The 102,068-nt window shown below is 42.6% G+C and overlaps 7 protein-coding genes and 1 pseudogene across 8 annotated transcripts; 4 read left to right on the forward strand and 4 right to left on the reverse strand.

Annotated features, from left to right (window-relative positions):
- The first annotated feature begins 243 nt into the window (after nucleotides 1-243).
- Nucleotides 244-22,265, forward strand: LOC115103732 (myomesin-2-like; annotated as a pseudogene).
- A 375-nt stretch (nucleotides 22,266-22,640) lies between these two features.
- On the forward strand, nucleotides 22,641-29,281 carry LOC115103734 (protein FAM83B-like). Of its 2 annotated transcripts, none has more exons than XM_029624628.2 (5): nucleotides 22,641-22,822; nucleotides 23,184-23,690; nucleotides 24,729-24,893; nucleotides 26,184-26,308; nucleotides 26,538-29,281. In XM_029624628.2, exons 2-5 carry the CDS (start codon nucleotides 23,238-23,240, stop codon nucleotides 28,792-28,794), a joined length of 3,000 nt encoding a protein of 999 aa, XP_029480488.1. In that variant the 5' UTR covers nucleotides 22,641-22,822; nucleotides 23,184-23,237; the 3' UTR covers nucleotides 28,795-29,281. The 2 variants fall into 2 exon arrangements, with proteins under 2 accessions (XP_029480488.1, XP_029480489.1); XM_029624629.2 differs by having other exon boundaries at nucleotides 23,211-23,690.
- A 146-nt stretch (nucleotides 29,282-29,427) lies between these two features.
- LOC115103735 (lengsin-like) lies at nucleotides 29,428-32,535 on the reverse strand. Its single transcript, XM_029624630.2, has 4 exons — nucleotides 32,318-32,535; nucleotides 31,251-31,953; nucleotides 30,944-31,107; nucleotides 29,428-30,779 (listed from the first exon to the last, which is right to left on the reverse strand). Exons 1-4 carry the CDS (start codon nucleotides 32,360-32,362, stop codon nucleotides 29,565-29,567), a joined length of 2,127 nt encoding a protein of 708 aa, XP_029480490.1. The 5' UTR covers nucleotides 32,363-32,535; the 3' UTR covers nucleotides 29,428-29,564.
- A 7,923-nt stretch (nucleotides 32,536-40,458) lies between these two features.
- Nucleotides 40,459-43,243, forward strand: ptp4a1 (protein tyrosine phosphatase 4A1). The gene is made up of 6 exons (XM_029624633.2): nucleotides 40,459-40,541; nucleotides 40,790-40,932; nucleotides 41,146-41,238; nucleotides 41,361-41,491; nucleotides 41,738-41,812; nucleotides 42,114-43,243. Exons 2-6 carry the CDS (start codon nucleotides 40,828-40,830, stop codon nucleotides 42,229-42,231), a joined length of 522 nt encoding a protein of 173 aa, XP_029480493.1. The 5' UTR covers nucleotides 40,459-40,541; nucleotides 40,790-40,827; the 3' UTR covers nucleotides 42,232-43,243.
- An 840-nt stretch (nucleotides 43,244-44,083) lies between these two features.
- Nucleotides 44,084-58,814, reverse strand: LOC115103736 (collagen alpha-1(IX) chain-like). The gene is made up of 32 exons (XM_029624631.2): nucleotides 58,545-58,814; nucleotides 57,876-57,950; nucleotides 57,654-57,692; nucleotides 57,491-57,553; nucleotides 55,978-56,031; nucleotides 55,715-55,750; nucleotides 53,363-53,386; nucleotides 53,200-53,253; nucleotides 52,988-53,041; nucleotides 52,683-52,715; nucleotides 52,492-52,548; nucleotides 52,310-52,363; nucleotides 52,161-52,214; nucleotides 51,894-51,947; nucleotides 51,605-51,658; nucleotides 51,412-51,465; nucleotides 51,145-51,198; nucleotides 50,907-50,960; nucleotides 50,750-50,803; nucleotides 50,593-50,637; nucleotides 50,437-50,490; nucleotides 50,236-50,289; nucleotides 49,805-49,858; nucleotides 47,825-47,896; nucleotides 47,702-47,737; nucleotides 47,405-47,449; nucleotides 47,292-47,324; nucleotides 46,748-46,894; nucleotides 46,009-46,063; nucleotides 45,683-45,871; nucleotides 45,385-45,462; nucleotides 44,084-45,202 (listed from the first exon to the last, which is right to left on the reverse strand). Exons 1-32 carry the CDS (start codon nucleotides 58,617-58,619, stop codon nucleotides 44,997-44,999), a joined length of 2,064 nt encoding a protein of 687 aa, XP_029480491.1. The 5' UTR covers nucleotides 58,620-58,814; the 3' UTR covers nucleotides 44,084-44,996.
- Nucleotides 58,815-59,797: 983 nt separating this feature from the next.
- On the forward strand, nucleotides 59,798-68,438 carry LOC115103738 (centriolar and ciliogenesis-associated protein HYLS1-like). The gene is made up of 12 exons (XM_029624635.2): nucleotides 59,798-59,969; nucleotides 60,419-60,521; nucleotides 60,677-60,793; nucleotides 61,041-61,111; nucleotides 61,245-61,486; nucleotides 61,649-61,704; nucleotides 64,734-64,891; nucleotides 65,299-65,344; nucleotides 65,444-65,507; nucleotides 65,615-65,696; nucleotides 65,842-65,868; nucleotides 66,227-68,438. The coding sequence occupies exons 2-12, from the start codon at nucleotides 60,422-60,424 to the stop codon at nucleotides 66,356-66,358; spliced, it is 1,095 nt and encodes a 364-aa protein (XP_029480495.1). The 5' UTR covers nucleotides 59,798-59,969; nucleotides 60,419-60,421; the 3' UTR covers nucleotides 66,359-68,438.
- On the reverse strand, nucleotides 66,433-70,632 carry LOC115103740 (large ribosomal subunit protein uL4m-like). Its single transcript, XM_029624636.2, has 9 exons — nucleotides 70,426-70,632; nucleotides 70,218-70,299; nucleotides 69,796-69,967; nucleotides 69,610-69,661; nucleotides 67,634-67,751; nucleotides 67,290-67,396; nucleotides 67,048-67,157; nucleotides 66,892-66,965; nucleotides 66,433-66,674 (listed from the first exon to the last, which is right to left on the reverse strand). Exons 1-9 carry the CDS (start codon nucleotides 70,471-70,473, stop codon nucleotides 66,529-66,531), a joined length of 909 nt encoding a protein of 302 aa, XP_029480496.1. The 5' UTR covers nucleotides 70,474-70,632; the 3' UTR covers nucleotides 66,433-66,528.
- A 301-nt stretch (nucleotides 70,633-70,933) lies between these two features.
- Nucleotides 70,934-85,859, reverse strand: LOC115103741 (neuroblast differentiation-associated protein AHNAK-like). Its single transcript, XM_029624637.2, has 4 exons — nucleotides 85,509-85,859; nucleotides 77,264-77,384; nucleotides 76,881-77,053; nucleotides 70,934-76,484 (listed from the first exon to the last, which is right to left on the reverse strand). Exons 1-4 carry the CDS (start codon nucleotides 85,518-85,520, stop codon nucleotides 71,244-71,246), a joined length of 5,547 nt encoding a protein of 1,848 aa, XP_029480497.2. The 5' UTR covers nucleotides 85,521-85,859; the 3' UTR covers nucleotides 70,934-71,243.
- Between the last annotated feature and the right edge of the window lie 16,209 nt (nucleotides 85,860-102,068).

The following is a 102,068-nucleotide window of genomic DNA, read 5'->3' on the forward strand; positions in this document are numbered from 1 at the left end:
TTCGGTTGTCATCTTCTCGAAAACAAAAATAGGCTAAAACACATATTTATATGCCTATTACATTATTGACAAAATAAAAAATCACGAATCTTTTGCAAGGAAAGACAGTTTATCCAATAAATAACCTGTTGAAAAATCCTACAATAATATCGACGAAAATGACGCAAATATTTGTGTTAATTATTTGACCATTTCAACAGCCACCTGCCCTCGTCAACTTTGACTGAAAGTGTTGAATGGGTCAGAAAATGTTGGTAAATGCTATATATAGTCATAAGTGCACCCATACATGGGGTGGTCGGGGAAAGCCATTCCTTGAGTGAGAGGGTAATATTTTTGTTACCATCAGCAAGTGCCTCCCAAGCGGCATCAGGCTCGTCTGCTACCGCTTTGCGCTGTTTTAATCTCAAGGGGTGAGTCGCGTTTCTATCTGTTATTTTATCATAATTACGCTGAGCGGGTTGTTATAAATCCAACATTTTTATTTCAGGGGAACCTTTCCAGTACATTAACGTTGATAATGGTCATATATGGGGTCATACATGTAAACTAAGTGAAAGAGTGACAGATTTACATGTCTGGAGTTGTTTTGGGGATTGATCATTTGTCTCCGGTGAGGGATAAGGGGTTGTGTTGAAATTTATCTGAAGGCAGTTATACTTTCACTGTGCACTAATGGCATGCCTTTGAATGAAGAGGTCGCTGAACCTATTTTTTTGGTGCATCAGTTTGGCAACCTAACGAATTTTTTTATTTTATTTTACCAGGCAAGTCAGTTAAGAACACATTCTTATTTTCAATGACGGCCTGGGAACAGTGGGTTAACTGCCTGTTCAGGGGCAGAACGACAGATTTGTACCTTGTCAGCTCGGGGGTTTGAACTCGCAACCTTCCGGTTACTAGTCCAATGCTCTAACCACTAGGCTACGCTGCCTAGAATGATTGTATACCTAAGACATGTCCTGGAAAGTTGGATAGTACATAAACAGATTAGTATTGAATTTATTAAGAGGCAGTTGAATAATGAATGTATTGATTGATCAGGATGTTGATGACTTGTCTTATTTATGTTAGGCCAATTTATTTTCTAATGAGTATTGGCCTACATTCAGCCAAACGTGCAGGCTACTAATTTTCTTCTGTGGCTTTTGACTATATTTCTCCAGTGCATTAGCCTTCAAACTTCTTTCAGCTATTCATAGATGAGCTGTGCAGGGTGAAACATTTGAGGGGCTGACCCCTGTTTATATGGTGGTATGTGGAGGCAACATTCATGGCCCCTCATAAACCATAAAGTTATGCCTGAAAATGTCATTTGTGGGATAAATATCATAGAATTAGTATGCAAGGGAGATAATGTGAAAGATATATTCTCTGTCAAAGTATTTGGAGTTTAATGGAGAAATAATAACCATTGCGTATCAGTCTTTCGACAGCCATTTTGTGAGGCCTTCAAAGACAGAGAGAGCCTGTGTGCCTATAAGTGCGGGCGCTGCAGTTAGGCTATGTTGTCAATAATTATGTGAAAGTTGATGATAATAGGGAATATTCATGTACTAAGGCTTTGCAGATTCTCATCAACCGTAGAAGGTTGACAACTATAGTTGACAAAAGCAGCGTGAAAAGCGCTCAATGGGAAGTCATTATTGTGTCTGATCATGCTAAATACATTGACATTAATGTTGAAAACGTCATTAACACAGCAAACCACCTCCAATGTTCAGTTGCATGTGAAGTAAAGGTAAACAATTCCATTTCCCTCCTCCCTCTCCTTACCTGGTATTGTGACCAGGTCTCTTTTGAAGTGTTCCAGCCATGCCTACCAAGGTCATGCATTTTAATCAGAAGAAGCATGTGAGCCACGTCAGCCATCACAGCTCTCACACTACTAAGCATGTTGTCAAGGAGCACTCTTCAAGGTAGGGGATTAGTGTTATTGCTCACCTGCAGCACTATAGAAAGCAGTTTTTTGGCAATACAGCAGCTGGAGCACAATAGCGTGGATGCACATGGTGCTGGTGTAGAGGGAAGTGGAGTGGACAAGAGATGGTCTCCAACTTCAAATGTACACCACCCCATGCTGATGCTATGCGGCTTGCAGCAATGGATTCTGCCTTGTTTTAGGGTCGTAGGGTCATATCAGGCCACTAGATGTTGCTTTAGCGCTCCTCAGACCACCCCAACCCTTTGGTGGTTACGCCATCGGCTGTGCTTCAAACTGCAATTCCAAGGTTATAGGAGTCTGTGGTGAGCTGAAGTGGTGGCGTTCAAATGGAACTGTACCCAATGAAGCCTCAAACTCAGAATTTGTCACGCTGCAAGCAGAAGCCAAAGTGTTGGGACCTATTGACCAGGTCCTAGCAGGCCGTGACGTTGATGTTGTTATGCAACCCATGTCTAGTGCGCATGCCACTGCTTTACTGTGCCTGAAACATATCCTGAACCCTGTTCTAGACCCCAACCCATCAAGAAAAAAACTATCCAGTTACTGGACTCTTTATTGGTTATATTTGCTAAGAAATTAAAAGGGCAATTCTGTAACTTTTCAACCTCCTATTCATCATTTCCAGCACCAAACCAGTGTCCATATATGTGAAAACAGCACGTTTCTATGATCTGTGGTTAAAAAGATAAGAAGAAAAGTACAAAAAACAATGTTTCTCTGTGACATCACAGGGTAGGCCACGGTGATTTTCTAGCCCAAGGGATGGTTATTTTCTTGCTCCTCACGTCACCACGAATCTCATAGTGTTTGAAAATCCATGTTTTTAAAATGTTTCACTTTTGATGATGTCATCGGGAAGACGTTTTTAACTTTCTATTTTTTTTCTACAAAACGTAGAAATGCTCAATTTTCACATATGTTGACACTGGTATTGTGCTGGAGATTGAAAATGAGGTTGAAAAGTGAACTTTTGTCCAATACCAATGATCTCACTATCTAAGTGAAAACCACTAAATTAATTGATTTTATTAGCTTTTTATGTCCCTTTTTGGTTTTTCATATGAAGTATATTCTACAATTGTTTTTACATTTTAAAATCACAGTACCACCAAAACAGTGCTGGCACTAAGTGTTTTTAAAAAATCTTCCTATCTACCTGTTCTAATGATTCTAACGACTGCTCTCTCTCTACAGGAAATCAAGCTCTAAGTCCGTGAATCAGGTGCAGCACACCCACGCCACAGAGGCTATGGCTGAACCAGCCTATACAGTGGCGTTCAGGCAGAGGTGGGTCCAATAGGACAGTGTCTCACAGCTACATTGGCCCAGTACAGAAACAACCCCTAGCTTTTACCCCTTGACACTTGTGTAGATCTGAAAGGATTCGATAGGTGTAAGCAATTTGGCAAAATCTCCACCCAACTAAGATGGAACTACTACCATACCTATTAAATTCTTTCAGGTTTACATGAAGTGCCTAGGGGAAGGGGCTAGGGGTTGTTTCTGGACTGGGCCCATATGTCATGCTGTTTTAGGTGTAAGGGAATATTTACCACAGTCAGAGCAGACTGCAGGCAAAGACTAGCAGGAGCTACTATGGTGACTGAAAAACACAGAAAATATGCCAAATTGTGTCCTGGTACATGTGTTGTGTTCATTATACAGCAGGGATCATCAAAATAGATTCAGCTGCGGGACGATTTTTATATCCAACAATGAACACAAAAAACAATGGGGAAAAAAGCAAGCCCCCAGTTGTGGAACCCTGTTATACAGGATGAGTTGGTTAGATGTTAATAACCTATCTGACCTAACACTGGACAATACGTTGAAGTGTTCGTCTGTTGTTGTCGTTTTTGATTAAACACTGTATATTGTACCGATATATAAATTCTTATCTTTCCTGCTATGGAATATGTATGTAGGAGCACCGATGAGATAGAGGAGTACCAGCGAGTGTCTAGTCATGTTGGGAAAGGACTTGCTTCAATTCAGAAGGAGCTCCACAGGATGCGAGTGGCCACAAAGACCCAAGTGGAGAATATTGAGATTAAGAGAGAGGTAATACACTGGATTGTGGAAGGATCATGTTATATGCAGTGCTGCTGACACAGGATCAGATATCATTGATGAAACCCTGTGATTTGCACATATCACAGTTAAACAGATATGTAATATTTGATAGCTTTTTGCCTATAGTTTATATTATCCTGTTTCTACCTATACTAACCTTATCACTGCTGGAGGAAAGGTTGCCCCTCATTTGCTAATGCAACTTTTACTGTCTCTCCTCAGGTGCAGGAGATGATGCACAAGAAGGTGACGTCGAGTACGGAGACGGGCAAGGCCCCTGACTTCCTGGTGGCTCTGAGGCCCCACGCCGCGTGGGAGAAGACTCCTGTCAAGCTGTTCTGCACCGTGGACGGTCACCCCAGGCCTATTGTCAAATGGTTAGGAGCGCTCGCCTCTTATTGAACCACTGTTGTACTTCATTATGTATCCGTTTCCATATGGTGTCTGCATCTGGTAACTACTATGATTAGCCATGTAGTCTTTGAGATGTGACATGTTTTACCAACAACTTAGCAACTGCTTCATTTATAGACAGACAGTTTAGAGACATTTGCCTACGATGGATTAGAATGCACTTTTAATGAGCATTTACCTGCAGTTGTGGTTGTAAACTGGTTATAATGACATCATTTCAACCAGATTTGTCCTCTGGGACAGTACTTGGCTGGCCTTCATTATGGTGTCTATTGGAGCTTTTTACTGAGGTTTCCTCACTCTATGGGTCTCATTAGCCCTATGTTAATGATCACATTAGCACCATTTACACCGTCCCTACTTTAACAGCCAGCACCTTGGTCTTGTCTCATGCTATAAATGTCTCTGCACATTTCACTGTTTATTGGAGGAACTTCACAGATATTTAGGCTATATTTTGTTTATGTTTCCTGTCAACGGCCTCGCGAATGGTACAGTGGTCCAAGGCACTGCATCGCAGTGCTAGCTGTGCCACTAGAGATTCCGAGTTCGAGTCCAGGCTCTGTCACAGCCGGCCGCGACCGGGAAGACCCATGAGGCGGCGCACAATTGTCCTAGCGTCATCCAGGTTAGGGGAGGGTTTGGCCGGCAGGGATGTCCTCGTCCCATCGCGCACTAGCGACTCCTGTGGCGGGCCGTGCGCAGTGCACCGTGACACAGTCGCCAGGTGTACTGTGTTTCCTCCGACACATTGGTGCGGCTGGCTTCCGGGTTAAGTGGGCATTGTGTCAATAAGCAGTGCGGTTGGGTTGTGCTGCGGAGGACACACGGCTCTCGACCTTCACCTCTCCCGAGTCCGTACGGGAGTTGCAGCGATGAGACAGGGCTGTAGCTACCAATTGGATACCACGAAATTGGGGAGAAAAAAAAGGTTTCCTGTCAACACAGTCTCATTAGAAATTTTCTAAATAGTGACGTTTAACCATTGAAGTAATGTCAAATATGCTAACATATTAATTATGTCAAAATTATGCAATATTAGTTATATGTCACATAACAGATCTATTAAAAACACTTCTGTACTAAAAATTCAATCAGAACCCACTTACTAATTTGATGCCTTGTATTTTCAGGTATAAGGGAGGAAAACCTGTTGACCCACTGAGTGCCCCAGGAAAGTACAAGATTGAGAGCAAGTATGGAGTACACAGTCTGATTATTAGCAGGTACTGTACCTCACTCTAATTCACTGTCTCTTTTCATGTTAATTGGTTTAATTTGACCAAGGTCAAGTTCGGGTTAATTTCAACTTGATTAAGGACATGAACCGAAATTCAATTCACATACTGTAGTATTTGAAATCATTATTACATACATTAAATTGTGTTTCATTTCTTGAACTTACTGACTTCAAATGAAATTGTCACTTGCCTTGTTCTACTCTATGAACAGGTGTTGTTTTTCCACTTGTTGTCAGGCGGTACCCATTGTCCCCTTTGGTTGTTCCCTGTTGCCAGTGGAAGTGAATGGCACCCCAGTGAAACTGAAGGGGGGAGGGGGTTGTTGCATTTCCTATTTAGTCTAAAGACTCTAAAGACAGCCTGCATGTCGCTGGCCCGCCCGGCCCTCGTCTTCACGACGCCTCAGCTGTTCATACCGAAGTGCTGACCTCCGTGTCATTCGATCCGTTCATTCCTCCCCCCCCTCTCTCTCTCTCTCTCTCTCTCTCTCTCGCTCTCTCGCTCTCTGCACTGAATCTCTCCTACGTCGTCATTACGTTACTAGGTCAAAAAGGACACCGCCGTTTAAGGTAGCCCCTCCACCCCAACACGCTCTCTTTCATACCCTTTTCTTTTCCTCACTTAATCAATTAGTTGTCTTTGATAATATTTGAAGAGAAAGAGAGTAACGGTGGGAATAACATGGCCGGAGATCCATATCACCCCAGCTGGGAAAATGGAAAAGGAATCGTCTTTAAAATAGTACTTCCAGGGGGGACGGTCACATTTCTCCTCTTCTATTCTCAACCTCGGGTTCTCCATGGGAATGTCTGTCCTCACGATGTGCCGCCTTCTTATTAACGCCTTCTGCTGCTTCAGAACGTCGCCTTCTGTTCGACGGCGCTCTCAAGCCATGAGATCACCTTCTAAAACGCAATGTCTCCTTCTTCTCACTCATGTCGTCAAACATTTGACTGGGATTAAAAGTCGTCCTTTAAAAGGCATGAAGGTGAAGGGGAGGATGTTATGAACTAAATGCATTTCTTGGATGTTACACAGTCCTGAAGTAATTTAACACAATGCCAATAACCCCCTATGACATTAACCGTTTTTAACCAATCAGAATTCAGGATTAGACCGACCTGTTGTAGAAACAGTGATAATGAACAGCACAATACACATGTACCGTTTATTTGAGCCAATGGAATCATAATATACTAATATCTAATTTCCTTCACTTAGGTGCGTGGTGAGTGATACTGCAGAGTACAGCGCCGTGGCAACGAACTCTCATGGATCAACTACCAGCAAGGCCTTTGTCACTATCAATAGTGAGGTTTTTTCTCTCTCTCTCTCTCTCTCTCTCTCTCTCTCTCTCTCTCTCTTTCTCTGTCTTTGAAGTATTTGCACTGGACTTGAGCTGCTATTAAAAGTTCCCTCAAATGTCACTCTCCAACACAACAAACACCCATAGCATATGAATCTGAATGAAGGTTTTCATTTAAAAAAAATAATGTTCCTTCTTCCCTTTCTAAAAATTATTTGTATTCCTCATAGGACCAGCAGGAGGAGCCTATGGGTCCTGCCAGCTTTCTGGTCAAGGTGAGAGGAAAGAGTGGATTGAGAAGGAGGGTGGGTGGAGAACCAGCCCAGTGCTGCTGGAGTGGGGCCCAGACATGGCAGGCTTTGCTTGAGATCAGAGTCCACAAATAACAGTGTCTATCTAAGTGGCCTGATAAGCACTGGAAACTATTGTGAGTGTGACTTTGTGTTGTTCTGGCCCTGAGACAGTCAACGAATGGAAACAAGGGGCGACTTATATTCAACACACACTGAAGGACCTTACAATGTCACAATACAACACACTTTTACGAACACATCAACCATGATAATATTGGATTGTGCTAAACTGGTTTGTTTACATGTCATAATGACATTTCTTCATCCACAAGCTGCATAATATCTGTATGTATTATATACTGATATAGGTATATGTTGTTTAAGTGTTTGGTTAACACAGATCATAGCAAGCACTATAGGGCATTATTGGTATACTTGAGATGTACTAATATATTAGCATGTGTTGTCCTTGTCTTCTCCTCAGTGCCCCACCTGACTGTGATCCACCACAGTAAGCTGGAGATCACCATGCTGGATAGGTTTGGAGTGTCGTTCGGAACAGAGGGAGGTTCCATTAGTCTGGTGTGTACCATGGTGGTGGTCCCTGATCTGCCCAACGTACCACCACTGGCCCAGTGGTACAGAGATGGTGAGCGAGTGAACATTACTCAATGGTACATCATCACAAACAGCACCACACAGGAGAGCCATACAGTACATTGTGTAGAAAGCACAGTGCATCTTCATTCACAGCACATGTCCGTACAGCGCAGCCCAGCATATTACAGTGTGACATAGAATGAAGCAACAGTTTTTGAAAACATTCTACCATCATGTTCTTACGGTCAACTCTCAACAACAACCAACTACTCGATAAAGTGTTGTTATTCCGTCTCTGTTGTTGATCAGATAAACTGCTGAAGGCTGGGAAGTTGGCTGAGATTAAGGTTGGTGGGGGCACTGCCACTTTGACTTTGCCCCTCCTGGCCAAGGATGATGAGGGTCTGTACACCCTCCGCATGTGGACGAAGGACGGCACCACTGAGCACAGCGCCTACCTCTTTGTGAAAGGTAAAGTCATATGGTCTTATAATGAAATGATATTATAATTTGACAATAAAGCAGCAAACACCGTTAGAAATCTATCTAGAACCTAAAAGGGTTCTTCTGCTGTTCCCATAGGAGAACCCTTTGAAGAGTCCTTTTTGGTTGCAGGTAGAACCATATTGGTTCCATGTAGAACCCTTTTGGGTTCCATGTAGATGGGTTCCATGTAGAGCCCTTTGTACAGAGGGTTCTACATGAAACCCAAAAGGGTTCTACCTGGAACCAAAAATGGTTCTCTAATGTGGAAGAACCCTTTTGGAAGCCTTTTTTCTAAGAGTGTAGAAACAACATATTTATATTTGAGAAATATTATTTAATGTTATACATTAGAAAGGAAAGAATGTTTAGTGTAATTATATAAATTAGAAACAATACCAGGTTTGAGGTTTGTTGTTAAGAAACATTTAGGGATAAATGACACAGTTCCAACGGACCCTTTAAACTTCAGGCCTGACTCAACACAAATATATGGTCTAGGCATTTTACATAATCCCATACATATTTGCATGTGATAACCCAAGTGATTTATACAGTGTTGCCGCTTTGTCTCCTTATTCTCTACAGTCCCACCTTGCTTCCTTGTTCTCTTCCTTATTCCCCAGATGCTGCTCCCTCTGTGGCTGGAGCACCTGGTGCACCAATCAGCGTCAAGGCGTTTGACATCAACTCGGACTACGTCCTGGTTGCCTGGAAACCCCCCAACACCACCAACGAGGCTGCCATCACCGGATACTTTGTGGACAAGTCAGTTTTAGTCATTTAGAACCTTACGTTAGACTCTCTCATACAGAATCTCCAACAATAGTCAATAAAAGCAGATTTGATTGTAGTTGTTAGAAGATGCAGAAGACCTAAAGGATGGCCATTGAGAGTGTAAGACAGTGGAGTGATTGTGAGAAACTTCACGGTCACATGATGTTTCAGATCTAATCTGGTAGAGCAATTGATTTTGTGAAGCTACCGGATCTCACAGAGCCAAACAAAGACTTGTGACGAAGGCACGCGAATTAGATTTCTAGATAAATGACTGATGGAACTACAAACATCTGCAGTATCATTGTTGATGTCCATTCAGACCAAGCACTTCCACACGTCAATACATTCGATGGTTTATGATGTAATTCCTCCTCCTCCTGTACAGACGTGAGTCTGGTAGTGCTACCTGGACCCAGTGTAACGACGCCTCAGTGCGGATCTGTAAGTACCCCGTGCACGGCCTGAGCGTGGGTCACGCCTACCACTTCCGGGTCAGGGCTGTCAACAGTGCCGGGATCAGCAGACCGTCCCGCGAGTCTGACAAGGTGACTGCCCTTGACCCAGCTGAGCGAGAGAGACTGCAAGGTACATAACCACACACAGACTCATGATGTCTACTTGAGAGTGCATACTCAAAGGACATCTTTTGTATTTATGTTTTTGGGTGAAATATCAGACAGCAGATGTACCTTTGTGTCACACATGACTTTTCTGGTTTGTCCTCTGTTTGAAACAGTGATTAAACTGGATGGGAAACATGAAGTAGTGATTAAAGAGGATGACCTGGAAGGTAGAGTATGCCAACAATGGTAACGGACAAAAATATTGTGTTGAGTCTGTTCTATTCCTCTCGTCTATTAAACAAAAACACTGGGTAACAAATGAACCTTCCACTCAGCGTTGAAATCAACATATCCACAACATTTCCCTAACTGACCAATGTCCATCAAAGCAAATACCTGTTGAATATATCGTATCGGCAAAAGCCCTTACAATATACAATACTATACACATGAATGTATGTACACATAAATACTTGTGTTCTCAGTACCTTAAAAGAGGAGTTGAAGGATTTCTCTCCTAATTGTCCTTATTAATCAATAAACCCGCGCGCTTCATGCTCACCTTCTGCTTTTAGATTGGACTTTGGCATTGCCATCGTAACAACTCTTAATGATAGTAGTCATAATAATATCATAATAAGAATTAATAAAAACAACTTTTCTAAGCAACTTCATTGACACCACTGGACTAACGGTGAGACGAGCACCATAATAAATAGGCAACTAACCAGCCAGCTCTTTAAACTTATATTTAACATGGGTAGATTATAACTTATATCCTTCATTTTTCATATCCAAATGTCATCCTTTGCGTTGTATAACTTTTAACCCATCATCTAACTCTTGACGCAAACATTGTAACTAAAACGATCTAAACTAACCCCAAATGTAATTCCATAATACTAAATGAACCCCAAATGTACTTTAAAGTTTGATCTAATCAAATAATAAGTGTTATGAAGTATTGTTCAATGCCATCCAATCCCAACATAGGTTACGTTACATTGCCGGGGGAGCCTACAGATGTGCATGCCTCAGAGATATTCAAATCATATATCGTGCTGAGCTGGAAACCCCCCAGCCCTCGTGGACGGGCACCACTGTGGTACATCATTGAGAAGGTGTGTGGCTGCTCCTTTCCCCTTCCCATCTACAGCATGTAGATCTCTCAGTACAGTCTACTGTAGTAGATTAGACAGCCCATTTGATCTTTTCACAACTTTCAATCTGTCTAAAGTGCAGTAATATTTTTTGCAAAATGGCAGAAATAACAGCTGGCAGGTATGTTGCTAAAGGCATTTTTTTCGAATGAGATTAGTGATTCAATGATGTTGTAGAAGGCTTTTACCTCTCATTTGCCTTCCCCGTCCCAAATATCCACTAGTCCGTGTCAGGCACTGGGGCTTGGCAGAGAATCAACACAGCAGTGAAACTGCAGTCCCCTCGCTACCCCGTTTTCGATTTGGAAGCCGGGAAAAAGTACCAGTTCCGTGTGCATTCTGAGAACTTGTACGGGGCCAGCGAGGCCTCTAAGCCTACAGATCCCATCGAAAAGGTGGATGAGCATGGTAAGAGTGGGGTTTAGCACACACACACACAAACACAGGCAGGCACACACACACACACACAGAGACGAGTACACACACACAGACGGGTACACACACATACACACACAAAATGTATGATACATGCATATGATACATGCATTAACAAACAGTGACAGTGAAGGAATCCTTCCAATTCTACTTTGACAAATGAGACTCTGTTTAACATATGTTTCAGGTAGTGAGCGGCCTGTTGGTATGTACAATATAAAGCCCAACGTTTATCCCTTACTTGAAACACACTGAGATTTATGTAGTGTTACTATCACACTCCTGTAATGTCACAATCACAAATCGGTCTTTCACCCCTGATCGTATTTTGGAGAAACTAACTACCAATGATGATGGGCATGATTAAGTCACATCAAATCCTACAGTATCCTCACCCTAACGTCACAATCCCAAAATACGTTTCGTCCCCACAATATCCATGATTGATAATGGTACACTCTTGTCTGACACGAACTCCCGTCATGAAAGATGCATGACATCATGTATCACAACCGAAAATAATGTAATCCCTTGGTGGAATATAGTCCACAGGTTTACAGAATGGTTATTGTGTCCATTGTTCTTTATATGTCTGTATCTCCTCATAACATTGCACCAAGATATCCCGCCACATCAGGTATGTAAATGCATCATGAGAAATGCTTTATTTCTCCCGTCTTAAATGGTGTTTATAAATGACGACAATCATTTATTTGAAGATTTATAATGAAGATGCATGTTTTTCTCATTCCTAACCCCTTTACTCTGTTACTGTGTAGAAATGATACATCAATTCAATATCTCCAGTCCCCAACATGCATGTGTTTTGCCTGTGTAGGTGTTCCCTCCGCTCCTGGTCAGGTGGTTGCCACCAGGAACACCAAGTCCTCTGTGTTTGTGCAGTGGGACCCCCCCAAACACCCCAACCACCTCATTGGGTACTACATAGATGCCTCTTTGGTGGGATCCAAGGCCTGGGCCCCATGCAACCACAAGCCCTACAAGCACACCAGGTAGCCATTTAAACATAGACGTTTGTCTAATAGTTATCTATTCAAGCTATGGCAGTGATTTAATATTAGATATGTTATTAAAGGAGATGGGACAGTGAATGTAGTGTGACAGGCCTCTGGCTTGAGAATAATACAGAAATCAAATCTTTGCAAACGAGACACTGATTTGGCAAAATCCTGACACCTACAGTGCCTTCAGAAAGTATTCAGACCCCTCGACTTTTTCCACATTTTGTTACGTTACAGCCTTATTCTCAAATGTGTTAAATAAAAACAAATCCTCAATAATCTACACACAATACCCCATAATGACAAAGCAAAAACAGGTTTTTAGAAATTTTAGCAAATGTATTAAAAACATATTTACATAAGTATTCAGACCGTTTTGTTATCAGACTGGAAGTTTAAATCAAATCAAATGTATTTATAAAGCCCTTCTTACATCAGCTGATATCTCAAAGTGCTGTACAGAAACCCAGCCTAAAACCCCAAACAGCAAGCAATCCAAGTGTAGAAGCACGGTGGCTAGGAAAAACTCCCTAGAAAGGCCAAAACCTAGGAAGAAACCTAGAGAGGAACCAGGCTATGAGGGGTGGCCAGTCCTCTTCTGGCTGTGCCGGGTGGAGATTATAACAGAACATGGCCAAGATGTTCAAATGTTCATAAATGACCAGCATGGTAAAATAATAATAATCACAGTAGTTGTCGAGGGTGCAACAGGTCAGCACCTCAGGAGTAAATGTCAGTCGGCTTTTCATAGCCGATCATTGAGAATATCTCTACCGCTCCTGCTGTCTCTAGAGAGTTGAAAACAGCAGGTCTGGGACAGGTAGCATGTCCGGTGAACAGGTCAGAGTTCCATAGCCACAGGCAGAACAGTTGAAACTGGAGCAGCAGCACGGACAGATGGACTGGGGACAGCAAGGAGTCACCATGCCAGGTAGTCCTGAGGCATGGTCCTAGAGCTCAGGTCCTCCAAGAGAAAGAAAGAAACAATTAGAGAGAGCATACTTAAATTCACACAGGACACCGGATAAGACAGGAGAAATACTCCAGATATAACAGACTGACCCTAGCCCTCCGACAATTGAGCTCATGTCCATCCTGTTTCCATTGATCATCCTTGAGATGTTTCTACAACTTGATTGGAGTAAATTCAATTGTTTGGACATGATTTGGAAAAGGCACACAACTGTCTATGAAAGGTTCCACAGTTGACAGTGCATGTCACCGCAAAAACCAAGCCATGAGGTTAAAGAAATTGTCCGTAGAGCTATGAGACAGAATTGTGTCGAGGCACAGATCGGGGGAAGTGTACTAGAACATTTCTGCAGCATTGAAGATCCCCAGAATACAGTGCCCTCCATCATTCTTAAATGGAAGAAGTTTGGAACCACCAAGACTCTTCCTAAAGCTGGCCAAACTGAGCAATCAGGCGAGAAGGGCCTTGGTCAGGGAGGTGACCAAGAACCAGATGGCTAGGAGGCCAGCATCCCAGTGTCGCCTCTTACCTGTTGACGTTGAGGCTGGTGTTTTGCGGGTACAATTTAATGAAGCTGCCAGTTGAGGACTTGTGAGGAGTCTTTTTCTCAAACTAGACACTAATGTAGTTGTCCTTTTGCTCAGTTGTGCCCCGGGGCCTCCCACTCCTATTTCTATTCTGATTAGAGCCAGTTTGCGCTGTTCTGTGAAGGGAGTAGTACACAGCGTTGTACAAGATCTTCAGTTTCTTGGCAATTTCTCTCATGGAATAGCCTTCATTTAGAAAAAGTCCTTTGTTTCTGGCCATTTTGAGCCTGTAATCGAACCCACAAATGCTGATGCTCCAGATACTCAAGTAGTCTAAAGAAGGCCAAAGAATGTGCCTTTCTTTAAAAAACAAGGACATTTCTAAGTGACCCCAAACTTTTGATCGATTGTGTATATTGTCCAGGTCTTAGAGTCAGCAATTCTACCTTAAATTCAAGACGTATAGATGATCATGTTTAATTTCCCTGTTTTAGGTTTGTGGTCCATGGACTGACCCCGGGGGAGACCTATGTGTTCCGTGTCCAGGCTGTCAACATCTATGGCCTCAGTGATGAGTCCCAGGAGTCTACTCCAATTGCTGTGAAGTCCGCCCTCAGTGAGTATCAATAGAATATTGCCATATGAGAAATGCAGAATTGCCATCAGTTAATACAATATTTAAAAAGTTTTTTTTTTTTTTACACCAACAGTTGTCACATACAGTGCTTTACAGTAACCTTAACTAGACCCCCAAAGAGCAAGCTCTATTGCCTTACTATCAATACTTAACTTTGACTATTTTCCTTTGTCCAATGTCTAATATGAAGGATTTTATTATTTCATCTAGAGAGGTGAGTGGAGTATGGTATGTATTGAGTTGTTCTGTTATCTAGGGGTGTTTTTAATGCACAGTGTTGCTCCTGAACAGGTTCACCACCAGACTTATTCACTGTCCCTTCCCCCAACTTTTGCTGTATCTGTGCTCTGAACTCTTGTCAGAGTATCACAGTATTATCGTGTGTTTCCTTTCAAATCACCCACCATACTGTACATGCAGTTTAACCACTATATATATCACTGTATAACAAAAAACCCTCATGCAACTGTATGACAAATCCCATATTTAAAAAAAAATGTCTATGAATTTTCACATCAGTTTGAAATGAAAAAAAAACGGGTCAATTTTACTTGATGGAAAGTAATCCTGAATTTACCTGTGTGACTCTGTGCCACAGCGACTCCCAGTGCACCTCATGGCATCACCATGCTGAGTTGTGACGGAGCCTCCATGATCATTGCCTGGAAGAGCCCCAAGCACTGCGGTGGCTCCAAGATCAACGCCTACTATGTCGACAAGCGTGATGCAGACACCCTGGCCTGGAAGGAGGTCAACTCTGCCCCTACCAAGACCAAGACCTACACGGTATGTCACATGGTATCAGAAGTGGCATCTGATTAGGATAAATAGGTTTGGTTCTTCATACATAATGGTTTAATAACTGCGGTGTTGATAGTGTGAATGGTATGTACTCTTCCCTCTGCATCCAAATGATAGATTAGAGCTGTAATAAAACGTTGCCATTCAAAATCAATAGCAAATATGTAGCTACTTGTAGCAACACTGTTGAAAATATTGGATATGTTTGGATCCCTGTCGCAATATTGTCCCCTTCTCTTCAGGTCGACGGTCTGACGGAGGGAACCTTCTACGAGTTTAAGGTCCAGGCTGGGAACCTGGCAGGTGTGGGCGTGCCCTCTGCTCCCAGCACACCTCTGAAGTGTGAGGCCTGGACTACCACAGTACCTGGTAAAGTAACCATCTTATTATGAGTATTTTTTTTTTGCATTAGTATTGTGGTACTGTATAATGTCCCTGTTACTTATTTAATTTGAGATGAAGTTATTTTAATTTGAATGTTCCAGCTATGGGCAGTGAGATTGTGCAAGGTTACTGTTTGACCTTTGACCTTTAGGTCCAGCCTATGACCTGGCCCTCAGAGAGGTCAGAGGTGACTCCCTGGTCATCCTGTGGAAGGCCCCTGTCTATACAGGCGCCAGTGCCGTCACTGGATACATCGTGGAGATGGCCAAGAAGGGCCATCACTACCACCCCCTGAAGGAAGAGGCTATTGGCCACTGTTACCTGCAGGTAAACAGGCAGCTACAGTATGTAGACCTGCAGACATGATGATTCACATCATCTCTGCAGAGTTTGTATATTGAATCTTAACTTGTAATATGTGTGCGTAAAACTCAAAAAATGTAGCTTGAATCATGTTTGGATATAGAAATGTTCATTAAATGTCATTGTTGTGCTCTTGTAACTCAAGTTAGGATTCAGTCTGCAATGAACGATGTAATGTTTAATGGATGTGATGATTTGTTGGCGCTGTATAGGTGACTGGTCTGGAGGCAGGAGCAGAGTATACGTTCAAAGTGAAGGCTGTCAACGCTGAGGGAGTAGGAAAGGCCTCCCAGGCATCTGAGCCAGTGGTGGCCAAGGCTCTGCCAGGTAATAACACTTATATGACAGATATATGACAACTGTATGACATTTACTGTGTGACAACTTCAGTCTGATATAGCCTGTTGGATTTGTGTTTGAACGGTTTTGGTATAGGAACATATGACACACACACATTCATTGGTTTTGAGCAGTATTTTCATTAGCTTTTGGTTTGAACAGTTTTGCTGATGCATATTATGTACATTTCCTCTCCACCACTCAGCAATAAAGGTTATTATTTTGTTTGTTTTCATGTGTTAAGGCACCCAGGAGATCCAGTGTGGAGTGGATGAAGACACTGGTGATATTTTCCTGTCATTCGAGGCCTGTGAGATTTCTGAGACCTCCAACTTTGCTTGGTCTAAGAACTACAAAGAAATCAGGGACTGTCCAAGAGTCGCCATAGAAACTAAGGGCAAACAGTAAGTGTTTTTTTTTTGTTGTCTTTATTGACCATACAACCATACTAAATATTTTTGTCAACATAATTTGTCTCGACATTTTTTTTTTCCAGCTCTAAGCTGACTTTCGTCAACCCAGACGTGAGTGATTTGGGTGCCTTCTCTGTGGTTGTGACTGACACTGATGGAGTTTCTGCCAGCCACACCGTGACAGAGGATGGTAGGTTTGGATACGCCCCTAGACTCAGATTTAAAAATATAGATATGTTTCTTGTCAAAGTTTATACCGATATTCTTCATTCTTGAATTTTATCTTGCAGCCCTGAACACCATGCTGGAACTCAGCTACAACATCAGACATCCAAGTGAGTATTATCCTTCAATATGCATCTTTGTCAGGGGTGAAGCGTCACATAGGAATCGTCTCACAATACCACAACAAACATCCCTTGAGAATTGAGAATTTCTTTGTTTGTTTCTTCGTCCAGTTGTCCCACTGAAGCACCAACTGAACTATGAGGTTCTAGAGAAGGGCCACGTGCGTTTCTGGCTGCAGTGCCTCAAGATGTCACCCGCCGTCACCTATAGGTTCATTGTCAACGACAAGGAGGTCACCAGCAGTGATGTAGGTGCCAAACCGACAACCTCAAACATTGCTTTTTAATCAAGGATAAGGAAGGTGTGCTATATGGCACAGTTAACAAAGCAACAGAAAAAAACATTCAAAAATGCATGTAAACATGATGCCTTTTCCTGTACTCTGAATTTCACTGATGAATATAATTCAATAGTATTTTATTCATCCCACCGGGGGCAATTATGCAGTGTGAATATACATAACAAATAACATGAGACATAATCACATGAAACATATAAACAGTGAAACATAAAGGTAATAGTTATTAGGAAACATGCCTGATGTAATGATGGTATGTGTTTTTGTATGTGCCACAGAGCCACAAGATCAGCCATGATGTGAACACCAGGGTGATCCAGATGACTGTGGATCACTTCTCCAAGGCCAGCGAGGCCACCTACACCGTCCAGATCCACGACGGCAGAGCCAAGAACCAGAGCTCTCTGGTCCTGGTGGGAGATGGTGAGAGGGGATGTAATATACAGTACAGTCAGACCTGGGTTCAATGATGATTTCAAATACTTTATCTGGGCTTGATTCAGTTTCCTGGCGCAATAGAACCAATAGAATAGTCAATAAAAACCACAAACTCTGCCCATCTTGCAATCCAGGTAAACTAAAGCAATCACTAAAATGATTTGATAGATTTTACTTCTTTACTATAAGGCTATGGTGCTAGAGTGTAAGAGGTTGGGTATTAGGTTAAGTACTGACATTGTTGTGTTCTATTCTCAGTGTTCAAGGCTGTCTTGAAGAAGGCTGAGTTCCAGAGGTCAGAGCACATCAGGAAACAAGGTATTCTATCCTAGTACACAGATGATTGATGGCACATATTTGATCGATTTAGTATGAAAGTTTATGTGTAATTTGTCAACAAGAAAGTGAAGACTTTGTTGTCTTGATATCATACATTAGTAATCAGCTGGTCTGTTAGTTTGATTTTCAACATTTCAGACTGCGCTGTAGATAACGCTTGTACTGGTCCCGTGTGGTTCAGTTGGTAGAGAAGGGTGCTTGCAACGCCAGGGTTGTTGGTTTGATTCCCACGCGGGACCCGTATGAAAATTGTGTGCTAAATTACGTAAATGTACAAATGTACTGTATATTGTGATAATAGTTTTGAAAATGTAATATTTCTTATCATGTTTAGGTCCCCACTTTGCTGAGTACCTTTCCTACCATGTGGATGACGACTGTACTGTTCTGCTCGTCTGCAAGGTAACAAACACGTTTTCTAGGACCTGTTATTGTGGTTACAGATGTCAATTTACTTCAGGTTGAAACTGTGTACACATTTGTAATCATTGGGCCTTTGCTGTTTACCCATTAAATTGTTGGGAGCATATATACTTTTTGGGACTTCGTTGGGATATAGTTTACTCTCTGTTAGTCAGCACCTCTACAAACATGTTTGGGTGTGCTTCAGCTCATGCTTTTTACTAGGCTCTGCAGTGATTTAAAAGTTGCAGGACAGATTGTATTCTGTATGTGTTTCTGTCTCAGGTTGCCAATGTGAAGAAAGAGACTGTGTTCCACTGGTTCAAGGATGAGGAGGAGATTGTTCTGGCGACCCCTCCTAACGTGATGTCTGGATCCGTTGCTCTCCCCATCTCCTTGGTAACTACTGCTGTGAACCTTGAAAGCAATGACTGCACAGGGAATACAACTGCTCAAGGGAACTCTGTTTTTTGCAGACATTTTCTTAAATGAATATTGACCCTATTTTTCAATTTCCCACAGTATCTTTTTTTGTTCCGAGATCACGATACTATCTAAAATTATTGCAAGATTTTTCTGAATTGATCATATAATCTCAGTAAATAGTACCTTTTTTCTTCAGTTCTCCAGGAAAGACCAGGGCCATTACGAAGCTAAACTCAGTGATGACAGAGGGAAAGACACTTCTGTCTTTGACATTTCTGGCCAAGGTAAACTCCTGCTCCAGGATCTCCACTATCTATAATCTGATTATTGATACAATATAATTTCCTTTATCAGGACATATTGAAAATGAATTCCTCTTTCTACAAATATTCTGTTTTTGATTTGCAGTATTTGATGATATTATCAACGCCATTGCCCACATTGCTGGTAAGTACTTTGTATCAAAACACCTGCTGGGAAAAATATTGATGTTCTCCTTTGCATTGTTGTGGTTGTGAAGGTACTTAGTATTGCTGTGATGGCACTTAGCGTTGGTGTGGTTGTGAAGGTACTTTGTGTTGGTTGGATTGTGAATATACTTAGTGTTGGTGTGGTTGTGAAGATACTTAGTGTTGGTGTGGTTGTGAAGATACTTAGTGTTGGTGTGGTTGTGAAGATACTTAGTGTTGGTGTGGTTGTGAAGATACTTAGTGTTGGTGTGGTTGTGAAAATACTTAGTGTTGGTGTGGTTGTGAAACTACTTAGTGTTGGCGTGGTTGTGAAGGTACTTAGTGTTGGTGTGGTTGTGAAGGTACTTAGTGTTGGTGTGGTTGTGAAGGTACTTAGTGTTGGTGTGGTTGTGAAGGTACTTAGTGTTGGTGTGGTTGTGTCTCTGCCTCTCCTTTTCCTCTCAGGGTCTTCTGCCTCTGAGCTGGTGCTTCAGTGTACCCCAGAAGGCATCAGGCTCCAGTGCTACATGAAGTACTACACAGAGGAGATCAGGACTGCCTGGTTGCACAAGTACGCACATCTCATCTACATCACAATCAGCAAGGCCAGTTACACAGTATGCAGCCATTTTGGAGATGAGATTTGAAGGCATACTGTAACCTACGCCAATCAATGGATGTTCCTAGATACTCATTTTATTTATTTAAGTTTAGACTGTAGGGTAGATTTGTCTGTTGGTCTTACCTCAACGTAAAGTATCCATCCTTTAAATATCACTGTGGAAAGACGAATAAACCTGACCATGTCCGTTTAGGGATAGCAAGATCTCGTCGTCTGAGAAGATGAGGATCGCCGGCACAGCTGAGATGGCCTGGATGCAGATCAGGGAGCCATCAGAGAAGGAGAAAGGACACTACTCCATCCAGATTATGGATGCCACCAAGTCCCACACTCGCACATTCGACCTCTCCGGACAAGGTTAGCATTGCGAGAGAAATAATCCCAGCGGGCTAAACGATGTTACAATGTTGAAATCATGTCATTACATCCAGAAGTTTTGACCACTAGGATTGTTTTAAATTGCACTCAGCTTGTCTTTTGTAGACGATGTCTTATCATGTCAATTTGTCTTTTTGTAGCATATACCGATGCCTATGAGGAGTACCTGAGACTCAAGTAAGATACTTATTTCTGTGCTTTTCTTCTTATGGTTTTTAGTTCAAAGTTTTTTAGTTTTTTTTGCAAAATGCAACACATAAAATAACAATCAAAGAATGAAAAGTTCCACAGGTTTTATAAGGCATGAATTTGTCCTCATCGTATACACACTGCCAAATGTTTTGGTAATACACCAAGTCCTTGATTTATAACAATGTCGTTATTTTATCTTTCAGGGCTGCAGCCTTCGCTGAGAAGAGTGAGTAGACTATATTTACACAATACATATTATCCTAGTGATTACGTGACAACAAGTACTAATTGACTGTTCTAATCCTCAGACCGTGGTAGAGTGGTTGGTGGTCTGCCGGATGTGGTCACCATTATGGAGCAGAAGGTGGGATATACTATGCACTCTGAACAAACTTTATATCATGATGACATATGCTTGTATAAGATTGTGATTGTATTGAAAATACGTGGTCTCTTGTAGAGAATTGCGTGCATATTCAAGAGATCTTTCTCTCTGACCTCTATCTCTCTGACGTCTGACCTCTCCTCTCCACCTCCCTCTGTCCACCTTCAGACCCTGAGCCTGACCTGCACAGTCTGGGGTGACCCCAGTCCAGAGGTCACCTGGTTCAAGAATGAAAATGAGGTAGTCTCCACTGAGCACGCCAAGATAACGCTTGAGGCCAATAAGTTCGCCAGCCTCACCATCACCGCCGTCACGCCGGAGGACTCCGGCAAGTACAGCATCAACGTACGGAACAAATATGGCGGGGAGTTCGTGGAGATCACCGTGAGCGTCTACAAGCACGGCGAGAGCCCCCCCGAGCCCAAAATGGGAGGGAGAGGAGCAACACCTGCACCCCTGGCCTCCAAGACCCCTGCCCAAACCCCTACCCCTGCTCAAACCCCCACCCCCAGACCCCCACCCCATCCCTTAAGTCCCCCACCCCTTCCCTAAGGTCCCCCACCCCAACCGCCAAATCCCCAACCCCTAGGCATGTTAAGTCGCCCAGCCCTGCCAGATCTCTCAAGTCACCAACTCCACCTAGAAAGTAACCAGGGATATTGATGCCTGAGAAGGCTTGAAGCATTTTCTGCTACTGATTTATAGCATGAGTTGAGTGAAACCCAAAGCTGTTACATGAAGGTGTCCATTTTAGGTGTCATATGTCATATAGCTTGGTCACTGAGCTTTAACATGCAAGAAATGTTTGAAAAAAGAAATGAACAGAGTAGATGTTAATCATAAGTGTTAATCATGAAAAAAAAGCTGCACCTTCCACTATACTGTACTATATAATGGAATGTCGGAAGACCTGGGATCAGCCTGCCTAAAGTGCCTGGTGGGCAGGGTTTGTGCCAGGTGGTGCCAAGGGGGTGGAATTTTCCATTGCAACAGGCAAGCTCAATCAAGCACAGCTAAAGTATTTGAAGTGAATTCAAATGGTATTTGAGCCCAGGTCTGAATGTCTGTGTCCATTTCTCTGTGGATGGTGAATAGATGTCATAGAGTGCAGACGGAAAGACACACAGCCAGTGCCGTCCGCACTGCAGTCGCTATGCCAGAGAAGTTACGTTTGTCTGCACCATGTTGCGTTTCCCCCTTTGCTTTGTGTTAGAAATAAACCTCATTTATCACCTCTGTTGTCTTTTCCTGTCATTCTTTCTTTTTTATTTCCCTGACTTGTCTCCTCTCACCTCCCAATTGTCTTTCTTTTAAGGAAGAACCTTTTAGTCATTTGCCAATAGCGTTAGACGATATGGACGTCTGTATGGCACAATATCCTTTTGATATTCTCCTCAACTATGTATTAAGAACATGTTGTACCTTAATACAAATGTACACTCCACAGAAGAGGTCACATTTGGGGTAACAACTCTACCTATAAAGAAAACGACTGTGTTTCCTTTCACCCAAACAAGATACTACTAGCCTGACTTGTTCCAAACCTCTGAAAGGAGAGGGAGGGACTCTCAAGTGATGTGTTTTGTCAACGCGGTAAATGGGGTGAAAGACTGCAGCAGGTTTGATCTGCAGCATCATCGACTGCTCACTTTTTAACTTCAGTCATACGACAGCGGTGCCGGTCAGGGTTGACTTGCTGGCTGTGATTCACAATGTTCAACTTACTGGACAATTTAACACATTCAATGGGATTTTAAAAGCAGAAAGAGCTGGTTATCATTGCTGATCATGAAGTAAGTCTAGTTTGTTGACATTATGACATTCAAATGAGTGTAAGGCCTCTTTTCTGTCTCTCTCCCCTGAAATGTTCAGGAAGATTTGAAAAGATCTTTTGTGGTGTACTGTCTGTACTTGAATTTCCACACAGGTGGAGTGTATTTTCTACAAATGTACTGACTGAAGAATGTCTACACAAATATGGTAAAAGCAAGCAGTTATTGGAAGTTTCACATGTGCTAGTTTGTGAGTCGACCGTTTCACTGAAACGGGTTTGGCCTTAGGTTGTGGCATTACACATAGTGAAGATGAAAATAGCACAAGTCACAATTTAATCAGTTCTGTCATAACACATGATATATTGTATATATTTTTAAGGTAATAACCCCATTCTACATAAATCAGAGATCCTCTCAGGGGGAGTTCATACAAATGGAATCCAAGCTCTCCTGTCTGTTGTCCTTCAAAGAAGACATGATTCCAGTGGAATACATCCAGCCACACTACAAGGAGTCCTACCGGCTTGCCATCTACGCTCTGGTCAGTGGGGGTACAGATGCCTACCAGGAGTACCTCAAAGCCGAACAACTCAGTGACTTTCTCTCTGAAGAGGAGGTCATCTTCATTTTGGACAATGCAGAGTTGCCAATCCCGGAGGATGAGGATTACGAAGCAGGGAAACGTAAAAGTGAAGAAAATGTCATAGCTCCCTCGACTTACTTCCCCACTGAGTCAGATGAGGAGGTTCCTGACCTTGACCTCGGCTGGCCAGAGGTCACCAATGAGAACGTGGAGACAAACATCAGCCTGCTTTTCCACCCTCCCAGACACAACACACCGACCATCAAAGAGACGATACGTAAACAAATCCAAGACGCAAGACAGGTAACGAGGCACAATAATATAATTTCCCATCAATCATTTTGCAGTGTCTGGTATTTACTGTTATGGTTTGTACAAATTCACATTCCCGGGTTTGAATTGTCTTTCTCACAGAGTAGCATTTCCCACAGCTGCACATGTTGAGATTTTTTTTAATGTTCAGTTAAATGTCTGTGGCATATCAACCGCCTAAGCCTGTCTCAACCGGTTTCAAGGTAGGCCTAGTGAAATGTTAGCTTCCCACGTCATGGCTGCTTGCCAGACTTATTGTGCTCTGAAAGGTTTCCACTTATCATCCTTACAATTGGATATGTAATTCCAGAAGGTTAAAAAAGGGTGTGTGCGGATAACAAAAGTCATTGTTACTTCTCAAAACAGCACATACTGTGCTGTACAGACAGTGCCCTTTGGAATACCGCAATTACTCAATGTTGGCGAAGCTACTCTGAAAATATAGTTTACCCGAGCTACCAATTACTTCACACTGGAAGAAGTTAAGCTACACTGAAGCAATCTTTAAGAAAAATATAGTTTATTTATCTAAAGTTACTGTGAAAAAGTAGTTCACTACTTTGTGAAAAAGGATCATATATACATCTGAAATGTCATTGATGCCAAATTGCAAGAACAGATTGCTCTGGAGTCAGACGTGTAATTTAGCCTATTAAACACAAAAAGTGAGAATAGGGCAGTGCTGATGCAGAAAAGGAAATGAAATTCTTGCCTACTTCACCCAAGTTTTATTTTTAGAAAAAAAGTAGTGTATAGTTCCACACCACTACATTGCAAAACAATGCAATTAACTACTGAAAATGTTTGAATTTAGTTCAACTACCACCAAGCTACTGAAAAACTGTAATCAAATTACTAGTTGAACTACATGTAGTTCACTACTCCCCAACACAGCAATTACTACACAGAAAAATACATGAGGCACCGTTTCAGATTTGGTGACCAAGTTCTGAGACTTCTACTTTCAATAAACCTCTGCTGTTCCCACAACTGATAATGAAGCGTATTCTTCTTTCCTTTCTATTCTAGGTTATTGCTATAGCGATGGATGTCTTCACTGACGTTGATATTTTGACGGAGATTGTCAATGCGACTACGAGGGGAGTGATGGTCTACATACTTCTTGATGACTTCCAATTCAAAAGCTTTCTGAATATGGCTAAGAGCGCAGGTGTCCAAATCCAAGAGCTCAAGGTAAGGAATTGTATTTGAAATACTTCGCCAAAATGTAAATGAACTATAACAAAAACTTCTGCTTCGTCCAATGAAATACCACAATTTTTCGACACATAATTTGTGTATCCCATTACACTGTGTGTATAAAAAAAATAGGAAGACCTTCCTAATATTGAGTTGCACACCCTTTTGCCCTCAATTAGTCAGGGCATGGACTCTACAAGGTGTCGAAAGCGTACCACAGGGATGTTGGCCCATGTTGACTCGCATGCCTCCCACAGTTAAAGTCAAGATGACTGGATGTCCTTTGGGCGGTGGACAATTCTTGATACGTATGGGAAGTGGTTGAGCTAAAAAAAAATCCAGCAGCATTGCAGTTCTTGACACACTTAAACCAGTGTGCCTGGCAACTACTACCATACCCTTTTCAAATGCACTTAAGTAGTTTGCCTTGCCTGTTCATCCTCTGAATGGCACACATACAGTACAAAATCAATGTCTCAATTGTCCCAAAGCTTAAAAATCCTTCTTTAACCTGTCTCCTTTCCTTCAATCCTACACTGATTGAAGTGGATTTAACAAGTGACATCAATAAGGGATCATGGCCTTCACCCAGATTCATCTTGTCAGTCTATGTCATGGAAAGGGCAGGCGTTCCTAATGTTTTCTACACTCAGCATATATTCACAAAGGAACTTAAAGTCCTGATTAAATTGTATTTATCTGATTTATTTAACCTTTATTTTATCAGGGCGTCATACAGAGACCAAGGTCTCTTTCAATGCATAGCAGGAGTTTGTCAGTGGCATGACCTTTTAACTATTGGCAGGAGTCTTCGCGCATTAGCAATGACATTTGCTCCACACCCTTGGTGGAAATGCAGTAGTCATTTCCCCTGAAGCATCATCAGTGTATTAACATGCTGGATGTCATCAGCGGGTTTATTTCATGGCGTTTATGGTGCAGTGCCAGGCTTGTTCCTGTTGCAAAGTGTCTTTACCCTTTGTCTCAAATGGATAGATCGAGAACTTGTTTTTGAGCAAAACCAACGTTTCCCGATGAAAGATGAAATGTGTTTGCTATCTCGCTGTAACGCTTAATCATTCCAAACCAAATTTCTGGTTGGCCTCCTGTCAATGGTTTTGGGGATGGTTGTCACAAGTTTGTTAAGGTTAGAGTTGTAGTAGTGTGTGTGTGTGTGTGTGTGTGTGTGTGTGTGTGTGTGTGTGTGTGTGTGTGTGTGTGTGTGTGTGTGTGTGTGTGTGTGTGTGTGTGTGTGTGTGCGAAAAATTCTTCTGTCTTGTTCAGAACCTGCGAGTTCGGACAGTGAAAGGACAGCAGTACATGTGTCGATCTGGAGCAAAGTTCCATGGATCTTTGGAGCAGAGGTTTCTTTTGGTGGACTGCAAAACAGTGTTGTACGGCACATACAGGTATGTCTAACCTAGTACAACCAACTCTGTCCACTCTATTGCATTTCAAACATAAATCTGTTCACAAACTCTTCCTTATTCTTGTTAAATACAGTATGTTAAATATAGTATTATACATTACACAGCATACTAACATTTTCTAAAGTATTCATGGAGTTTCATATATAACTAACCGGATGACTGCATTTATTTATTATAATACCTTTCTTTTGATCTCCCTTTTCTCCAGCTTCATGTGGTCCTTTGAGAAGATCAACCTCAGCATGGTCCTGGTGGTCACAGGGCAGCTGGTGGGCTCCTACGACGAGGAGTTCAGACGTCTGTTCGCCCGATCCACTCTTCCCACCACTCTCTCTCAGGAGAGAGACTCCCAGAAAGAGCCGGCTACGTCCACATACGACCCTTATTCTGGTCGGCACTTCGGGAGCAGACTCTCGCTTGACCAGATTCACATGCGATCCCATGGGAGACAGCTTGGCTTGATGAGCTCTACCGGTCAACAGAAGGACGATCGATACAACAATGGACAGATGGTCAAAAGAGGACTGAGCTTTCAGGACAGACTGAATCAATCGCACTGCACAGATATGGTGAAACTTGTGAGGGGACACAGCTACGCCGGAGAGCTGCCGCGGAGAGGGAATTCCACAACTCACTTGAGGAATGTAAGAGATGAAGCTGGCGGCGCTCACGGTGCCCCTGAGAGAGGCAGATGCAGCGAGGATCTACTGTTACCAGGCAGGATGAATCATTACACGCAGAAGAGGTACGGCATTGACCAACAGCATCTACTCCCTTACAGCAGTGAGAACTCTCTTAACAGGTGGAAAATCGACTCGTACCTCAATAACAGTGATGCGACCCTAGGGGAGCCAGTTGATAATCTGCATCTGCCTGACAGCACTCAGAACCCAAACACATCATCCCGGATGAGAACATCAGTCCTCTTCAACAGCCGTCTGGCAGAGCAGTCTGAAACTCCTAACTATATGTCTGAGCACTCTGTGACATCTCCACAAGGCAGTCTATGGATGCTATCTCCACAGGGCAGTCTAAGAGTGACATCTCCACAGGGCAGTCTAGGTGGCCTAAGCAACTTCCAAACCCAACTGACCCCTGCTAGATTGAGGGAGAGTCAGACGAGACTGGAAGAGATCAGACGGAAAAGGCTCAGTTTACATGAGTATGAGGAACCTGGCAGCAACTTAAGGCCAGGGCAGAGCCAGGATTCTCTCCAGCTGTCTATTTTCTCTACTCTGGAAAGAACTAAAGGAAGGTCGTCAGAGAGAGGCCTGGATAAAAGGCACAGTGCGGCAGAGCTTGCAGGCAGCTCAGAACACAGTTCTATTCAAGGACCTTCCAGCCGCAGAGAGGAACTCAACCCAGGAGGTCAACAGGAAGAGGAAAACAGAGTTGAAGACCAAAAATGTAAACTAACCAACTTTAGTGATGCGCAAAAGTCTGTCTCACAATACGATATCACGACCAAGACAGAGAGGAATCCTCTTGATGACTGGCAAGAGCCTCTCTCCAGGACGATGTCGGCAGCCCAACTGGGAATACAACTAAAGGAACCTTTTCTCAAGCCCTCCAACTTCAGACCAGTTGGACTTAATGTGGAGAGCTCTAAAGCACTAACATCTTTGATTGGAATACCAGAGGAGAAGGAGGGCCCCACCAGGAAGAGTCATGGCTCCGCTGACCAGCTGGCCAACAGCTCTGACTTGGTGCTCTCCGCAGACAAAGAGGAAACATGCCAAAGTGCGAATCCATTGAAACCCAGAACTTCAGTGGAATCAATAATGAATATAGTGCATGCCAATGTTTCAGTGGAGAAAATGGTGGAGAAAACGTCACACAAAGAAGAAGGAGCAGAACTCCAAAGGCAGAATTCATTCAGATCCACAATTCAAAGGATAGGTTCAGTAAGATCAAAGCATTCAGTGCAGGCTGACATTTCCGCAGAGCAGAGAACCATCTCAGATCCTCCTGGAAAACCGTCAGCTGTGCGACTTACTACATCACCCAAAGGTCATTCTCCAAGCCCGTCCAGGTCATCACACATTGCGGCTGACACTGAAACCGAAAAGGAACAACTATATAATTCTCCCAGCCCAGCAGGTAAATCCTCATCTCCTGGGTTAACGACTAGCTGGGTTAGAAGGAGCTTTAGAAAGAAATGTGTACCGGACCAGGACTCCCTGAGCTCCACAAACACTGTGGAGAGTCAAGCATCAATTCATTCAGACACCGGGCGGAAACGAGCGTATAGCCGGTTTGAGAGTTTTGTTTCATTTGACAACAAGCCTTCTGATAAACCGACAACAGCTACTACGAACCGATATGACTCCGACAAACACGGGAGTTTGTTTGTGAGACATCCCCCTGTTAGTTCCATGCACCGCTATCAGACTGAAACAACTCCCAATGAAAATAAGCTTGGTCGATTCATACAACGGGTGGGGAATCTCATCAGCAAGAAGTGAATGTGTCAATGTTGTCTACGATCAAGGCAATAACAGCACTGTTCTATGACAGGGTTTGTATTGTAAATTAGACTGTTAAGTCTTAAGGGAATTTGCATGTGTTTTTTTTGCACTGGTTATGGGATACATTTTATTGTACAAATTGTTATATGTTGGAATGTTCTAATATGGCAATTGTGCTAATTCTGATAAAGCAATATCATTTTTATGCCTTACTTGTGAAATGGTCAGTTAGATTTTCCCTTAGTTGTCAATTGAATACCCCAAATGTGAGTATATTACTGTCCTTTGTTTTGAGTTCATAGTAGACATTTCGTTTTAAAAAGTGCATACATGCATATGAAAATAATTGCTTCAATATAAGGTACCCTGCGTTGTGTGTTCGGCTATACATGTAAAATAGGTTTCAATGTCAGTATTCAGTGTGAAGTGGGCCTTTCATACGTTTTCCCATGGCACTGTAATAGGTTGAGAATGTTATTTATGTTTGCGTATGACATTTATGACAGCTATCTACTGTAAGGCATCATAATTCAAGACCCAAAACCCCATATGTTTCCTACTCTCTTTTGAAAGAAATCTGATTAAATGTGATAATTCATTTTCAATTCATTTGGGTCCTGCACACAGATGTTGATATTTCAATCATGTTTTTATTGTTGTCTGTCAAATATGGAATAAAAAAAGATACATGTTGAAAGAAAGCATTTGTGTGAATTCGATCAATCCATTTGTTTAACAGGAATCCGACTGTACAACATTGAGTACTTCTATATGAAATATTCCAGACATTTGTTCCTCTCTGCATCCAATTCTTCAGTCTCAATCTCAAATTGCTTCAGAGCAATAAAATACTGCACAAATGGTTCTCCCAGCGCTCCGCGAATCACATGGTCTTCGCTCAAAGCCACCAGAGCGTCTTCCAGCTTCACAGGGATGGAAAACTGCTGTTTCCCCAGCTGGGTGTGGGTGGAGGCCCTGGTCAGACCCGTCTCAGCAGCCAGGTTGCGTTTGATACCGTCCAGTCCTGCCGCCACGGTGGCCGCCAGCACCACGTATGGGTTAGCCATGGCCGAGCCCAGCTTGTTGTCGATATGCATCTCCCGCCCGCCATGGCATTTTACATTGAAGGCGCTGCTGTTGTCGTTGTAGCCGTAGGTGGCGTAGAGCACGTTGTGCTTGGGGTCTTTAACCTTCTTGGCGATGTGGCTGCGGCAGCTCAGCCCAGGGGAGAGCAGGCAGCTCAGGGCGGCCGAGTGGCTCAGGAGCCCCGCAAGCCACTTCCTGCCAATCTCCGACAGCTCCCCTCCGCCATGGTCCCCGGTGTGGAAGAGACTACGGCGGCCGTTGGCGTCCCAGAGAGAGTGGGAAAGCACCCCGGCATTGTACAGGCTGTCGTCGGTGAAGAAGCTGGCGATGTAGCTGTGTTTCCTCGCCATCTCTTTGATGCCGGTACGGAACGTGAAGGCGGTGTCGGCGGCCGCGATGCCAAACTCCGGCCTCAGGTTGATCTCCATCTGGCCGGGCACCATGGCTGAGGCCAAACTGTCCACGTCGGCCCCCATGCAGTACATCCCATTCACCAGCTGCTGGAAGAAGGGCAGGTCGTGGTTGCTGGCCAGGGTGGTGGCGGGGAACAGAATGGTCTTGGGACCCACCCTGTCGGGTGCTCCCAGGACACAGCACTCGTAGGTGAAGGAGGAGTACAGGGAGAAACCCATGCTCTGGAGCTGCCCCATCAGCTGCTTGGCAATGAGGCGGGGTGCGGTGCGCAGGGGGCTGCCGGTTATCATGCAGGGGTCACAGATGACCCGGGCCGTCTGCTCAGCCCAGGGCAGCACCTTGAAGGTCGACAGGTCTGGGATAAGCAGCACGTCGCTGCTGAAGTTGGCAGGGTTGTTGGCGTGGTCCACCTCACAGCTCTTAGGGCTCAGGGTCAGCTCTAGGTAGCTTCTTGGCATCGGCACCCCGTACATTGCTTTCTCCTGTAAAGATTTAAAATAAATTTACATCATGGGATTTTTCCTATAGGCAAGCATAACCATTGAGCAACCATTTAAACAAATAGCATTATAACATTGTGGGTTGTCTCAATACACTATATCTAGTATGTTTCAGGATGTTTGTGTACTGTGTGTGAGATGATTACATGAAAGAAGCGGACTGGCACTGTCTTAGACCTGGACACCCCATGGAGATCCGTGGCCTCGAAGCGGACAAAGTTGATATTCTCCCGGACAATCTGCTGCTTGATGTGCTCCATGGCTAAGAAGCTCTGAGTCCCAGACTTATCCATGTTGTCTTTACTGTTATCTATGAGAACAAGAGCCAAAAGCAACTATCATGTCTGTAAAAAAAGATGTTCGCCCGTGATGGAACTACTGTATTAGCTACAAGTTTATAAAAAAAAATGTAATAAAAGCTTTTTGATAAAACTAATCCCAAACCAGACTGACCTGTTTGTGAGTTCCAGGTCTCTCCACAGTTGGCACTACTGTTCTCGAACGTGGACGACCGAACTCCGGATTGCCTGTTTGCTCCAGTCACATCTGACGAGTCCATCCCGGAGCCAAGCTGGAGGGAGCTGCTGTCCCTGGACCTGGTGGACACCCTCCTGGAAGCATCAGAGTTGGGCTTGAAAGTGGTGAAGGAGGACTGGGACTCCAGACGTCCATCTCCTCTGTTGGACCCATGCAGGTTGGTCCCATGCAGGTAGGTGTAAGGGGCTGGGCTTCCAGGACGCCTCCCCTCCTCCTTCCCCCGGGCACCAAGCATGGAACTATCCTTCAGGATACTCTTCAACTCATCCATGGTCTGTCGGGAGACCCCCACCTCGCTGTTGGACGCCCTTTGGCTGTAGGTGCAACCCTCTCTGGACCACTCCACCCTGGAGGGAGGGCCCTCATCCTGCCTGGGCCGGTCCCTCTCTGGAGAACCAGAGGGCCTGTGGGAGTGGGTAGAGGGGCTGATAGAGATGATGGTGGGGTTGTTTTCTGAGGGTCTGGGGCTGCTCACGTAGTCGGAGTGGTGGACTATGGACGGCCCCCCTCTGTCCCAGTCCACTGGGGCCACGTGTTTCCCACTCACCTTCACTCCCTTTTTCTTGCCCAGGCTCATTCCACTGCCATCTACCTGGTCTCTGAGCTTACTTGAGCCCTCCTGGAAACACCACCCAACCACCAAAAATATACAGTATTTTAAGTACTTTTTAAAATATAGTTATTATATAGTTATTAATAAACATATATATTTATGTTATGTTAATATATATACACATTTTAATACTTACAACAAATAGATTACAATGAAATGAACCATGCATTTGTTACACCATATTAAAACAAAAGGAATGGAAATGAACACTTTTTTTTACCATTTTCTTTTTCAATAGTGATGTTCTTTAATATTATTCAGTTCAGTTACCATTAATGAGCAAAAAAACAACAACAACGTTGTGTCCAAATTCAAAACACCATACTGGGATTTACAGATCTGAAAAATATAAAAGAGCTAGAGATGTTACCTCGAGAACGAGATCCTCTGAGTCATGTATTCCTTTCATACTCATTTGTGAGTTTTGACCTGAGATTTGAGTGCCTTCATTTGAAACCAGAGCTATGCTCGCACATTTCTTTTATGGACAATTGGCACAATGGTGATGGATTGGAAAATTCTCTCACCGCACCCATGAGCGCTCCTGTTGGACACTGGTATCCACTGACAACTGGTAGAAACTGAAACACGTCTGCTTTCACCCCAGTGGCTATTAACATCCACGATTCAATATCCCTCTTTGTGTCAATGGAAAGGGAGGTGGAGACAAAAACACACAGCTCAGCTATTTTGTTTGTGCCTCCAATCATGACACTCAGGCAGTTTCTAGAAAGATGCATTTTGTTCAAAAGTACTTTTTCTAGAATAATGAGAAACATTAACATATTTATCAGGCATCTATAATTGATGTTGTAACTCTAACTTTTTGCTGATATAAACTCTTTGATGGTAAAGAATTAGGCTACTGGCTGTATTAAATAAAACTAGATTTGGCTTCACAAAACCTTTATATCAAGACTGGGACCAAATATGTTCTCTTTTCTATAATAATTTCTATAGTGAGATGAATTTATATTTAGATTAACTTGGGCAACATTGGCATAGGACCTAGATTGAATTTAGTGCTCATCCAGGACACTGTATCAACTTGATAACATCTTAATTACAATATTATTAAGAACAACTATACTACTATATTATATCCAAAAATACTTTTCACTGAAATACCTAATAAGATAAATGTTTTAGTAATATAGACCGCAGTACAGCATAGCCTAGCTATAGCCTACTTATAAATACCTACAAAACAGTGCATTTTACCTGCTAAGATGTGTGCATCATGATGTTTACAATTCCGGTTACTCAACTTTTGAAAGAATAGCCTATTTGTTGCCACATAGGCCTAACAGGGCCTAAATTATGGTTGTCACTAGCTTCTATGAGAAGGACGCTATTCCAGCCCGCAAATCGGATGTGAGCATTCCTGCATCTGCAGGAAGCCCTCTTTATACTTCTATTCGTCCATTTTTAAACTATAGTCTCAGTCAGTATTCAAGTAATAATAAGGAATTCCCCTCGACCACGCTCACAAATTGAGATAAACCAACATTATGTCCTATTGACACCCATTGTAAAAGAGCCAACACCCCCCAAAAAAAAATGCACTGTCATGTTAACAAGCAACATGTCCCAAAAACAGGACATGTCAAAGTAAAATGGACAATATGGAATGGACAATGTGTTGTCCTGGAGTTCCACCCCATTGTCATGATCAGAGGTTTCAAGTTTGTATCCGTAAACTGTCCGGACCAGACGTCTTTTTTGGTGTTTTACAAATGGTAGGTTTGCCACATATTTTATTTTATTATTATTATTTATTTCACCTTTATTTAACCAGGTAGGCAAGTTGAGAACAAGTTCTCATTTACAATTGCGACCTGGCCAAGATAAAGCAAAGCAGTTCGACACATACAACAACACAGAGTTACACAGGGAGTAAAACAAACATACAGTCAATAATAGAGGAGAAACAAGTCTATATACGATGTGAGCAAATGAGGTGAGATAAGGTTAGGTAAAGGCAAAAAAAGGCAAAAAAAAGGCCATGGTGGCAAAGTAAATACAATATAGCAAGTAAAACACTGGAATGGTAGATTTGCAGTGGAAGAATGTGCAAAGTAGAAATAAAAATAATGGGGTGCAAAGGAGCAAAATAAATAAATAAATACAATAAATACAGTAGAAAGAAAGAGGTAGTTGTTTGGGCTAAATTATAGATGGGCTATGTACAGGTGCAGTAATCTGTGAGCTGCTCTGTCAGCTGGTGCTTAAAGCTAGTGAGGGAGATTAGTGTTTCCAGTTTCAGAGATTTTTGTAGTTTGTTCCAGTCATTGGCAGCAGAGAACTGGAAGGAGAGGCGGCCAAAGAAATAATTAGTTTTGGGGGTGAGGGCGTGCTACAGGTGGGTGATGCTATGGTGACCAGCGAGCTGAGATAAGGGGGACTTTACCTAGCAGGGTCTTGTAGATGACCTGGAGCCAATGGGTTTGGCAATGAGTATGAAGCGAGGGCCAGCCAACAAGAGCGTACAGGTCGCAATGGTGGGTAGTATATGGGGCTTTGGTGACAAAACAGATGGCACTGTGATAGACTGCATCCAATTTGTTGAGTAGGGTATTGGAGGCTATTTTGTAAATGACATCGCCGAAGTCGAGGATTGGTAGGATGGTCAGTTTTACAAGGGTATGTTTGGCAGCATGAGTGAAGGATGCTTTGTTGCAAAATAAGAAGCCAATTCTAGATTTCATTTTGGATTGGAGATGTTTGATGTGGGTCTGGAAGGAGAGTTTACAGTCTAACCAGACACCTAGGTATTTGTAGTTGAGTTGTCCACGTATTCTAAGTTAGAGCCGTCCAGAGTAGTGATGTTGGACAGGCGGGCAGGTGCAGGCAGCGATCGGTTGAAGAGCATGCATTTAGTTTTACTTGTATTTAAGATCAATTGGAGGCCACGGAAGGAGAATTGTATGGCATTGAAGCTTGCCTGGAGGGTTGTTTACACAGTCCAAAGAAGCGCCAGAAGTATACAGAATGGTGTCGTCTGCGTAGAGGTGGATCAAAGACTCACCAGCAGCAAGAGCGACATCATTGATGTATACAGAGAAGAGAGTTGGTCCAAGAAATTAACCCTGTGGCACCCCCACAGAGACTGCTAGAGGTCCGGACAACAGACCCTCCGATTTGACACACTGAACTCTATCAGAGAAGTAGTTGGTGAACCAGGCGAGGAAATCATTTGAGAAACCAAGCCTGTCGAGTCTGCCGATGAGGATGTGGTGATTGACAGAGTCGAAAGCCTTGGCCAGATCAATGAATACGGCTGCACAGTAATATTTCTTATCGATGGCGGTTAAGATATCTTTTAGGACCTTGAGCGTGGCTGAGGTGCACCCATGACCAGCTCTGAAACCAGATTGCATAGCAGAGAGGGTATGGTGAGATTCGAAATGGTCGGTAATCTGTTTGTTGACTTGGCTTTCGAAGACCTTAAAAAGGCAGGGTAGGATATATATAGGTCTGTAGCAGTTTGGGTCAAGAGTGTCCCGGCCTTTGAAGAGGGGGATGACCGCAGCTGCTTTCCAATCTTTGGGAATCTCAGATGACACGAAAGAGAGGTTGAATAGGGGTGGCAACAATTTCGGCAGATCATTTTTAGAAAGAAAGATTGTCTAGCCCGGCTGATTTGTAGGGGTCCAGATTTTGCCGCTCTTTCAGAACATCAGCTGACTGGATTTGGGAGAAGGAGAAATGGAGAATGCTTGGGCGAGATGCTGTGGGGGGTGCAGTGCTGTTGACCGGGGTAGGGGTAGCCAGGTGGAAAGCATGGCCAGCCGTAGAAAAATGCTTATTGAAATTCTCAATTATAGTGGATTTATCGGTGGTGACAGTGTTTCCTATCTTCAGTGCAGTGGGCAGCTGGGAGGAGGTGTTCTTATTCTCCATGGACTTTACAGTGTCCAAACTTTTTTGAGTTAGTGTTGCAGGAAGCAAATTTCTGCTTGAAAAAGCTAGCCTTGGCTTTTCTAACTGCCTGTGTATATTGGTTTCTAGCTTCCCTGAAAAGCTGCATATCACGGGGGCTGTTCGATGCTAATGCAGAACACCATAGGATGTTTTTGTGTTGGTTGAGGGCATTCAGGTCTGGGGAGAACCAAGGGCTATATCTGTTCCTGGTTCTAATTTTCTTGAATGGGGCATGCTTATTTAAGATGGTTAGGAAGGCATTTAAAAAAAAACAGGCATCCTCTACTGATGGGATGAGATCAATATCCTTCCAGGATACCCCGGCCAGGTCGATTAGAAAGGCCTGCTCGCTGAAGTGTTTCAAGGAGCGTTTGACAGTAATGAGTGGAGGTCGTTTGACCGCTGACCCATTACGGATGCAAGCAATGAGGCAGTGATCGCTGAGATCTTGGTTGAAGACAGCAGAGGTGTATTTAGAGGGCAAGTTGGTTAGGATGATATCTATGAAGGTGCCCGTGTTTACGGCTTTGGGGAGGTACCTGGTAGGTTCATTGATAATTTGTGTGAGATTGAGGGCATCAAGCTTAGATTGTAGGATGGCTGGGTTGTTAAGCATGTTCCAGTTTATGTCGCCTAGCAGCACGAGCTCTGAAGATAGATGGGGGGCAATCAGTTCACATATGGTGTCCAGAGCACAGCTGGGGGCAGAGAGTGGTCTATAGCAGGCGGCAACGGTGAGAGACTTGTTTTTAGAGAGGTGGATTTTTAAAAGTAGAAGTTCAAATTGTTTGGGTACAGACCTGGATATTAGGACAGAACTCTGCAGGCTATATATGCAGTAGATTGCAACACCGCCCCCTTTGGCAGTTCTATCTTGTCTGAAAATGTTGTAGTTAGGGATGAAAATTTCAGAATTTTTGGTGGTCTTCCTAAACCAGGATTCAGACACAGCTAGAACATCTGGGTTGGCAGAGTGTGCTAAAGCAGTGAATTAAACAAACTTAGGGAGGAGGCTTCTAATGTTAACATGCATGAAATCAAGGCTATTACGGTTACAGAAGTCATCAAAAGAGAGTGCCTGGGGAATAGGAGTGGAGCTAGGCACTGCAGGGCCTGGATTAACCTCTACATCACCAGAGGAAAAGAGGAGGAGTAGGATAAGGGTACGGCTAAAAGCAATGAGAATTGGTCGTCTAGAATGTCTGGAGCAGCGAGTAAAAGGAGGTTTCTGGGGGCGATGAAATAGCTTCAAGGTATAATGTACAGACAAAGGTATGGTAGGATGTGAATACAGTGGAGGTAAACATAGGTATTGAGTGATGATGAGAGAGATATTGTCTCTAGAAACATAATTGAAACCAGGAGATGTCACCGCATGTGAGGGTGGTGGAACTAATAGGTTGGATAAGGTATAATGAGCAGGACTAGAGGCTCTACAGTGAAATAAGCCAATAAACACTAACCAGAACAGCAATGGACAAGGCACATTGACATTAAGGAGAGGCATGCTTAGTCGAGTGATCAAAAGGGTCCAGTGAGTAGTGAGGTTGGTTGGGGTCACGGCGATTCAGACAGCTAGCCGGGCCATCGGTAGCAATCTAGCATAGGATGGAGGTACACTATTCATTACTAAGAAGAAAAGGTGACATCACCTTAACTCTCATTTTAGTACACCAACGGTAACATGATATTCTCTTACCTAATTTAAACAAGTACCGCTTGTAACCAATGATGGAGAAGGCGTGTTTGCAGAGGAGCATGGTTTATATAGCTAGATAGCTACTCTACTCGTGCCAAAGTATGACTGTAGGGTATCAGCAAATATAATTAAAAGTTTACCCTATTCATCTATGGCACAGATACTTATGCACTGAACAGAAATATAAACGCAACAATTTCAACGATTTTACTGAACTACAGTTCATATGATTAAATCAGTCAATTGAGATAAATTCATTACGCCTTAATCTATGGATTTCACATGACTGGGCAGGGGTGCAGTCATCGGTGGGCCTGGGAGGGCATAGGCCCACCCACATGGGAGCCTGTTCACACTGCTATGCTTTATCTTGGCCAGGTCGCAGTTGCAAATGAGAACTTGTTCTCAACTAGCCTACCTGGTTAAATAAAGGTGAAATAAAAAAATAAAAAAACAAAACATGGGAGCCAGGCCAAGTCAATTAGAATGAGTTTTTCCCCACAAAAGGGCTTTATTACAGACAGAAATACTCCTCAGTTTCATCAGGTGTCACCCGTCCAATGATCATGCTGTTTAATCAGCTTGTCGATATGCCATACCTGTCAGGTGGATGGATTATCTTGGCAAAGAGAAATGCTCACTAACAGGGATGCAGACAAATATGTGCACAAATTTGGAGAGAAATAAGATTTTTGTGCGTATGGAACATTTCTGGGATCTTTTATTTCAGCTCCCCTTTCATCTGTGCCAGGTGTTAGCTAGTTCCTGGCTAGCTAGGTCTTCAGCCAGCATGGAACAAAAGGGTTGAGGGTTGTTCAAAACTCTGACGCAGTTGTCAAGTCAAGACATCCGTCAGTGCTGCTGTGAACCGCATCACAAGAGACATGCCAAATGGGATAATAAAAATAGATATCTTTGATGCAATTTCAGTGTTGTTGCTTTGTGTATCACCAAATTTGCTTGAGATGATTTTACTGCAACACTTTTCAATGCATCCAAGTTGCTTGACATAGGCGTTTCAAAGAGCTGTCAGTCAAGGCGAGCTCATGAATATAAACCCACCCCACAGCTTGTCTTTTCAAACTTCATGGTAGTTAGTCTTGAGATAAAAAAAAGTACTTTTCCTAGGCTGTCATTGAAAAAATAAGAATTTGTACTTAACTGACTTGCCTAGTTAAATAAAGGTACAATAAAAAATAAATCCCTTAAATCCTTAAATTAAGACCAAAAAGCAACAAAAAAATAGCTTATTTTGACTTTGTGGCTGTGAAAGCTATTGGAAACCCTAAATGATAAGCACTTTATAGTCAATAATCAGGAATCCTTATTAAGTATTCAAACAGAGGTGAATAAAACTGAATAGTTGTCTTCTTTTGCGCAGGACTACAACTTGATCCCAGAGAACATGCACAGTTTGTAGGCTTTCTAGGGTGGGGTTTCAAGAGAGCTAGAGCTCTGAATAGTGATTGTCCATTTTCCTTGCGTCGTACTAGTCGAGTAGACGCCGGCTCCGCACGGAGGAATTGCCTTGACTGTATGGTGCAAAACCATTTAATATATTTACTTATTTTTAGGGACCGGCTGTATGATTAAGCTACAATCTTCAATGAGTAAGCATATCCCAGTAAGTGTCAATTTTCATTTAGCAATATTTTGTTACATTTTAGCTACTCGTGTTGTAATTCTGTATCAACTGCTCTTCAATTTGTCAAATGTTAAATCTCGGGCCTCTTCGACACATGCTTTGTTGTCTTTGTGAAATTGATACATCTGAGTTTTTCCTATGATTAACGGTATGTCAAAGGTGTATCCGAAATTAAATAGGCTTTGCCGTTAGATTGCCATTTTATTCGAGTAAAACGAGGTGGTGGGTTGTCTTTGAGATCCATTTTCGACGTAGCTATTACCGTCGTATAAAATTTACGCATTTTTCTTATGAACTTGTCAGCAATATCATTGACAGTTTCTATAATCATTCTTACCTTAATTAACTCTAGTTTACTTAAACGACGCGCTAAATACCTCCACTATTGAGGCGCTAAATACCTCACTATTCAACATTTCGTTTCTCTTATCTCAATAGACATTTACAAGCGCTCGGCTATGAGGCCTCTATACCGGTGATGGCGCCGTCTGCCCTCACAAAGGACAGTTTATCGAAATCCTCTTTCGTCATACTTATGTCAATTTCGGTTTGTTTGGGGTTTTTGTCGTTGGACTGACGTCTAGGTTTGACGTCATTGTATTGTCTCCTAATTAAAGGTCCAATTTGGCTCTAATGTTCAGAACAAAACATTATTTTACAGCCGGAGAATATCGGATTAACTATCCATACTCCAAGCTTCTTAGACAGTGTTTGGAGCACCAGCCAGAGAAAAACATATATGCAATGCTTAGGGCTTGTGGCATTTCTTTTTAGCTTTGCTGAAATTCTAACAAATCTTTCCTTCTGTCAACGAGGCATATAGTAGGCTTAATATGTAGATATTGCTACTTTTGTATGCAATTATAAAGAGAAATAATATGTAGAGAGTTGAACTGTGACCTACGTAGGCTTTAGTAAGCTACATCCATCCTTCACACATTGGCAGTCATGTTAGACCCATACATTTAGACCTATGGTTAGACCAGATCTGGGCTGAACAAGAGCAGCAATTATGTGTTTCCATAACCTTTGCTTTTTCAATTGTTTTAGCCATTTCCCCCTTGAGTTTAGAGGCCTTGTATCTTACTCCCTCCTCCTCCCCCTCATCTCTTGCAGCAGTTCTGTGGTGTTCTGGGTCACACATTTATGGAGTTTCTGAAGGGCAGTGGGGACTACTGCCAGGCACAGCACGCAGCTGCCTATGCAGACGAGTGAACAGCAGAACTCACCTCCTCTCCGAACACATTGGACCCACAGGAGGAGGATCTGAAACGTTGGCAGGATCAGGACACCTCCTAACCTACCAGCAGAACGAGCCTGGATGGGGTAACTCTACCTGCTGCACACTGCCCTCGTTGGCTTCTGCCTGGTCAGAATCAAGGGGGAACCTGTCTTGTTTTCCCAAAGGAGAAGGGTTTGATTTTGGTTGTCCACACCCTTTTTTCTGTCAAATCTGACCTCCTTTCGCCCAATATTCTTCTTTAGCCCACTGGTCACGGTGTATTTTTATTGCGGCAATATAGTTTGACATTTTGTTGATATTACCTCTCCCTCTAAATAAGTGTTTTTGTTAGATTGTTTTGTGGAAGATCTCGTTTTTCCGTCTGTCACCATGGCGCGTATGAACCGACCTGCCCCTGTGGAGATCACCTACAAAAACATGAGGTTCCTCATTACCCACAATCCAACCAATGCCACTTTGAATAAATTCATTGAGGTGAGCCCTCACATCATTAACACAGTGACGATATCAGAAATGAATTTTTGTTATAAAACGTAATGAATGTTCTGGATTCTCATAGTTAGTCCCTCTCTTCCATAGTATAAAGGGTCTGTTTAGAAAATATAAATGTTTTCCCTGTGTAGTGTGTCAAATGTACAATGGCATATGTTGCAGGTCATATGAAAATAAACGTACGTTCTTCTACAGGAACTGAAGAAATATGGAGTGACCACCGTTGTGAGAGTATGTGAGGCCACCTATGATTCCACCTTGGTGGGGAAAGAGGGAATACAGGTTCTGGTAAGCTTCAACATCACTGTTTACATCTCCAATGCAGTACTCATTTACTACTATGTTACTACCGTCTTTGTTTTGGTTTCTGAGAGGGCAGATGAACTGATTTCCCTCTCCTCCACCAATAGGATTGGGCATTTGATGATGGAGCTCCTCCCTCTAACCAGATTGTTGATGATTGGTTGAACCTTCTGAAGACGAAGTTTAGGGAGGAGCCGGGTTGCTGCATTGCTGTCCACTGTGTAGCTGGCCTTGGGAGGTAAACTAGTCTTTTTTATTTCCCCTCTTAGTATAGAAACATATATAATCATGTAACAAGGATTTTAAAACGTGTAATAAGTATTTATATTCAGAATTGTGTTAGATTGATTCTTTGGTAAGAATGCCAAAACAACGATTAGCCATAATACACCGTATTAAAAAGTCCCATAGTACCCTAACTGCCTTTGTCAACTTTTCTTCTGAGTATTTACCCATGTGTTTTTGTGTGTGTTGTACTTACTAGAGCCCCTGTCATGGTTGCCCTGGCTTTGATTGAATGTGGGATGAAATATGAAGACGCTGTCCAGTTCATCCGGCAGTAAGTCTGATGCAAATACACTTTCATGTAGATCTCTATATACTGGTAGCTGCAGCATCTTAAAATGGAGGCTAAAACACATTGTTTTGAAATAATCGGACTAAGCTGCAATTGAGAAGTTGACAGTTGAAATTGCGCTACATGTGCCTCAACCCTTTGTACAGTGTAAGTACATTGTAACAGTGGGTCATCTTTCATTCAAAAGGGGAGGCTAGTCTATAAAAGCCACTGTTTTGAATGAATATCACTGGCCTGTAAATGTAGATGACGTGAGACGGCGATGTATTTTCTCTCGTAACAGGAAGCGTCGCGGAGCGTTCAACAGCAAGCAGCTTTTCTACCTGGAGAAGTATCGTCCAAAGATGCGCCTGCGCTTCAAAGACTCCAACGGCCACCGCAACAACTGCTGCATCCAGTAGTAAAGCCAACTAACTCATAGTCCATGCCAACAATGCCCCTATAAAAATACATTCATTTCTTTATCTTATCTACCTGGCAGGCTTCTTTTTTTTTTTTTTTTGTAAATCCATTGTGTTAAAGTATTTCCACCGGAAATTCATTCGTAAATAATTCAAGTTTTCCCTTCTCAATTAAAAAAATGTCAAGTGTCAAAAAAAGAGAAGAAGAGGTTAGTTAGTGAACAAGTGACAGTGAGTGAGTGTTCTCTATGTGTGCCCTTGGAATTGGAAAGGAGCACAGCCAGTGAAGTAATTTTGTGAACATCCAGATGTTGATTTATACATGTTGAACACAGCCCAAGGTTTTAATTGGCAAGGGAGCTTATTACTTTAAAAAATAACATTTTTAAAAAAGTACTGTAACGATGATTTAACATGAGTAGTTAGGTATCCCTTTAAATTTTATGATTCAGTTCGATACTGAATAGAAAGATGTATGCCTTCCTCCACATGGTTAAAACTTGAAATGCCTTACAATTAAAATGGAACAAAAAAGGCAATCGAGTGGGTTTGTCATCCACTACATTAGAAAAGGTGTTTCTTTTTTTACTTGGAACAAAAGAATGTTGCCTTTGTCTTGTGCAGGACGTCTACACACTTACGTCCTTTCAGTAACTATTTTTAATATGAAATGCTTAATTGTTGCAATATTTGTTTATTGAAAGTCTGGGACCTTTTATTTTTTTATTTTCTCTTATCAAATCTCGTTGATTAATTACTGCCATGTCCAAAATGTGATTTGTGTTTTTTCGCTTTGAAACTGGACTTCAACGTCTGCGATATTTTGTATGCCTTTTTATTTTGTTGTGCGTAACTTAATACTTGGATACTTGATGATTTATGTATTTGAAAATGTGTATTATTAGGTTGGCTATTTATACTATCAATGGTTGTGTGTTTTAGTACTGTGAGCAACAAATTGTAACTGTTCACCAACTTGTAAGAGTACATTAAAATGATACACTGAAAACGAGGTTTTGAATGGCATTTAATGCACTTTAATATAAAATTGTACTCCCATTAGTGAAGGCCTTTAATGCCTTGTTTTACATTGGCCTTGTTTGGTTTAACGGATTGTCTCCCAGTGGGCTTGTTCTGCCTGTAGTACCAGCATTGGCACTAACAAAGATTTAGATCTGTCTATGGGACTGCTGACTGGAACTGTGGCAGAGAAGGAAGCAGATTACATACTGTTTCATAGAAGATCATGAGAAACCAATTCAGCGAATGAAATAATTATACTAGAATATTTCCAAAAAACATGACTAACTGTACAAAAATAAGCTGTGAGCAGTCACAGTAGAGGTTTTCCCATGTTAAACGGCTTTAAACTGATAATGTACGTTTAATTCATTTAGTGACACATAACTTGCAATAATTAAGGTATACTTAAGTGCTTTTGGTTTAAATGAGAAGCGTGGGCTCAATTACAGGAGAGTGGTTTATTGATTCAACCCTCCCCTACCTCGTTACATATCCCTCAAGGCATACTTAATAACAATCATCTTCTCCTGCATAGGAAAACTACAGTCTAATGCACAAAGACACACGGCATTTTCAGCAAATGAATCAAATACTTTTATGGAGATCTTTTTTAAATGGCTGTTGGTAACACCCTCGATATGGGGACAGTCAAGCTTTCTAGTGTCCCCTTGTGGCTATCTTTGTACCACAGGCCATCCAATGATTTGAGTCTGTAGAACTCTGCATGCCTCAGAAAATGTCTCAATAAGGCCCACTGGAGATGTGTGAAATTAGCTGAAAAACATGTTGCGGGATTTTCGTTGGAGTCTTTCATACAAAACATGCAGGACTTTATCAAAATGTTTTTATTTTCTCATTTGTACAACCTTTGATGTCACCTCCTCTGACTTTTATAATAAATAAGAATGGCATATACAATTTCTACATATGTCTTCGAACAACACTGCCCTCCTAGTTCTCCCATCACAAAAACAGTCATCATGACAAAGCAAATCCTACATCAGGAAGACAATAAAGCATAGGGGTTGGTGAGTGTATATGCAACAAAGATACTCGCAAACAAATGAAAGTCATTGAACCAACAGTATACCGGTAATTTGTATGAAAGCTCGGTGTTGACACTAATACATAAACATACAGAATTCAGTGAATTAAAAATGGTTGGCACATTGTCGCTTAAAGCACAGTTAGTCTGGTCTGTTGGGGTTTTAACTTGGTTCATATTTAACAAAAAACAAAGCCTACAGTCCCCAATAATATCACAATTATTTGCCCCAAAAAATGTCATGCTCTTTTTATTTTACAGTAAAGGTAAAAAAGGTATATAAAAAAAACTTGCTAAACTTTGTCAGAGGGATAGGGGTGTTCCAACAGCTAAAGAATACTGAAATGCATTTTAGAGGGGTGTAACAAAACAATAAAACAATACACAAACAAACAGTCAAAACACATCAAACAAAGTCATGTTTCTTCCACAGGGTTGGGGGTACATTTTCATCTAATTTCAATTTGAATTAATTCAAATCAGGAAGTTAACTGAAATTCCAATTCTTTTCCATTTCCTGCTTTTCAATGAGAAACATTTGAATTTCAGTTTACTTCCTGAATTGACTGAATTTAAATGGAATTGACCCCAACCCTGATCTTCCGTGGCACATTAGTTAGTTCCTCCATTAGTCTCTTAATAGTTTGGCTCCTGTGGCCCCTCAGTTCAGGAACCCGTTGGGTCTCCAACTCACATCTTATTCCTCATTTGGCCCTTTCATGCTGGAATCTTTCGCAGATATCGGTGATGCCACCATAGGAAGGATGCACTGTGACGACTCGCAGTAGCCGTTGAGGCCAGGACGACCAGGAGACCCTGGAACGCCGGGAATACCGGGAACGCCGTGTGGCCCTCTCTCGCCGTCGCGGCCGTCTGTGCCATAGGCGGCTCTACCGTGATCACCTGTAGATAGAGTGGTCGGTTGAGACTTGTAAATTAATGTGGAACTTCTAAAAAGCTAGCTAGACATGTCTGTATGCTGAGCATATAGAGACTTGGCGCATATTGAGTTAGCACAGTAGTTATGGCTATAGCCTTCATTATTATGGTGTGGGTGTGAAGCCTCTTGTGACTAGTATCTTTACCTGGTAGACCGGGTGCTCCAGGTGCTCCTTTAACCCCTCTCGCTGTGGGTCCTCTGTCTCCTCTGTCGCCCGTGTCACCTACGCAGAACGTATACATGATCATCAATTCAAGTGACGTTTAGGGATGCAGGATGGCTGTAGTGAACTTCACTTGTGATGGCACAAACAATCCTAATTCTTCAAATGGAGATCATGACACTACTGCTACCAACCTGCTTCAGCCGACTTGTCATTGTCTTAACAAACTAGGCCATAATATTACATTTCGGATATATTTCCACCCTCTTTAGAGACCAACCTTTGGGCCCTTTGCGACCCAGTAGTCCTGGAGGTCCTTTGAGACCTGGCAGTCCTCTGGCCCCGTCCAGTCCTGGGTAGCCGTTCTCTCCGGAGGGGCCTGTAGGACCAGGGGGGCCAGGGGGACCTGGCAGTCCAGAGATGCCTGTCTCAGGTCTCCTCAGGCTGGCTGCTAGCTGGGCCAGCTGCTCTATGGCACAGGAAGGGAAAAGGATGGGGGGGGTCAGTTCAATGAAACCTATGGACCTGCCTTATCAGATGTGATGGGTTCAGTAATGGCCAATATCAAATGGATAAGAGTTTGATATGAAAATGATCTTGACTTACCTTGCATTACCCTCATGCAAACTTGTGTGATGTGTGTATCGCTTGGTTTTTTCCCCTGGGAAAACAGGTGGTTGTTGAGAGAATTGTGGTGTTAACCGGTAACTAACGCTATTCATAGCTAGCCACACAGGCTTTTTTCGTGAAATGTCTTAGCCCAGGGACATACTTAAACAGATTCTCTGGTACTTTTGCAAACTCTTTAGCCAGTAGTTCTGAATGTAGCACTCATGAGCCAAAAGTGGTCCACGAAAATTGCCTACTATGTCATGTGTGCAGCTAGGTGCAACACGTCATTGATCTCTCTCGCTCTGCTGTGTGTGCCTCTTGCTAGATGTCACTCAAATGGCGAGGGGCTGAAGCTCATTGGCTAGAACTCGAATTGCTAGGGGGCTGTCCCACATGGGGGAATATGTAGGGAAAATGGAGCAGCACAGCTTCCAGAAAAACAGTTGCTTTCAAAACGAGGGATTTCATAACTAATTGAGGTAAGACAGTCATTTTCATAGATTATGCATGTATGAACTACACATTGACACATACAGCCCAAAACGGGAGGTTCAAAAAAGACTTAGTAGACGCCAAAGTTCGGGAGCATGTCTTTAACACGGGGCAAAGTCATCATGTGAATTCTGCTGTCTCCTCCAGTCTAGTCCATATGAGTGCAGTACTAAGAAACAGCTCTCTTTGACTCCTGCTCTGTTTCAGGCCCCCAGATCTGGTTAATTGTTAAAGGGCCTACCGCTGGCCCCTGTGTCCCTGGCAGTCCTGGCACCCCTCTGTCTCCCTGCATGCCACGTGGTCCAGGTTGGCCCGGCTTGCCCTCTGCGCCTGGTATGCCCCGGCCGCCCTCCGGCCCTTTGTTTCCAGTCTCTCCTGGTCTGCCCGTCTGAAAACAGCGACAGAGCGCGACACAATGGCATTCAGCATTCATTCAAAACAAAAGGTAAAATTGGATTACACAGACTGGACCACTGGGAGGATAGACAATGCTGTCTGTCTAGGTCTAGGATCATGTGTTTCAGGCATGTAATCCTACAGTGTGCAAGGCTTTCTTTTGGCATGGCGCAAACACTGTGCAGTGATTCAGTAATGAGAAATGATGATGCTCACGTGTACGTGACTTCTAGCATTAGACAGCTCTATGAAGCTGTGGCATCTAATCATGATGAGTCCCCTATGATTTTGGGACAAACAGGTATCACATTATGTGTACTGGACATAATTGGCCTAGTCCATGCCAACAGAGAGCTGTAGCAGTAAGCGATGCTATAAACTGGACTCACCGATCCTTTCTCTCCTGGCTCCCCTTCGTCACCCTATAGTGAAACAGAATCAGTACTCTTTCACTTTCAAACAAATGTTGGGCACAGCAACGTTTTTTTCTTTATTTACTCACAAAGTCCCCTCTGTCTCCCGCGGTGCCCTCTGAACCTGCTTCTCCCTAAATCAATGAGTAGAAATGTCTTTGTTAGAGAAAACACATGTCTTACAGGATCATTAACATGTATCCATCCCAAGTAGGCCTTGGTGGGGCCTTCTGTACTCTTCTGGTAGCTCCTAGTGCTTGATGTTACTCATCTGAATTCACTCCATTCATCTTCTTCCATCATTTGATGGCTACATAGAATATGGTCACCTCCCTTATGTAGGAATGTACTATTCGGTCGGTTGAGATGGTATTGATAGAACTTACTTGTTCTCCTTGAGCACCGGTCAAACCGACTGCACCCTGGAGAGATAGGAATAGGACAATTATATTTTGCTTTTACACATGAACTTCTGCTTCTGCTTTTGTGGCACCTTTTCTATTCCTTACCCTGTCTCCATTCTGTCCAACCAGGCCGGCAGGGCCAGGCAAACCAAGAAGCCCGAGATCCCCTTTACCTCCCTGTAAAAAATAAATAAATATATATACACACACACTTCAAAAACTCTTACAGTGGATTGCCTGTGCAACACTCCAACCCCCCCCTCTCAACTTCAGCTGACTACATTTGCACCAAAACATTTTTTTTGTTGTTGCTGGAAATAAACATGTCTAAACGGGTCAGCTGGAAAGGGTATTGGGGGCCACACTCCATGAGATGTTTTTGGAAGTGCGGGTACTGATTGTGGCATACTCTCGGCCGACTGGTTTAAGGAATGCCTGGGAAACAGAGGGTTCTTTCAGGCTTTTTCAGCCTATTTTCCTGGCCTGAATCGTCCTCTCTGAAGAAATACCCATGGGCCCATTGACCAGTGTAACAAGACTCCATTCATGCCCCCTCATCGGCGGATTACAGTATTACTGCAGTCTGGAGGCTTATAAAGGGCTGCCACATTCAATATGAGAGAGCATATGGCTCCACTTCCTTGGAGTGGGTTTGCTCTTAGGCACTGGCAGTCAGCTTGGTTGATCTGAATGGTTACTATGGTAACTATGCCCATGTTAAATGGTATATGTATGGAATGATAGCAGATAATAGCGATACACACTGAGTGTACAAAACATTAAGAACATTAAGAACATTCCTAATATTGAGTTGCACCCCCTGTTTTGCCTTCAGAACAGCCTCAATTAATCTAGGGCATGGACTCTACAAGGTGTCGAAAGCGTTCCACAGGGATGCTGGCCCATGTTGACTCCAATGCTTCCCACAGTTGTGTCAAGTTTGCTGGATGTCCTTTGGATGGTGAACCATTCTTGATACACACAGGAAACTGTTGAGCGTGAAAAACTCACACCGGTGCGCCTGGCACCTACTACCATACCCTGTTCAGAGGCACTCAAATCTTGTCTTGCCCATTCACCCTCTGAACGGCACACATACACAATCCATGTCTCGAGTGTCTCAAGGCTTACAAATCCTTCTTTAGTCTGTCACCTCCCCTTCATCTACACTGATTGAAGTGGATTTAACAAGTGACATCAATAAGGGATCGTAGCTTTCACCTGGATTCCCCTGGTCAGTCTAAGTCACGGAAAGAGCAGGTGATTCTAATGTTTTTGTACACTCAGTGCATTGTTTACACTGATGGCATGTCATATATAAATAGCAAAAGATTGTTGGTGCAGATAGGTGCGGCTTGTGTTATTTGCACTCTGCGGTGTCCTAGTTCCAAGAAAGGCCGGCAGGAAAGGCAGTGTAATGAAAATAACATGTGAGGAAAGTAAGCATGAATAATTACATATCCAATTATATCAACACCATTTTAATGTTGAGAGACCAGCATCGACTTTGTTCTCGCCACACAGCGCACAATCCAAAAAAAACTCTTTGTTTTCTTCCTCCTCTTTCACACCATCTTCATCCTGTTCTTGTCTTCCTCTTCTTTCCCCACCACAGTATCATCATAATCCATCACATTGCAAACCACAAAATCCTGTTCTGTATTCTGAATTGAACTGGCTTCACTCCGATATTTCCTTGTCTGCATCTTACCTTACCAATCCTTGCATTTTCTCACAACAAAGTCTGATGACTGGAGCACCACAGGGTTCTGTGCTTGGCCACTTGGTCATTACTTCCCATGGCTTTTTCCCATCATTCTTGTGCAGAAGATGCTCAACTCCTTCTATTCTTCCACCTGTTTACTACCCAGGTTACAGATTTCACCAGCATCTTAGCCTAGTTCATTTGTATGCTTCAAGTTCATTGGTCAGTTTGATAATCATGGTTCATACCGTGGTAATTGTATGGATGTTTGCGACAAATTGTCAAATGCTTTATTCATTGTGGTTCATGATACATATAATGGGCTTGTTTTGGGGCTATGAGTATGTCAGTTATATGGGTCTGTTGGGCTGTTGACTTACCCTGGGTCCAGGTGCCCCTGCAGGTCCGTCTGGGCCACGCACTCCTCTTTCACCCTACAGCGAAATAAGAGAAGAATAGTAGGGAGTTGTAGAGCAGAAATTGGGCTGCAATCACAGATTTATTATAGTCTAGTGTTCCAAGACCTTCCCAAATGAATCACATGAAGTTCTGAGCTTGTTGAACAATGCTTATAGTACTATAGAGCAAAGGTTGTGCGTGGCAATAGAGTTCAAATGCTTTGTGCTGATCTTGTTCATTCTATTGTTCAGTTATTTAGCTTACACCTTGATCCCTAATTCCCTAACCCTAAAAGGGTTGCTAAATCACACAGCTCCAAATGATTTATTTCATACGAGACCTTGAAAAGAGTAATCCAACTTGATAGTGTTTTATGGCTTTCTGAATCACATATTCTTTAAAACATACTCACTGGTCCACCTCTTGCTCCGACAGGTCCCACCTCTCCCTGCTCGCCACGTTCACCCTGTAAACAAAGCAAGTCACCATGAGATCTCTCATGCTACTGGTGCAAGTATGAGAGGGACTTATGTATACTGTGTCAGAGTATTTGGTTTCATCACTGTCAATTCATGTGATTTAATATTCATCATTAGACTTTCTCTTGACTTACGGATTTCCCAGGAGACCCCATTAGTCCTACAGAACCGGGGTCGCCAGAGTTACCCTAGTAACAAAGAGAGGGAAACATAAGATTCTCCACAATAGAGATTCATATACTGTATGGTCAATAACTGGTTTTATTCATACATTTATAATGTTCCCCTACCATCTCGCCACTTTTTCCTTTAGGACCATAAGCGCCTGGCAAACCCTATGGCGAGAATCACATCAAAACAAATGAACAGCCAAACAAACCCGAACAAATACAAATGTAGAATGGATATGATTAATCAGAGATGCAAGGGGTCAGAGGTCACACTTACAGGGAGTCCTTGGAGCCCAGCATCACCTGGACTGCCAACTTTCCCAGTAATACCCTTAAAATTATAGAAAGAAAAACAACAGCATGTCAATCTTACTTATTTCCTGTATGTACATCCTCATTTAGCCTATGTCTTTGAACAGCAGTTTGAGATGTACCTTAGATGCTGGCAATCCGGGGATTCCTTCACGTCCATCGGGCCCAGCAAGACCCTGTCCATGGGAGAAAGAACAGGGAAGTTGAGCGTTAAAAAAGAAGATTAGCTTCATGGCATGTGTATTGAGTCAGCTGTATGGAGTCCCATGAACATAAGCTTGTGCTGTGTGTAACGTCATAGATGTCACAGATGAGATAATAAATCTGATTTGGTAAGGCTGTGGTGTGTACAATACTTACAGGCTCCCCTTTGCCCCCTGGAAGGCCCCTTATTCCTTGTGGCCCTCGGGCCCCCTGCAAAACAACACACAGTGAGTAAAAGTCTTTATACGGTACATTATTTGATAGATAGAGTGCACCTGTATGAATCGGCGGCAGGTTTTTGCTTTTGAAAGTGAATGACCATGTGCTCTGTTGTTCTGCAGTGATTATATAACAGTAATAATAATAATGATGATATAACAGTGATAATATATTTGTATGACGGTGTGATGTTTTAGTACTTACTTGACCCCCGTTTGGTCCATTCTCGCCCACTAATCCTCTTTGGCCCACGTCACCCTAAAAACGGAAAAACACATTTCTTAAACCAAAATAGTAGAAAATAAGTTGAGATGTTACTGTAATGTGAGTGGTGGCAAAGAAGTCATGGTGAAAAAGAGGTGAACGTCACGGTGTTAAAAATAAGACAGGCACTTACTGAGCCACCCTGAATTCCCTGGGGACCGAGGTCTCCAAACGTTCCACGTGGTCCCTGTTATCAAACACATTTCAGATGTCAAATATACATTTGTTAAATGCATTTACTAGTGTGCTCAAACATAAGTTGTGGGATGTTGAGGTTTGGCAGTGCTGAAACAGGCCAAGCTGAAGTCATTTTTTTTACAGCAATTTTGCACCCGCTGAGGATGGCAGTAATATACAGTACATAGCACATCTTGGGCATTCATCCGATGATGTCAAGCAATGTGTGACCTCATGACCCTTACCCTGTCACCTTTGAGGCCCATCATGCCTGTTATTCCCCTGGGTCCCCCTTGGCCCTAAAATCACTCAGCAGAGAGAGAATAGTGTGAGGGAGAGAGATAGAGAGAGAGAGAGATAGAGAGAGAGAGATAGAGAGAGAGAGAGAGAGAAAAAGAGAGAGAAGAAGAAGCCATTTTCATTTTTTTTTAAATACATGTCTCATAGCCACATTGTGAATGGCACATTCATATTGATACGAATTTGTGAGAGAATATATTCAAATATTTTACTGGTAGTCCTTGAGCTCCCATCTCGCCCTCTCCTGCCTGGTCTCCTTCTTCTCCCTGTAGAGAACATCAAACAAATATCACAATCATTATTATTGACCTTTAGTGTATTTGTTGATATTCTATTGGGATGAAAAAGGGAGAGAGGTTACCTTGTGTCCTTGCTTTCCAGGCTCACCAGACTCTCCTTTTACCCCTTTGTGGCCCTAAAGAGAAACCATACAATGTTACATATGCAAGCTAGTTTCACTGACAAGATACAGCATCAACATCTATAGTATATTAGTATCAACGACCAACCGTAGTATAGTATAAGTATTTGTTATATAGTCACCTTCATGCCTGGGAGGCCAGAATATCCGTTAAGACCAGAAGGACAGGCATTGGGACACTGAAAAACACAAGTAAAACCTATTTGAGGTAATCTAAGAGCCCTGCCACAGGGCTGAAAAGTTCCCCATCATCAGCATCAGGGTACACATGCATAGCTGTGGTGCCCTTAAAGGAAACTTGTGAACGCCTTACCAGGTCTTCCCCCTTATACACTCCAGGAAGACCCTGGGGAGAAAAAGAGAAAAACACAATTTTAATGACATTTCTGTCTTTGAAGTTGTTGTCTGCGAAACTGGGGCTGGTTGTCATACAGGTTGGTTGCTGCAGCGCTCTTAAATATGTACAGGATGCTGTAAATTGGCTCCCCTTTAATACATTTCATGGCACACAGAACTATGCAGCTATTACATCACATGGGACTCACGTGGGTTTTCAACTGTACTAAGGATGACAACACTAATACGGAACTAAATGATCATGAAAATAAATATATTTACCCTGGGCCCTGCAGGTCCAGGAAGCCCCACTGGCCCCCTCCTTCCCAGTGATCCCTATAAATAATAATAACACATTTTACAAGTAAATGAATGCAATCATTTAACAAGTTAGAAGTATTGACTGCAATATAATAAGATATTGAAAAAGTTGGAAGCCCTGTGTATCTAGCCATCGTTTTTCTAAATGATAAAAAAAAGCAGTCAGTACTCACTGGGGTTCCGACTTTGCCAAGCTCGCCCACCAACCCTTGTGCACCAGCTGCTCCCTGTCAGCAAAACAAAATGGACATGACACAGTACTAATGTACTGTATTCTCTTGTATTTAAATACATTCTTCCTCATTCAGGTGTGGGACCAATAGTAAAAGCACTCACATTAGGCCCATCAGGTCCCTCGCCCTGTGGGAGACAAGAGAGAATTCATGGAGAGGCTTGAAGGTGTAAAACTTAGGTAAAGTTGCATTTGTCTGTATCAACAAGTTCATCAATGCAGTAACAAAGGTACAGTAATAAAAGGCACCATTTTAAACAATGCCATTTCAATAAATCCGTCCTTATAATATGTCATACCCTTATATTGTCAATTGTGGGCGTTTTCATTTCATATATGATTTCAGATCAACTAATGGGTGTGTGTGTACAATTCTTATACAATGCTGAGTTCAGAACATCTCAGAATTTTGCAAATACCAGCATACAACTGTGGAAAATCCACTGGTAATTACGAGTGGGAAACTCATCTATCATCCCCGTGCTCCGAGGTTTTCACTTGCACCTCTCTGGTGTCATTTGTCAACAAACAAGACAGCAAGCATTGCGGCATTTTCAGCAGTTGTTGTTTATGGTAAGAAAAAAAAATACACATTGTTGATAGAAAATGTATTCTGTTCACCTTCCTTTTGATTTAGAAAGTGAAAGCAGCTCAATATATACTTTTTATGGGCAGAAATTTGCTAAACAATCACAAGCCTTCTATTGATCTCCATGTTTGATAATATTTCCCAAAACGTGAATGCACCCAACTCGCATTTATAAATCCACAACTGGTAATTACCACCTTCCCACTTGGTTATGAACGCAGCATTAGATCATTTTATGGGTGTGTCCTATCGTTATATGGTCCTTGAGAGGGAGTAGCCTATTCCAGATGTCCAGTCATTTCAGTGGATGAGTAAGACAAGTCCTTGGAGGGGATGGTCCCATCCTTATGGTAGTATAACAATCCACAGAAACAAGTGAGGTCGATCTCTTTCCAGATTATGTTTGGTCATTTCTGCATGATTACCGTAGAGGCTACAGTTGAAGTCGAAAGTTTACATAGTTTACATAAACTTAGGTTGAAGTCATTAAAACTTGTTTTTCAACCACTCCACAAATGTCTTGTCAACAAACTATAGTTTTGGCAAGTCAGTTAGGACATCTACTTTGTGCATGACATAAGTAATCTTTCCAACTGTTGTTTACAGACAGATTATTTCACTTAATAATTCACTGTATCACAATTCCAGTGGGTCAGAAGTTTACATACACTAAGTTGACTGTGCCTTTAAACAGCTTGGAAAATTCCAGAAAATGATGCCATGGCTTTAGAAGCTTCTGATAGGCTAATTGACATAATTTGAGTCAATTGGAGGTGTACCTGTGGATGTATTTCAAGGCCTACATTCAAACTCAGTTCCTCTTTGCTTGACATCGAGGGAAAATCAAAAGAAATCAGCCAAGAACTCAGAAAAAAATTGTAGACCTATAACAAGTCCTATATCGACATAACCTGAAAGGCCGCTCAGCAAGGAAAAAGCCACTGCTCCAAAACCGCCATAAAAAGCCAGACTACGGTTTGCAACTGCACATGGGGACAAAGATCGTACTTTTTGGAGAAATGTCCTCTGGTCTGATAAAACAAAAATAGAACTGTTTGGCCATAATGACCATAATGCAAGCCGAAGAACACCATCCCAACCGTGAAGCACGTGGGTGGCAGCATCATGTTGTGGGGATGCTTTACTGCAGGGGGGACTGGTGCGCTTCACAAAATAGATGGCATCATGACGAAGAAAATGTATGTGGATATATTGAATAACATCTCAAGATATCAGTCAGGAAGTTCAGGTCTTCCAAATGGACAATGACCCCAAGCATACTTCCAAAGTTGTGGCAGAATGGCTTAAGGACAACAAAGTCAAGGTATTGGAGTGGCCATCACAAAGCCCTGACCTCAATACCATAGCAAATGTGTGGGCCGAACTGAAAAATTGTGTGCGAGCAAGGAGGCCTACAAACCTGACTCAGTTACACCAAGTTACACATCAAGAGGAATGGGCAAAAATTCACCCAACCTATTGTGGGAAGCTTGTGGAAGGCTACCTGAGACGTTTGACCTAAGTTAAACAATTTAAAGGCAATGCTACCAAATACTAATTGAGTGTATGTAAACTTCTGATCCTCTGGGAATGTGATGAAAGAAATAAAAGCTGAAATAAATAATTATCTCTACTATTATTCTGACATTTCACATTCTTAAAATAAAGTGGTGATCCTAACTGACCTAAGACAGGGAATTTTTACTAAGATTAAATGTCAGGAATTGTGAAAATCTGAGTATATATATTTGGCTAAGGTGTATGTAAACTTCCGACTTCAACTGTATCTCATAATGGACAATATCCCTATTACATCCCTATTATACATTCATTCTGTTAACACATTTAGTTAACCACGCTTACTTACAATCTCCCCGACTTCCCCAGCCTCTCCGGGTTCCCCCTGATAGAGAAGCAGACACGATGATTGGTGATGACAATAACATGGCAGCGAAATAATCTCAACCTTTCATTGCTTTGGAGCATACAGATCTTTTCTCATTCATACTCTTCTGACCAGCCTCCACACACCGAGTACTGAGAGTGTACATGCATTATATTTCGGCAATATAAATATTAGACAGATAGGGAGGTTATGGATACATTTGATTTCAAATAAAGAAAACGTACTTTTGGTCCAGGAGGCCCATCTGAGCCGAGACCCCCAACAGGTCCAGTGGCACCCTATAGAGGAAACAAAGCTTATATCAACCACACAGAAATATGAATGTTCATGAGTAAACTATATAAAAACGTCAATACGTGTCTTATACCCTCCAGGGAAAGAAGTCATTTCATGCTTGTTACCCATCCCCATTAGTGGGATATTGTATATTTTGTTCTTTACAAGTATTCAATGGGACTCCTGGGAAATTATAGAAGGACATGATTGTGAAAGTATTCATTAGAAACAATCCATCCATTCCTCAATTCCTGAAATAAATTGATTTCAAATAGAACTGTTCCAACACTGAGTTGCTTACACAGTACTCTCTGAGATCGCCATCAGTAACAGGGTTGCCTTACTTCAAGGCAATATTACTGTAAATCTGATTTCCATAATAACATTTGCATTTGATAAACACAAAGGAAGGTTTGTAAATCAAATTATGGAAGGCATCTCAATTGAGACTACTCTTATATTCTGTGTTTGTATCTGGAAGATAATATATGACACAGTATGTGATCAATGCACTAACTAAACAATGTACTCACTAAACCATTGCATATTTAGTCTACATAAAAGTACATTTCATCATTGACATTTCATGGATGACCTTGTTTCCTGTACAGTAATTTAGCAATTATAAGACAAAAAATGGGTGTGTCTTCTCTCACACTATTTAGCCCCTCCTCTTCCACCAGCTACATAAACCATAGGAAGTCACTTAACCAGGCTAACTAGTCCTCCGCCAAGCTTGAATCAATGGATTGAAAAGAGAAGACGCTCTGAACTATCCTCTCAAGATCAAGGAACTACTACCACTCTCTAACTAGTCAATAGCTTTGGCAGGCAACACAAGAACAGAAATCAGGAATCATTCAAATCAGGAACAGAAAAAAAGTATTATAGTTCACTACTTGAAGTCAGTGTTATCAAGGTATTTGCTATTCCTAAAAATATGATCACTATTCACTAAACAAAAGAGAATAGAGAGCTACCCCGCCAAAACTAGTGCATACCTCAACACACCTGGACACCCCCTACTCTGCTAGACACCGTATTCAGCATTATGGCCCAAACGGACAGCACACACATTGTGGCCCTTCTGTTCCACCTTTCCCAGCATACAGTTCTTTCCTGTCAGCCATCACTGGGCGGCCGAATCCCCTGCACCCCCCCGACTCACACAAAAGGACCTCTGTTTCCCTGTTTCAGTCAGGAAGCGATTTGAAGCATTCCCCTCTTCTCTTCTCTAAATACCCAGGTTGATGTATCCCACTGACAACCCCCCAAACCTTTTGCTCAGGAGCCAATATAAATGACTGACACAGCAGTAGACCCACAGCCCCTTGAGCTTCAGAAGTTACAGATGTTCAATAGACTCAATGAAGTCTGTTATCTGATTTTGCATTAAGCCTTCCTGCTTTGGGAGTATGAATAACAAACTGGTGGTAAATGTGTGTATTCTGTGTAATTTACGTCTGCCCCTGGTAGGCCGGGTGTTCCGGGAGTTCCTGGTTTTCCGTCTTCCCCATCAGGGCCCTAGGAACAGAGTGCCCATTTCAATACCATGCTAAAATGTATCAACCATTTATTGGTAGGTTATGGCAAAGGAAATGATAGTAAATGGAAATGTACTCACAGGGCCGCCTTCTGTGAAGTTATCGTCCCCTCTGTCTCCCTGAAATGAAATAGAAAAAGGAATATTTATTTAATAACCACGTAAAAATCCACATTAGGTTTAAAATGATAGAATAACACAATAATTCTGGTCTATACCAGGTGAGGTGCTGTACAAAAGACGAGTCTAAAGCCTGAAATGACACAAATAAAGAATAAAATATGAAATCAAAAGATATCTCACATCAATGCCGTCAACTCCAGGCACTCCTGCTATTCCAGGGGGTCCTGCGGGGCCTCTGGGACCGACCAGGCCCCTCTGTGGATAAATACACAATACATAAATACACTAAATGAAATGTAGCTCCAAATCATAGCTGTTGGCGGTCCGTTGGTCAACTCACACAAAAAGATCCATTGTGTGAAATCAGTCATTTTGTGGGAAGTAAGGTCAAGAAAGGAAAAGCACAAGCCTTTATCCACTATACAAGGGACCGCTCTTTAAGTAATTGCATATGTTGAGAATATTTTTGTTGAGATTCCCAACCTATTGGTTCCATATGTCGGCACAGATAGTTATTTGTCCTACACACACCTCTAAATCATGCAGCTATTGACAAAAGAAAGAAATAGTCCCCTAATCAATAGGCATATTATGGTAGGTCTAATGTATATGTAAACTATATGATTCAACGAATCTGTAAATGCATAGAAAGTGTTTCAAATCATTTGGGAGTCTGAGCATCCCAGCCTATCCCATCCATGGGAAATTCCATCCCAATAACACAGGACAATATAATATGAAGAAAAGCAGTCATACATGCCTGTCATTACAAACCAGTCATACATTGTGGCTGGCAAACAAATCTATGTGAACCACTTGAGAAGAAAATAGCCGTACTTTGTGACTTACCTGAGCGGAGCAAATAAGGATGATTTGCAATAAAATCACCAGTAATGACTCCCGATATATCCTGGCGCGAGTCATGGTCGTCCCAAAGACAAGGAAGTCGCAAAAAGTCCCTTTTCCCGGATTAGTTGGGATTTACGGACCACCTGTCAATATTCCCCAACTGAACCCCACAGTAGACTGAAAGGTACCATGTACTATTAAAATGAATGTTTATTCATGATGGACTGGAGAGCTGGAAAGTGGTTGGAGGAGGGATGGAAGGTGCGCACAAGGCGAGGGTTTCTCTGTGAGACAAGGGTGGGATTTATAATGTTCTCTCAAGATGTATAAATACCTGCAACTTTCGCTTACTTGTAGTTTGTCAACTAAACGCTTGTATTCCAACAGTTTATTACATATTGTAAAAATTAAAAATAAATAACAAATCCAACCTAGTTTACTTCTGCACATGTATAACATACAACATAAATGATGTTGCTGTTGCATTCATCGATGCAATATTTCTTCAACATAGAGTTTGTAAATGAGCAAAATGAATTTAAATCTGTCAGCCTGATTTGATTTTAGACATTGTTGGCGGCCTACAATAAATGAACGTGAGTGAGATCTATTATTCAACAAACACATATCCCCACTGATTACATTGTCAATTTTGATTGACTTGCTTTAATACGTATTTTTTATATAGCCATCTCATAGAGAGAAATACAGTAGTAATGTCGTCTTTTTTGTAGGCACTAACTCCGCCATGGTTCGTTGGACAAAGCCTTTGAGGAAAATGAATGGCGTTTTTGGATAAACGCCTAAAATAAGATCTGTGGTAAACAGGCTTAAGAAAGTGTATGCGTTTTGTTCTATGAGATAATCATCATAAACTAACATCACTTTTTGTGATTTTTGAATAATTTCTGCAATAATAAAAAATACATATATCACATAAAGGCTTCATAATTCACAAAGGCCATGTTAACTGACTGCTATTATCTCAGAACAAAATGCATACAAGCTCCTAATCATGTTGACTTCAGACCATATTTTCGGCGTTTTTTCCAAAACCCTATTCTTTACCCATTCATTTTCCACATGGGGATGGCTAAGGACCCCAAACTGGCGAGCACACAAACATTTCAGACAAAATCTTGTAAAGGCATCATCATTTTAGGCACTGACTGCATTGCCAGGGTATCCACACGGTCTTCCTTGCACAAGGCGGCGATATTTCTGGACAACGTTAAATCCACCGAAGAAAATTCAGAAAGGGCGTCGTTTTTAAAGCACGTCGTTTTTTTCGAACAACGGCTGTGTTGTTGTCTTGGTACTGAAAATACAAGCAGTAACTAGCCAACTGTTTCAGTTCAATAATTGTGTTGCAAAATAGACATGACTAACGTTACGCATTTATACTAAGAAGCTCACACTGTACAGGTAAAACACATTTGATCAATCAATGTTAGCATTGGCAAAATGGCCCGTTGTGTTGAACTGCTGTCTTTGTCATCCTGCTAGCGTGCTAAGTTAGCTAGCTAGTTCTATTATAACGTAGCTTACTTAACGTTAACTGGCCATTTAACGAGTATTTGAAGCTAACGTTAGTTGCTAGCGTGCATCCTTTTTGTGGATTTGGGCTAGCTAGATAAGGGAGAGATCATGAACGTTGGATTGATTGTAGCGAGAGTTTGGTTGGTGGTTGTCTAGCCTGAAGTTAACTGACAACTTGTTGCTGGTTTTAGTCGATCACTTCCATCATTATTCTCTGCTATCCATCATTTCTCATGTACCTATCTATCTAGCAGTATCACGCTATCCATCTAACTATCCACATACTAACTACTTACGTTTGCTTATATTACATTTATGGGACAATTATTTTTCAGGAAATGGAAAGGTTGGATTTCTCAGAAGATGAAATACAACACCAATTGGAGGCACTTGGTTACAACAACATACCAAGACACAGACTACACGAATTCAAAAGAGGTGGGTTGATAGAATTAGCAAATATAGGCCTTCATTTTAATGACCAAATGCTGACTAAATCTGAAATAACTGTGATGTTTTGTGACGTTCACACTGCAAGTTAGCTGTCAGATTGGTGGAGAAGCAACTTTGTGTGTACGTGTACGTGTATATAGATCTAGATGAACTGATCCGACATGAAAAATCTAAGAGCCACTCATCCAGTGAATTGAACTCTACAAGATCTCAAAGCACCATCTTCAAAAGTCCTCCTGCAGTCACCAAGGTTAAAGGTGAGATCACTGTACGTGTTCTCATGTCCACTACATAATCAAATATAACTGGGCCCGGTTTCCCAAAGGCATCTTAAGGCTAAGTTCATCTTAGTGCCATGGGATCCTATGGTTCCTATGGGTTTTAACAATGAACTTAGCCATACGATGCTTTTGGTCAGTAAGTGTTGGTTGCACCTTTTGATGAGCGGTGTGGTTCCGCTTGAGTCTCTTGATTGTAATTTCCTTGTTTTTCCCCCCCTAACAGTACATCAGGATAACACCGCAGCCTTCAGAAATGTGTTTGCGCAGGCTGGTCCATCACACCATGAAAGACGGGTATATATTCACATATTCTTTTCCCAGATCATTCGTCCCCCTTCATCCCGCAGATAAGCTAGCTGTATTGTATTTATATGTAAATAATAATAATACTAGAATGGCATGTTACTTTGTTCTGTGCTCCACCCAGGTGCTAACCTCCACATACAGCAGAGATAACAGTAACTATGATGCCAGACAGGAGTATGACTCCTACACTCAGCACTCTGTTGCCCCCAAGTACCAGCGCCCCTCAACAGCCCCTAATAGGCTGGAAGTGGATCCAGACCTAACTGACCTCCAGCAGTTATCGTTCGCTGCCAGTCAGTCGTCTACACCAGACCGAGACACAGGAGCGCATGGGAGACCCTTTATCAAGAGGAAAGTCCTTAGGTACGGTAAGTTTACACCAGGCGGCTTTGTTAAGACTATAATGGTCACATGTATGGCTTTGTAAAGACTATAATGATCACGTGTGTTCCTTTGTAAAGACTATAATGATCACGTGTGCTATTGAGGATACTTGAGTCAACCTCACTCTGTTTTTTCCTAAAGGAAACATCAAGGCCAAGTTCACGTCTGCGATGAATCAACACATAGTGAAGATTCAGGTAATTCAATAATGTTATGCATGATATTATTTATGCAAAAAGGCTTAGGAGTACTATATTTAAAATATAAGGCCTGAGGGGGTGTGGTATGTTGGCCATTATAAACTGGGCCGTTTGGGTCCTGGATGCTGATTGGCTGACAGCCGTGTTATATCAGACCGTATACCACGGGTATGACAAAACAATTACTTTTACTGCTCGAATTATGTTGGTAACCATTTTATAGTAGCAGTAAGGCATCTCGGGGGTTTGATATATGGCCATGTCCAGGCATGCCACGTTGCATTGTGCATAAGAACAGCCCTTAGCAGTGGTATATTGGCCATGTACCACACCTCCCCGGGCCTTATTGCTTAAATATACCACGGGTATGACACAACTACTTGTTTACTGTTATATTTCTGTTGGAAACCGGTTTGTGTCGTGTCTAAAAACAACCCTTAGGTGTGGTATATTGGCCACAACTCTTTATTGCTTAAATATACCACGGCTAAAGGCTGTTCTTAGGCACGACGTGGAGTGCCTGGATACATCCCTTAGCCATGATGTATTGGCCATACACCACAAACCCACAAGGTATATTATTGCTATTATAAACTGGTTACCAACATAAATAGAACAGTAAACAAGTATATTGTCTGATATACACATGGCTGAAATGCTGTTTCAGCCAACCAGCACCCAGGATCCAAACTACAGGGTATATAATTGTATTTCGTTTTCAGATGCCTGTTGTTGGAGTCGGTTTCTATTTTCTTTGGTTATGCAAATATTTGTTTATTAGGTCATATTGTTCCATTTAGAATAACTTCATTTAATTTCTATATAAGTTGTGTATATATTAATTTGGTTATGTGGTCTTATGATTTGAATGAGAATAGGTCAATTATGCCAGAATTCAAGTATGGACAGGCCCGCCCAGATAGGTTCATTGGTATTTAGAGACAAGAAGTAGGGCCTGCTAGTTATGGCAAATGTTTGGGTTACTGGGACCCACATACGTCTTACCTTGATATTTTAATTTAAATGGAATATTGGAACCTTTGTTTACCTTGCACTTATCATTTTGGATTCTACATATAAAACATTTCAAGTTTAAAGCCATTGGATTCTTGACTTTCTATGGGATTTTGGATTTGTGGCTCAAATCTTGCAACTGGTTTTCCCATGGCTATTCGAAAGCCACTACATTTAAAGTAAAAAGTTCCACACGTTATGGATTTATCAAGACTCTTGGAGCAAAGCAGCTCTGCTGACAAAAGAGACTGTGAGTACAATATCGGTTTAATGTGCAAGCTATGCCTGTCTTATGATTGTTGGTTTGGAAATATTTGACGTGTCTGTTTTGGAAACAAATGTCACAAGATTTTCAACTGTGAATATGTTCATTAGGCGCTATTGGAAATGTACTGTTGATATTGACAAACAAAGCCTAGTGCTAGACTACACATGGACTTTTTTGACAAGCTGTTGAGGGAAAACACCACACAGCATTGTGGAGTTGCAGTTCCTCTGGCGACCAGCCTTCAACAGGTGGCAGTGTAGAGCAACTTTGAGACCACAGGGTGTAATCCTCTTGGCACTACTCTTTAGCCATCTGCCTCTGCAGATCACCACACACTCCCCACAGCAGCAGCATAAGGAGGCTTCTTACCCTTCGCTACCATGTATAAAATGTACGACGAAGAGAGTGAGGACGGGAATAGCTCCCTAAACTCCGCTTTCTGGTCTGACGGAGAGGAGAAGGTTGAGCAATACAACCAGGAAGATACAGAGCACAACAGCACCACTGAACACACACAAGAGGAGCCACCTGTCGCGGCGCAACCTGTCGCGGGGGATTCAAAGGAAACAACAGGAGGAGCGTAGAGGAGAAAGGGCTAAGCCGGGCGAAAAGGGAAAAGATTGATGAGGAGGGTTACAGCACTCGTACTGGGAGCCCGGCGCTGAGCTTACTGACATCTGGTTATGGCACCTGCAGGCCAGACTCTTCAGCTAAGGATGACCCGGAGGGAGAAGACTATAGAGACGACTGTACCATAGCTGAGTTTGACAGAGAAAACCAGGGCCTTTCTGAGATGCGATATGACAATGAGGATGACCAGTCGCTAGCCAATGGTGACAGTAAGGAGGATACCACTGATCTACAGAGCCGTGAGGACACCGGATTGAGGACGAAGTTGGAAGACAGTCAAAGCCTCTCTAATATGGCATATTGTGAAGATCATCCTCCTGTTGAATTGGAGAGCAAAGACCGCACTGATGTGAACTACTGTGAAGAAAAACTATACATTGGCTCAGACTAAAAATGACAAGGCAGTATTGGATGGGATATGTCCCGAAGAAAGTTCTCTCATTGAGTGCAAAGACAATGAGAGGCCCACTGGAGAAGGATATAGTGAGGAAGGCAGGAAAGAAGAGAAAGGAGTGGAGGATGAGCAGGAGTGGGAGGATTTGGAGTCGCCGGCGAGCAATAAAGATGTTAAGTTCATTGATTCCAAGTCTACTAAGACTTATGAAGAGTGGGAGGATAACAGAAAACACAAAAGGGGTAACCCGCATATCCGGTCTATTCTCCCTAATATAGTATGAAAATACAATTTCCATAGGTAACATCCCCTTAGTCCAAGTAGGTGCCAAATGGACTGACACCCTGTACATGAGAACAAAGCGAAAGACCTTGCCTGAAATTTTATTTGCAGTGGTTCTCAACCTTTTTCGGTTACTGTACCACCAATTGAATTTTGCCCCTGAAGTACCCCCTTGTGCATTTTACCAGTAAGCCTATGGTCTCATGAGTCCTATCCCCCTGTGGATAGGCCAAGTACCCCTAGGGGGACAAGTTCCCCGGTTCTGATCCAGTGCATAGTACTATAATCCCTCTTGCAGCACTTGTATAACTAAAATGTGAGATGTACTGGGCCTGTCCAGCTCAGTGATCATACAACACCTGCCTAGAGCTTACTAGCATTGCTTATGGCCTTACACAGTGGTAACTAAAGCTAATGTGTTAATTGTTTCCCTTTCAGGTGCAGTGAGTGGGCTGGGGGAGCGTCTGGGAGGGATTCATGTGTCCATGTCCACCCACCAGGAGTCGGAGCTGGAGAGTGAGGATGCAGGCAGTCTGAGTGACAGGTCTGAATCAGACTGTCTCCCAAGTGCCTTCAAAGCTTACATCAGAGGCATGGTGGGTACTCTTGCCTTTTTGAGAGCTAACTTTGGTTTTGTTTATTAATCTTAGAAGATTACATTTGGGTACATTTTAGTCATTTAGCAGACGCTCTCATTCAGAGCGACTTAAGTTGGTGCATTCATCTTAAGATAGCTAGGTGGGACAACCACATCACAGTCATAGTAAGTACATTTTTCCTCAAAGTAGCTATCAGCAAAGTCTGAGCTAGTAAGAGGGGAGATAGTGTTAGTTCACGAGGGGGGTGCTGTGGGATTATTTAGGATACTCTTTGAAGAGGTAGGGAGTGATGTTTTTGGAATAAATATAATTTATCCTCACGTCCAGGATCTTTTTTGAGAATTTTTGCAAAGGGTATACATGTATGTTTGTTGAAAACAAATGTAGTTTTAAATCTCTTACAGGCCAGATCTCAGAGCGAGAGTGACATCAGACCCCGGCCCAAGTCGTGTAAGTACCCACACTGCTGTTACACGTCATCGTGCTCACTGCACACTGTCCTGTTGCAATGTGCCACCGTTAAACGTAGTCACTCGTCTGCTCTTGCAGTTATCCGCCCAGTGATGGATCACCCTCACACCAGAAGCCTGAAGAAGACAGACCCAGTGGCAAAGTAAAGAGGATAATTACCGAAATGTCTAAATAATCAGTATACATCTTTTGAAAGATTACTGCTGTGGATCTGTGCTACATTTTCATATTGTTCCCCATCGTCCAAAGGTATTTCCAGTACAAGCAGGACTGGGAAATGTTCAAGGCGCCAGGAGAGAAGGATAGGAAAGCACTGCACTGGGAAATCAGGGTATGCATGAACACCTTCTCCATAACAAACTCTTGGCTTACATACTTTATTTGAAGACCACTTGTTGCATGTAGTGGACAAATCATGATGAATTGTAATGATGCATGACCATAATGTCTGAATGAATCACTCTTTGTATTTTCAGGAACAGCTTGCGTACCAACCTCTACCAGTGAGTATGCTTCATTTATAACCTTGTAACCATCCTGTCAATCATTATTTCAGGTCAGAAAATTGCTTAAATGACCCCCCCCTAAAAAAACAATGTAATTCGTCCATGCCATGTTGGACACAGTCCCGCATAAATTATACATGTCAACGTTCGATATTTCAATAAATTTATTTTAGTATCCTGGTGCCCAGTGTGTGTTAAGACACATTTCTGTGGACTGTAAGGCAAATGGACCAAGTACCACAGACATGGGTTATACATGGCCTAACGAAAAATATATAAACAATGTTTTTCTGGGGTGGGGTGTGAATACCTTGCGATGACTGAAAACATTGACATCTTGTATGGTTTCCCCCAGCCAAAGCCTCGAAGAGTATTTGTGCCCAACACCTACGTGGTGCCTACAGAGAAGAAACGCTCCGCCCTGAGATGGGAAATACGACATGACTTGGCCAATGGACTCCTACCGCCAAACAACTATCGACTCTAGGGCTTATGTACTTTACGCCTTAAATAGGCTCTCTTTTAATCACCAGTTTGCATATATTTTATCATTGACATTCATTTAATTCACAAGTTTTTATTGAACATATTAAAAGGCATGACAAACATTTGTACCATTGAATATGTTACACAACGGTATTCCTTCACCCAGTGCCTTCAAGGCAGGTCAGTGTAGGGGAGTTTGAAGGGGTACAGCGGTGTGAAGCGTTCGTTGTGCCAAAGCAGCTTGTTTTCCAGAAACTTCACTGCTTCCAGGGTGAGGACCAAGACCTCGTGTTTTAGCATGCTATGAACGTTCAGGCCTGTAGAAGAAAAGTCATCAGGAAACATTTTAACTTTACATTAATTAATTTGCCCTCGCCTGTGTAGTAACAGTAAATACAGTTTGCATGGTACTATGTAACAATGTTGACCTGCATAGGTCAATTATACACTGTGTACAAAACATTAAGAACACTTTAATAGAGTTACGCGTGTGCCCCCCCCCCCCCCAATTTTTCTAAATCAGTGTCAACTTACCTATGGCTGGAATGACATTCACAGTCTTCAAACTCTCAGTGGCCTGAAGGATGTTCTCAGGAAGCTCTTCGCCCCTGTAAAATATCGAAGACTCAAATCTTCAGCTAGGATGTCCACAGAACTGAGTTTTTTTGTTTGTTCACTGTTGATACTTACGCATCCACTATCAAAACAGACTCCCCCCAGTGTCGGTATCTGATGAGGTCCATGAGGTACTGTGGGTCAGGTGTGGGGATGTTTAGAGTGTCAACCACATGGAGATAATCCTGAAAAACACCCAACATCAATACAGTAGGAATGTAGATGGCATAATTGAAAAGCATTCATTACAAGAGAGGACGTTTTTAAAATGCGAATGTACTTGTGAAAAGTGTTTTCACAAATATAATGGTACATACCTGGGCCAGTTTGGAGCTGAGGGCAATTTTTAGTCCTTGAACACGTACTTTCATGGGCAACATGTAGTAAAAACTAGTTGGTCCTCTGGGTCCATGAGAAACACCACCTGCAAAACAGAGATTATGTCATTCTAATTGTTTTAAATCTCTCCAATCACTTTGGCTCTTAGCTGGGACTGTTCCTTCTTTTGGGCTGACTGATATTTAGATGACAGATTTGTCTATGTTCATTCTTGGAACTGGCATCTGAAAATGTAATGTTTGCTTTGTCACTGTGCGTTGAACTGCTGTCCTCCACTTATCACAATACTACAGACTTGGCCCATACAGACGGAGACCCTCACCTCCTCTCCATATAGGCGACCTAATGCTTCCATGTCGTGCTTTGCCACTTCCCTTCTGTCTCCAGGGTTTCCTTCCTCCACCGCTCACCTCCGATCTGACCTTAGTGTGGGCATGGCTCTAAGGGAGACTTTCAGTTATTATAGTAGGAGCTCTATTCATAAGTACAGAGTAGAGGTCGGCGATTAATCAGAATGGCCGATTAATTAGGGCCGATTTCAACTTTTCATAACAATCGGAAATCTGTATTTTTGGGCGCCGATTTGCCGAATTCTTTTTCCTTCCATATACCTTTATTTAACTAGGCAAGTCGGTTAAGAACACATTCTTATTTTCAATGACGGCCTAGGAACGGTGGGTTAACTGCCTTGTTCAGGGGCAGAACGACAGATTTTCACCTCGTCCGCTCGGGGATCCAATCTTGCAACCTTACAGTTAACTAGTTGTTAGAGGAAATTGTGGTTGAGATGATTAATTATGTATACATTATTGATTAGAACCATTTATTCTAATACTATTATGTTATGGTATGAAAAGTAAAAGTTATTGGTTAAGCTGTTACTGAAAATGTAAGCAGAACGAATTAATTGTCTGTGCCTCTTGGATGGTTAAAGGGGGAGCGATGCTATGGCTTTTCAGACAGATAAGAAATGTCTGGGAGATGTTCCAGACCTAATAAACAATGGGCTCTTGTGAGAATCGGAGAGAGGGCGGGAAACTGATGATGTCATGTTCAGTTTATAACCTGTGGAAAAATGTGTATGCTTCAGTACTCTCTGGAATTAAACGCTCTTACCTGGCTTTTAAGACTGGTCTCGATCTACTTCATGCATAATTAATGAACTTACACCTCATTAATGAATTAGAAACGAGTGCGAAATTGGGTTTGGCAATAAAACATCACTAGTCCAACGCAATAACGACCTGCCTCTCTCGTTGCACTGCACAAGGAGTGCATTCACCTGTTACACGAATGCAGTAAGCCAAGGTAAGTTGCTAGCTAGCATTAAACTTATCTTATAAAAAACAATCAATCACTAGTTAACTACACATGGTTGATCATATTACTAGATATTATCTAGCATGTCCTGCGTTGCCTATAATCTGACTGAGCGGTGGTAGGCAGAAGCAGGCACGTAAACATTCATTCAAACAGCACTTTCGTGCGTTCTGCCAGCAGCTCTTCGTTGTGCGTCAAGCATTGTGCTGTTTATGACTTCAAGCCTATCAACTCCCGAGATGAGGCTGGTGTAACCGAAGTGAAATGGCTAGCTAGTTAGCGCGCGCTAATAGCGTTTCAAACGTCACTCGCTCTGAGCCTTCTAGTAGTTGTTCCCCTTGCTCTGCATGGGTAACACTGCTTTGATGGTGGCTGTTGTCATTGTGTTGCTGGTTCGAGCACAGGAGGAGAGGGACGGAAGCTATACTGTTACACTGGCAATACTAAAGTGCCTATAAGAACATTAATAGTCAAAGATTAATGAAATAGTCCTATTCCTATACTAACTACAACCTAAAACTTCTTACCTGGGAATATTGAAGACATGTTAAAAGGAACCACCAGCTTTCATATGTTCTCATGTTCTGAGCAAGGAACTGAAACGTTAGATTTCTTACATAGCACATATTTCACTTTTACTTCTCCAACACTGTTTTTGCATTATTTAAACCAAATTGAACATGTTTCATTATTTACTTGAGGCTAAATTTATTTTATTGATATATTATATTAAGTGTTCATTCAGTATTGTAATTGTCATTACAAGTACATAAATCAGCCGATTAATCGGTATCGGCTTTTTTGGTCCTCCAAATAATCGGTATCGGCGTTGAAAAATCATAATCGGTCGACCTCTCGTACAGAGCTTTGGGTATAAACCTACAGAAATATGACTGTACTTCTCATCACCTCATTTTTATAATATGGCCATAACAGCAGTCTGAGAAAGTTCATTATTGGTTTGCTACTGCTACTTACAATTCTCTTGAAATTTCTCTGCCAGAGTTCAACTTCATGGAGTATGTCAATCCTGGTGGGATCAAAATAATTTGTGTCACTGTTCCCACCAAACGATAAAGCACTGAATATGTAAGTCTCTCTGGATAAGAGCCTCTGCTGAATTACTTAAATGTAAATATAATGGCTAGACACTGACAGTTTTACCTGGTAGGGACTGCAAAGACATCGGGATGGAGGTCAACCAAACCCAAAAGTTTACTGTCCCGCCTCTCCAACGTCTCCACCCATGTCTGTACTGGGCTCAGGTGTACAGGGACGGCAGCATCACACCTCCTCAACACAGGAAGACTGGAGTCTGATGGAGGAGGGGGCCTCTCTGGAAAGCGATCATAAAACATCAATATCTTTCTTACATCTGACCTAGTTGGAAATTAATGTTCTGAAATGACAGACCAACATTGCATTCAAGAATGGGGGAATAAATCTTTGTCTGGAGTCTGTGCAGGGTCTTGCAGTTTACATGCATCTGTATAGAACTAGCTAAACTTGATTCTTCAAATTCGCACCATCAGTTCAATTATCCATAGTGCATGATAGAAGGCAGTGAATGAAAAAGCAGACCTTACTTGCTCTTGCACGGTCCACGAGATTGGAAGGGATGCGTAAATTTGAGGGTAGAGCGTTCTCACCGGAGAAAGATGAAGCGAACTAAAAAAGGGACATCTGACAATGAGCTTTTATATGTGCCAGCAGTAATTTCAGCCACTACATCTTTATATATCTTCAATAAAGTGACAGCTAGCTAAGTTAGCATTAGCCTAGTTTAACGCTCACCATTTTAGAAATGCCTCTACCACACACTGCAACTGATATACGAAACATTTCTGTAAACCTAATTAAGACAACCAAATACGTGCGATTTCTTGAAAACAGTCTTTGAAGAGATCATATTCTGAAACAACAATGCATTTTCTAGATATTTCCAAATAAGAAAGGTCATTCGGCAATGCTGGTGTGTTGTCGCATACTGATGACGTTTATGTTGCGTAAACGCAAGCGTAATAAGACTGCCACCTAGCGGTGCGGAGGTAAACATCTCTAATAGGTGAAGCCATACTATAATTGTTTTTTCAAATATAAATATTTATACAAAAATAGCAGTTGAGTAAAAAAAATATATATAATAATTCTCAGCTTGAAATTTTGAATTTGCCAAACATTATTTCAATGTTAAAAAGTAAGGGAAATAATAAATGAAGCCTAGGCTAATGCATTTTGAAGTTGTTTTGAATGAATTATTTTTGTTGAATTCATGTAAAGAAAGATAAAACAAAGATTTTATAAAAGTTACTAAATCCATTTTATTTTATTACAATGTAGCAAGTGTAGAGTAAAAATACCATTCAAATAGCTTATCAGCAGAACATAAACCTTTCATACATTTTTTAAATCACTTGACAAAGGAAAGCTTTACACATTCATTCTCAACATGTTCATAACAAATGCCAAACAATTTACATTAAAAAAAGTACAAATATGTGAAAATAATCTGATGCTTGTTTTATACGTAACAGACGTTTTTTGCATTATGTTTCAACAGAAGATTGTGATTCAAACAAGCCTAAAATTACATTTAGTCAGTTGTCTGAATGCTATATAAGCTTTGAAAGCCAGAATGTTGACCCTTTTAAGTTCTCATCTTCTGGAACTTCAAGGTCCACATTTGATGCACTGAAATCGAGACTTCTGAGTGTTTGAGATCGATGGTTTGACTCTTCCTTGTGCCGATTTTTCAGGCTCCCATTTCCGTCTGGTACATCCCCTTTGACATGTTTGGGAAACGCAGTGACAAAATATCCTTCTTGATCTTCAGACATTTTGGGGTTTGAACCATGAGTACAATTTGGCATAGACATGACAATTTCAGACTGTTTTGGACTTCTCCTTTTTGTTCTGCCAGTTTCACCAGCTGGGGCTTTTCTATGATGTTTATTGCCCTTGAGGTCAGTTCTACTCAAATTTAAATCTGTCTGTGAAACCTCTACTCCATACCCTGGCTGTGGGAGTTTAGGGACTGAGGCATTAATACTGGCAAGACTTGAGTCTACGTCAAGGTCTGGTATTCTTGTATGACTACCCAATTTAGTCTTAGATTTGGGAATGTTTAATTTCCCTGTGGGATCGTTAAGGTCTGAACCTCGCAGCTCCAAACCAGATGCTTTGTACTCAACTTTTGGCAAGTCAATATCTGCAATGGGATAACTGGTCCTTCCTTTGACCTTCCTAGACTTCCTATCAGTGTGTGGCAGTGTCTCTTCGGTATCTATGTCCATCGCTTGCAATTTTAAATGCGCTCCACCTGGGATATCAGATCTGCGTTTACTATGAGATGACACTTTGTATTCTGGGCCTCTGATATCAGCTTTGGGTAAGCTCAGGCTGACATCTGGGTGACTAACTTTCAAGTCTGGTGCTTTTAGATCCACTTTAGCCTTTGGAGGAGAAATGTCATGTGTTTTCATAAAGTCCATATCTGTACCTGCCCTTAGGTTGGGACTTCCAAACTGAGGCAATTTAAAGGATTGCAGTTTGAATTTTTGAGATTGTATAGCAATGTCACTGTCTGGCAAATTGAGATCAGCTTGGGGGCCGTTGAGATTTCCAGAGGGAACATTTATGTCTAAATCTGGACTACCGATCCCTGTGTTTACTTTCGGGGCTGACAAGCTCAGGTCCGGTCCATCAATGTCTCCATCTATTCCAGCATCTGGACCATTCAGACCAGAAAGGCTGAATTTAGGCATTTTGTGGTGGGGCATTTTGAAATTCCCAGAGGGGGACTCAATGTTCATATCTGGAGTGTCTACATCTATCTTAGGGGCTTCTAGGTCAACTGTAGGTAGGTCCAGGTCCGGTGAACCAATCCCACCTTTCATCTTTGACAATTTCAAACCTATGTCAGCACTTATGTCTTGATCTGGTCTTTTTGGTCTAGACAACATAAATTTAGGCATTTCGGGCATTTTGAATGTAGGAGTGCTGATGTCAAAACCAGGGGTTTTGATGCTACCATTTTGCCTCTCTATGGTTGGAACTCTGAATCTACCTGAGGGCATATCTGGAACATTGAGGTCTAGTTTGGGCCCTCTGAGATGATCCTTAGGTAGTCTCAAATCTGGGGGGCTGATTCCCCCTTTTAGCTTTGGGGCTGAGAGATCAATATCAGGTAAGTCATAATCAGGTGCATCTAGATTGTGCCCAGATAGCCCGAAATCAGGCATCTTCAAATCAGGCATTTTTAGACCTGTTTTGGGTCCTTTGAGGTTAGCTGTGGGGGCATTGATATCTTTTTCTGGGCCGTCTAAGTCTCCATCAATGTCAACATCTGGTCTCTTTAGGCCCCTGAATTTAGGCATTTTAAATTTGGGCATTTTGAATTTCCCAGAGGGTGCATTTATGTAAAGATCTGGGCTATTCACATCTAGTTTAGGGGCTTTGAGGTCAGCATCTGGTAAATTCAAGTCTGGGGAATCAATTCCCCCCTTTAGCTTTGGGGCTTTGAGATTAAGTTTTGTGGATTTTGGCATTTTACCAGACAGCCCAAATTTGGGCATTTTCAGTTTACCAGAGGGGCCATCAATGTCCAGATCAGGAGCATTCAGATCAACCTTTGGTTTCTTCAATGTAGGTACTTTGACTTTACCGGAAGGCATATTAAAGTTTACATCTGGTGCATTGAGGTCTAATTTGGGGCCTTTGAGGTCAACATCTGGCAGATCCAAATCTGGGTGACTAATTCCCCCTTTAAACTTGGGGGCTGAAAGATCTAAGTCGGGCCCCTTAACTTTTGGTCCAGATAAACCTAAATCTGGCATCTTGAAAGTTGGCATTTTGAATTTTCCTGATGGACTGTCAATATCAGCATCTGGAATGTTGAGGTCTGCTTTGGGACCCTTGAGTTTGGGAGATGACAAGTTCATATCTGGTCCCTCTATAGTGCCATTAATGTCAACATTTGGTCCCTTCAGGCCTCTGAATTTAGGCATTTTGAATTTCCCTGAGGGTGCATTGATGTCAAGATCTGGAGCAGTCATGTCTAGTTTAGCGGCTTTGAGGTCAGCATCTGGTAAATTCAGGTCTGGAAAATCAATTCCCCCCTTCATCTTTGAAGCTTTGAGATTCAATTTGGGAGATTTTGGCATTTTACCAGACAGCCCAAATTTGGGCATTTTCAGGTGACCAGAGGGGCCATCAATGCCCAGATCAGGAGCATTAAGATCAACCTTTGGTTTCTTCAATGTAGGTACTTTGACTTTACCTGAGGGCATATTAAAGTTTACATCTGGTGCATTGAGGTCTAGTTTGGGGCCTTTGAGGTCAACATCTGGCAGATCCAAATCTGGGTGACGAATTCCCCCTTTAAACTGGGGGGCTGAAAGATCTAAGTCGGGCCCCTTAACTTTTGGTCCAGATAAACCTAAATCTGGCATCTTGAAAGTTGGCATTTTGAATTTTCCCGATGGACTGTCAATATCAGCATCTGGAATGTTGAGGTCTGCTTTGGGACCCTTGAGTTTGGGAGATGACAAGTTCAGATCTGGTCCCTCTATAGCGCCATTAATGTCAACATTTGGTCCTTTCAGGCCTCTGAATTTAGGCATTTTGAATTTCCCTGAGGGTGCATTGATGTCAAGATCTGGAGCAGTCATATCTAGTTTAGCGGCTTTGAGGTCAGCGTCTGGAAAATGAATTCCCCCCTTCATCTTTGGAGCTTTGAGATTCAATTTGGGAGATTTTGGCATTTTACCAGACAGCCCAAATTTGGGCATTTTCAGGTTACCAGAGGGGCCGTCCAGATTAGGAGCATTCAGATCAACCTTTGGTTTCTTCAATGTAGGTACTTTGACTTTACCTGAGGGCATATTAAAGTTTACATCTGGTGCATTGAGGTCTAATTTGGGGCATTTGAGGTCTACATCTGTCAGATCCAAATCTGGGTGACTAATTCCCCCTTTAAACTTGGGGGCTGAAAGATCCAAGTTTGGATTCTTTACCTCAAAGTTAGGCCCTTGAACATCTGGGCCTGAGAAGCCAAAGTCTGGCATTTTAAATATTGGCATCTTGAATTTTCCAGATGGACTACCAACATCCACATCTGGCTGTTTTAATTTGGAAGATGATAAGCTCAGGTCTGGTCCATCCAACTCTCCATCAATGCCGACCTCTGGCCCTCTAGGGCCCGAAAGGGTACATTTAGGCATCTTAAAAGTTGGCACTTTGAATTTTCCTGAAGGTGCATCGATGTCAATATCTGGAGTGTTTGCATCTAATTTCGGTGATTTCAGGTCGACTTTGGGTAAGTCCAAGTCAGGTGCATCAAGTCCACCTTTTATCTTGGGAGCTTTGAGACTTAGCTTGGGTGTTTTTACATCAGCATCAATGCCCAGATCTGGTCTTTTTTGGCCAGAGAAGCCAAATTTGGGCATCTTCAGTTTACCAGAGGGGGCATCCACATTGAAATCAGGAGCTTTGAGTTCTGCATGTGGTTTCGTTAGTTTGAATTTACCTGAGGTTATGCCGATATCTGGAGTACTGAGGTCAGGCAAACAGACGTCTGATAGACACATCTCATCCGTTGAGGGGTCCAGGTCTGGAGTCCTAACTCTTGGTCCAGATATATCAAAGTCAGGCATACCAAGACTTGGTGTTTTGATCTTCCCAGATGGGATACCAATGTTTGCATCTGGCAACTCTAGATCTATTTTGGAACTTTTAATGTCTACTGAAGGTAAATCTACATCAGGGACATTCAGGTCAGGAGCACCAATCAAAGAGGTTTTAAGATGCATGTCTTTGGTCTTTAAAACGGAATCAATGTCTAAATCTGGCCCTTTTGGTACTCTGCGAGAGAGCCTAACCTTAGGCAATTCAAAATAACCAGAGGGATCATCCACATCAAGGTTTGGGTTTTTCAGTTTCTTGGAGGACCGGACTCTGATTTTACTTGAAGGCATATTCATCATGCTGACATCTGGGGCTTGCAGGTCTAGATTAGAACCTTTGAGATTAACATCTGGTGCTTGTAGGTCTAGTTGGGGACCTTTAAGATTAACTCCTGGCATATCTTTATCTGGGATCCTCATATTTGGTGTACCAACCTCAAGGCTGGGTACATTTACGCTGGGTCCAGAGAGACCCAAGTCAGGCATCTTAAATTTGGGCATTTTGAACATTTTGCCTGTTCTTTCATTATCAAGCTTTGGGGCATTGATATTTAAAGTAGGTCCAGTGACAACCCCCTCTGGTAGATTGAGCTCTGCTTCCGGGACATTGATATCTCCTCTAACTTTGGGAAGTGGATCTATAACTTTCAGGTCAAGATCAGGGCCTTTGAGGTCATCTTTGGGCAAAGACATATCAAATTCTGGAGCATCGATAGCATCTATATCAGTTTCAAGATATGGCCTTTCCAGGTTAACTGATGGAGCATCAATGTTTAGTGACCCATTCAAATGAGGCAGGGAGAGATCTGATGTACTAATGTTGGCATTAGGCAATGAAAGTTCTCCACCGCGAGCATCAGGTACCGCTCCTTTGACATCAAGTTTAGGAACCTTTAACTTTGGAGCAGAGAATTTGAGGTCTGGAGACTCTAGGTAGGTAGGAGCATCTACTTTGTGTGTCTCCACAACTGGGTAATCCATGGTGAGGACAGGGGGTTTGAGGTCACCTTTAACTTTAGGTTTGCCCCAGAGAGGTCTCGGTCCCTTGCCCTTCACCTGTCCATTATGGGAGCCTCTTTCCCCAGCACCTGCAGGTTGTCCAGGGCAGTCATCCTTCATGAACCTATTTATTTTGGCATTGTAGAGTCTATTATATGAATCCTTCAGCATCTGTAAAGAGAAACCAATCCTTAATGGGATAGTTCGAGATGTTGGCAATGAAGCCTTTTATTTACTTCCCCAGAGTCAGATGAACTTGTGGATACCATTTTTATGTCTTTGTGTCCAGTATGAAAGAAGTTGGAGGTACGAGCCAATGCTAACTAGCGCCAGGAACAGCTAGCATGCAAGCTTACAGTCATTGAGCTAACGCTAGTTAGCAACTTCCTTCAAACTTCACATAGAGACATAAAAAGGGTATCCACAAGGTTATCTGACTCTGGGAAGTAAATAAAGGGCTTCGTTGCCAACATATCGAATTGTCCCTTTAAAAAACAACATATTTTATCCAGCAACCATTCTGAAATAATACCTGCTTATTCTATTTACTAACTATATTCCACGAACCTCCTCTGGTGCTTTGATGCTGTCCAAGGTCCCCATACTCTTGCTCAAATTATTTTTTGTCAGAACTTGAACCTTCTCATCAAATCCATTATCATCCATCAGCTTCAGTATTTTCAACACATCGTCTTTCGACAGTTGGTCAAAGTTGATTGTGGCACCCACAATTTCATCTCCTGAAAAAAACAGTTCAAAGTATAGTGACTGAACATTTCAATGATTCTAAATGTGTCTATGTATTTTATGTCATTTTTTCTTCACTGTTACACTGTGTTTTACTATTCAACAAAATTCAGACAACAACCCAAAATGTGAAACCTTACATTTTCTCAAAGAAACATAAGTACCTCAACAAAAATGGTATACATTACATAAAAGACTCATACCTTCTTTGAGACCCTGATTGCCAGAGGAGCCACCGATAACGCTGGAGACGACCAATCCTCCCTTTTCTGATTCCTCCAGCATCAGCCCCTCAGAGAGGCTCCTTCCCCTACGGTGACCAGGCTAAAAGCAGATATACAAAAGGTAGTTACAAGAAATGTGTGTGGCCTCAGCATTGGTCATGTTCCAATAACCCAAACATCAAACAGAATTTCCACAATGAACTTAAAAATACATGTCATTTACAATCATTTTTAAATAGATTTTTAAAATGGAATTCACTTCTAGAAAGTCATGTTGGGGCATAGGTGTTTTTTCAAAAAGTACATTTCCTGTTGCTTAGCTTATTGTGTTGTAATATGCTTGTTATTACTATCATCATGGCTGAATGTTTTCACAGCAGATCCTTTAATGAAAAGTGATTCTGTTTAAACCTGTTGGAGAGGAAAGAATCAATTCAAAATAAATGCTCCGCTTGGTTTCATTCTATAATTATCAAATCATATAGGCATATATACTACAGCCTACTTTAATAGCCTTCAAGAGTATCAAATGCAAAAAATATATATTTACACTCTAGAATAAAAATACAAACAAATACAATAATGGCACAGCTCAGTCTACCATAAAGACCAAAATCATCTGAAATCACCACTAAAGAGGGAGAGGTAACCTGTTTACATAAGCAAATAGGCACATGGTTGACACCCAGGTAGCTGCACCTTTGAGGTATTCGAGGTGTGGCCTTGGGAGATGGAGGGAACAACAGGAACAAGTTTGCCCAGGGAAATAGAGACAAGTGCACTATAGTCGGGTGTACACTCAGAAGTGACCACACCCACCACTTTCTATTATGAAAAGCTTGCTGGGGCAGGTGTTCAAATAAAGTGATTTGTAAACAATCGTTAAGAGTATAAGTTCGTGTAAGTGATTTGTGTCACATGCTTAGTGTGACGGCTGCTCTGTGAGCAACCAATTCCACAATGATCAGAATAATCAGAATTTACTTCATCATAAAATACCTCCAAAAGATGAATATGTAAAAAATATTCATCACTCAGACTTACTAAACTACACTGAGTATACCAAACATTAGGAACACCTAATGCTCTCCACCTTTTGCCCTCAGACAGACTCAATTGGTCGGGGCCTGGACTCTACAAGGTTTCGAAAGCGTTCCACAGGAATGTTGGCCCATGTTGATTCCAATGCTTCCCACAGTTGTGTCAAGTTGGCTGGATGTCCTTTGGGTGGTGGACCATTCTTGATACACATTGAGCGTGAAAAACCCAGCAGCGTTGCAGTTCTTGACACAACTGGTGCGCCTGGCACCTACTACCATAGCCCATTCAATGGCACTTCAATATTTTGTCTTGCCCATTCACCCCTCTGTATGGCACACACACCCAATCCATGTCTCAATTGTCTCAAGGCTTAAAAATCCTTCTTTAACCTGTCTCCTCCCCTTCATCTACACTGATTGAAGTGGATTTACCAAGTGACACCAATAAGGGATCATAGCTTTCAGCTGGATTCACCTGGTCAGCAATGTTCCTTCTAGACTGCACGCTCGCAGCTCCCCCGGGAGAAATATCAGCCCATGGAGAGACGTTCAAGAGCAGTGGTCACCAACTGGTCAATCTATTTTTTTTTTATTTGTCTCGGGCTGTTGACAGTAGGTGCACCCAATTCCGCTGCCCTGCGCACCTGGTAGGTGAACTGTTGTGATTTTGAACCATTTCATGTGTCTGAAGGTACAACTCTGCCTTCCTGGCTGGCCCGGAGAGCAAATCAAGTGCACTATATACCTACTGCTGGCCAATCTGAGGGCTCAGATTACCGTGTCCGCAGTAACGTAGCAGGCATAAAAGAAAGCTAACAGCAAAGTTGATACTGTGATATTTCAAACCGTTGAAAACCATGACTAGAGAGACTGTCAAGGAATTTTTATGAGTGAGTTCATGTGTAAGTTCTTATTCAGCACTGTCAAGGCTTTGTATTCAACACTTATAAACCAGAAACCAGTGCATTCTTCCTATTTCCACTCAGCGTTACAACCAGCACTGGAGCTGTAATGAATGAGCACTGGTGTAAAGTACTTTAGCAAAAATACTTGAAAGTACTACTTAACCCCAAAAAACAACTTCTGTACTTTACTATTTATATTTTTGACAACTTTTTCTTTTACTTCACTACATTCCTAAAGAAGATTATGTACTTTTTACTCCATACATTTCCCCTGACACTCAAAAAGTACTCATTACATTTCAAATGCTTAGCAGGACAGGAAAATGGTCTAATTCACACACTTATCAAAAGAACATCCCTGTCATCTCTATTGCCTCTGATCTGACGGACTCACTAAACACATGCTTTGTTTGTAAATGATATCTGAGAGTTGGAACGTGGCCCTGGCTATACGTAACATAAGGAATTTGAAATTATTTATACTTTTACTTTTGATACTTAAGTATATTTTAGAAATTACATTTACTTTTGATACTTAAGTATATTTAAAATCAAATACTTTCAGACTTTTTCTCAAGTAGTATTTTATTGGGTGACTTTCACTTTTACTTGAGTCATTTTCTATTAAGGTACATTTACATTTACATTTAAGTCATTTAGCAGACGCTCTTATCCAGAGCGACTTACAAATTGGTGCATTCACCTTATGACATCCAGTGGAACAGTAGTGCATCTAAATCTTTTAAGGGGGAGGGGGTGAGAGGGATTACTTTATCCTATCCTAGGTATTCCTTAAAGAGGTGGGGTTTCAGGTGTCTCCGGAAGGTGGTGATTGACTCCGCTGTCCTGGCGTCGTGAGGGAGTTTGTTCCACCATTGGGGGGCCAGAGCAGCGAACAGTTTTGACTGGGCTGAGCGGGAACTGTACTTCCTCAGTGGTAGGGAGGCGAGCAGGCCAGAGGTGGATGAACGCAGTGCCCTTGTTTGGGTGTAAGGTATCTTTACTTTTACTCAAATATAACATAGGAGTAACAGCATGAATTTGTGCATGAGGCAGAAATAATGCGGTGCGACTCGAGTTTTTCCATCAGCTGAAAGACAGTGACCCTTTTTGGCCAGTGTCAAAAAAGGGAGAGAGGAGGGATGTAATCAGAGCTGTAACAGGCCTATATGCAAATAGACCATTGCCGTATATGGATCTGTGCCATTTACTTTGAACTGGACTGTGTTTACAGCATGGGTGGTCTTGAGTAGATGTACTGTTTTGAGATCAAAGCAAGAGCTGCATGTAGCTGTCATGCCCTGCGTGTAGCTGTCATGATCTGCTTCACCTGTTCCTGTGATTGTCTCCACCCCCTCCAGGTGTCACTTATTTTTCCCAGTGTATTTATCCCTGTGTTTCCTGTCTCTCTGTGCCAGTTTGTCTTGTATGTTAGTCAAGTCAACCAAGGAGTTTTCCCGTACTCCTTTGCTATTCTCTTATTGATCGTCTTCCCGGTTCTGACCCCTGCCTGATTCTAGACTACTTCTCCACCTGCCTGATCATCCTGCCTGCCCTGACCTTGATTCTGCCTGCCCTTCGGTACCTTTTGGACTCTGAACTGGTTTTGACCCTTTTGCCTGTCCACAACCATTCTCTTACCTTACCCTATTGGATGAATAAACACTTTAAGACTCCAACCATCTGCCTCCGGTGTCTGCATCTGGGTCTCGCCTTGTGTCATGATAGTAGCCATGTGTGCACATTTAGTTCATTTCCTTTGCTAGTTAGTGAGTTATTAGCCCAGTTATAGATAAATTGTAGTCAACAATAAGGGAGTACATTTTTAGACATCTTTGAAAAGCAGTCAGGAAAATAGTTGTTTTAGTCTTAAAAGGTGAATGTTGTATTTTGTGACAGGCTTTAATAAGCTCAGTAGCAAATAGGCAGAGGGTAGCAATAATTTGTCTGTTGTGAAAATAATAATCAATTTTATTTTGTAAAACGGTTTCTTGCATCAAACACAACATTTTCAGTCACCTGAAAACATTTTTGTCACCTCCCTTGTCTGAAGGACAAGTGGATAAACAGGTTAATGTCAAGCCCTGCATGTTTTTTTCAAAAGTTATAGAAATGTTGGTCTACATTGAACAACACACATCGGCTGCTACTGTAGGCTGAATGATAAAACAGGTTCTTTCATGTTAAAATGTTATGGGATGCATTTTCTCATTTTTTTTAATGGTAGGCCACTCTGGTAGAAGTGGAGGCTCGTCAGAGGAGGAAGGGGAGGACCAGTTTCTTAAAATAAACATGAAAAAATGTGTTTTTTTATATAAAACTATACTAAATATAAACACATCACCAAGTAATTCATTAAAACATACTATTTGGAAATGAAGGCCTACAGTAGCCTCAACAGCACTCTGTAGGGTAGCACCATGGTATAGCCGGAGGACAGTTAGCTTACATCCTCCTCTGGGTACATTGACTTCAATACAAAACATAGGAGGCTCATGGTTCCCACCCCATTCCATAGGGTTAAACAGTAATTATGACAACTTCCGGAGGATGTTGTCCAAAGTATCAGAACTCTTGCAGCCCGAACTGACATGTTGTCCCCCCAATGAAAGGATCAGAGAATTAATCTAGTACTGAAAGCATAAGCTACAGCTAACTAGCACTGCAGTGCATAACATTTTGTGCGTAGTTTACTCTAAGAGAAAAAGACAATATTTTAACAGTTTTGAACAAATTAATTTCTTCCAAAATGGAGAAGCGAGAGAGAGATTTCATATTTTTTTCCACTTTCACTTACTTAGCTAGCAAATGCAGCTAGCTAGTTCAGCCTACTCAAACACCCTGCTCAAACAGAGGAATGCTATGTTAGCTAGCTACTGTAGCTATGACTATCCAACACAACATTGGAATTCTTCCAAGTCAAGGTACGCGTTTGGTTTTACAAATTTTTTGCCACCGGGGACTGCCAGTGTAAGTGCTAAACTGCTTACTTACTGCACACTAACGTTACTACATGATTGTAGCGTGTTTACTAAGGCGTTAGTTCTATTAGCTATGTTGACTATGACATTGCTTTAGCTAATATGGTGACAAGGATGTAGGCTGTGTGTTATGATATGGTTTGGCTTGGAAAGATTTTTTACAGCTGTGTTGTGCATTGAAGTCCACAAGCGAAGGGAAAATGTGAGAGCCGGAGAGTGCATAGATGCGAGAAGGAATACAACAAGGCTGCTATGAAAGTGAACTGTGTTTAAGCGTGATCAGGGGTGTATTCATTCTGCAGATTCTGTTGAAAAAAGTTTATTAAACTGAAGAAAACTGATCAAACAGGGATAAACATACCTGAATTTGTCCAATAGAAACTCTCGTTTGCAACTGTTGGACTAATAATTACACCCTATATCAGCTAGAAGCAGGCAAGAAGTGTGCAAGGCAGTATTGAATATGTCACTGTCTGTCATCTCACATTTTTCTCTCGACCTGTGTGCACCTACGTTGTAAACTTTCATTCATAGGCTAGGTTGTAGCAACCTCATGATGGGTATAGGGAGTATCATGTAGTAAGTAGCCTAAACCTATCGCAGTTACAACCAACTGGGTGAATGGAATATGATCGACAGTCATCAAATATGCTGTAATAGAAATAAGGCCTACTAATGAAAAGGAAAAAAAAATCATCCTCCCTCATCTTAAACGGCACTGACCGCCACTGTCTGGTAGGCCAGACTGTGGCGACTGTTGGCCACTGTTAAAACTAACTTAAAGTGGAAAAGCCTCAGTGTTTACAGTAAATGCGCACAGAAATTTCACAATGCTGAAATTTGCTCAGTGATGCAAAACAATTGAGGGAACATTGCTGGTCAGTCTATGTCATGGAAAGAACAGGTGTCCTTAATGTTTTGCATGCTCATTGTTATGTGTTGCTTGAAATTTTCCCCCATTGCATTTACGTCAGCCAACTCATCAATCTGTTGCATTGTGAAGGACAGACGCTGGGAGACGAGAAGCAAGTACAGGGAGTGAACATGTAATAAAACCGACAATAAACAAACAAGGACAGCGTCTGGACAGGGAAAACATAATGCCAATAATGCTGACACGGGGAACAAACGGAGGAACAGACAGGTATGGAGGGGGCAATCAACAAAGTGAAGGAGTCCAGGTGAATCCAAAATTGCGCAGATGCGCGTAATGATGCTGACAGGTGTGCGTATTGATGGGCAGCCTGGTGCCCTCGAGCGCCAGGGAGGGGAGCGGGAGTGTCCCACCTGGGCGAGCCTGACGGGCCGGCCGAGACATCGGAGTCAGACGAGCCGGCTGAGACGTGGCAGCCCGACGAGACGGCTGAGGCGTGGGAAACCGACGAGCTTGTCTGAGGCGCGGGAGACTGACGAGCCAGCTAAGGCATGGGAGCCTGACGAGGCGGCTGAGGTGCGGGAGCCTGTTGAGCCAGCTAAGGCATGGGAGCCTGACGAGGCGGCTGAGGTGCGGGAGCCTGACGAGCCGGCTTAGGCATGACGTGGAGTGGGAGCCTGCCGAGCCAACCGAAGCAAGGAAACCTCTCGAGCCGGCTGAGGCGTGGAATCCTGACGAGCCGGCTGAGACGTGGCAGCCCGACGAGACGGCTGAGGCGTGGGAAACCGACGAGCTTCTCTGAGGCGCGGGAGACTGACGAGCCGGCTGAGGTGCGGGAGCCTGACGAGCCGGCTTAGGCATGACATGGGATGGGAGCCTGCCGAGCCAACCGAAGCAAGGAAACCTCTCGAGCCAGCTAAGGTGTGGAAGCCCAACGAGCCAGCTGAGGCACTCCCGGTTCCTCCGGCAGCAGCACCCGGAACCAATGTCACCAACAAAAGAAACAAAAAAAATCCTGATGCTTCAAATTGTGGTGACAGCATTCTGTGAAGAGACACGTTTGGAGACGAGAAACAAGTACAGGGAGTGAACATTTAAGAAAACTGACAATAATGCTGACACGGGGAACAAACTGAGGTGAGTCCAATATTGCGCTGATGCGCGTAATGATGGTGACAGGTGTGCGTAATGATGGGCAGCCTGGCGCCCTTGAGCGCCTGGGAGGGGGAGCAGGAGCAGGCGTGACAGTGAATGGAATAACTTTCATTCAGGAGCAGAGATTGAATGTAATTATCCCACACCCCCAACAACGCCTTATGAAAGATGCATTTAGGAAAGGTAACTACAGATAACAGCCAAAATAACGGAAAAGCTTGAGTAAATGAGTAATGCAAAGTATATTGAAAGCAGATGTTTCCACACAGGTGTGGTTCCTGAGTTAATTAAGCAATTAACATACAATCATGTATAAAAAAATACTGGGCAGGCTATTATTTTGGCTACCATGGCTATGCCCCCATAGGATGACAGTGCCCTCATTCACAGGGCACGAGTGGTCACTGAATGGTTTGATGAGCATAAAAATGATGTAAACAAAATGCCATGGCAGTCTCAGTCACCAGATCTCAACCCAATTGAACACTTATGGGAGATTCCGGAGTGGCGCCTGAGACAGCGTTTTCCACCACTATCAACAAAACATCAAATTACAGAATTTCTTGAGGAAGAATGGTGTCACATCCCTCCAACAGAGTTCCAGACACTTGTAGAATCTATGCCGAGGTGCATTGAAGCTGATGTGGCTCATGGTGGCCCAACGCCCTATTAAGACACTTTATGTTGGTGTTTCCTTTATTTTGTCAGTTACCTGTATATTCACTCATAAAGACGAGTGCACTGACAGTAAGCTAAATGCTGCAATCATATTTCATGAAACATGGCACGTTATTAACATTTACTCTGTTCAAATCATTCCTATTGTTTGACATTCATTCACATTGTGCAGAGCTGTAAGAGATTAGAGGCCGACTGAGATTTTCTCCAAATCTAAGGTTGTTTTTTTATGAGCTCTCTATTGACTCAAGACAAACTGTATGCTTGTGAATATTTAACATGTACCGTACGCTACATACCACTGTACAAAAATATGCCAATTCAGTGTCTCTTCAAAATGTATGGTTTCACCTACTCTATGTGTATCCTTGATATCTTTTTCAGGTATTAAATGTTTCACATCAGCATATTAAAACATCATCCATGCCAGTAGTTAGTGTAGACATTTGCATTACAAACCTCACCCTGACTTGACATACTCATCTAGCTCCTACAACGATGACATCATTGTGGACGTCTTAAACAACAACAATAGTACCTGGCACCATATAGTCTGGATGGAGTACTTCAGCAAAAGTTGACAACTCTTACCTTAGGCTCCATTTGGGCTATTTTGACTGTGTTTGTTCTTGTTAGTCAGCCATTGAAGAGTTTAACCGCCAATGTGAGAGAGCTGCGACACAATGTTACCGTTTACTCCTGTAGGACTGCCTACACCGTGCCTCTGTCAGCGAAAGCATACTCTCCCCAAAGCAGACAAACTGGTTCCACCTTCGGCATGTCTTCCCAGCCACACACCGTCACACACAACTTCCCCAGTCCAGGTAGGCACCGTGAGCACTGAAACCTGGCCTCTCAAAACTGGAACTGTGAGACAGAGGGGGAAAAAACAAAACAAACAGAGCACTCTCCACGCAAAGACAGGAGGAAAACAAATAGACTGGTCATAGAAAAAAAATGCAGAGGTGTGCCAAAAGAGTTGTCTTGTTTCAAGGGAGGGGCTGCTAGGTCGTTCATTCATGACTCATGGTAATTATAAGGCACAACAATGAAGGTGTGGCATGATCTAGGGATTACGACTTGAATAGAACTGATTTATGAGACATCACATTCTTACTGTGTAACCATACCTTTAAGGTGGGGCTACTCCTTCCAATTACCATTAAATGACAATTATGTAATTGCACTGACATTTTGATGAACCCAAACCCAAACTCAACAAAACAATAACATGAGATGTGTAAATCATAGAAATATAGTGACTAATTATGACGATTGTCATAATGATGTTCAAGCAAACTCAATAAATCTAAAAAGTGACCAGACGTGTAAAACCAGTGCAGCCATTTTATTTTGAAAATGTTACACCTTCATATTACTGTACATGAGAGTACTGACCACTACTGAAAACGCTGCATGTAAAGGCGATTCTCCCTGAGATGTTCTCTCTTACAGTATATTACAAAACAGAAACATTCTCAAATGACTGATATACAGTAGTTCTGCTACAGAATGGCTTGAAATCCTCAGACGTAGCAATACTGTGAGGAGCTTCCAAACAAACGTGCTCTGTGTGAATGGCAAACAAATAGAGAAATAGCAACTTTAAATAGTCTTTATCTCAGTCTATTTGTCAGCAACAAGTCCATACAGCAAACAATGTGTAAACATGCATTTTATCTATGTGAAGAATGTCCATTATTGTGCACTCTAGCTATACAGATCATACTGCCAACAGACCAGGTGCAAAAGGAATCTCAGACATTCATAAATGATTGACGATGCTGCAAAGTGAATGACTGACTTGTCTAGGAAGACAACTTTTCAGTCCAAATCATTATAGCGCTATAAAATACTCACTTCATACAAAAGCAATTCAAGTACTTTTTCATTGTTTCTTCATTACCTCTGTGCCATTGACACATCGTCAGTTCTTTCGTACCACATTAACGCGTTTCATGAATAAAAAGCTAGAAAATTAACCCGACTTCCTAAAATATAATAAAATAATAATCTTGCTCGGGTTGGATTATTCATACCTTACTCTGAGGTCAAAGGTTAAATGTCAGTTGGTGGGCCTCGAGGAAGAAGTCTCCGCACTTAACCACAGATCTAGGATCAGATTTCCCTACCCCAATCCTAACCTTAACGCTCATCGGGATTTAAAAAATCTAACCCTGGACCAGTAATTTTTATAGGGCCAACTTCTACCACCGCCATTGGACAGGTGGTTGGTTGGTCCACCGATTCCATCCACCACTGGTCTCCTGTGGGGAAACAGAGAGAGATCCCCATTGACATTTCCCATTTGCATTAGTCCTCTGATGGCTTCTACTCTCTCTCTCCCCTCGCACCAACCAGCTTGCAGAAAATGGAGTAGTCTCTTTGACACAGATCAGTATGGCTGTCAAACTCCACCACCTTCCCAGAATGCATCACCAGCACTCTGTCTGAGTACATGATGGTGTTGATCTTGTTGACAGAGAGAGAGAATCAAGGTCTTTATGAGTCACTATTCCCACCAAACGATCAAGCACTGAATATGTACGTCGCTATGGATAACAGCCTCTGCTAAATGACTTAAAGGAGTCGCTTACTGTTTTACAGTTATGTTAGATGGTTCCTCACTCTGAAAGTAGTCTATGGGTGTAACGGGATCGGACCAATATGCTTTGTGGTACGTGTTCTTCATGTTTTAATGAACAAAAACACTGAACACGGAAATACAAAATAACAAATTGAAAGACAGAAAGGAAAACCGAAACAGTTCCGTGTGGAACACACAGACACAGAAAACAATCACCCACGAAACACTGGTGGGAAAAGGCTACCTAAGTATGATTCTCAATCAGAGACAACTAACCACACCTGCCTCTGATTGAGAACCATACCAGGCCAATCGCAAAATACAACATAGAAAAACAAACATAGACTGCCCACCCCAACTCACGCCCTGACCATACTAAAACAAAGACAAAACAAAGGAACTAAGGTCAGAACGTGACAATGGGCCAAGAGAAACTGTAATCCATGGTTCAGTTTAGTTTAAACATTTACATTTACATTTAAGTCATTTAGCAGACGCTCTTATCCAGAGCGACTTACAAATTGGTGCATTCACCTTATGACATCCAGTGGAACAGTAGTGCATCTAAATCTTTTAAGGGGGGTGAGAGGGATTACTTTATCCTATCCTAGGTATTCCTTAAAGAGGTGGGGTTTCAGGTGTCTCCGGAAGGTGGTGATTGACTCCGCTGTCCTGGCGTCGTGAGGGAGTTTGTTCCACCATTGGGGGCCAGAGCAGCGAACAGTTTTGACTGGGCTGAGCGGGAACTGTACTTCCTCAGTGGTAGGGAGGCGAGCAGGCCAGAGGTGGATGAACGCAGTGCCCTTGTTTGGGTGTAGGGCCTGATCAGAGCCTGGAGGTACTGAGGTGCCGTTCCCCTCACAGCTCCGTAGGCAAGCACCATGGTCTTGTAGCGGATGCGAGCTTCAACTGGAAGCCAGTGGAGAGAGCGGAGGAGCGGGGTGACGTGAGAGAACTTGGGAAGGTGAGAACGACGTCCAGGATCACGGGAGCGCTCTGGGAGGACACAATGGAGTTGTCAACCGTGATGGCGAGATCATGGAACGGGCAGTCCTTCCCCGGGAGGAAGAGCAGCTCCGTCTTTGCCGGGAGTTCAGCTTGAGGTGGTGATCCGTCATCCACACTGATGTTGACATGCAGAGATGCTCGGGAACACCAGAGGGGGAAAGGAGAAGATTAATTGTGGTGAACACCAGGGCTGCGGCGTTCTGGATGAGTTGTAGGGGTTTAATGGCACAGGCAGGGAGCCCAGCCAACAGCGAGTTGCAGTAATCCAGACGGGAGATGACGAGTGCCTGGATTAGGGCTTCCTGTGAGGCAGGGTCGTACTCTGCGGATGTTGTAGAGCATGAACCTACAGGAACGGGCCACCGCCTTGATGTTAAGGGTGTTGTCCAGGATCACGCCAAGGTTCTTAGCGCTCTGGGAGGACACAATGGAGTTGTCAACCGTGATGGCAGATCATGGAACGGGCAGTCCTTCCCCGGGAGGAAGAGCAGCTCCGTCTTGCCGAGGTTCAGCTTGAGGTGGTGATCCGTCATCCACACTGATATGTCTGCCAGACATGCAGAGATGCGATTCGCCACCTGATCATCAGAAGGGGAAAGGAGAAGATTAATTGTGTGTGTCTGCATAGCAATGATAGGAGAGACCATGTGAGGTTATGACAGAGCCAAGTGACTTGGTGTATAGCGAGAATAGGAGAGGGCCTAGAACAGAGCCCTGGGGGACACCAGTGGTGAGAGCAATTCTCGCCACGCCACCTGGTAGGAGCGACCTGTCAGGTAGGACGCAAAAGCGTGATGCCCAACTCGGAGAGGGTGGAGAGGAGGATCTGATGGTTCACAGTATCAGGCAGCCGATAGGTCTAGAAGGATGAGAGCAGAGGAGAGAGAGTTAGCTTTAGCAGTGCGGAGCGCCTCCGTGATACAGAGAAGAGCAGTCTCAGTTGAATGACTAGTCTTGAAACCTGACTGATTTGGATCAAGAAGGTCATTCTGAGAGAGATAGCGGGAGAGCTGGCCAAGGACGGCACGTTCAAGAGTTTTGGAGAGAAAAGAAAGAAGGGATACTGGTCTGTAGTTGTTGACATCGGAGGGATCGAGTGTAGGTTTTTTCAGAAGGGGTGCAACTCTTGCTCTCTTGAAGACGGAAGGGACGTAGCCAGCGGTCAGGGATGAGTTGATGAGCGAGGTGAGGTAAGGGAGAAGGTCTCCGGAAATGGTCTGGAGAAGAGAGGAGGGGATAGGGTCAAGCGGGCAGGTTGTTGGGCGGCCGGCCGTCACAAGACGCGAGATTTCATCTGGAGAGGGGGAGAAAGAGGTCAGAGCACAGGGTAGGGCAGTGTGAGCAGAACCAGCGGTGTCGTTTGACTTAGCAAACGAGGATCGGATGTCGTCGACCTTCTTTTCAAAATGGTTGACGTCATCTGCAGAGAGGGAGGAAGGGGGAGGAGGATTCAGGAGGGGAGGAGAAGGTTGCAAAGAGCTTCCTAGGGTTAGAGGCAGATGCTTGGAATTTAGAGTGGTAGAAAGTGGCTTTAGCAGCAGAGAGAAGAGGAAAATGTAGAGAGGAGGGAGTGAAAGGATGTCACAGGGAGGCGGTTTTCCTCCATTTCCGCTCGGCTGCCCGGAGCCCTGTTCTGTGAGCTCGCAATGAGTCGTTGAGCCACGGAGCGGGAGGGGAGGACCGAGCCGGCCTGGAGGATAGGGGACATAGAGAGTCAAAGGATGCAGAAAGGGAGGAGAGGAGGGTTGAGGAGGCAGAATCAGGAGATAGGTTGGAGAAGGTTTGAGCAGAGAGGGAAGAGATGATAGGATGGAAGAGGAGAGAGTAGCGGGGGAGAGAGCTGGGACGGCGCGATACCAGAGTAGGGGCAGTGGGAATGATGGAGACGGATGGAAACAAATGCCGTTGTACTGGGGTGGAGGGTTGAAATGAGGAAAATGTGATGGAAGGGATACCTGAGAGCGAGAGGAGAAGGATGGAGTGGTCGGAGACTTGGAGGAGTTGCAATGAGGTTAGTGGAAGAACAGCATCTAGTAAAGATGAGGTCGAGCGTATTTCCTGCCTTGTGAGTAGGGGGAAGGTGAGAGGGTGAGGTCAAAAGAGGAGAGGAGTGGAAAGAAGGAGGCAGAGAGGAATGAGTCAAAGGTAGACGTGGGGAGGTTTCGCCCAGAACTGTGAGAGGTGAGCCGTCCTCAGGAAAGGAGCTTATCAAGGCATCAAGCTCATTGATGAACTCTCCGAGGGAACCTGGAGGGCGATAAATGATAAGGAAGCTTGAAAGGGCTGGTAACTGTGACAGCATGGAATTCAAAGGAGGCGATAGACAGATGGGTAGGGGAGAAAGAGAGAATGACCACTTGGGAGAGATGAGGATCCCGGTGCCACCACCCCGCTGACCAGAAAACGTGGGCACAGCAGTAGGAGTAGCAGTGTTGTCTGTGGTGATCCATGTTTCCGTCAGTGCCAAGAAGTCGAGGGACTGGAGGGAGGCATAGGCTGAGATGAAAATCGGCAGTTCCAGAGGCTACCGGAGACCTGGAACTCCACGTGGGTCGTGCGCGCTGGGACCACCAGATTAGGTGGCCGCGGCCACGCGTTGTGGAGCGTTTGTATGGTCTGTGCAGAGAGGAGAGAACAGGGATAGACAGACACATAGTTGACAGGCTACACAAGAGGCTACGCTAATGCAAAGGAGATTGGAATAAAAAGTGGACTACACGCGAGTGTTCAGAAAGTTAAAACGTAGCAAGAATCTTATTGACTAAAATGATTAAAATGATACAGTACTGCTGAAGTAGGCTAGCTGGCAGAGGCTGCGTTGTTGACTATGTAGGCTAGCTGGCAGTGTCTGCGTTGTTGACACTACACTAATCAAGTCGTTCCGTTGAGTGTAATGGTTTCTACTGTGCTACTGTGCTGCTATTCGGGGCTAGCTGGCTAGCTAGCAGTGTTGATTTACGTTACGTTGCGTTAAAAGAACGACAATAGCTGGCTAGCTAACCTAGGAAATCGCTCAAGACTACACAATTATCTTTGATACAGACGGCTTAGCTAGCTATGTGATACGATCAAACAAAAAGCCGTTGTACTGTAATGAAATGAAAAATGTGATACTACCTGTGGAGCGAAGGGAAATGCGACCGGATTGTTGAGTGCGGAAGTTCTGTTACGTTAAGGTAGAATAGCTGGCTAGCTAACCTCGGTAAATTAAGATAATCACTCTAAAACACACTCTAAACTACACAATTATCTTGGATACGAAGACAGCAAAGACAACTATGTAGCTAGCTAACACTACACTAATCAATCAGTTGTGCTGCTAATCCGGTGGATTGTACTATAATGAAATGACGACGAAAACGATAATTGCAATTATCTATGATACTACTATGTAGCTAGCTAAGAAGAAAAATTGCTAAGATTAGACAAATCAAACCATTGTACTATAATGAAATGTAATGAAATGTAATACTACCTGCGGACCGAGTGCAGATGCGACCGCTCGCTCCAACCCGGAAGTTCAAACATCCACTACAACCTTCAGCTAACTTTAGCCACCACAACCTAACATTTAATGGAAGATGGGGGCATATGAGTATGTTTTTTTTAAATGGCCAAAACACCTTTAAAAAAGTTACATCAAACCAAATATGGAATTGATTTGAATTGATTTCAGGTAATAATTCCTATTATTTGACATTCATTCACATTATGCAGAGCTGTAAGAGATTAGAGGCCGACTGAGATTTTCCCCAAATCTAAGGTTGTTTTTTTATGAGCTCTCTATTGACTCAAGACAAACTGTATGCTTGTGAATATTTAACTTTTAATATGTACTGTACTCTACATACCTCTGTACAAAAATATGCCAATTCAGAGTGTCTCTTCAAAATGTATGGTTTTACCTACTCTATATGCATCCTTGATATCTTTTTCAGGTATTAAATGTTTCACATCAGCATATTAAAACACCGTCCATGCCAGTAGTTAGTGTAGACATTTGCATTACAAACCTCACCCTGACTTAACATACTCATCTAGCTCCTACAACGATGACATCATTGATTTCAGGTGATATGGACATTTCTTTCTTTTTTTTAAACATGCTCACATGCTCCCATCATTTCCATTGAGTGTTAGTGAGGTGGCTAGTGTATGTGTGTGGGGAATTGTTTTAAGAAGGTTACACCAAGGCTAATTTAACTATTTGATTTGGAATTTTAAGTCTATTGAAGTATCAACAAAATATATTGTGAGAGAAGAATTACAAGATGATGTTAATACCGTTTATGCATCGAATAGCTATGATGAGCACTCTCTCATCTGTGTCTGTGGGACTGGGTTGGGCCTCTAGGGCTTGAGCTGACAACTGACCTACAGCTGGCATTCCATAGATAAGATGTGGTGTGTGTGACCCGAGATAGTGATAGCCTGGAGGAGTAGAACAATTCAATTCAAGAGGCTTTATTGGCATGGGAAACATATGTTAACATTGCCAAAGCAAGTGGAATAGATAATACACAAAAGTGGATTTAACAATAAAAAAATGAACAGTAAACATTACACTCACAGAAGTTCCAAAAGAATAAAGACATTGCACATGTCATATTATGTATATATACAGTGTTGTAACAATGTACAAATGGTTAAAGTACAAAAGGGAAAATAAATAAGCATAAATGTGGATTGTATTTACAATGGTGTTTGTTCTTAACTGGTTGCCCTTTTCTTGTGGCAACAGGTCACAAATGTTGCTGCTGTGATGGCACACTGTCGAATTTCACCCAGTAGATATGGGAGTTTATCAAAATCGGGTTTGTTTTCTAATTCTTTGTGGATCTGTGTAATCTGAGGGAAATATGTGTCTCTAATGTGGTCATACATTGGAGAGGAGGTTAGGAAGTGTAGCTCAGTTTCCACCTCATTTTGTGGGCAGTGTGCACATAGCCTGTCTTCTCTTGAGAGCCAGGTCTGCCTACGGCGGCCTTTCTCAATTAGTGATGGGCATTCCGACTCTTTTCAGTGAGCCGGCTCGTTAGGCTCAGCTCACCAAAAAGAGACAGCTTTTTTGGCTCCCAAACGGCTCTTTAAAAAATATATGTTTTGTATTTTTTCAAGTCACAGTTTGCAATAGTTTGACTATGATTGGTGTTAAAACAATTCTAATTAAATTATTAAATGAAATCATACTCTACCTTAACCACAATGTATTTAAAAATGCATTGGTTTGTTATGAAAAAGAATGCTCTTAAGCATTTGCAGTTAAAGTATAACTTTTTAATGTATATTAACAAAGTGCATATAAATATGACCATTCAAAATTAATACAATCTGAACAACATAATAGAATATTGCACCATATCAACAAAAAAAAATAACAATATGCAAAACTGCAGCATCCCACTTAAAACATTAAACTGGTCCCTCTTTTCTCTCTCTTCTTTATTGCCATTTTATAACCAGCAGCACACAGCAATGCTGACCATATTTTTCTCTTATGAGAGATTTGCATTCAGCAATGCAAGCTGCCTCACTTTCGAGTGGCTGATGCGGTTTCTTCTCTCAGTAATTATTTGTCCCGTTTTCGAGAAGACCCTCTCAGAGGGAACGGATGTGGCCACTATGCAGAGTCTCTCTGTCATGACTTTAGTAAGCCGTGGGTAGACAAAGGCCTTGTTCTTCCACCAGCTCAGAGGATCTGCAGATCTTTCAGAACGAATGTGTGTGTGCTTGAGCATGTAGGCCTGCCTATATTATCTTATTTCTTTTTTCGTTCTTTGAATTAGTTAATTCTATTCATTTAAATATTTTGATTATTCATATCTTAATTATTTAAATATTTTTATAAATAGATTCGGCTCTTCTGATATGCGAGCCGGCTCCCAACGTTCACCTACAAGAGCCGGATCTTTGAGCTGACTCGTTCGCTAACGACCCATCACTATTCTCAATAGCAAGGCTATGCTCACTGAGTCTGTACATAGTCAAAGCTTTCCTTAAGTTTGGGTCAGTCACAGTGGTCAGGTATTCTGCCACTGTGTACTCTCTGTTTAGGGCCAAATAGCATTCTAGTTTGATCTGTTTTTTTTGTTAATTCTTTCCAATGTGTCAAATAATTATATTTTTGTTTTCTCATGATTTGGTTGGGTATAATTGTGTTGCTGTCCTGGGGCTCTGTGGGGTGTGTTTGTGTTTGTGAACAGGACCAGCTTGCTTAGGGAACTCTTCTCCAGGTTCATCTCTGTAGATGATGTCTTTGTTATGGAAGGTTTGGGAATCACTTCCTTTTCGGTGGTTGTAGAATTTAACGGCTCAATTTGACATTTTGAGGGTCATGGTGTAGGGGTTACCGACCGATCATCATCAACTTCGCTGACTTTGGAGTCAAGTGAAAGCGACTGAACGGAGGAGGCGACGCCAATCAACGCAGTGATGTAACGTTAACCGGTCATGACTGTTGTTGACTAGGCTAGTGTTAGATACTGGATAACTTTGTTGCAACTCTAGTTGAAGGTAACTAGCTGATTGCGTCTGAAGTGTTTTGTGTAACACCCTCCAGCAAATAACGTTAGCAAGCAACTCAACTGCAATGAAAATTGCAACATAGTTTCTCCGTGTACTCCTGTTATTAGATAGTTACTGTAGCTAGCTTCCACCTCAGTTAGTCAAGTACTGGAATACATTTTGTTGACAGATTTGTTTTTGTAATGTTTCGTTACCTCCACCTCATTTGGCTAGACTGAAGTTGACATAGCTAATGTTTTCTGAAAAATAAATGTTCCTGTATTTGCTGTGTGTGTGTGTGTGTTGACAAAGCCTACAAGACCGGGAGCTTGTTAATGCCAACTGATATATTTGGGTTCAGTGGTCTTAACAAAACGTTTGTTTGTGTCAGGATGACATCTTCATCCCTGAAAATGTTTTCATCCTGGAGGAGACTGTGCAGGAGGCAGAGGAGGTACATGCAAATGCTATTTCTAAGACTATTGTTTATTTCAAGTATATGCAGTGTTTCTTGAATATAACTATAGATGCCTTAATTGTTTTCTACCAATAGGAAAGAATGGTTAGTACAGCATGCCAAACTGACCCCTGAGTGCCAGAGTGTTCCTGTGCTGCGGTGGAGAAGAGGTCATAATCCTGCCCCTATACGCCACAGACGGAGCTGACGAAGAGTGAGATCAGTGAAGACCATAACTCCCTGTATGAACCTGTGAGCTCAGAATCACAATAATCCCAGTGCGAGCCAAGACATACTATCGATCACCTTGGGGGAGCTGGCTGGCGTTCCGAAAATGGCGAAGGACGTTCAACAACAAATTCAAGAGATACATCCATCCATGAAGGGAATCGGAGTGGAATTGTTGTTCCACTTCTTCTTTTTTTTATTCGTTTCAACGGATGTGCTGCCTTGTTCCGGTCCTGCTGTTTCACCTCTCTGTCTCAACCTATGAATGCTCAGCTATGAAAAGCCAATGAACTGTTGCACTCTCTATAACCACTGTGGTTATTCTTTTGATGTAAAAAGGGCTTTTGTAAAATACATTTGATTGATTGATTGATTGTTTTGCTGTGCTGGATGCTGTGTATTCACTAACTGTCTGAGTGATGGGACATTTGTATATGATCTGTAACATATTCTGGTGTGTATTTAATCTGCATCTTAACTTCTTAAAGTGTCAATCAGCAACAATAACAAAGTGACTCCCTGCTCCTCTTTTGGTAAAAAGCTGAGGGGTGGGGCTGGAGAAATGTATTTACTCTCAAATTCATAGACAGAGCAATAGATGCAAGGACTGACCATCCATGACATCAACATTGTAATCCTGTTTCTATGATCTGTTTAGACTACCATGTACCCAGATAAAGGCGCCTGCTAAATAGCATATATTGTCTACTTTGACTCAGTGTAGTTACCATTTCTTTCCAATAGACGGCAGCCAAAGCTATTTGAATTCACTACTCTAGCGACAGGGACATGGGATTAGTGTGCGTTGAAAGTAGTTTTATCTTCCAAGCAAGGTTATCTGATTACGCTTGAACCTGTTTTTATAGTTGACAAGCTAACTAAGACTATTTTTACATAAGGTGCAGGCATTAGGTCTATGTCTTGAAAAAATTATAGCAGGCTAGATATACCAAATTAACTGGTTTTATTCAAACTCAAAGTAAATGACTTTGCTTCTGGGTATGTGCGCAGTGTTGCCAAGTTAGCGACTTTGTCGCTATATTTAGCGAGTATTCAGACCCCTCTAGCGACACATTTTCAAAAAAATCGACTAGCGACAAATCTAGTGACTTTTTCTGGTGTTATTGGAGTCTTTTGGAGACTGACGTGAAAGCACGTATCGTTCTTACTGTTCTCAACGAGCAGTGGGTGCTGCCGGGGGCCCCACCCCCATCCCAAAGCACTCACAGGCGGCACAGTCCTCACGCAGCAGTCCCTCCCAGCTGCAGTCAGAGCAGGAGGTGTTCACCCCTCCGAGACCAGACTGCAAATGAATTGCGCATGCGGGAAGCCGCCACTGGCGGATTCCGCCCTGGCTTACATTCAGGGCGGGATGTAAATGTAAAATGTTCTTTGTCTAAAATAAATCACTGCACAAAAATAACTCACTGCATTTGACTCACACAGCTTCAGTCACTTACTCACCTTGTCCACTGTGTGTGTGCCTCTCTGTGACATAAACTAAACATCTAGCTGGCTAGCTCATCGTGTCTCAGTCTAAACTGTACACTCAAAAATACAGAAAGGAGTGGGAATCAAACCCTGAATTCAAAGGCTGGTTTAATCCGTTTATTGGAGATGATACACGGGCATACTGCCTGTATTGTAAGGCTGATTTCCACACCAAACTTAGTGATGTAAAAAAAAAAACTTTAGAGATGTAAAAAAAAGAACTTGCAAACCTGCCCCATTAAATTCGCACCATCAGTTCAATGATACATTATAAATAGTGCATGATAGCCTTAATAGATTCTGACCCTTAATACTGCGGATTCCAGAATCAATTCTGGCTAAGTGCATAATAAGAAGGCAATGAATGAAAAGCAGACCTACTTGATCTTGCAGGGTCCACAAATGTGTAAGGAATGGATACATTCAAGGGTAGAGCATTCACTCCAAAGAAAGATAAAGGCAACTTAAAAAAGGACATTTGATGATCAGCATTTATATGTACTACTGGTCATACCAGCCACCACATATCTACAATAAAGTGACAGCTAGCTAAGTTAGCATTAGCCTGTTTTAATACTCAAACTTTTAGTAATGCCTCTACCACACACTGTAACTGTCACGACTTCCGCCGTCGGCTCCTCTCCTTGTTCGGGCAGCGTTCGGGGGGTCAACTTCACCGGCTTTCTAGCCATCGCCGCTCCATTTTTTATGTATCCACTTGTTTTGTCTTGTTCCCCACACACCTGGTTTTCATTCCCCAATCAATTCATATGTATTTATTCCTCTATACTCTGTTCCCCATCATGTCTTTGTGTAGGATTGTTTGTGTTACGTGTATTTTTATATTGTGGATATTGTTACGCGCATTACTTTTTGTCTGTTCTGTGTTTTGGGCACATTTTATGTTACTGTGTGCTGTCATTTTGACCGGAATGAAAAGTGTGCCTGTTCACTACACTCTGCTCTCCTGCACCTGATTTCGCCTCCAATACACAATCCTAACAGAATCCTACAGCAGGAGCAGGTACCCCGGTAGAGGAGTTGAGGAATGCGTCCAGGAACACGCGGCTATGCTACATCATCTCCGTGCCATGATGGATCGAAATGTCCAGACCATGAACAGCTGGGAGAGACAGGAGGTCTCAACCGGGTTATCTCTACCCGTCCCGCCGGGATCCAGCTCCAGTGGAATACGTCTCTCCCTTCCCAGGGAGTAGGATGGGACGGCCGCACAGTGCCAGGGGTTCCTTTTTCCAACTGGACCTCTACCTGGCCACTGTTCACCCAGCTCCCTCAGGAAGGGAGAGAGTATCCGCCCTCGTCTCATGCCTGTCGGGGAGAGCTCTGGAGTGGGCAAACGCCGCGTGGGGAGAGGAAGACTCGGCGTTGGACCACTTTGAGGAGTTTACCCGCCGTTTCCGGGCCGTCTTTGACCAACCGCCCGAAGGTAGAACGCCGCAAAGAGGCAGGGGACGAGGAGCGCACAGGATTTCGCGCTGGAGTTCTGGACCTTGGCCGCCGGAGCAGGATGGAATGACAGGGCCCTCATCGACCACTATCGATGCAGCTTACGTGAGGAAGTCCGACGGGAGTTGGCCTGCAGTGATGCCACCACCACCTTTGACCAACTGGTGGATATGTCCATCAGGCTGGATAACCTGCTGGTCATCCGTGGACGTCCTGAGGGGGCTCTGTCAGTTCCACCTCCCAGCACTTCCGCTCCGGTGCTCATGGTGTTGGGAGGGGCTGCGCGTAGGGAGGCTGGAGGAGGGGCCTTCACATGCATCATCTGTGGCCACAGAGGGCACACTGCTGGTCGGTGCCGGGTTGGTCCCTCTGGGAGTTGAGGCAGCAGGCAGGGCACTCTGACGTCACCCCAGGTGAGTATACACCACTCTCATCCAGAGTCCTCTGTTGTCCACCTGTTTGTACCTGTTTGTTTCCCTGAGTTCTCCCCGCATTTCCAGCATATGGCGCTCGTCGATTCAGGCGCAGCTGGGAATTTTATTGACAGAGCGTTAGCACTTAGTTTAGGGATCCCCATTATTCCTATGGATAGACCTTTTCTGGTTCACGCTCTGGATAGTCGACCATTAGGGTCCGGGCTAATCAGGGAGGCCACGGACATGGAGACACAGGGGGGTCAGAATGAGAAAATCAGTCTCTTTCTCATTGACTCTCCTGCGTTTCCCGTGGTACTAGGCCTTCCCTGGTTGGCTCGTCATGACCCCACCATTTCCTGGAAACAGAGGGCTCTCACAGGGTGGTCGCGAAAGTGCTCAGGGAGGTGTGTAGGGGTTTCCGTTGGTGCTACCACGGTGGAAAGTCCAGACCAGGTCTCCACCGTGCACATTCCCCCAGAATATGCCGATTTAGTTATCGCCTTCTGTAAGAAGGATTGTGGGATAAATCTCCTGGTAGATGCTGCACTTCCCAGGAGTCATGTGTATCCCCTGTCGCAAGCGGAGACGGTGGCTATGGAGACATATGTCTCCGAATCCCTGCGTCATTCGGTCCTCCACTTCACCCGCCTCCTCGAGTTTCTTTTTTGTGAAGAAGAAGGATGGAGGTCTGCCCCCATGCATTGCACGGGGTGCGCTTCTTCACTAAACTGGATCTCAGGAGTGCGTACAATCTGGTGCGTATCCGAGAGGGAGACGAGTGGAAGACAGCGTTTAATACCACCTTAGGGCATTATGAGTACCTCGTCATGCCGTACGGGTTGATGAATTCTCCATCAGTCTTCTAATCCTTCGTAGACGGGATTTTCAGGGACCTGCATGGGTAGGGTGTAGTGGTGTATATCGATGACATTCTGATATACTCCGCTACACGTGCCGACTGTTGGAACATGACCTGTACATCAAGGCTGAGAAATGCCTGTTCTTTCAGCAGGCCGTCTCCATCCTAGGGTATTGCATTTCCACATCAGGGGTGGAGATGGAGAGTGAACGCATAGCAGCCGTGAGTAATTGGCCGACTCCCACCACGGTAAAGGAGGTGCAGCGATTTTTAGGTTTGGCCAATTACTACTGGAGATTTATCCAGGGTTTTGGCCAGGTGGCTGCTCCCATTACCTCACTGCTGAAGGGGGGTCCTGTACGTCTGCAGTGGTCGGTTGAGGCGGACAAGGCTTTTGGGCAGCTGAGAGCTCTGTTTACCTCGGCTCCCGTGCTGGCCCATCCGGATCCCTCTTTGGTATTCATAGTGGAGGTGGACGCGTCAGAGGCTGGGATAGGAGCCGTGCTCTCTCAGTGCTCGGGCACGCCACCGAAGCTCCGCCCCTGTGCTTTCTTCTCGAAGAAGCTCAACCCGGTGGAGCGGGACCGGGAGCTGTTGACTGTAGTTAAGGTTTTGAAGGAGTGGAGACATTGGCTTGAGGGTGCTAAACACCCTTTCCTCATCTGGATTGACCACCGCAACCTGGAGTACAACTGGCCAGCTAGGAGACTGAATCCTCGTCAGGCAAGGTGTGTGGATATTGTGGATATTGTTACGCACGTTACTTTTTGTCTATGTTCCGTGTTTTGGGCACATTTTATGTTACTGTGTGCTGTCATTTTGACCGGAATAAAAAAGTGTGCCTGTTCACTACACTCTGCTCTCCTGCACCTAATTTTCCTCCAATACACAATCCTAACAGCAACGTTAACTGATATAGCAACAACACATTTCTGTAAACCCAATTAAGACAATCAAATACGTGCAATTTCTTTAAACCCGCATTACACAGATCATATTTCTAAACAAACATGTATTTTCCAGTTTCAAAATCAAAAAGGTCGTGTGTCTTTTTTTTTAAATGTATTTTTAAATATTTTTTCTTTTTGTTTGTTTATTCATAATAAAAAATTATCATTAACTTACATCCCTACATCAATCATGTCTAAGAAAAAAAACAGATATTAACAAGAAATTACTAAACACATACAAAAAAATAATATATATACAAAATAATTGTAAAAAAGAACGACAATTCTAGTGCAATTGTATTCACTCTGAAAAAATCTCATTATAATGATTCAGGAAGATGTTATGATTTTTGTTATTCACTAGGGTTAATGTCTTAACAAGATGATTTAATTCAATCAAAAATATTTTGGTATAGAATTCTAGAATTTTTGTTTATGTATGAAGTATTTGGCAACAAGAATTTAAAAAATCACAATCATTTCAATGGTCTTGTTATCATTGCAATAGTAACATATTATATCCTTCATGACAAAAACATAAGTAATGTTCAAAAAGGTAAATAAGTATTCTGCAAGGTTTCCCCCTAAATCTATCACAGATATACATTCATAGAACAAGTGAATCAGATTTTCACCTTTTTCACAAAAAACGCAGATATCATCAACAGCCACACATTTGGACAACATAGAATTACATGGATATATATTATGTAGAATCTTAAAGTGCACTTCCTTACATTTGTTTGGTATACAATATTGGTAAGGCATCAACCAAGCTTTTTTCCAGGCAATGTCAGGAATAAGCATGTTCCCACCAAAAATATTCCTCTAGGCGTAAGTTGATTCCGTGAATGGAAAATTTGACTTATGTCTTTGTTACAACAAGATTTTTCAAGTAAGCCCACACCTTCCAAACTACGTTCTGGATAAGCTCTGTGATCACCAAAGCTAAGATGAGTTTTCATTAGTGTAGTTAGACCACTGGGAATGGCTTTGATCACAGAAATAAACTCTCTCTGGGAATGGCTTTGATCACAGAAATAAACTCTCTCTGGGAATGGCTTTGATCACAGAAATAAACTCTCTCTGGGAATGGCTTTGATCACAGAAATAAACTCTCTCTGGGAATGGCTTTGATCACAGAAATAAACTCTCTGGGAATGGCTTTGATCACAGAAATAAAC

This window comes from Oncorhynchus nerka, linkage group LG21 (assembly GCF_034236695.1).
Source record: "Oncorhynchus nerka isolate Pitt River linkage group LG21, Oner_Uvic_2.0, whole genome shotgun sequence".
NCBI classification, from domain to species: Eukaryota; Metazoa; Chordata; class Actinopteri; order Salmoniformes; family Salmonidae; genus Oncorhynchus; species Oncorhynchus nerka.

What these genes read in the sequence shown, in the direction of transcription:
- LOC115103740 (XM_029624636.2), bottom strand. Translation starts at nt 70,473, where the DNA reads ATGTTTCGTATATCAGTTGCAGTGTGTGGTAGAGGCATTTCTAAAATG. An exon ending in AGAGAAATTTCAAGAGAATT is followed by an intron (nt 67,752 to 69,609) that starts GTAAGTAGCAGT and finishes AGTCTCCCTTAG; the next exon opens with AGCCATGCCCACACTAAGGT. An exon ending in TCAGCTCCAAACTGGCCCAG is followed by an intron (nt 67,158 to 67,289) that starts GTATGTACCATT and finishes GGTGTTTTTCAG; the next exon opens with GATTATCTCCATGTGGTTGA.
- LOC115103734 (XM_029624628.2), top strand. Translation starts at nt 23,238, where the DNA reads ATGGAATCCAAGCTCTCCTGTCTGTTGTCCTTCAAAGAAGACATGATT. An exon ending in AAATCCAAGACGCAAGACAG is followed by an intron (nt 23,691 to 24,728) that starts GTAACGAGGCAC and finishes TTTCTATTCTAG; the next exon opens with GTTATTGCTATAGCGATGGA. An exon ending in TCCAAATCCAAGAGCTCAAG is followed by an intron (nt 24,894 to 26,183) that starts GTAAGGAATTGT and finishes TGTCTTGTTCAG; the next exon opens with AACCTGCGAGTTCGGACAGT.
- LOC115103736 (XM_029624631.2), bottom strand. Translation starts at nt 58,619, where the DNA reads ATGACTCGCGCCAGGATATATCGGGAGTCATTACTGGTGATTTTATTG. An exon ending in TCCTTATTTGCTCCGCTCAG is followed by an intron (nt 57,951 to 58,544) that starts GTAAGTCACAAA and finishes ATTTATCCACAG; the next exon opens with AGGGGCCTGGTCGGTCCCAG. An exon ending in TGGGGTCTCCTGGGAAATCC is followed by an intron (nt 50,290 to 50,436) that starts GTAAGTCAAGAG and finishes CTTTGTTTACAG; the next exon opens with GGTGAACGTGGCGAGCAGGG.
- LOC115103738 (XM_029624635.2), top strand. Translation starts at nt 60,422, where the DNA reads ATGGAAAGGTTGGATTTCTCAGAAGATGAAATACAACACCAATTGGAG. An exon ending in TGCAGTCACCAAGGTTAAAG is followed by an intron (nt 60,794 to 61,040) that starts GTGAGATCACTG and finishes CCCCCCTAACAG; the next exon opens with TACATCAGGATAACACCGCA. An exon ending in CACTGCACTGGGAAATCAGG is followed by an intron (nt 65,697 to 65,841) that starts GTATGCATGAAC and finishes TTGTATTTTCAG; the next exon opens with GAACAGCTTGCGTACCAACC.
- LOC115103741 (XM_029624637.2), bottom strand. An exon ending in CAATCAGGGTCTCAAAGAAG is followed by an intron (nt 77,054 to 77,263) that starts GTATGAGTCTTT and finishes TGTTTTTTTCAG; the next exon opens with GAGATGAAATTGTGGGTGCC. An exon ending in GCATCAAAGCACCAGAGGAG is followed by an intron (nt 76,485 to 76,880) that starts GTTCGTGGAATA and finishes TTCTCTTTACAG; the next exon opens with ATGCTGAAGGATTCATATAA.
- ptp4a1 (XM_029624633.2), top strand. Translation starts at nt 40,828, where the DNA reads ATGGCGCGTATGAACCGACCTGCCCCTGTGGAGATCACCTACAAAAAC. An exon ending in CTTTGAATAAATTCATTGAG is followed by an intron (nt 40,933 to 41,145) that starts GTGAGCCCTCAC and finishes GTTCTTCTACAG; the next exon opens with GAACTGAAGAAATATGGAGT. An exon ending in GCTGTCCAGTTCATCCGGCA is followed by an intron (nt 41,813 to 42,113) that starts GTAAGTCTGATG and finishes CTCTCGTAACAG; the next exon opens with GAAGCGTCGCGGAGCGTTCA.
- LOC115103735 (XM_029624630.2), bottom strand. Translation starts at nt 32,362, where the DNA reads ATGAGTATGAAAGGAATACATGACTCAGAGGATCTCGTTCTCGAG. An exon ending in CAGAGGATCTCGTTCTCGAG is followed by an intron (nt 31,954 to 32,317) that starts GTAACATCTCTA and finishes TGGTGTTTCCAG; the next exon opens with GAGGGCTCAAGTAAGCTCAG. An exon ending in GACCTGGAACTCACAAACAG is followed by an intron (nt 31,108 to 31,250) that starts GTCAGTCTGGTT and finishes TTGTTCTCATAG; the next exon opens with ATAACAGTAAAGACAACATG.